The sequence below is a fragment of the Rhinolophus sinicus genome, chromosome 11 (genome assembly GCF_057876585.1).
Source record: "Rhinolophus sinicus isolate RSI-liver-muscle chromosome 11, RSI-T2T, whole genome shotgun sequence".
NCBI lineage: Eukaryota > Metazoa > Chordata > Mammalia > Chiroptera > Rhinolophidae > Rhinolophus > Rhinolophus sinicus.
The window spans coordinates 22,920,770-23,055,107 of NC_142511.1; the positions used below are offsets into that span (position 1 = coordinate 22,920,770).

The window sequence follows — 134,338 nt, forward strand, 5'->3', positions numbered from 1 at the left end:
GTGGGAATCGAACCAGCGACCTCGGTGTTCCAACCACCTGAGCCACAGGGCCAACCCCCAGGAAAGGTTTTTGATAGAAGGACAAAACCCCTATCACAGCACTTATCTCAGGTTATAATTGTTTGTCAGTCTATTACCCTAGACTAATTTTTCTTGGAGCACTCTCTTAGCACAGTGCCCAGCGTACTCAGCAGAAACTCATGAAATATTTGTTAAATGAATGAAGGCTAGATAGAACAATCACGTCTAATTGGGCTGAAAGTGGGCAGTGGGCAGGAGAAGCAGAGAAGTAACATTTGAGGGCTGGACCTTCCTGAAAGTGGAAGTCCTCCATTGACTATTTACTAAGTCCCTCTTATGGGCCAGGCCTAGCCTAGAAGATACTGGTGTACAAAGATGACTAACACAGTATTTGTTTTTAAGGAGACATTCCAGGCTGAGGGAGCTACATAAACAAAAGGCTGGATTCCTGGAAGTGCTTGATGTGTTTGAGGGGCTACAGAGTGTGGGGCTGGAGATTAGGTTGAAAACGGGCTAAACTGTAAAGGGTCACTAATCAAAACAGGGAACACTAAAGTGTGGTAAAGCCTTTAAACCTTGCCCTTCACAGGACTGTCAGGCTAGAATTTGGACTTGATTCTGGAAGCAGCAGAGAAACCAATCATTGGACACTTTAAAACAGATGAGCGACATAATCAAATGCGTGTTTCAGAAAGTCTCCTTGTGGTAACGTGGTGTGGCGGATGCGCTGGAATGCCTGGATTCTGGGAGAGAAGTCAGAGGGCTATTGCAACAGTCCTAGCAAGACACGGTGAGAGCCATGGGCACAGACACGAGGAGGGGACAGAGGTGAGATTTTCTAGAGATTAGACACAATACACTATGGTGACCAGTTGCCTGTGGAAGGTGAGGAAGAAGGAATTGCTAGAGATGACAGATGTCTGGGTAATGCTTTCGAGTGAAATTTGGGAAGGAGGATTCGGTTAGGTGTGGCAGGTATAAGTAACGAGTCCAGGTGGTACATTGTGAGATGGAGGCGTCATGAGGACATGCAGGTGCAAAAATCCTGTAGGAAATTGGAAACATGGATCCAGAGCTCAAGGGAGAAGTGAGGGTCAGAGATAAAGGTTGGGGGTCATTAGCATTTGGGGGTGAAGAAAGCCTCGTGGTGAGTGTGGTGAAGCACAGTAGTGCAAAGACAGAGTCCTGGGGCGATGATAGAGGCCATTCCTCAGAGCTGGTGGAAGCCCCCAAAGAGAAAAACTGGCCAGAGAGCTAGGAAGAGAATCATGGAAGCCAAAAGAGGATTGTGTTTCAAGGAACTTGCCAGGAAGGGACATCTCAGCCTGCTTTGGAGGTCAGGTGATGTCTCCTGAAGGAGGTGATGTCTAAACTGTTCTTGAGGATGAGGAGAAGATGGCCAACAGGATAATGCCTAAAAAGGGGATGTCAGACCTGGCAATTCGGACAGCTGTAACCTCCTCCAGGGAAGAGTCAATGGCGGCGACAGCAGACAGACGTAGTCAGTAGATTGAAGAGTGACTGGAAGGTGAGAAAGTATAGGTGGCACATATAGCCATTATTTTTTGAAGTCTAACACTGAAGGTAAGGAAAGAGAGGAAAAGAGAGGCTGAGAGTTAAAGGGGAAGTCTTCTGAGGATGGGTGAGGCTTGAACACACAGCACACTTCTCCGTGTGGGGCATGTTTGTGCCTCTGAGCTCTGCTATGTATGTTAGCCCTTCGCCTAATGATCTAGTGTTTCCATAAGCCTTTGCTGAGCAGCTCCTGGGGTAGGGCCTATGCTGGGTGCTGGGCTGCAACAGTGAATGAGACCTCTTGAGGACCCAGTCCAAAGGATTGAAGAGACAAATAAGAAACTTCAGGTCAGTGTGGTGCCACAAACAGGGTCAGTGCTGGGCACAATAGGAGACACTGGAGGTCACATCCCCAGTGTAGGGGTTTGGGGGGACTCCCTAGAACACGTGACATCTGAGCTGAGACCTAAAGTCAGAGATAGCCAGGAGGGGCAGAGCAGTGAAGGCACTGAAGCAGAATGTGTCCCTACAAACTAAACTCTCTTCCCAACTTTCTCTAAATCCTAGACCTGTCAGGCCCTGGCATGCCCAGGTGACGTCCTCTGGTGAGAACATGAGGTTTCTCCTGACCCTGCTCCCAGCACCTAGTTTTCACCCTTTCCTGTACCGTAGTGGTTTTTACTCCCTTGTCTACCAGAAACTTCTAAAGAGACTGGTTTTAGCCATCTTTGCATCTCCTAAAGTTATCTAGTGCAGCACTCAACACATGGCTAATGCACAAAAATATTTTGTGCTAAGACGTATTCGCAGGCTCCAGGACCACGATCATGGCTAATCAATTCTCAAGGGGGCCACTGGCAGGGTTAAGGCACAGAGGTAAAAGGGAAAGAAAGAGTTGGCACAGGAAGAAAAATAAGGCTGAGAGGGCTGGGGCAGGGGACGAGGAGGAAGCACAGAAACACAGATAGCGTGTACACGCGGTGGGGCAGGGGCACAGTTCCAAACAAAATCTCCCCAAGGCGCCTGCTTCACGGAGCCTTGGCTTTGGTTTCTTTTCCATCCTGGGAGGGTCCCTATTCCCTCAGCTTTTGGGCTCTCTCACTACAATCTGATTTCTAGACATACTGCATCAGTTACATGCATCGCAGCTGCATTTTCTGAGAAGCAGGGAGAAGCTGAGAGAAAGAAGGGAGGGGGAAAAAAAGCCCTACAAACCCAACAATTTCCCCACTTTATAAGTTTAGACAGAATTCAAATTTCCTTCCCTTGAGAGTCTGAGGGAAGGAAGCTGGTGGCAGTGTCACACTTCTGAATTGGGTATACAACTCACAACCTAAGTCCTCGAGCAGAGCAAAACTAATTTTGTTTTGCAACTGGATAAAGGAAGAAAAAAGCTGGCATTACACATTTTTGAATTAGCACCAAGTCTCTCAAACTCCACCTCCCTCAGGAAATGTTTCTTATGCAGTAGGAGGTGGTAATTTCACTCCCTCTCCAATCCCTCCTCACCACGTGAAACCCTGTTTAGAGCTGCACTTATCTCTTGGTCGGCCTGATTTGCCTTCACCATCATCTCTGGATCCTTAGCTGAATTCTTTATGTCAATAGGATCAAAAGAGGTAATACAAGAGAACCCTAAAATTGATGGCAGTAGTGGATAGTAAGGATGGTCTCTGAGGGTCACTGGTCCAAGAGGGAAAATTCCTAGAAAAAGGAACAAAACCTTTTGGAGTTTATTCTACAATAAACATTAGAGTATAAACAACACAGTATATAGTAAACAGAATAGTATTATACATTGGTGGTTCCTAAATTGCAATTGAAAAAGAAAAAATTTCCAGTCGGTTATAAAAATATACAAAACAGGAAAACAAACTTCTGGCTTAAAATTCAGAGCAATATGTATCCTATAAGGACATGGGTGGTGTCAAACCACCCAGAGTCTTACAGTGACACACAAGGTGAGTTTCATGAGCTTTTGTCAATTAAGTTACATCTTTTCCAAAGGGCAGATAGGAATAAAGTGATCAGTTCCCGTCTTTCTCCAGTACATACTCCATACCAATTTCATAAGCCTAGAAAGAGTACATTCATCAAAGACCAATAAAATTATTTTAGGTTAAAAATATTAGTGGAGGAAAGAAGAAGACTGGGTGGAGATTCCAAAGATGAAAAATGTATGAAGTTATTCCCAAGGTGTGTTTGTGACAGGTCATTAAATGTATTAGTTTGTATGCCACGGGCACATAACTGCAATAACGCAAGTCTTGTCATGTCCTCTCTGGGAAAACAATGTGTTCTGTGAAGATTACAACTAGGGCTGAAAGATATTGTCATGAGGTTTCCTCGTAGTCTTGAGGCCCTAAGTACCTTGTTCAAGGACCTTTTCAGGGGTTTTTCTCCGGACCTTGAATACTCTGATTATAAATCTTATTATTGGGGATGAAACTTCTTTGCACAGAATAATAGCCTTGGTGAAGATTATTTCTAAAATCAATTCATTGGTTGTCTTTGGTGAATTTTAGGGCCTTGATAGGTAGTGGGGTGAGTAAATGCTGCCAAATTCAATATACACATAGCCTGCATTTTATTTTCAAAGATACCTTTTCCTCTGTGTAAGAGTCAATGCCCCAAATACAATAATTATAGGGTCATTTAACAAGAGCTCAAAGCAAATTTGATTTGAGATAGCTCTCAGTCGCTAAGGCTAAGATTGGGAATCCATCTATCTGGTGGGAAAATGACCAAACAAGATAACCAAAAAGCACAATCTTTTTCGTTGACCAACATAACCACCATGGAGTTTGCAAAAACAGGACCATCTGTTGTGTGAGGAACCATGGAGAGAGATTCTGTATTTATAGAATCCTGAGTGGGAAAACCAGACACATGAATAAACTTTTTTCCCCCTTAGTTCACTAATCTGAAATCTGCTTTTCTTCTAGTTTCTCTGCTGTCAACATGTACAGTGTTTAAAGAAAACAAAACAAAATAAAAACAGGAGTGAAGTTAAAAGCAGACAGACTTGCTATGACTAATTTAAGAACTACCAAAGTAGGTGGTTTTCCAAAAATACATTGTGATTGACAATACGTCAGCTCAGTCTAAAGGGGTTATGATACAATGATGGACCGGAAGGCTGAATCAGATTATTACTGCTGGCTGGGGCAGAGCAGGGTACAAGAGCTCCACAACCCTTAACTGTTCTTGGTACGGGGCTTTCAAATGAAGCCTTTCTATAAACAAATGTTTTGAATGGGGGTATCTAAACAGCCTACCTGAACAATGCATCCTTTTTTCCTCTTGGTTTCTAAAATGGAAGTTGTTGCAAGGAAAAAATTTATATCAGGGGCCAAGAGTGCAAGGGCGTTTCAGATGTTGCACGTTCCTTTTAAAACACATATTTCTTACATCCTTTGGTAAAATTATTTTAGAAAAGCTAACATCTTTTGATAGCATTGCTTTTACAAAAATACCTGTTTATCATAATTTCTTGTATTATTGTGGAGGCTGGAAATCAAAGGAAGTGATGATTCTCTTCCAAAAGCCTACAAAGGGGTGATAGGATCACATCTTACTCAGTGAATTCTATTAATTTTACCTTGAGTTCAATTGTGGGGGTAGGGGAGCAATAAATGACATCACCACTTACTGGGTGTCTCCTATATGCCAAGTAATGCACGAAGCACATTACAGCATTTATCTTATTTAATCTTCTCAGCAACTCTCCTCATTTTCATCTTCATTTTACGTGAGGGACTGAGGTTCAGAGAGGTTAAGCAACTCACTGCAGGTCACAGAGCTAGTCAACGACCAGGAACAAGAAACGCAGACACTGACCTGTCTTTGGTTTCCTGTTAAATAGGATATGCAATCTATTTCTTGGAGGTTTTCTTCAGCAGTCCATCTTATTAGTGACCCTGCGTGCCTTTTGCTGCTAAATTATTCAGTCTCTTGTACCAAGTGTGACCTGGTTCCTTAAGAATTACACTGAATGAGAATCAATGGGCTAGAAACTGAGAGGTGACTTATGCGCCTTAACGCCTTTCATTCAACAACTCGAAGAGGTTAGGTTCTCTCCATTCTATAGATGATAAAACTGTTTGGGGTTAAGAAAGTTGCTAAGATCGCCGTTAGCGAGGGGCAGAGCCCCGACTGGATTCCAGGTCCGACTGCAACGCAGAACGAGCTTCCTCACGACACCAGTGTTTCCATTTGGCTAGAGAGCCACGGTGCGGATTCAATATTTATCAAGAGTTTGTAGTGTCCTGGGATCCGGCGCTTCGATGACAAAGCTGGGGCGGCCCCCGACGTCTCGGCACCGGCCGCCAGGGAGGAGGCTGCACGTGCGGCACAGAAGGGCGAGGCCCTCACACTTCAGCTGAGCAGCGAGACGCAGTCGCTTGGAGGCCCCAGGGCGCGCGCCGCCTTTTCCCTGCGACGGGGAGGTACCGAGGGTCCCAGGCCACCCGAGGTCCCGACACTGGCGGCGGCATTGGCGCCACGGGTTCGGGTCGCGCGCCTCACAGGTAACCGGTTAGTAGTCGGGCGGGGAGCGGCGAGTGAAGGGCTCCAGGGGGCGCCCTGCCTGCAGCGACGCGCGTACCCTTTGCCCCCGAACCCCGGCTGGGGGGCAGCTGCAGCTTTCAGCTCCCCTCGGCCGGGCGGCTCCGCCCTTCCCGCCCCCGGAAGTGACGCGCGGCGACTACGGCGTCCGGGCGGGGCTTCGCGGCATCTGGGGGGTTCGGGAGGGGCGGCGGCTGCGGGGCGACAGGCAGGCCGGCCGCGGCCAGGGACGCCGGGGCGCGCGCTCGCGGGTAGCGGCCCGACAACCGCGAGCGGGGGCGGGAGGGCGGGGCGCGAGCAGCCGCAGCGGGGGCGGTGGCGGCGGGACATGCGGGTGGCTGCGGGCGCCCGGCGGGCTGGGCTCGGCCGCCGCCGCCTTCTCCGGCTCCGCCGCGGGGGTCGTCGTGGCTGCCGCGCCGTCCCGGAGGTCCCGGCGTGAGGAGGCGGCGGGTGAAGAGCAGCATCGTGTTCGAGGCGGAGACCCAGAGGGAGCCCCGCGCGCGGCCTCGGTGAGCGGCGCGCCCCGTCGGGGTCTCGCGGCCGCCGCCCCCCACGGTGGGGTCCGGGGTCGGGGGGCTCGCGGCTCCACAGGAAGCGGACGCGCGGCGGGGGCGGCGGCGGCTCGGCCGGGGGCTGCGGGCGCGCTCCCCTGGGGCCCGCGCTCCCCTGGGGCCGCCCCCGCCGCGGTCTCGCCGGGTCGCGCCCTGTCCCGCGGCCGCAGCCCCGCGCGCGCAGGTGGCCCCAGGTTCGCCCGCGCCCCGCTCGCTTCGCCCTGTAGGTCCCTCCTGAGAAAGGTGACGGGTATTTTTTGCTTTTTGTTGTTTGCTGGGGCGGCGAAGAGGGGAGCAGTTCTGACTAGTGACAGGAAGTTGGAAAATGAAAGTAGAGTAATTCAGTGCCTGCGAAGGCTCGTGCGGCTGCCGCGCTTCCCCCCGCCCCGAACTTTGATCTCCGCCGCCGCACACGGTCACCAGTGTCTCTTCCTCTCCCCGAGCTCGCTGTTCATCCGGTGTCAAGTTTCATTCTGTTCTGTTTCTCGCCAGCAAACCTCCCCCTTGACTTTCCGCTTCACGTGCAGCTGCAGCAAGGCCGGTAGCGTCTTCATTCCTAGGAAGATCCATTGGCATCATCCTGTGGGGGTGGAGGGCGGAGTGTTAGCCTGTCTTGGCAGGAAAGAAGGGCTATTGTTGATGGAAGGAGTCAAAAGCTAAACGCACGGCCGGGGGTTTCCCAGACCTTTGGCTATTTGAAGTTCACGGCATTTAAACAGACGCAGTTTTGTTCATCAGAACGGTTCACCCATCGCAGGTTGGTGGGTCAGACCCCCCCCCCCCGCTGCCCACCCCCCATGCGGTCTCCCACCCGCCACCCCACTAGATGCTTCAATATTCAGGGCTGTCAGTGGTGTTTTCCTTAAAACTTGGTATGATTCAATTCTGTCCCCCCAGGAACTCGCTCCCTTTTTATTTTATTTGAACAGTAAAACTGCACAAGTGGAATCCATCACATTCTTAGAGAAATACTGTCTTCAAGTTTTATTGTAACATAGCAGTACACTTGATATTCGCTTAGTATAGGCTACTGTACAATTAGACACCAGACGCCTGGTTACTTTTTGACAAAGACGATTTTAATTCAAGACTAGCCTTGCTGCTAGTGTTAAGCATCCAGCTACTGTTTCTGAAAAATAGTCGGGCCATGGGTCACCACAGCAACTGGACTAATGTGTATTATAAACATATTTAGGGTGGAAAAGCTTTCATTTAATAGAGACTTCCTTTCCCCAATAAGTTATTTCAACATCCTCCTTTCAGTTTAGCATGGGGATTAGTTTCCTATCTTGGAAGTGTAAAGATAGAATCACTTGTATTTTCACCACTTAACCCCTCAAAAACCAAATTCCTTCATTTGGATCAGGTATTTCCCTCCTCCTTATACTTCTAGTAAAAAAACGCCTAAAACTGTAATTGTAGGTAACTTGAGGTTTTTTGTGAGAAGGAAAATAAAGGGATTTTTTTTTACTGGTAGCAAGAATAAAAGTACACCTTTGTAATTTTTACTAACTTCCGGAATATTTTTCCTTTAGTTTCCTTATCGCTGAGGAAATCATTGAATTTCATATTAATAGCATTGCACACTTTTAGGAACTAAAATTAAGAGGTTCAACTTAACTGCATACCTGGAGGTTTCTCAACTTTTCAAAAAATAACCTGATATAAAAATCGAGTGAATGAAATACTCCTTTAAAGTACCCTCTGAAGATGTCCATTTTATGTCTTTGTTAGTTTTTTGCAAAAGAAAATTCTTTTCCAGTACTTCGGTCTAGAACCACAATGCCCTTTTTCTTTGCCTCTCAACAAGCTTCTGTTCCAGACACACTGTGAAATATTAAAGAAGCATCAGTGTTTTCCACAACAGCTTGGTTCTGCCCTAAAATATCAAACAGCTCGCCAGCATTTGATGTAATACAGAAGCTCTGCTAATAACCAGAGGGGAAGATGAAGTTAAATCCTGCAGCACCTTGAGGACACCCATGCTTTTGGGAACCTCCCCATTTGCTTGGGATGGCATTTGTGTGCTCACTATGGAGATGATGTTATTTTGTGTTTTTGTATGCATAGCTCAGCTATTATAAACCTGTAGGGCTCAAGCATTATCTACACGGTAGGTATTAAGATGAGGATTTGGTTTGGGGAATTTTTCCAAAAACAAATTGAATTATAGGCACCAGATTTGTAGTAGTCTTGAGATTCCAGTTTTCTACTCCCTTGTTTTCCCTCCTCCTCCTCATCCTCCCATCATCATCATCGCCTCTCTCACACATTCACACCCCTACCCTTCCCTATAAAGCATTTTTAAAAATAAATATCTGCATTTCTTTTTTTTTTAATTGGGGAAGGGGAACAGGACTTTATTGGGGAACAGTGTGTACTTCCAGAACTTTTTTCCAAGTCAAGTTGTTATCTTTTCAATCTTAGTTGTGGAGGGTGCAGTTCAGCTTCAAGTTGTTGTCCTTTCAGTCTTAGCTGTGGAGGGCGCAGCTCAGCTCCAGGTCCAGTTGCCGTTGCTAGTTGCAGGGGGCACAGCCCACCATCCCTTGTGGGACTCGAGGAATTGAACTGGCAACCTTGTGGTTGAGAGCCCACTGGCCCATGTGGGAATCGAAACGGCAGCCTTCGGAGTTCGGAGCACGGAGCTCCAACTGCCTGAGCCACCAGGCTGGCACCCTGTAAAGCATTTTTGATATAGAGGTGATGTCTAGAAATGTGGAGACTTAAGTTTTTTGATTAAGCTAAAATTTACTAGGGAGTAGTTTTAATAGGTTTAGACTAACCAATAGCTTAGATGGGAAACATGTAGTTAAAAAGTATCTTGCCATGAATGGGCACCATCAGAAGAAAGGCCTCTGGTAAACTCAGAAAAATGATAGGGAGCTTCTCCCCACCCCAAAACTTGATGGATATAATATAAACCACTATTTTAACCCAGCTTAAAGCAAGGCTATGGGGAACTATGACTTCTAGTTATTTAGCTATTTATTTAGTATTAAAGCAGCACTTCATCTTCGTAGGTTATTGTCACTGAGTTTCTAGTATGTAATACTTTACAACTGGCTGGTGATGTGAATGCTCTGTCCATCAAGGGGCGTGGTTTCCCTAATGAACAGAGTACTTGACTGTGACGAAAGAGTTGGATTCATGGCCTCAGCTTCTCCATTAACTCTGGGAGGTATCTCCCCCTTTCTATTCCTTATTATTTTCCCATCTCTCCTTTTGGAGGACAGTACCTCTGTAGAACCAGCTTCAAAGTGATAACAGGATAGTTGGAGGACATTTTGTGTGTCTCAGAAAAACTATAGAAACCCAAGTATTTTCCACTTCAGTTCCTCATCTTTGCCCTTTTTGGAAGCAGACGTAGTAACTTTTAAGGACCTCGTCCTCTGTGAGTTACACCTTGTTAGAATTAAGCTTTTCAGGCCTAACTTTTGTAATGTTTGTTTGTTTTTAACATTTTGAGGCATAATTCACGTACCATAACATTCACCTACTTAAAGTGTACAAGTAAATGGTTTTAATTTATTCAAAGAGTAGTGTAACTACCACATCTACATTTAGAGTATTTTCCCCACCCCATTATCAGTCACTCCCCATTCTTCGCCCCCATCCATAAGCAACTGCTGACTCCTTTATATGTCTGATACATTTGCCTCTTCTGGACATTTCATATAAATGGAATCATACATAATCTGTGGCCTTTTGTGTCTGGCTTCTTTCACTTAGCATAGTGTTTTCAAGGTTCATCTATGTTTTAGCATGTTTCAGTACTGCATTCCTTTTTCTGGATGAATAATACTGCACTGGATGGTTACACCACATTTTGCTTGTCCATCCATCTGTTGATGGACATTTGGGTTGTTTCTACTTTTTGGATATTACGAATAATGCTGCTGTGGACATTCCTGTACAAGTGTCTGGGTAGACATATATTTTTGTTTCTCTTGGGTGTGTACTTAGGAGTGGAATTGCTGTGTCATGTGGTAACTATATTTAGCATTTTAAGGAACTGTCTAACTTTTCCAAAGTGGCTATACCTTTTTACATTCCCACTAGCAATATGTGAGGGTTTCACTTTCTCCACATCCTCTTCAGCACTTGTTATTGTCTGTATTTTGATTACAGCCATCCTCATGGTGTAAAGTGCTGCCTGAGGTGGCTGTCATTTTAATTTTCCTAATAACTAATGATGTTGAGCATCTTTTCATGTGCTTATTGGCCATTTGTATATCTTCTTTGGAGATATGTTTTTTCAAATCCAAGATGTGTCTTTTCAAATTCTTCGCTTATTTTTAAATTTAAAATTTTTTTTTAAATTGGGGAATATTGGGGAACAGTGTGTTTCTCCAGGGCCCATCAGCTCCAAGTCGTTGTTCTCCAATCTAGCTGGGGAGGGCGCAGCTCAGCTCCAAGTCCAGTCGCCGTTTTCAATCTTTAGTTGCAGGGGGCGCAGCCCACCATCCTATGCGGGAATTGAACCAGTAACCTTGTTGTTGAGAGCTCGCACTCTAACCAACTGAGCCATCTGGCTGCCTTTTAATTGTAAAAGTTCTTTAATTTTTATTTTTGCTACAAGTCCCTTAAGATTTGAAAATATTTTTTTTCCCAGTCTAAGGATTGTCTTCTCACTTGATGGTATTGTTTGCAGCATAGAAGTTTTAAATTTTGATGTAGCCCAATTTATCTGTTTTTGTGGTATTTTAATGGAATTGACTTATTGTTTTCAAGTCCTATTCAGATCCATTGAGATCTCATTGCTAGATTTTGAAAAAAGGAAGTTTTTTTTTGTGGATATAGTTCAGTTATAAGCTTTTAAGGATGTGCTTATATGTATTTGGCCGGAGTTTCTGTACTAAGGAATTCTTCCTATTAAACAAGTTCTGAAGTTTTATGGGGAAAATAAGTTTGTGAGAGCATTTCCTCGCAGCTTCATTGCCTAAACCAGTGGTTATCAACTGGGATGATTTTGTCCCCCAGGAGAACATTTGACAATGTCTGGAGACATTTTTGATTGTTGCACTTGGGCAGAAGGTGCTACTGGCGCCTAGTAGGTACAGGCTAGGATGCTGTTAAACAAACTACAATGCACAGGACGGCCTCCAGGAACAATGAATTAGACATGGCCCCAAATATCAGTAGTTGAGAAACTCTTGTCTGAACAAGGAGATTCTAAAACTTGGGATGTTGAAGGATTTTTCAGTTCTTAGCTCGATAGTCAAATAAAGGTTTCTATCCAATAAAAGGAGGATCTATGCAGATGGAATCCCTGTGGGCAGAATGGTGACAGAACTTGTAAATTAAATCGGGGAACATTTTGCCAAATTTTAGTGCTGCCAATTTACATGTAAATTATATTTATGATAATGGAAACTATTTGAAGGAGAAATATCAGTGGAGCAAAAGTAGATTATTCCCTGCACCCCTGGGCCACACTGAGATACACACACACGTCCTGGCAAATAAACCAACTGGGTTGATTAAGGTAGATGCTGAAATAGTGGTCTCCTCAGAGACTATAACAATGAGTTTGTAAGATAATAACAGTGATATTCTAGTGACTGGCGATCACCAGGCTGCTCATATAATTTGTGGAACTAGTTTTATCTCCCAGCAAGACTTTCCTTAAGCAGTGTGGCATGATTGACAGTTTGGGCTCTGGATCCGATTGCCTGGGTTTAAATCTTAGCCCCACCATTTACTCGTGTGACCTTAGACAAATTACTTAACTCTTAGGAATTCTTTTTTTTGTATATAAAATGAGGCTGCAGTAGTGTATGTCTTACAGGATTGGTGTTGGGATGAAATGAAGTCATACATTTAGAGCACTTAAAACAGTGCCTGACAGAGTGTTCTAGAAGTGTTGGCTGTTAATATTGTTGTATCTCGTATCTATATGCCTCTTTCAGCTCATTGCTATGGACAGTGCTATCACCCTGTGGCAGTTCCTCCTTCAGCTCCTACAGGAGCCTCAGAACAAGCACATGATCTGCTGGACCTCTAACAATGGGGAGTTCAAGCTTTTGCAGGCAGAAGAGGTGGCTCGTCTCTGGGGAATTCGAAAGAACAAGCCTAATATGAATTATGACAAACTCAGCCGAGCCCTCAGATACTATTATGTAAAGGTAATGCACATCTACCTCTGAACAAGAAGTGTTCCTTCCATTCAGGTTATAGGTGCTAATGTCCTGGTTTAGTTATTTAACTTTTTAATTGAGGTAAAGTTAAAATATAACGTATTAGTTTCAGGTATACAACATAATGATTCAATATTTGCTTAAATTATGCGATTATCGCTGTCCTGGTTTATTTTAATCCAATTTTTTAATAGCTTCAGCAGTTTGGAATTAGGATGAAAGATGGAAATGTTCCAGCTGTATTTCTGCAAACTCATATTCAGTGCTCCATTTCCATAACACATATTTTATTCCAAATTGCAATTGTCTTTAAAGAAAAAGGGAGTATAAGGTTGGAATAAGGAGCAGAAAATATGAGATTCTTGAGGATAAATATGTATATCATAATTTACTTTAGAATTTGTCATATGTCCTTGTTTTTTAGCTTTACTTAATTTTTTACTTTAACCCAGAGAACACTAATGCCTTAAAGCATACCTATTAATGCATAAAGCTGATTTCTTTATTTAAAATTTTTAATTTCTTTGGGCACTGAGGTAAAATAAATAGCTCAAATGGATAGAATTGGAATGAGAAGTGGCGATCTTAATTTCTTTCACCTTTTAGTGGTTGATTTTATCAACTTTCCTGTGCGGAGACATGAAGTAAGCAACAAGTGGAATTTCTGAAGGAAGTAGGAACCTTAGCAGAAGCAGTATCTAAATTCCTTTTTGCTTAGTCAGGATATGTATGACTTTTACCTTTGGAATTAAGAGATTGCAGGTCAGCAATGTTTGACTTAATACAGATATTTGGTTGAGAGTGTTAAGCAATGAAAATCTTTCAGCTTTTATGTAATTTATGAGTTCAACTACGAATAATATATTTAAATGTTCTTAACTCATGCTCCATAATAGTAGGAACTGTGTGAGTATGGCTAGATAATTTAGATGATTTTGAAGCTTAAAGTAAACTGCTTGTCAAACAGAGAAATTCGTTAGGTCAGCTTTTTCATGAGTTATGGGAGGTAAGATGATAGCAAAGTTTAAGAATGCTTATTTTATTTATCTACAGAATATCATTAAAAAAGTGAATGGTCAGAAGTTTGTGTACAAGTTTGTCTCTTACCCAAAGATTCTGAACATGGATCCAATGACGGTGGGCAGGATTGAGGGAGACTGTGAGACCTTAAGCTTCGGGAAAGTCAGCAGCAGCTCCAGAGATGTGGAGAATGGAGGGAAAGAGAAACCACCTCAGCCTGGTGCCAAGACCTCTAGCCGCAATGATTACATACACTCAGGCTTATATTCTTCATTTACTCTCAACTCTTTGAACTCTTCCAGTAGGAAGCATTTCAAATCTATAAAGATTGAGAATCCTGCTGAGAAATTAGCAGAGAAAAAATCTCCTAAGGAGCCAACACCTTCTGTCATCAAATTTGTAACAACACCTTCCAAAAAACCACCAGTTGAACCTGTTGCTGCCACCATTTCAACTGGCCCAAGCGTTTCACCATCTTCTGAAGAAACTATTCAAGCACTGGAGACTTTGGCTTCCCCCAAACCGCCTCCACTGGAAGCCCCCACCTCTGCCTCCAATGTAACTCCCACTTTTACCGCCGTGCCTGTTTCGTCCATGTCCCCTTCCTTGAAGGAGGAGCCTCCGAGAACACCTTCACCACCGCTGAGTTCCAACCCAGACGTCGACACACACATCGATTCTGTGGCTTCTCAGCCAATGGAACTGCCAGAGAACTTGTCACTGGAGCCTAAGGACCAGGACTCGGCTTTGCCAGAAAAGGACAAAACGAATAATTCATCAAGATCCAAGAAACCCAAAGGGTTAGAGCTGGCACCCACCCTCGTGATCACAGGCAGTGACCCGAGCCCCCTGGGAATATTGAGCCCATCTCTCCCTACAGCGTCTCTTACGCCAGCACTTTTTTCACAGGTAATTTTCTGTTGTTTGCATTTACTTACTTTTTAAACATCCAGAATTTATAACCTCAATTCTCATTCTGCTACTTAGGTTTGTCTTAGAAAGGTTGTATATGACCTTGTGCAAGTACTGCAGTTCTTCACCTCAATCAGGATCACCAAAATGAAAGGTCTGGAGTTGCGTTAAAAAATTGTTCTGCAAGTCAATAAATATTTTGGTTTTTCCACTTCTAAAGAAAATAAATATTCTCTCTCTCTCTCTCTCTCTCTCTCTTTTTGGTCTTATAAAACTGGTTGATATCTTACTAAAAAAACAGTGATAATCTCAAGTGAGAAAGCATTTGATCCCGAGAACCTTAAAAAGAAGGAATGTTTGATGTTGGGTAACAAGTTTTCTACAGTTACCGTATATTTTTTAAATTGCTTAAATATAACATTTAAATAGATTACTCACAAACCTTCTCTTTATTGAGGAAAAGATGTTTGTGACTCAGTTACCCGTTATTTTTCTGTACCTGAATTCAGATTGGTTTTTCTATGTGGGAAAAACCTACAAGAGACAGGTTGGAACATAATTTGAACTTTTTGTTCCTTTAGTTTTAATGAAGCATTTATTATAATACTAGTTGAACAAACCTTTATCTTTTTTTTTTTTTTTTTTAAAGAGGATAGTTTGTTGAAAGCAAAGAGTTAGAGCTCCCGAGCGGGAGGGGGTCCCGAATGGGGGTGCCCCATGACTGAGGCAAAAGCTCTTACTTTTTTTACCTTCCCTTGCCTGCTTGGGGAAGGGGAGCTGTTTGAAGAAAGGAACTGTTTGAAGAAGGGAACTGGCGCCTTCTAATGAAGTTCATCTACCAGGTTTGTTCTGCTTGCCCATCCTACAGGAATTAGCAGAGTAACCCACTCTTATCTATCAGATCTGCTCCATTTGTCAGATCAAAAGGAATTTTATGATTAACCTCAAGGCATTGTTACATTTTGTCCTGGAGCGAAGGAGTGATTTCAAAACCTGGAGTTTTAGGATATGGCTGTCTTTGTTTATTTCATCAGGGACCTCCCTGTCTATCTAGGGACATGCTAGCTAACCTGTCTCAATCCCCCCTCTGAAGATGAAACCCTAACTGCTGTTAGGTGATAGGGGCGACGACTGCTCTGGCTGCTTCAGGCTGAGGAGAGGCGTAGTAGAGAGAGACCAGCAACTAGGGCTTGGCCAGAGGTCTATCTAAGGATCCCCGGTAGGTGAACAAGTCCAGGTGAGCCTGTTGTCTTGTAGGCCAGTGGATAATCTGTAAGCTGAGACGCATGGTAGGCAACTGCATGAGGTAATATCTATAATAATGAATAAAAGAGAAATGAGAAAAGTTGCCTTACGTCCTGTTAAACTGGGAAGCTAGGAAATAAGGCAGGAAAAATCTAGGCTGAAGAATCTTGTTTTTAGTTTAATATTGGAAATTATATTATGAATTTGTTGAACGTTAGCTTTAATTAACTGAATTATCAGAGAGATTGAAACAGCATAACCCTTTAAACTTTTTACATCCTTGATTGTGTTTGAGAAGTAGATAATCTACGGCAGCTCTGTTTGAGAACTGTTCCTCTGACCTATCCTAAATCTTGTCTCATGAACAACCTTTATCTTAAAAGTTTTTAAAATAATTTGACTTTTTCCTCATAAAATTTCAGACTTAAAGAGATTTGGAGTGGAGAATAGGACAATATTTGGGTCAGGGCTAGGGTTTCCAGGCGGGAATTTCTGTCCGTTCTGAGGAATTTTTTTTCACTTTTCTGTTTCTAAATCCCGAGATATAAACTGTTTTCTGTTCTCCACGATGAATCTTTCCACAAAGTGACGGCTGATACTACCAGCTACCTGGGTTCAAGGAGCTGATTTTCCCGATTTTCCAACCAACTTTTCTCGGGATTCGGGAACGGAAAAGTGAAAAAAATTCCTGAAAACAGGCGAGAATTCCCGCCTGGAAACCCTAGTCAGGGCTATTTGTGTATTATTACAAGGAGAAAACAGAATCCTGATGTGTCATTTAGTGACTGTTTTTGCTTTGTGTATTGCAGACGCCCATCTTACTGACTCCGAGCCCTTTGCTCTCCAGTATCCACTTCTGGAGCACTCTGAGCCCTGTTGCTCCCCTCAGTCCGGCCAGACTGCAAGGTGCTAACACGCTTTTCCAGGTAAATGACATAACAGCCTGTCTTTTGTAAGAGGGATATGGTAAATGAAGAAAGACGCGAAAAGGCAATGCCCCACTCTTAGTTGAAGCATTATAAAACTTCTGTTTAATAAACTCTTTCGTTTTGTTTTTGAATTTCTAAGTATTAATTTCCTAACCAGCAGACAGCTCAGATAAATATTCACAGCAGTTTCCTTTTCATTGTTGACATGCATTGGAGTTAAACCAAGAATTGTTCGATAGCATAGTAGATTTTGATCCCACCCAATTTTTTTGTCTTTTTAAACTTGAGGAATCCTCTTTTTTTAGGAAAAAAATATACCTGTATCTGTTTTACAAACATATATACGTGTGTGTATACATGTATACATGTATATAGATAGATTTCTGCACATAGGTTTCCCCTTTTTACTGGGGATTAAAAAAATAGAAAACTCTTGAGAATAGTGTGTTATATACTCCCATTTTCCCCTCATTCAAATTGATATTTATCAACATTTTAAAAAATGAATATTGTATCACGTCTTAACCAAGAACTTAGGAAAATTCTTACAGCTTTTAACTATTATTTGCCCCAGACATTTAGACTTTATAACTTGTAGGCTTTCTTATGGTTCATTCATTCACTTACTTAGGAGTAACTCCCTGGAAGATTGCCTTGCATTTTTATAATTTAATTTTTCATTTGTTCTTTTGGAAATGAAATGGTAAGGAAAAGAAGAAAATTAATAATCTTTCTACTTCTGCATTTTTTTGGGTAAAATTTTCCATGTTTCATTTTTACATTTTTCTTGGCCTCTCACAACCGATAATTAAGTTACAGAATGATCTGAGACTGTAAGCAATGTCTTAGTGTTCAGGTAGCTTCAGCCTGGACTCTTCCTATGGAATTGGTCTCAGAATACATGATGGGGAACCCTTTTCTGGGATGCACATCCTGTAATTATTTGCACCAGTTATAAAGTTAATAGATGGGTATCTCTCTCTGGACCTTTCTGGACGTCTTTGACAGTCTGTGATTTGCTTTATAATTGAATATACTCTAGTGCATGTTGTCATTTACTGAACTTTCTAAAACCTTAATTTGAAGTTAAATGTAATCCCGTGTACCTTAGGATTTAAGGAAAGGTACAGGCTTCTTCACATTCCATCAAGGTAGGCTGGAGAATGTTAATATTTAACATTCTTTCAGGTTTTTTTAAAGTTTGTTGTGACATCATATTCTTTCATGATAAACAGTTACTGTGTTTGTCCTGTGAGCCACGGCACGCAGCTGTCCTGTTCTGCCTCGGGGAACGTAGTGGGGACAGAAGGGGACATGTGCTTTGAGTGAAAGGGTAATAATGTGCTTTACTTCCTTTCCCAGTTTCCTTCTGTTCTGAACAGTCATGGGCCATTCGCTTTGTCTGGCCTGGATGGACCTTCTACCCCTGGCCCATTTTCCCCAGATCTGCAAAAAACATAACCTATGTACTTGTGGAATGAAAGAACCAAGGAATAAAGGAACAGCAAGACACTCAACGTGATCGCATTTGAAGTGAGCAGTTGATAGTTCTGCAATGCCGATAATAGACTTGTGATTCTTGCCATTCCCCATCGAATGCCTTTTTAGGATTCTTTGACTAAGACTCACATTGGACTGTGTATAAAAATGCCTTAATTGGAGTCCAAACTCCACCTCCCTGTTTCTTTCTTTTTAAAAAAATATTTTGAGCTTTGTGTTTAAGTAATTTTTGGTGGGTTTTAGCAGCTAGCTGTGCTTTGCAAGAGCAATTAAGAACAAAGTTACTCCTTCTGCCTTATTGGGATCCTTTGGCCAGAAAAAAAATACATGCTTTGAGTATATTATTTAAAGAAATATTAGTTAAATGAAATTGGCCATATCTTTGGGACTAAGTGTACTCTTTTGAATAACTAAAAGTGAGCTGTGCATAAGCAATAGAGGAAAAAAAGACTCATTTCTATTCACATAAAAGAAGGTTGAGCAGTACTGTTGGGGAGATTCTGCTTTGCTGTAAATTCTAACATATGTAAGCAACCGTGCAAAAAGGCATCTTATTTACATTTATTCAGGATTGGTCTCTCAGCCCTATGTATGATCTTATCTAAACCTGTCAACAGAGCATGGAGCTGGTCTATTTTAACGTAGGAAGATGTTTAAACCTGGGGTTTTAAGACAGTGTTTGGACCAGCCAGAGAGAATATGGGACCCCATATCTAGTACAGAAATGTTGGCTACTCTCTGTGTGGTATGATTATACACCCATGGGATATGATGGCTTTTAGGAGGATGAACCTGGGTATTGAAATTTTGAGGTATCTCTGAAAGATTTGATTGAATAACTTAAAACAACATGTGGGGCTTTTCTCAGTTAGAAGAGACCGTGTTTCCCTGAAATAAGGCCTAGCCAGACCATCAGCTCTAAAGCGTCTTTTGGAGCAAAAGACGCTTTAGAGCTGATGGTCTGGCTAGGCCTTATTTTCGGGGAAACACGGTACCATCGTGAAGGATTCTCTCTCTCTTTTCTGTTCATTTGACCCCCTTTTCTACTGTCTGTTTATCTTCCTTTAAATTTAAGGTTGCGAAAGATCGCAGTAGTTTTAAAGATGTAATTAGGAAGATGGAAAATGAAGTGAAGCCTCCAAATCTGTAGCGAGGTAAAGATGTGCTTATTTCTTCGAATTTTTCTTTTTAAATTAGGGAGGAGCAGAGTTCACTTGGAAAGGGTCAAGCATAGGGATTAGATTGTTGATATTAGTAGTGAAAAATTTAGGCCTTTTCCTGAACATTACCAAATTTATTAAATATTACCATATGGTAATCAATGCCAGGTGCAGACAGCTTTGTTGATCCCCAAACTGAATTGATACCAACATTGCGGTGGAATCTGTTGAAAAACTTGGTTTTAAAATCCAGGATTAGATTATATATGGCCACTACCCCCACCCTGATCATTAAACTAGGTTTTTATCCCTAGAAATAGTTCCTATAATCAAATCACATGAACTAAAATGGAATGAGGGAGTAGACTCAAGGGCTCAAAATGACACTGATACAAACCAGCATCTTCCAGGTGTATAGTACTCACTTTAAATGTGTTTATATGCAGTGTGGAGAAGCTCTAGTGTAAGATACCTGTGCTAGGTCAGTAATAGCAGAGGGACAATATTCAGGGAGCTGCCTTTGAACTTGTAGTGTTGGAGACCTGTTACTGCTTCATCTGTGGTTCTCAGCTGAAAGGTCTGTTCCTGAGATGTGCAATAGTGTTGAAAGGTGTTCAGTAGTGATGTGGAACAGATTTTACTGGACTTTTTTTCCATATTGAACTGTTTAGTTTGCATGCTTGTTTGAAATTAGATGTCTTAGCAGCACTTTGGAATAGTTTTATTAGGTTAATTAACATTTTGTATATTAAATAAGTAAATATTGATGGCTTGATTTAATTAGATACTTAAAATTTTGAAAGCACAAAACTTTTATTTTTTGGAATTAAAGGAGACAAAGCCATTGGTTTGTTTTCCCAGATGGTATCATTGGTAATTAACTGCCTCAGCACAGGGGAGCCTGGGAAGCAAGGACAGCACTAAAACTCAGTCAAAGCAACTTCATAGGAATGAGTTTTAGTGAATCTGTCTATAAACCGATCCTGGAAGCCTCTGAGAGGTGTGGGCCATAGCGAGGTGATGATCTGCTTTCTCTTTGAGCTCAGTTAACCTGGGGAAGAGTGTGTGTGTGTGTGTGTGTGTGTGTGTGTGTGTGTGTCCGTGTCCTTTTTAAAATGAAAGTTTACAACCTTAGCTCAACTGTATGAGGCAGACTGTTCTTTTTGTAAACTACCTCCTTCCTGGAAAAGTCTCAGTTTCATACTTTTTGAATATCCACAGAGTTCTTAACATCCAAAAGTGATATACCACTTAAGATCAGTATTCACTGGAGAGACTTATATTTGATAGTGATAGCTGGTATCCATCACTAGTCGCTTTGCCAGGTGGGCAGAAGTAGCCTAAGATAGGAGAGCAGGTTGAAGGAGTTTGTGAGACATCTGCTGAGATTAGTTTAGCTTTCCATCTACTGTGGTCTGTATCTACTTAGTCGTATGCTGGAAAATGTTTTAACTACCGGGCTCTCTGAAGGGGAAGAAGGCCCTTAAATCGTAGCATTTGCTGATTTCCATAATGTAAATTTCTTCCCCATTGCTGGTTTTAAGCCACCACTTTGGAGTTGAGAAGGGATGCACACAGTTGGCACACAGCTGCACCCTCAGTCATCAGACCACTGCATTTATTCCACCCTAGCATGGATTGCCACATAATTTCTAAAATAATATTTTTCTTGTTCATATGCTGACTTTTTTAAATACAAAATTAAAATCATACATCTGACTTCAGTAATCTTTTTTTTCCTGGTTTGTCACAGCTTTTGTGATGTTACAATTCCTCATGACATCTTGTATGTTCAAGCAAAGGTGGAAATTTCCATTGATTTAAAAAGTTTATACATAGAGAAGAATCCAGAAACTCTCACTCAACCCTAAGCTTCTTAGAGTTAAAATGTAGATTTAGTTTTTCCACATTTTGATGGTTAAAAAAATACATGTACATTTTCTTCAAATTTTGATGGGGAAAGAAAGCCTGTGAACCTTACAGTAAAAGGGTATTGGATTTTTCTTTTTAAACTGGAAGAATTTCTTGAAGATTTCCATGTCATATTAGAGATCAAAAAGACAGGACTGACTCTTGAATCTGTTTACCTGGCACAATTTCTAGTTTTCTCCATGCTCTGTATCACTTAGGCTTAGAGGGGAAAATAAATCAGAGGCTTGGAATTCTGGAGCTGTAACTGCAGGCTATTGTTAATATCACTTCATTTCCATTCATACCTGGCATTGCATGATGATGTCCAGTCTAATGACACTGTTTCATCCTGGTCACAGAGTCTGTGTTATGATTCTAAAGTTCTAAAAGGCAGTTCTGGATGTTTCTAGTGAGTGTAAGCACATTGGAAGCACTCATTGGCATTTCAGAAAAGCAGTCTCCAGCCTTTTCAAACACACACTTACTTGATCAGTAAAAGTTTTTTAATACAGATCCCCTATTTGCAAATTTGTATGTAAAGTTAATATGTACATTAATAAGACATACAGAAAAATAGAAATAGGATGGCATAAAAAGTAAATCTTGAGTAGAAGTTTTAACATTTTCTTCCTGCGCCTAGTAGGTTGTCTCGTGCACTGTCTGGCACCACGCACTCTACTTTAAAGACCGCTGACTCAAGATAATGTTTCTCAATCTTGAAAAGAAAAAAAGTGGATGCTTTTGTTGTGACATATGGAGAAATCCTTTACATATTTGATCTGATTTTCATGTAAAATCTCTAGAAGAGATTTGGAATTTTTCAGGAGAGCTTGTCATTAACTTTCTGAAATTTCATATTCTTTTTTGTAAGTTGCCAAGTCACCCATTACCAAATGTTTTCCAGCGCTTCATGCATATTATTTTTGACAGCCTGTTGGCTCTTTCCTCTTCATATTATAGGTATGACTTCATAATGTACTTTAGTCTGCTTACAAACTTCTTTTGGCCTTAACTAATGTTATATGTTACCAACAAATTCAGAATTACTTCAAGTTGCTTTATGTTAAAATGCATAATAACCTCCATTTTCTTGCTGCATTAGTAAGTTTTTTATTTTTTTATTCGTAACATTTCAGCATCTGAAGAAATGCTTTTCTTGATGGATCTGTTCTGTTTATCCATGCCAGAAATCTAGAACTGTGCTGCGGGGTGTAAATGAGTATGGAGACAAGTGCAGGTCTCTCTGTGCAGAAACCTGGAGCTCTGAAGAATGACCAGCCAACAGGAAAGTTAAAAAGATTACTCATGATGTATGTTATGAGGGTATGACAGGATATATTACTGCTAAAAAGAAATTGGGAAGTTCATTGTTTAATCCACAGTAGTGAAGTGGAGGTCCACTATAGTTGTAGTTCTTTAACAGGTACTCTGAGCAGAGAATGGGTTCTATAGAAAGTATTTTGTTAATTACCTTCTTGGTTTTGAGTCAACAAGTAAATGTTTTGTTGTTGTTTTCCATGCTGCTGGCATAGCTTGAAACAAGGTGCCCTGTTATTCCTCTTAGGTCATCAGAACTCTGCTTCCTGGAGTCGGTGTTTTAATCTTAGAATCTAGAATTCTTGTGGGTGGTAGAGTATTAAGCAAGAAAAGAAGGCGGTTTGATTTCATTTCTCGTATTTGGTGGAACCTGTTAGCATAAGTCATGTTTTGACCTGTAAACAGCAAATCTGAAAGGTGAGTTGTTGATGTAGTATAAATGTTCCATTTGAAACTGCCAGTTTCTTCAAGCTACTTTTCTGGAGGGAAAAATCTGTGATAGCTTGACAGCCTGCCAGAAAATAGCAATTTGTAGGGTGCTGCCATTCACACTTAGCCATTGTGAAAGATGGGAGTCCAGAGTGGTTCGAGTAAGAGGGCAAATGTCGGCTTTAAGCTTTCTACAGAGCTAGGAAATTGAAGCTGAACAAGAAAATTCATGAGGGATGCAATCAAACATAATAAATCTCTTGAACTCCAATCTTTTGAGTATAATACACATCAATAAGCTTTATAAGGTTTAGTTTTTTTTTCGTTTTTTTTTTAAATATTATTGGTGAATATTGGGGAACAGTGTGTTTCTCCGGGGCCCATCAGCTTCAAGTCATCCTTCAATCTAGTTGTGGAGGGCGCAGCTCAGCTCCAAGTGCTGTTGCCATTTTCAGTCTTTGTTGCAGGGGGCACAGCCCACCATCCCACACAGGAATTAAACCAGCAACCAACCAACTGAGCCATCCGGCTGCCCTATAAGGTTTAAATTTTTCTTTTTAAATATTTAATTGGAAGACTAGAGCATTTCTTTCCAAGTCATTATGATTTATTGGCTGAGTATATATATGTATGTGTGTGTGTGTGTGTGTACTGATGTATTGATTGTGTGTGTGTGTGTGTGTGTAAATAAATTTGTTTTTCAGAGGGAACATATTATTCATCCTCTAGGATGACTCCTAGACTATTTTGTACTAAAAAAAAAAAAAAAGTTGGCTGCACTTTGCAATTGCCACTTTTTAAAAATTAATGCCTTGCACATTTCAGTTTTTTTAAATACATGGAATGATAAGCCTTAAAGACTAATTAATTGCTTGCCAACATTTAGAACTATAATGCTATATGTGACATACGCTAAACAAAGTCATCTTAAACTGCTCTCTTACATTCATGTATTATTGAGGAAATAAGGGTGTCATTTCTTAAAATTTCTACATTTGCTTTTGTGTAAAAACCCTTACTATGTTGGGTTCTAAGTTTCTCAAAGAGGTTAATAGTGGAAGTAGTATTTCTGAAATACAGGTTTGACCATGGATCGATATAATAATGGAGGAATTCTGGCATTGTAGCCTAATTTATCCTTTTAAACTGTACATAATTAGCATTAGCAGAAACCTCAAAGAGTATCTTGGGCCAAATGTTCTTCTCAACTTTGCTTTGTTTCCCATCTCGTAAGGGCCCATTCTGGTTCTTGGCCCTTGCAAGGATTATGAGCCATGCGAGGACAGGCCTGGGATCTTCTGGATGGTGTGGAGGAGGGTACCCTGTGGCTGGGCCAGTTCTAGCCGATGGACTCATTCAAGTACGCCTAGAGTTCAGGGGTGGGAATGCCATATATTGGTATTAAATCACTTGGCACTTTTTGGGGCACCATTATTAGCACTGTTTTGTTTTTAATAACTGGAAGCACTTAATGATTTTTTTTTTTCAGTTTCAACTTATGGATATTGAGGGTCAGGGAAGTAAGGTTTATTTCTCATTTATGTTTTCTGGAACTTAAGACTGTTTGGAGAAGTGGTAAATGAGCCCTTCTAGGCTCTGTAAGGTATGCTCTATAAGGCTAGGATGTTTTAAAATAATTTACAAGTTTTTAATATTCTGCTTCATAGAAATTATGACTTTTTAATGATCTGCAATTGATGGATTGCACTCAACTCTGTAAACTATCTAATTTTAAGATTCTTTTCTGTTTAATCATTGTCGCTTATTGTCTGTTATGTAGGGGACACAGGCCCTTCTAAGACATTTCCAATTTTTTGGTTTTGAGGGCAGTATTACCAATGGCCTTTATATGTACATTACACTCATTGCTTATGTGATAACGTAGCATATTTGATGAACTTCCCTGCTCAGTATCAGTGAAAGATGCATACATGTAAAGATAGAAATCAGTATGATTAATTTTTTATTACTCGAGGCCTATTTATTTGGTTTGGCCATGCAGTCTTCTTTAATCACAGTCATATCTGGTTTCTTCACTTTTGCCTTCTAGCAGTTTCATTTATCTTTGTGGGTAGGGAAGATTAAATATGAAACTCAGCCCAGTCATTTTGCTACTGGTTTGCTTTGGTTTGAGGCAAATAAAATTTTTGACTAAAATTCATTTTTTAGAATTATGCCCTCTATTCACTAAATAATCAAGTTGGCTGAAAATAAAAAGTGTATAACTTGCATTTTGAAGAACAAACCAATACTTTTCTGAGCCTTACTGGATCTTCAAGTGTGGCTATCACTTGGAAATTGAATGATGTTAAATAATAAACTTTTTATTTTCATCCACCCAACTGCTGTTGTGTTAACACAGGAGAGGTGTTCTTTTACGTCAGTGTCTTAGTTTGGGGTATGTGGTAATAAGAACTTGTCACGTTGCTTTCCTTAAACCTAGATCAACTCAACTGAGAAGACAGTTACTTCATTTTTTTATTTTCTCCCTTGTTTATTTTATTGAAAGCTATCTCTTGTGATATCCGGTATCCACCACTTTTGTATAAATACTTCTATATAAAATGCAAGTGCATACCTACCCAAAAGAAGGAATAACTGTTAAAGTGTCATTAATAACTTGTAATTTAATAACAGTGTAATTTACCTTAGGGAGGCTTTCAAAGTATTAAAATCACTTTTTTTCTTCCTTTTCCTAAAAAAAGTAGTTAAAATGATATAAACATTTTATGATGCTAACAATTAAAATGATGCTAACATTTACTAAAATCACATTAATTGTTGATGCAACTGAGAGAAACTGCCGTATCTTCTAGCTAAGCAGCCTGATTTAACCTGTTGGGAACCAGAGGGATGTTGTTTGAAGGTTGACGAGGGTGACTGTAGCTAGACTCTTGCATTCGCTTATATTCGGCAAAGAAACTTTACAGCGAATTTAGACAGCACTTTGAGGGCTTTAAAATACACTGCTTTTCAGAGAAAAAAAAAACGTAGTTGATCCTCAGTGCATCCACAGACATGGGTAAGCGGTTGTTCTGAATAACCAGTCAGGTGATTATTTTTTCTATTGCTTCTAGTTTTATGCAAAAATGTTCAATTCTGTAATGGTGATATGCATCTTATTTGAAAGATGATACATTTAAAAAAACTGTTTTCTGTAAGAACTGACAGGAATTTGTATAATGGCAAGCTGGCTTTAAGAAAGCACTGTAGCAAATTTACTAAAGTCCAAAAATTACATAGATATATTAATAGATATATGTGCAACTAGATAACAGTCAACAATTGTATTTTTTTAAATAAATATTTTTAACAAAATGAATTTGAATCAATTATTGATTTCTCTCCTCTCACATCTATTGAGATAGTCCTTGTGTATTATATTTTCATCCATGCTAAATGTGGGTAAGGAAAGAGTTCAGTTTTCCCAGTGGTTATCGTTAAAACCTGGCCTTAAACTGTTTGATGTGTATCTACGTTAAAATATTTAAAGCCTGAGTTGGGATAGGTAGTGAAAAGGGGAGGCTGTAAAATGATTATTGCTATTAAAAGGAATTAAAGAGAACTGACTGACTAGAAAAAGTATTCGCCATGTGAACCTTCTTTTTATTTTACTTTTAAAATTTATATTTTTAAAAAGTTTTTAAAAATTTAATTAGATTCCTTCATTCTAGCCTTTGTACAAAGCAACTTTTGCTTATTCCTGCTCTAGGCCCCGCTTCTTCATGTAATTTTTGAGATAAGAACCTAGAGACTTCACTTGATTTAGCAAATGAAATTAGGCCTTTTCAGAACTGAGTTGGTATATGGGGCGGGGGAAGTGGGGTTAATAGGTGGCAAAATCACATCAGAGAGGTCTGTTTCATATCTTTAGGTAAAAATAACACAATAGAGTAACAAATTGTTCTATAGGGGACAACAGTTTACTCGCCCTGGTGAAATGTCACTTCAGGTGGTGGCGTCACTAAGCAGTGTTCTGTGGAGGACTGCTGGGTTCTCCTAAACCACTGTTTCAAAATATATTACCTAAAGCTGTAGTCTCATGAGGTCAAATAAGTTTGGGAAATGGGGTTGTCACCTCACAGAGATTCAAAATGTATATTAGGTTATTAAAAGCTCTAAGAAGTCCTTCAGTGAAAAAAGCCTGTATATCCACCATTTTCTATCCTTTCTGACTGTTGACATGTCCTCTTGAGAGGCAGTGTCTATTTTGCAATCACTTTCTGTGTATTATAGCTGCATCTAATGACAAACTAATGCCCTAAACATTGGGTAATTTTCCAGAGTTGGCATTATCAGGTAGGAGACAATCATTAACAGTTGTAAGATTTCACTTGTTACTACAAAGCGTCCTCACATTGGAATATGCCCCGTAACTGAAGGGAGTGCGTGACTGTGGCTTCATTTGGAGTAACCTTAAACTAAGGGCGGTGTATAATGAACAGGGAAACAGGAAAGGTCATTTCTCATAGGCAGGAATCATTGGTGTCAATCATTGCCGGAACATCAGAGTTGATTTGATGATTCCCATGTGTTTTAAACACATCATCATTGACAGAAGCCCCTCTCTAGTCAAGGTCACCTTCCACGTTGCCAAATCCAGTGGTTGATGTTTAGTCCTCAGTGGTGGCAGCACTGATGACTTCCTCCTTAGATGCTCTTCACTCTCCTTCCAGGAAACCCGTGTTCTCTCCTGAACTGCCTCCTGCTTCTCTGGCTTCTCTCATTTGCTCTCCTGGACCCTATTCTTTTCTCTCAGTGTTGGAAGAACTGCAGGGTTCTTCCCGTCTCCACATTCACTCCCCCGTGGTCTCATTCAGTCCCGCAGCTCACAGCTCTAAACGCTGTGTTTATGTGACCGTGAAATCTGTATCTCCAGGCAAGTGTTTTAAGCTCCAGACTTGTATATCCACTAGCCTTGAACCCAAGATAGCACGTCTGAGATAGAACTCTTGAGCGTCCCCATTGTCTTCCAGTGTTAAAAGGCCTCATCATATACCTGCTTACTCAAGTCAGATTCAGCCTCGATTTCCATCTTTACACCCTACACCCAACTCATCAGCAAATTCTGTCAGTTTGACTTTCAAAATACATCTTTAATCCAACACTGTCCAAGCCACCGTCTCCTCCATAGTTTATTGCAATTATACTCTTCCTTGTGTCCCCAATTTCATTCTGGCCCCATGTTTTCTCCACACACCAACCTGAGGATCACTTTTAAGCATGTATGTCAGATGTCCCTTGCCTGCTCACAACTCGCCTAATAATTTTACATAACTCAAAAAAAAAAATCCACATTCCTACCATGGCTCACGATCTGGCCCCTCGCTTCTCCTCCAGCCTATTCCCTGCCTCTCCCCGTCCCTCACTGCACTGAAGCCACACTGGCTGGCTTGCTGGTCCTCAGATGCTACAAGCATATTCAGTCTCAGGCTTTGGACTTGCTGTGTCCCCTGCCTGATACGATCTTTCCCAGGTAGTTACTACTGCTTGTCACTTAGGTTTCTGCACAAATGGACAACTTAGGAACGTCTTCCAGATCATCTCTTGACATTCCCTATTGCTGCCCCCTGCTGTTTTTCTTTCACTCAATTATCCCTCATCCACGTTATCTCTGTTCACTGTCTCTGTCTTCAACTGCAGTGTAATCTCTGAGGCAGGGACTTCCATCTCATTTTCTGCTCTGTCTGCACCTAGATCCGTGCCTTGAGCATAGCAGGTGCTCAGTCGATCGTGTTAAGTGAATAAATGAATTCTCTCAAAGACCTTTTTGTCACTATGTCTTCCTCTAGTGAATCTGGTGTACGATGGGTTAGATTGCCACATCCAAATAGCAGAGGGAAATGTGGGAACAGGGTGACTCTACAGCACTCAGAAATATCAAAACTCTTGAAAGGAGATCAGGGAAAAAGCCATAGTTGGTGTGCAACTGACTGCAGTGTGGTGTGAAAACCTATCCTCCTCCTCGTATTCTGATTGTGTGTAAGGGGACAGTGGTTCTCAATCCTGTCTGTGAGAGTTTCGTTTCTTCTAAAATACCAGCCATGTGAACCCACAGTATGAGAGAGACGTGTCTTCGGGGAACATTTGGTCATTTGTTTCTGGGCTTATATAAAAGGAGCAATTGTCTTTGATTATAGATAACACACTCAATTTAAAATATTTTATTTTAGAAAAGGCACTCTTAGATTTGTTTCAGTCATTTTTTATATTCACAAGTTAATCACCATCACCTTAGATGTAGCCATTGATTCTTCTAAATCTGTATAAAAAAGTGGTTTTCTTGAAAAAACCACAAGAAAAATACAGCCGTTTTTTTCTTGCTCAGGTCAGTCACTCTACAGGTAGGTTGCACATGTAAGATTGGCTAGCATCTAGTACTTTTAAGTATTTACAGACATAGTAAAACTATACCCCTAGGCCACCAGCTTTCAAAGGAATTTGGATCTATTTGAATTACAATAAATACGTACCAAACATACGAACAATTTCTAAGTTGCTTATAAGGATGTTTTAAAAATAAAAATTGCTAACATTTATTAAGCAATTCCTGTATCAGGCATGTAATAATTGCTTTACACAAATTCACTTAATTCAGAATTCCTTTGAGGTAGGGTAAGGGTTTTTGAAATGTCATTTTACAGATTTAAGAAAAAACCAGGCTGGAACAGCCTCCATGATCTGCCCAGGACCACGGAGCCCGAAGGTGAGTCCAGTGCTTGAAGCAGGTCTCAGCAGCCAGATCGTCATCACCACACCTGCTGCTGGCAGATGGCGCTGGCTTGCGTGACAGTGCCTATAGTTCCAGGACAGACCTTTTAATGATGGGCACGTGAACCACATCACTTGGACAGATTGCTAAGAATCATGCTCCACTTACTTTTTATGTGTGTCTATTTGTATGTACACAGAGAAAGTGCAGGTCAACTAATAAACACAAGTCACTGTAATGGCCATTTCACAACCTACAGTGGTGTTCGAGTCCTCTTCTTTCCAAGTCGCTGAGTTTGCCTTCTCTGTATTACTGCAGGATGTGCTCCGGACAGGAGCTGTTATTCCTTGGCAGACAGGCACTGCTTTCAGTACATTACACAGCTTGAATTGTTCAGTAGTCCTACTTTTGTTAAAGAACTTGACATGGTATTCAGGCATACCTCGTTTTACTGTGCCTCACTTATTGCGTTTCACAGATTTTTGTTTGTTGTTTTACAAATTGAAGGTAAGACCCTCCACTGGCAAAAAAGATTACAGCTTGCTTTATTGCAATACTTACTGCAGTGGTCTGGAACCAAGTCTGCAATAAATACCCTTGAGGTATGCCTGTAAAGTGTTTTTCTCTACAGGAGATGCAAAGTTTAAATTAGGTATTTTTGAGAAATTCTTAGTGATGTTTTTAGAACTTTTATAAGCTAGTCAATGTCAGTAAAGAAAAATAGAACATCCCGTTCTCCTCGGCAACTTCTGGACCAATAGCATTGATTACTAGCAGGGGTGTGCTGGTAAAAGTTTAAACAGCTGGCTCTCAGCGGGGCGAGGGCAAGCCATGATTTGTAGCTTTTGCCAATTAATGTGGTATAAATACTCCCACCATGTCTCTTCTCAAGCCACCAATACGTTGTCACTCAAAGTGAAATTGAAAGAGATGCATAGAAGCATCCCTTTATATATTATATATTAATATTTCCACCATAGATTAATTGTCATAAACCACCTCAAGAGCATAGACACAGAAAAACTAGTGATGAGTTTTGAGTAGCTATTGCCTTTGCTTTTAAAGTAATTTAAAGTGTCTATAATTCAATTTTTAATAATGGCTGCGTTTAACCACCGCTCTCAAAATGAAATGTTCCCAGTCAGCATTTATGAGCTGGTATGAGCGAGCCCCACATGCCACTGAATTAGATCCCAAAGATAGCAAGAGTCAACTTTTCCTTTTGCTGTTTTACATGATGGATGAAGTACTGATAGCAGCAGGAATTGGAGGAACTTTGGACAATTAATAAAAGCACATAAATCTTGTGAGCATGCCACGGAATAACTTGGGGTTTGTTTTGATTAATTTAAAATATATCTACACACAGCAATGATCACTGAGCTTTACAACTTCAACCTATTTTATCAAACTTCAACTAAGAGTGATCTTCAAACCCAGGGTGTGGTCCACGGCAGGAGGGACCAGTGGAGTGAAGCAGGTGGTGTCGCCTTCCCATCTGGGCATCCTGGACAGCTCGTAGGGACAGAGCTTACCAAAAGTGAAGTAGGGAAAAGGAAGGGAACTTGAATAGCCAGTAAACTAATGATTGGCCCAGGGAGGACCCAGGTACCAGAACTCAATTTAATTTCTTACACACGAGTATATAGTGGGGAACATCGGAACCAAAGCGTGGAGAGGTTGCTTCCACTGCCACCCCAGCTTTCTTCCACACATTGGGTCTCTGCTGGCGCTCAAGAGGCTGGATGTCTTCGCCTGTCTCCTTCACCTAGTTTTACCTCTGGTAGCACTCCGAGCTTTCCATTCCAAGTGGTTTGTCCTGGATAAGAACTACAACAGGAAAAAACAGGCAGCACATTTCAGCAGCTCTGATTAAGTTGCATCAATCATCTGAGAGCTTCCCCAGGCTTTTTGTTTGTCTGCTGTTCTATGGCTCCTCAGGGAGCCAAGTGAAGTCAGACCTCCTGGTTCTGGCAGACTGTTGGGAGAGCCAGTCTGTTGAGACTAGTAGTATCTGGGCTCAGGGAATATGTATTTCTTTTTGTCTCCCATGAATAAGGAACTCATTAGATGTTACTCATTTGATATTCAGCAAATATTTCTTGCACGGGGCCTAAATGAAGGCTCTGCTGAGCGCTGGGCTAGACAGCAACCGGCCCCCGCTGCCTCAGAAGCTAGACTGTAGTTAGTGCTGATCGGGCCCCCCATTGTTCTTTTGGGACTTTAAATTGATTGTTTAAAGGGTGCCTACTGTGTTTCCCCGAAAATAAGACCTACCCCAAAAATAAGCCCCAGTTAAGATCGTCAGCCAGACGGATGCATTTAGTATGTTATGACGATGTTCCAGAAGATGACATGACTATATTTGAATAAATGTAGATTGTTGTACATGAAAAAATAAGACATCCCCTGAAAATACGCCCTAATGCATCTTTTGGAGCAAAAATTAATGTAAGACCCAGTCTTATTGTCAGGGAAACATGGTATAAGACCCGGTCTTATTATCCGGGAAACACGGTATTGCCACCTGCTGAGAGAGGGGACTGCAGACAGCTGATTGGGTTGTGGGGACTTGAGAGCTCTGGGCAGAAAGGCAGAGGCGCGCTCAGGGTTACGACAGTAGCTTTGGGACTCCCGCTGCCTGGGGTCTCCAGGAGTGAGACTGTTCTTAGGTAGCGTCACTGGCCTGAAGGAGCTTTTCATCGCCACTTGGCCTGAAGGACTTTTTGAAAAAGAGATTTGGACTAGAGTCAAAATCCTAAACTGCAAAGAGATGGCCAGTTAGGCTGCTGGGCCAAATTGTAGCCAAGAAGGCTGGAAAGAGTCTTGGCGCATGGTCCCCTGGCACGGTGGGATGCAGGAAGCCAAGTTCACATCCATGCCCCTCTCCTAATAGAAAAACCATGAGTCAGCCGATCCAGGCCCTCCTGCCCTAACAGCGCAGCACAATCGCGTGGCAAAGCAGGAAGAGGGGAAAGGAAGCTGTAGAAAAATAAACATTTCCTTGCATTTTACTTGGAATAGAACAGCATGGGTGGCGTGCTAAGATCCACAGCATTTCCCACATCTCCCCCCCACCTCCCTTGCTCTGTTTTCTTCCTCTTGTGTCGACACAGATTCTTTCCTTACCTGACGAGCGTCCAGGGTGCATCCTGTGGAAAAACAGGAGCAAGATGTAGAAGGTAAAAGCCAAGCAACCAAAGATCACGCCACAGACCAGGAAACTGTAGCTGCCCTGAGCCTGGAATAACTGCCAGAGGGGAAAACACAGACATACAGGCCATCAGAACCTCACATGAAGATGTATTGGAGGAAGCGGCCTCCGGCCTTTGGCAGGTTTTCCAGGCAAGTTGAGTCCCATCCTAGCAGTAGATAGAAACGTGGGTAGGAGGGATGTCTTGGCCTTGTTTCAAGATTATGTTTCTGGAAGAGGCAGAAATCCTGCACTAAGGCAGGAGTTGGACCCAGTGACCCCCGCACTATGTCTGGAACCTGCAGAAAAATCTCCCTGTCTTCCTTTTAAAACTGCAGTCATACTAGGTGTTTTTCTACCCACAAGGCCTGACCAGAACTTAGCAGAGAAGGTATATATGTATATATCTATTAGCCTTTTATTATGGAAAATTTTAGCTCTTTGCCAAAGTAGCCTATGGAACTCCCATGGACCCATCACCAACTTTAGCAAATAGCACGTTTCCTCCATCCCCCACTGAGGTACACTGACGCACAGCCTCACATCTGTTAGATGCAGAGGGCATTGCAGGATGTAACTCTTCCCCTGCCCAGCAAAGCATAAGCAGAGGAATGGAGAGCAGTGAGGAGGGGCATTTTGGGGGCTGGAAGACTTCAGTTCGGACATCGTCCCTGTCAGTTATTAGAAGTGTGACTGACTGAGGGCAAGTCACTCATCTGAGTTTCGGTATCCTACTTTGTAAAAAGGGGAATGACAGTATCTAAATCGTCTTCAGTAAAAAGTAGATGTATTTTTTTTTGCCCCTGGTGAACACATGAACCATGGGTATGTTTAACGAAAACTGAGGGAGTCGGCCTGTGATCAGAGCAGGAGTTTGGCAGGAAAGCTGGGCCCCTTGCTAGTGGCCAAAGACTACAGGAGGTAGGATGAGGGAGTGGCCGGTTGAGAAGGGGTGGAAAAAGGATTCTGCAGCTCAAACCCATCCCAGTCTCGGGAGCTAAACAACATTCCCACGGGGCCCCTCTGGCCCTGCTCCCAGACATGACTTGTGTTTGCTTTGGACTATCACATCCCTTCCCAGCTCCAGGTCCCCCATTCGGAGGCTCGGCTTTCAAGGCTGGCTTAGAAATGGAAACAGGTAACACAGACAGAGTGGGGCCCTGCTAGCCTGCGTTCAGAAGGTGGTTGGCCATACCTTCCCACCAGCTTGGAGGAGCGCTCCCCAATTGGTCTCCCGTCCCCCAAGTTTCCCACATACCCAACCAACCAGCATCTGGAGAGACATCTCGCCAACTCCTGCCCCTGTCACCAGCACTGTGGTCGCACAACCTACCCAAAAGAGAAGGATTTGGTTTAGTAAGAGCAAGTTGAGGAGATAAAAGTCATCTGGCACAGTCTAGGTTGTTTCTGGGAAGTCTGGAAAATGGCATGGCTGCCTAAGAGAACGACTTGGGATTCCTCAGATTTCTCCGACTTTCGCCTTTAATTTTGCTTTGGGGATGCTTCGGTCCTGTTGTCCTTAGGTTCCTTCGTTATTCTGAAGCCTTCAATTGCTCACGATTGTCTTCCTGGTCAATTCCCAGTTACTGAGCCTGCCATTCAGGGCCCTTCCCCATCTGAGCACCACTGACCTTTCCAGAAAGATTTCTCAATCTCCTCAGGCCAGCCCTCTGCTCTGGGCAGAATGTGTTCTCACTGCCCAGGCATTGCCCAGACCAGTCACATCTCATCCATCTGGCAACATGGCACACACCTTCAGAGCCCAAGCTTCAGAGTCAGACTTGGGTTCCAAGCCTAGCTCTATCACTACTAGCTATGTGACCTTCATCAAGCTCTCCCCTTCTGTAGGCTTGGTTTCCTGCCGGAAAGTGGGCACCACGGCGTGTCTTTCCCAGGGTTGCTGTGTGGATCCCTCTGAGGTGATCCATGTAAGTGCTTAGCATAATGCTGGCACATAGTAAACCCTCGAAACCAGGCCAGTTCTCTGCTGAAACCCGTCAACGCTGCCTTCAGGATAGAGTCCAAATGCTTTCATGTGGTTTCCAGGGCCCTTTATAATCTGTCCCTGTTGAGAGTTCAGACTCACCCCTCACACTGCCTGCTCACACTCTATCCTCCAGCCAGAAGCCACCTTCAGTGTCCCGACCCACATACTCACTCTCACCACCAGTCCTGACACGTGTGTTCACTCCTAAACATTCCTCTTCCTCCTCCTCTTTTCAAACTCCTGTTCATCTTTTAAGCCCTAGGTTAATTTCCATCTGTAATCTTCTTCCCCACCCCCAGCACCAAACCTGGATTAGTTCCTCCTCCTCTGTGCTCCATCAGCCGCCGGCACCCTGTGCACCCACTGTCTGTTTACTGGGCAGCCTTCCCCGAGAGAGGACTGTGCCTTGAATTTTAGTTCAGTGGCATATACCACTACTTATTATCTGCATATGGGAGACACTGAGTGTTGTTTGAATAAAACAGAGATTTCCTACTTTGGGCTTGAAGTCCCTCTTTTAGTCTCGCTTACATTTATACCTGTCTCTGTGCCTTTGCTCTCACACTGGTCACTGCCCGTCCTGCCCCACCCTTCCCTGGTATGGCTTTCATTTTTCTTTCTGTCTTTCCGAAATCTAGGCCAGCTCACACCCCATCTCCTCCAGGAAGCTACTTCTAGATTCAACACTGGTTACTCCCTTCTCTGAATTCCAGTGGCGCCCACTGTCTGCTCCCCTCATCCATTCAAAAACATCCCAATACCTTCTGTGCACCAGGTACTGTGCTAAACACTGAGGGCACTTAGAGGAATGATTAGAGTTAGCAAATATACTGACTGCCTGTTCATCTTGGAGGGACAGAGGAGGAGAGATGGAGTGGAGGGCACTCCAGGCGGAGGGTTCACCATGTACCAAAGTGTGGAGGGACGGGAGTTTATGTGCCATCAGGCAGTCGCCAGCTAGAATGCCAGCTCTGCGGTTCCCCTCTGAGGGTGGGAGGAGGCTGGAGAAAGGAGAAGAGCTTCACAGGAAGACATGAAGGGCAGTGGGACCGGCTCTGTTTTAAAGCCGTCCTGCTATAGCTCCAAGGATGGCTGGTACGTGGCGCTCACCCTGACTCCATGTGAGAATCACCCTGCAACTCCTGACCAATTACATCAGACTTTGTGGAGATGAAGCCCAGGCAGTGGGTTTTGTTCCAAGTGCTCTAGGTGATTCTAATGTGGAAACAGCATTGAGAACCTCTGGTAGAGGCAGTTCTGAAGGCAAGGAAACAAGGCAAGATCTGCCAAGGCAGGGATGGAGGTGATCAGGCACCCTTAAATATTCCAAGCAGGTAAGTGATGATAAAAGCCCAGACTAAGGCAGAGATGGAGAGAAATGATCGAGTTTGAGTGATCGTTTGCAGGCAGAATCAACCAATGTAACTACTTTTATTACTGTTAAACTAACATTTATTGATCACTTAAAACTCGGTGGGATATATATAATGTTTGACATATGATGCCAACATTATTTCTTGACTTCATTTACTCACTTGAGGTTTGGGGATTATCCCTCATTATGGGGAACTGAGGTGGGTGTCGCTCTAATTGATCCGACCACCCCCTCCCCCCATACACCAGTTTCCCCCTCTCCTCCTTTAAAGAAATCACTTATCTTTAATGCTGGTTTTCCAACACTTTAGGGCGTCTCTATTTACTTCTAAGGGTAACGTTAACTGTTCAAAACATAATTATTTTTAATTAACTCATTAAAAAAAAAAGATCTGTGGTATATGCATTTGGGAAGCTATAGAAAGGGAAGGAGATTAGTCAAGAGACTTCGAGGTTTCTGACATCAAGCAACCTGTATCACAAGCCAGGTGTGAGTCCTTGTTCTAACCCTGAGTTGAGAACAACATCCATCCGCAAGAACAGTAAAGCGCGGAGGTGCTGTGACTGACAAGGTATAAAACCCCTTTCCGAGGCTGTAACTTCTCCCAGGCCACTTTGCTTTTCTTTGAACTTGGAATTTCCATGCCTGTTACACAAAATGCCAGTTGTGGGTCAGTAGACATTACTACGGAAAAAAAGCAAAAGGAAAAAAGCAGTAAGCTTCTCTGTGGCCTGAAATCACATGATGCAGGTATAATGTTGCCGGGGGAGCTCCACAGGTCAGAACAACCCTCATCTGTGAGCCTGTTCCCACCAGTCAGGAGAGCGTCGTTTCTGTGAGGAGGTAGGTAGGGCAGTGATCTTCCATCTGGAACATCACAGAAAGATGGGGTCTGGGGGAGGCAGTGGCATTGTCGGAGGGAACCGAAATGCCTTTGCTCTCAGCCTGCACACTCACCTTTGTATTGCAGAATGTCCTCAGTGTAGGCTAGCAAGCTGGGGAAGGCGCTACTGAGGAACAGGCCCATACTGGCTGTCCCCACAAACAGGAAGATGACGTTGTAGGGGAAAGCAAGAAGCACCAAGTATGTCACCACCACGCCGACCTGTCACAATAGTGATGGAGGTGATTAGAAATTGGGAAAAGCTGGGCCAAACCAGGAGTCCGCCTGTCTCCCGACGTGGACAGTTCGACCCCAGGAGCAGCGCTGTGACCAGTGTGCCACCCTGTGGAATATATGGGGACTGCACCTTCCCTAATCTGGTGTCTGACAACCAAGCCCTGAGAATATAAGAAAGCGGGGAGGTGACCCCCCCCACGACCATCTCCGCAAATGGCTTGTCACACACGCTTAAGAAGTGCTCGGTGAGGGCAGACTGCCTGTCCCCAAGGTCTTATCTGTAAGCGTAGGGAATTCCATTCAAGTCATCAGCTCTCTGCCCTGCTGGTGCCTTGGTCAGAGTTCGGAGTCCTCCACCTGTCATGAAGAGGAGCTGCTTCTCTTTCCCTAAAAGCCACGAGTTCGCAGAGGACACCTTGGGGTAGCAGGAAAAATGGGGTGGTGGCTGCGGGGGTCCCCAGCCTCTGAGGATCCAGGCAGACCTCCCGGAAGAGGGTCATTGGCTGTGGCAGGCCAGCTTGGCTTCACCCCCGTCCCCCCCCCCACACACAGCACCCCAAATTGTGTTCAACTTTCAAGGGCAGATTGTAACCCATGGTTGGAGGGCCAAGGTGAGGGAGGGCTAAGGTGATGGGCTAATGGACCAGAAATCTTTCTAGTTCAGTCAGAGTCTTTGCCACAGGGGCATATTTTTGTTAAAATAATCCTTTTTCTAAATTCTTTTAAAATGTGTCAGTATAGACAAATTTCCATGCAAAACGCATCTGGGAAGAAACCCAGGCAGCACCGATTTGGAGGCAGAAGACGCAGATGTAAGTACCAACTCTGGTTTTGACCAGTTCTGGGGCCTTGAAGTAGCCAATCTCTCTGATTCTTAGCTTCCTACTCTGTAAAATGCGTTATAAAAGCTACACTAAAGAGTGGTGGGGAGATGACAGCAACGCAGGGACTCTTCATGTGTGAAGCTTTAGACAAATATCAGCTCTACTATTTGTGTGAAGCTTTTCATAATGTCTCAGGAGATAAGGAAAGGAAGCCTTGATTGAGTCCTTTCCTCACCTCCTATGTCACAGCCAACCGCAAGGCCTGTCCACTTGACCTCAGAAAACATCTTAGAATGTTCGTACTTCTCCAAATCCATTCTGAGCACCTCGTCCAGGCTCCACCTCTCAGGCCTGGACGGCAATAGTGGCATCTCACTGTCTCCCTGCATAACTGGCCTCTCTACAGTCCGTCCTTCCACGGAGCGGAAGTGTGCAGGGCTGGGGTGTGCTTGTAAAATGCAAAGCAGATCACATTATTCACCGCTTAAAACCTAAAGGTCTTCCGCCTCCTTTGAATAAAATCTTTCTGCTCCCCACCCCAGCCCTGCCCACCACACACTCCACCCCCAACCCGCCAAGTTCATTCACCCCCTGGGGCCTCTCAGCCAGAAGTACCCTCTGCCAGGAACACTCTCCCCTCTGCTCTTCACCAGGCTGATGCCTCCTTGGTAGTCAGCTCTCATCTTAGGCCGGGGGCAGAACCAGTACTCGGAAGGTGCTCTTCTGCTCCCCTCCTACCACCTGCCGTCCCGCTTACAAACCAGGCACATCTCTAGGCTGGCTTTGAGTCACTCTGAAAATCTCCAGACTTGGGGAAGTTTTAAAACATCTAACTCTTATTTCAGCATGGGTGACAGAAGACTGAGCATGTCCAGGGCAAATTAGCAACTCTGCCAACCAATTCTCCTCCCGATCGGTGTGCCCCTCCTCCCCAGGTGGCAGGGTTGATGCACTCTGGCTCTCATCCTGCCTCCCACCTGCTATAGGCTCCTCATCCTGACCTTCTGGGCCAGAGTACACTCTCCTTTCCCTTGCGCAGCTTCTTCCCTGGCTGACTGTAAGCTCCCTGAAGGCAGAGAACTCTTCTCACAGAACTCGGCACCCCTGCAGCTCCCTGCAGGAGAGCTCATTAGCCAGCAGCAGTTGAGACCCAGGACAAAGCTGAGCACTGGGTCACCATTAATTTAAAACTGAGAGGGACACTGAGGGGTAGTTGCAGTGAATATGAGACAGTCCCATGGCAGCTGCAGCATCAGGAACTTGCTCGGGGCTGTTCCGCTGTAGGCCCAACAGGGTGCCCGCTCAAAGCACCCAAAATGCTTTAAAAGCCATCCAGATGTCCAGGCTCCTCTCCACACCCCCTGAGTCAGAATCCCTGGGGTAGTGGCCCAGAATCTGCATTTTCCAAAAGCACCTCCAGGGGGTCTAATATAGTTGGGAATCCCTTGCTCTCCGATAGTGTTTTCCAGAACTTGCTTGATGACATGAGCCCCTGGGTGTTTGTTAAATAGAGAGATTGCCAGGCCCCTCCCCCAACATTCTGATTCAGAGAGTCTGGGTTAGGCCCCAGAATCTGATTTTACTTTTTAAAAACCATCAGCGCCTAATTCATGTGGCTGCTTCAGACTTTCTTCCTTCTCTCAAACCCAGATTCCACGGCCGCCCCCCCCCCCCACAAGCAGCTGGCCTTGTGTCCACCAGCAGCGCTGGTACCCTCACTGTTCTCTAGCTCTTCTTCCCTGCGTCATGTCCCCCCAGCTCCACGGAACAGGGGCCTCCCTCCTACCTGAGCTCCCACTTCCTTCCCCGCTGCTCTGCATTCCTTCCCCGCCCCCAGGGCCCTCTTCACTCAGCTCCTCTCAGACAACGGTATCTTCACAGACCCCCCTCCTTACAGGCTTCCTCCCTTTCTCCTCTGCCTACAAATAGGCCCGGACCACCCCGACTCCTGTCAAACAAAACTCCCTTCAGCTCAGAAATATTTGCAACACTCGTGCCTCCGCTTCCCATCTCTCTTTCGCCCTCAGCCTCTTGAGTTTGGCTTCAACGTACCCAACCTCCCACCTACCTTCAACGGAAACTTCTTTCTGAAGGTCATAACTCAGCACAAGGCCAATCTCAAGCGCCTTTCTTGGGGTATGGGGTTCTTTGGTTTGTGTAGCCCCAACATTATTTCTCAACCTCCTCTCCACCCAAAACTCAACCCAAGGAAGGCCTTTCTGACAATATATTGGGCTACCTGGAAAGGTAGTGAGTTCCCAGTCACTGGAGGTGTTTAAACAGACTGTGTACCCCTCCTCTGTAAAGAGATGTTATAGAGGTGATCGAAGCCCTAGTGGGAGATTGGGCTAGATGACCTTTCAGGAATCTGTAATCTGGACCCCTTTGTCATAGATGGTGACATAGACATACATCAGGGTGAAAGTCTTAACCCATCGCTCAGGGCCAGACTTCCTGCCTCCTGGGCAGACCGGTTCCTTGAAGGCAGCCTACATGCCAGTCTGGTACTTGAGAATCACCTGGGAGAGTTTCCAAATCCAAGTTCCCAGGCTACAGCCCAGAGAGGGTGATTCTGAAGGCCAGGGGCCTAGGGGATCCCTGGCCTCCACTGGCCACAAGGCTCTGACCAACTGGGCACCGAGGTGAACACGGGGGGACCAAAGCCAGCAGCTGCTTCCCTGCTACTCTTGGCAGGTTGTCAGCTGGGATCTGCCCCACACATAGCAGCAGTCACCTCTTGTAGCCCTTTCCTTTTATGGGTACAAGATCAGGGGCCCAAAGGGAGGAAAGGACTTTTCCAAGATCACAGGGTAGGCTCCACCTCCTGGATTTCCATTCCTTCCACACCAGCATCTCGCCTCTCCACTCCTGTCCTCTCTCTATTCCTCCTGTCCCACCCTATTGGCAGAGTCCAGTCCTGAGCAAACGTCCTGGGGCAGTGGTAGGACCAGGAGTAAATGGTTCTCCTGGGTCCCCAAGAAGTGGAAGGCCACTTACCACATTGATGAAAACCATGGTGGCTGGGTTCACTTTGGAGGAGATGGGAATGGAGACAAGCTGACCCAGGGTGATGAAGCCCCAGAAGAGGCTGGGGAGGTAACCGGCCACCTTGTGTCCCAGGGACAGCGGCTTCTCCACTGCATAGCTGTACACAAAGGTGGAATATGCCCCCTGTGGAGAGACAGGCCCTGCTGAGCACACCTGCCGCACAGCCAGACCATAACCTTGGGAAAGGAAGCCTGGCTGGGCAAGTGTGGTGTGGGTGCGGGGAGGACTGGTCCAGCTCCTAGAGGCTCAACACAGGGTGGGTTTGGGACCAAGACCATACAGTACACACAGGCCCGAGCTGAGAACAGAACCTGGGGTGCCGCAGTTCCCAGACGGCACCTGTGGAGGCCTAGGGGTTCCAGGGAGGTGTATGTCCACAGGGAGCCCATGGGGTCTGGGCACACAAGCACTGCGGCCCCCTTCACCAGAGCAGGGCTCCAGTGCATGTCTTATTTATGAGGATTCCACAGAAAGTGTTTTGTTGGAGGAAATTTGCTGCAGCTAAAACAAACAAACAAAAAAAAGTGTGCACAAACATCTCATTTTATAGATGGGAGGGTAAAGAGAAGTGACTTGCCCAAGGTCACATTGAGAGTTGGAAGCCAGCCAGTACTGTCACGAGTGCTTTCCACCACGTCACCTAAGTTTTCAGGTTCTTTTCTTTGAAGAGTCCCTCAGATGGCAATCAGTTACTTAGCCATTCAAAACTATCCTAATCCAATTCTTAGAGATTTCTGGCAAAAGGCATTAAAAAGTGTAACAGGTCCAAAGGGGGCTGAATAGCTGGGCCAAGATGCTGCCTGTAGCTTGTTTCCAACATGGCTTCAGAAGCCCAGGTGTGGAATGGATTCCAGGAAGCGGAGTTCCCTACAGTTTACCTAGCATGACCTCTGCTTGAGGGATTAGGGCTCTGCTCTTTTAAAAAATGTGGGTATCCTATACTCAGTAACAAATCTATACGCCCCATCTACAGAGTTATCAAAAATACAAATAATTGACCAGGACAGAAGGCCATAGGACCAAGGGGCTGTGAATGAGTCTGGAGACAGTTGCCCCCAGGACTTCTTCTCAGTTTAAACTTCTGGAGTGCTGTACTACTTTGGAGCACAGCACTCCAACCATTTAAACTAAATTTTACAGGTGAGGTCTCCAGGAAACCTTGCTACCCTTCTCTCTGGCCATTCCCAGACTTGAGTCTCGGTGGATGGTCCCCCAAGAAGGTACCCCCCGAGGGCAGGCTCACCTTCATCCCATCGGTCATGAACAGGACCAGGGCAGCTGTGATGTGGATGGCGAAGAAGGAATACGGGGCTCCTTTGAAGTTCTTCCGTTGGCAGCAACTGAACAGGTCCCCATGCGCTGGATGAGACAAGAACAAGGGTGAGTCTCAGCCTCGGCTCCCTTTCCTTTGCACGCCCAGGGGAAGTGGCTGACAGAACCCTGGAAGAATGGGGGGCCACTTACTGCCTCCTACCTCCTCTAGCTTCAACCGTCTGTTAGGAATAGCCCCTGTCCAGAGGTCAAGTAACTTGCCCAAGGTCACACAGGCAGAGTTAGGAGCAGTTTGGAGCCAGAAGTCTGCCTTCCTCATTCTCTTGGCCAGGTTGCTCCATCCCCTGCCTCACCAGACCATTGGTGCCAAGGTTCTTTTCCAACCATTATCACCTGTGACCTATGGTCACCCTCTGGGGGAGGGGTTACCAGAGGAGCCTCGGTGTGGGGCTGTGAGCATGAAAGTTCATTAGAGCCCCCACCTGGGTGTGGCTGAATATTTGGGGACAGCGAGGAAGCGTCTTCCTTCTCAGGAGGCTGTGTCTCCAGGGCGAGCTCATCTGCAGACAGGAGCAGGGGCCTCCTCTGAGGGCAGCAGGTCAGCAGCCGCTCTTTGGACAGCAGATACAGCACAGCCATGGGCACTGGGAGCTGGGGGTGGGCAGAGGGTCAGGAGAGCCTTGTTCCTGTCAGGCCCCCGCTTCCCATGCCTGGCCTACTCCGACAAGCCCAGGTGGCTCATGTCTGCACAGTCCTGGGAGCAGAGAGCTCTTTTCCAAGGGTGCCCAGCTATTTCCAAGGTGTCGCCAGCTATTGCAGCCCTGACTCAGGGCAGGCTGGGTGTCACTGCTGTCCAGCCTTAGCCACATTCGTTTCCCTAAAAAGACAGGTACTTGTCACATGCAAAGCTTGGACTCACACTGGGCTTCCGCCGGCACAGGAGAGGGGCCAGAGATAAACTCATTTCCGCCTGGATCCTGCCGGAGCACGGCCTCTCACACTCTGTCATGCTGGTAGATCATGTGTTGCTTTACAAAGAAGTTTTGCTTTCGTTCATCACAGCTCAATAAAACATGCTGGGGGGAATTATTATCCCCATTTTCCAGATGGGGGCAAATGAGGCTCAAAGTTTTCACTTAGTCAGAACCTATTACAGAACCTAGTACTGTAAGAAGAGACCCGAGTGGTAAGCTACAGAGCCAGCGAGCATGAGTGCTGGTCACACCGCTGACTGGGGACAGAGCAGGACTGGAACCTGGGCATCCTGATTCTGTCCAGTGCCATCTCCACCTCAGAAGTTGTCTAGGTGATGTCACACCCAAGGAGGTTAGAGGTTAGAGGCTATCCTCAGGGTCTTCGTGTCTTGAGGGACATGGACTCCTTTCGATTAACAAATGAGTGCTACGTGCAACACGCCCAATGTTAAGTTCACTGCTATTTACATTAAGCCACTTAGGTTTTATGAACTCCCCTGGGCAGTGAGAAGTGTTTCCTGCTTCTGAGGTTGCCTGGAGAAGCCTCCACCACCTCCCTCTGGTACCCTGGCTGTCTAACCACGCTGCTGCTGGAAGCTCCTCATCCACTCTAGCCTCTGCCCTTGCTGCTGCAACCTCATCTAGTTCCTCCTGCTGAGGAAAAAGGCAGCTCAGGGAGCGGCAGAAGTTTCTCAGAGGCTGAGGGCTCCTCTGGGCTGCCAGGCGAAGCTGGCAGGTAGAGGTGGAAGTCAGCAACTGGCGGCCCCTGCCTGGGGCTGCTCTGCGGGAGCCTCTCCTAGCCTGGAGCCAGCTTGGTTCCCACGGGCATTTTCTCAAGTCACCTGAACACCACCCCTGTGCTGACACCTCCCTGGGGGCACCTCGGGAGCCTCCTTCCACACTCAAAAATAAGTCAAAGTCAGACTCTGCCTGGCCGAGTTAGAGCCTGAATGGGAGGAGACAAATCCAGCCTGAATGGGAGGAGACACAACCCCTGCCCTCAGGAGTCCCAGGTCTGAAGGGGAAGATGAGGCCCTCCCTCTAGTCTGATGGGGGAAACAGGAAACCCACACACAGAGTCCTGCAGTGGCAGAATGCCTGGGTGAAGGCCAAGGGGAAACAGCTGTAAAAGGGGTGCGATCACTCAGGTGGGGCTTTCCAGAGAGGTGGGTGGTGGGCAGGACTTTCCAGACGATTAGCTGGCAGTGCCACAGGAGTACACCCCATCTGTAGAAGCCCATTCAGGGAAGGCAGGCGCCACCTAAAAGTCAGAGTGCCAGGTGGGCTGTGCCTGTGTGTGTGTGTGTGTGTGTGTGTGTGTGTGTGTGTGTGTGTGCGCGCGCGCATATGCCCACATGCTTGCACAGCCTCGTTTTCCTCTGTGGTGGACTGTTTATCTTCAGACACAAACCCACGGAGAAGTCCGGAAATCCTGCAGCAAACAAAGTGCCTCCAGTCTGTTCCTCATGGGGCAAGAGAAAACAGACCCTGGGCTTGTGCTGGACCTTCCGGCTTCCTGGTCCCAGAGTCCCCGCCTTGACATTGTACTGACAGTGAACCTCCCCTTCGCAGGACCCCTTGGAGAGCACAGGCCCAAAGCTGCATTGTTTCCAAAACAATGATGGGCACAGCAGAAAAGGGAAGGAGCAGAGGGAGAGATGGGGGCATTTCTGAGAGCCCCCAGGGCGCTGGGGCTCCAGACTGGCCTGGCCTCTTGTAAGGCCCTATCAGGGCCTTAGCCAGTGATGGCGTGACAGCCTCGGCCCTGCTGCTCAGTGGCACTGGGGTGCCTCAAGAGCCCCTTTCAGTGCTACCCGCACAGCGTTGTTCTGAGGCCCAGCGGCAGCTGGGTAGCTGCTGTCATGCCTGAACCCAGCCTCCCTGCCTCTGGAAGGGTGACAAGCATGTTCAGTGCAGGAGAAGCTCTGAGTCAGAGTGCTAAGCCACATGGCGATGCCATCCCACCACAGCCAGCAGGCCAACGGCCGCCTGAAATACCCGCTAGGCCCAGCCCATACTCGGCCCAAGCCAGGAGGCCAGGGCTGCTCCTGACACTGTTCCCCAAGGGGGGCAGGGCTTGGGGTGGGGGAGTCTCCCCACCTCTCCCTCTGGCCCCAGCCTGGGCTAACATGGGAGAACCCACCTTGGGGTGGGGGAGTCTCCCCACCCCTCCCTCTGGCCCCAGCCTGGGCTAACATGGGAGAACCCACCTTGGGGTGGGGGAGTCTCCCCACCTCTCCCTCTGGCCCCAGCCTGGGCTAACATGGGAGAACCCACCTTGGGGTGGGGGAGTCTCCCCACCCCTCCCTCTGGCCCCAGCCTGGGCTAACATGGGAGAACCCACCTTGGGCTGCACAGCATCAGAGGAAGTTTCCAGCAGAGACCAGAGTCAGTGCTGACATGGTAGGGGGGGATGTGAGCTGGGGGTTCAGAGGGCACTCAGTGTCCAACCCAGTCACAGTGCTGCCATCTCCCTGCTCTGCTCCCACCAAGGTGGCCTTGGCAGGCAGGGTCCCTCAGAGGTCGTGTTATTTATCTCCCGGCCGCCACAGGAGCACCCCTCACAGCAGGGCACAACACAACCCCACCAGCTATGAAGTGTCCTGGAGAGGAGCTCGGTCTGGTCTGCGATGCTCTGGCCCAGGGCTGGCTTCATCTGACCTTGGAGGAGAAGGGCACGTTTCCCACAGAGCTTCAGATGACTTGAAATTTGACCTTGATTTCACTAAACTTGTTCACCGCTTTACCTCCCTTGGGAATCGCAATCACAGGGTGTCACAACTGAAGGACCTCAGAGATGATCTTCTGCAACCCCTTGGTGTTCAGATGAATCCTGAGGGGTGAGTTCTCCCACCCTCTCGCCTTCCTGAGGACACACCTCAGCCCCAGCCCATTTCTCAGAATCAGAAGAATCCGCACTGAGAGCTGGTATAGACGTACATGCGACTACCTTCTAGTCCCCACTCAGCCCTGCCCCAGTGGCACTTACGTTGATCAGGGCCATGATCCAGAAGGCGTAGGACATGTGCGTCTCTGCCCCATCCTGTGGGGACACCCCAGGCAGCGTCTGGTTGGACCAAGTCCGGGCTGTAGTGTGGGGCTGGCCCAAGACCCTGGACGCATGGAACAGGAGTCTGCCGGAGCTGGCGTTGGCTGTGCTATTGGCAGGCAAGCAGTTGGTCTCCGACAGGAAGGGGTCAGCAATCAGGGGACTCAGCAGAGCCCCAAAGCCCACAAAGAAATGGAGAACCTGGGAGGGAAGAGAGGAAGGATGGGGGGATGTCAAGCTTCATACCCCATTCCCCACCTTGTGTCCCATCTGGGGAGCTCCTGCCTGGGCAGAGTGGGGAGCAAGGGAGTGAGAGGCAGGAGAGGAGAGGAGTGAGGTCATCTCAGCCACCTGCTTGTTCTGGGACAACTTGGTGACAGCGGCCAATCCCCTCCCTCATGCTCCCTCCTTTCCTGAATCTTAACCCCCAGAGGGGGGCTGTTCCCATGTTAGCATCAAAGGGAAGGAGGCTTAATAAAGGGAAGGGCTGGACTGGAGTCCTCGGTAACCGGTAACCGGGAGGACAAGAAAACAAGACATTCAGCGAGAGGGAAAGAGACAGGAGCAAAACAGCAAGGCCTCCCGTCACTCTATTTCCTAGTTTACAAACCACTTTCTGGTTCGCACTTAGATTCCCATGACCACCTGCAGGCAGGGCTCATTACCCCATTTTACAGATGAGAAGACCCAAGCCCAGAGATAGCTGGTCAAACTAAACTGAGACCCCGGTGCTCTTTCTGTGTCACCACCCCGGCCTAGGAGCAAAGACACTGAGCCCTGGGGAGAGATGGACAGATGCACAGGGCCCTCCCCACCACCCAGCCCCACACCTGCCCAGTGGGTTCACCTGAAGGAAGACGGCCGAGTCCTTCTGGTAGATCCTCACCAGCTGCATGTTGGCCACAGTGTCAATACAGCCCATGGCCAGGCCCGCCAGCGCCATGACGGAGGCCAGCACCTTCACGTCACTGCAGAACGGAATGACGGCAAACACCAGGGAGATGGCCAGAGAAGAGGTGAAGAGGGCCCACAGCGATTGGGCCTGGCTGCGGTCACAGAGGGGTGAGGTCAGTGGGGGGCCCAGAGCCCCTCAAAGGGAGCCCTTGTCCTCCACATACTCGGTGGCCCTGGGGGACAGTCCCCCCACCCTCTGGTATCTGAGGAAGGAGCTCTGTCACTCAAGCTATGGGTTGTGGGCAAGATGTTTAATGAGCCTCAGTCTCCTCTGAGAACAATCCTTGCCTCACAGGTTGGTTGTGAGGACTCGAGAAACCATGTAACGGGGAACACATGGGCCTTAACAATGCATAACTGCTATTATTTTACTTATAAGCAACTTTATATTGTTTACTTATAAACTATTAGAGGGGAATCTGCTTTGAGCATTTCACGGGAACTGTGCCACATGCATGAAACTGGAAGTGGGCTAGGGGATGGAACCTGAACCCCAAATCCCTGAACTGCTGCAGGGCGTCCTCCCCCTTGCAGGTCCAGACCTGAGCTGCATGAACCAAAGCCACAGCTGAGACATCTGGGTAATTCTGTGACCCTTCTGTGGGCAGAGGTGTTGGGTTCTGTGCCTGGCAAGAGTCCGGAAAGAAGGCCCTGGCCATCTCCACTGAGAGGTATCCCTTCAAAGAGCCCACAGCAGGCCGGCTGAGGGCCTGTCCCCCATGAGCGAATGAATGGATGAGTGAACAGATGAATGGAGTGTTTAGGGCTCTGTCAAGGTCTTTTCGGTGACTCTGTCCAATAACCAGACTCCCAGAGAAAGGTAGGAAGCCTTGTATTTTCTGGGACAAGGCTGAAAGGCTGGTGTGGGGGGAAGGAGATTGGGCAGTGTCAAGGTTCTCAAAGGAAGAGGCTGTGGAGGAACTTTATCAGATTATGAAAATTTGGGGAGCCCTCAATCAGCCTCTGTGGCTGCTGGACCTGGAGCGGGGATGGAGTACGCGGTGAGAAGACATGTCTGAGTTTCCAGCACATTGAGGAAAAGAGAGATGCCTCCAAAAGACCCTCCAGGCTGTCTTTTCCTGGGGGCTCTTGCCTCTCACCCCTTGGCTCTCAGCTTCTCATCTTGCCAATCTTTGATTAAATCCTTTATCAGAAGGGCTCTGCTGATAGCAGCAGTTCGTTATTTTCTCTTTTCTTGTTTTCACGTTGGTCCGCTGGGCAGATGACTGATCGTGACCCCTGCCTGCTCCCAGCTCAGAGCTGCGTGAGGGGAGAGGGAGAGTTCACTTCGCCTCCCCCTCGCCCCCACTTCCTCCGCCCCCACAGACTGTGAGGAAAACAGGGAGGTTGTGTTGTGGGAATGCCTGTTCAGGTCCCTCCTGATGACCCCTGTCCCCCCTGCATCCCTGCTTTGCAGTCCCTCAGCACTGCCAGCCGGGGCCGCCCGCTTCCTGAGCTTCAGGTGTTTCTGCTTCCCGCAACCGGGTAGGTGCATCTTCCTTTCATCTGTGTTTGACACAGAGGTGATGCCCACACCTCTATAGGCTGCAGCCTCTCATAATAGCTTTCTCTCTCTCTTTCCCCTCCTTTCCCTGAATAACAGACTAGGCAGGCTCCTGGGTGGCCTGACTTCAGGAATAGCAAGAGGGTCCCCTCTCTCCCCTTCAGATGTTCCCTGCATTGACCTGGTACACAGGGAGGGGTGACGTTTCCACCACCTCACCACTCTGCAGTGAAGCGCGGATGTCCCAAGTACAAATTCTCTCTTGAAGAATTAACACATTATTATACTGTCCTGAAAAACCTGGATAAAAGTGGTTAGTAATCAGTCCTGCAGCAAAGTCCCGAGGAAACGGGGCCTGGGACCAGTCACTGACATGGGAAGCAGCTGTGGGGAAGTGTGGGAAAAGAAAATAAGTTTACAGGACAATGACCAACATTTGTTTAGAGTGTCTAAGACACTGGTGCACATGACAGTGCTGTGAGGGGGACTGTGTAATTGTTGACCCACGAGTAAACTGAGGCTGAGAAAGTAGCACACAGAGCCTGGACTGAAACCCAGGTTTTCTGGCTTGATATTCTCTAAGCCATGCTGTTTTTCCATGGCGAGACAGGATAGAGGGAAGGGAGGAGAGAGAGCGAGAGAGAGAGCTGGTTCTGGGCCACAGATCCAGCCAGGCTGGAGCATGAGGCCAAATTCTGCAGTCTGGTCTCAGGAAGCAGCGGTGAACAGCTGTAGTCGCTAGAACATGAGCCCGCAGCGGTCCCTCTGCTGCTGTTAAGGGAGCTCCACATGCTTCATATAATAACTGCTGGCTCCACCACAGGCCTCCCAGGCATCTGCCGCTCCTGTTCATTGTGGGAGCCCAGACACCGTGCTTGGCCCCGAGAAGGTGCTTAATCTGAGTTACTGGATGTTGCTAGTGAAACTGGAGCAGTGCTTGAGGAAGGCTTGTCTTATCACTGTACACACGGTGGCCTGGAGAAAGGGACTGGAGCCTGTTAGGAGACCGACGTGGGATTGTATAGGAGTGACAGAGACGCAGATAGAGACACAGAGACAGAGACACACCAGGAAGGTGCTGAGTGGAACAAGGAGGCTCAGGAGATGGGGAAGGGCCAGTGGCCAGCGGGCTGCCCTGTCAGGTCTCTGCTCTCTCCCATTTGTATCCTCTCACCTTGTCATTCTTCAGAAGGACACTCGATGCCCACAGGGTGTTTTCTTGTTCCCAGGCCCAGTGACAGGCAAGAGGGAGGGATAAAGAGAGAACAGGTGGAAAAGAGAGGCTGGAGGGAGACTGGCCTGGGAAGGCCCCTCCCTGCGTCCCCTGCCACCCCCTGGACCATGTCCAGCTTGCCACCCGCCAGCTGGAGCTGAGGAGGGCCAAGCCCATACTGGGCCTGGGGTTCCTGGGCATGAAGGGGATGGAGACCTGTTCCCAGTGAAAGGACAGCTGCAACTCAGGAGACCTTGGGTTTGGATCGCAGGCTGCCGCTCTCCGTTGCTTCAGCAGGGCTGTGCCTATGCATTCCAAGTCAGCCTGAGCAAGTTTCTTTAGAAGAGCATGTCGCTGCCAAGCAAAAATGAGTCCCAGATACATCCCAGAGCCAGACTGAAATACACTAATCGGCTTGGTCACTTAATGGTTTGGTCACCAGCCCCTTCCAGGAATGTGGGTAATTGAACATTATGAAATAATGTCAAAAGAGCTTAGGCAGTGAGGATGCGGCGGGATCTGCAATCAGACTGGTCCTACGCCCACCTCTGCTCCCTCCAGCGGGTGGCTGAGGGCAAGCCACTACACATAGCCCTCTGATAAAATGGGGACAGTAGGCTCTGCTCCTGAGGCTGCTGTGTGGCGTCAGTGTGATGTTCTAGCTAATTCGCCTTTGCTCACTTACTGGGATCTTCCCCCCCACACCTGTGGCCCCCTCCCAGATGCTCACCCCTCCACGCTGGCCCTGGGCTCCCCCAGAAAGCACTGCCAGGCCCAGAGAAGCATATCCTGCAGGAGGGGAGCAGAGGCTGGTGCCAGCTCCTGGAGTCTCTCCCCAGGCCCTGCCTCCGTTCCTGCTGCAGCGCTGTCTGGAGTGACCCAGGAGGCTGGTCCAGTAACTGCAAGAGTGACAACAAGGACCTACCCCTCATGTTACAGATCAGGAACCCATCCCAGGCAGGCAAGGAGTGCTGAGTAACGCCAAGCAGGGATCCAGTTTCTTGACTCCCAACCCAGGCAAAGGCCTGCGTAGTGTCACTGATCTGCCCTCCCCAGGTTCTGGTTCAGAGGTGAATTAGGCTAACAGAAGAAGGGTCCCACTCCCAGGAATGGCCTAAACAGTCCAGGGAACCCTTCCTTAGGAAGCCTGAAAAATGTCCAAGTTACTCATTGACAGCTCCACATGGAAGGCGCAAACGGGGAGGGAGGGCAGGGAGCCAGGTCCTCCCCCAGCCTGGCAGTGGCTCTGCTGGCCCTGCCAGTTTGCTGTGTGACCTTGAGCACACTGCTGACCCTGTCAGCCAGGTGGTCTGCCTTACCCACAGGGCACACGTGACCACCGGGACTTGGCCTTCCTGTGAGCATCTGCTCTGGCCCTCTAGGTTCTGTGACAAGATGAGGAGCTGCTTGGCTTCGAAACAGGGGAGGGGCCCAAGCAGTAAGGTGTCAGCCAGACTGTCCTGCCCCCCACTGCCCAGGGGTGGGGAGAATTGCTGCTGAGGCCCAGCCCCTTACCACCACAGACTGAGTGACCTCAGGTTGGAATGAGTGACCCCCAGAAGGGGCACTGATATTCTCCTCACATTTTTGCCACAAGGATCCCCCTGTCTGCCCTGGATGATCTCCTTCCTTGAAGGACCAGGGGACGGGCAGAGTGCAGAACCGAGGAGGAGTCAGAGGCATCCCCAGAACCTCTGCACCCCAAAAGGGCAGGCAACCCCCAAGAGAGGAGGGGGAGCCTGGGACAAGAAACGGGAGACAGGGCACCCCCTGGGCAAGCTGGAAACTGCAGCTCAAGCCAGGGAGTAGTGAAGGGGCAGCTTAGACTGAGGAAGGGGCCGGAGGAGCAGAGGCCTCCTCCAGCTGGGTCACCCTTACACTGACACCCCAGCTTATTCAGGGCCCTGTTTTAAGGCTGGGGGTACCAGAGGGAGGAACAGCTAAGCTTGTCTTGGGGACATCCCTACCTAAGGCAGGACTACTCTGGTAGACTCAGGTTGGGGCTGCACCCTTCGCATGATGACGTGCCCTGGCCCAATGTGGTGCTGGGCTCGCAGGGAGTGCTCCTGACACATTGGCCGGACTTGCACTTCTGTCAGCCTATGACACGTCTCCCCCAGTTCTCTGCATGCATGGCTCGCTCCTGTCATTCAGGTGTCAGCTCAAATGTCACCTCCTCAGAGAGGCCTTCCCTGACCTTCTGTTACTCACCCCCAACTCTGCTACTCTCTGTCCTTACCCTGCTTTATTTCCTTCATTTTACTAAAATAGTCTTCCAGAAGGTGAGCTGCATGAAAACACAGTCTGGCTCAAGAGATATTTGTTGAATGAGTGAATAAAGGGGTGGGATGTGTCTTGAGATGTTTTTTTAATTAAAAAAAACCTGAGATAAAATTTACATACCATAAAATTCATCTATTCGAGGTATACAATTCAATGAATTTTAGTATGTTCACAGTTGTAAACCCATGACCACAATCTAAATTTAGAGCAAAGAGCAAGATAAATCTGGACCCATTTGCAGTCACTGCCCACTCCTCTCCAACCCCCAGCCCGTGCAGCAATTTATCTACTTTCTGTATCTGCAGATTGTCCTGTTCTGAACTTTCGTATAAATGAGATCACATAGTGTGTTATCTTTTGTGTCTGCCTTTGTTCATTCAGCATAATGTTTTCAAGGTTCCTCCACGTTGTAGCATGTATCAGTATTTCATTCCTGTTTCTGGCTGGATAATATTCCATTTGATGAATATACATGTTGATGGACATTTGGTTTGTCTCTACTTTTTGTCTATCATGAATAAAGCTGCTATGAACATTCATGTATAAGTTTTTGTCTGGACATATGTTTTTAGTTCTTTGAGGCATATACCTAGGAGTAGAATTGTTGGGTCATATGCTGAGAAGGGTTTTTAAAGCAAGAAGCATTCCTGGTGATATACGCCCATAGGCTTTCGGCCCAGGTTTGCTGCTTGCTGAAAGGTAGATAAACTGCTAGAGGGAGAGATACAGGCTGTCTAGATGGGAGACCAACCAAGAGCCCGACTCCGGAGGGAACACGCTTTTGTATTTCAGGGACTGCAGCGGCCAGCATGGGGAAGCAGGTCTGAGAGTGGCCTGGAGAATCTTGCAGAAAAGACTGAGTTTCTCACAAGGGGCAGGAGAGAGTCAGAGCTGGGTCTTGGGCAAGGCAGGACTTGCACGAATTTGAGGGAAAAGGTAGAGGAGATAATGAACAGGGCAAAGAGGGGAAGAACGCAATAAGCCTTCAGTCAAGTGGGCACATGCAGGGGAGAGGCCAAGGTGAGCTGGGAAACTAAAAGCCATTTATCTACCCTGATGCCTTTGAGATAAAGGGGTCTCCCAAACTGCCCGGAGTGGTTAGACAGGTCCCCAAGAAACCAGGAAAGAAATCTTAACCTTTTGTCTAAATACCCCGTTCCTCTTTCCTGTCTGACAAAGCACATACCTGTACACCCTGCCAGCCAGATGGCTTTGTGTTCTCTTTGACCGATTTCCTTCTCTCCTGAGGAAGGTCTAATCCTGGTTCTTCTGACCCTAATTGCACCTTTCTCCATCTTAGCAAGCATGTGGTGGCCTTAGCAAGGCCTCCTTCAAGATCTCTGTCTATGCTAGGAGCCAGGGAGAGAGAGAGAGAGAGAGAGCGAGAGAGAGCGAGAGAGAGCGAGAGAGAGCGAGAGAGAGAGCAGAGAGCACGTGCCTGCGAGAAAGCAAGGGCATGGGAGCAAACACTGGTCCTGCCCTGAGCCAAGGGCTGCTGTCGTCCTCTGCACCCGCTCTGATATCCAAGGCCTTCCACACCCAGTCCCTCCAATGCACGCCCCTATGGAGGCAACCAGACCAGTCCTGACCCTCGGTCTGGGCCAAGCAGTAGGCAGGATTGAGCAGGAATCCTAGATAAAGAAGCACTGCCCAAACTCTCCTCTCCCCATAGCTTCACACTCTCCCCTACTCCCCCACAACAGCTGGCCTGGTGCACTAGCCAGTAACCACTTAAGCTGAAAAGCATTTGTACGGGTATTAGCATTTTAACTGAGACCTGGGGAGGCCCCAAGCAATTAAACTTTAGAAGTTGGTTTCTGGGCTGGTGGAGGTTCTATTTGTTGGGGGGATGGGGAGTCTCTTGAGCTGTCCAGCCCTAGCTAAGTGGTGACTCCCACCTACATACAGGCCACCCCTGTGATATCCCTCCATTTTCACTGAAGTCTGCTTTGCTCTTAACCACAGGAAAGAGTTCTTTATGACATTTTGTCTTGGGGATGGGAGGACTGAGGTTCAGAATTTAAACCTGAAACATTGATAGGACTTACTCCCCCCACCCTACCCTACCTTCACCCCTCAGATCCCAGCAGGAAGCCCCAGAGGCCCAGTTTCCTTCCCAGGAGTGTCAGCTCAGGAATGTGTCCAGGGAGTATAGGGTATAACTTGTACCTTGCAGAGCTGAAGCTGACTATTCATAGAGCAAGAGGCATTTCAAAGTATCTGGTTCTAGAAGCAAATGTCTGGGTTCAAATCTTGGCTAAGCTTCTTAATAGCTGTGTGACCTAGGGCAAGTCCCTTAACTTCTCTGTGCCTCAGCTTCATTATGCATAAAATGGAAATAATAATACTACTCTTCAGGATTGTTGTGAAGATTAAATGAGGTGATACAACTAAGGTACTAAGAACAACGCTTGGCATTGGGTAAATGCTCAATGAAGTTGGTTTATTATTACTATTATCATTTTTCTGAGAACTGGTTTCCTGCTGCAAGACGCTTTCCATTGCCTGTTCAGAGCCCCCTACTGAGTAAGGTGCACCCTGAGGGAGGTGCAAAGCAGATAAGGAAGAGATGGCCCCGTTGGATGTGCACCGGCCGTTTTTACAAAATCTGTACATTGACCTGCCATTCAGAATTACCCTCACTCCCCTTCCTGTTCTTTGCGCTACACATGTTCCTAAAAAGTTCCAGGGAAGGGAGCTTTTGTAAGTCAAAATACTTAAAAAATAAAAACAAAAACAGAAAAACACCTTAACAGATTTCTAATTAATAACTTCTGGGCATATCACCTCACGCCTGTCAGAATGGCCACCATCAGTAAGTCAACAAAGAACAAGTGTTGGCGAGGATGTGGAGAAAAGGGGAACCCTGGTGCGCTGTTGGTGGGATTGGAAATTGGTGCAGTCTCTACGGAAAACGGAGGTTCTGCAAAAAATAAAATTACCATATGACCCAGCAATTCCATTCCAGGGCATTTACCCGAAGAAATCCAAAATACTAATTTGAAAAGTTATGTGCACCCCTGTGTTCATTGTAGTATTGTTTACAATAGCCAAGATATGAAAGCAACGTAGGTGTCAATCGATAGACAAATGGATAAAGAAGATGTGGTACATATACACAATGGAATATTACTTGGCCATAAAAAAGAATGAAATCTTGCCATTTACAACAACATGGATGGCCTAGAGGGTATTATGCTAAGCAAAATAAGTTAGACAGAGATAGACAAATACCATATGATTTCACTTCTATGTGAAATCTAAAACACAAAATAAATGAACAACCGAAACAGAAACAAATTCATAGATACGAGAACAAACTGATGGTTGCCAGATGGGAGGGTGGTGGGGGGATGGATGAAAAAGGTGAAAGGAATTAAGAAGTACAAATTGCCAGTTATAAAAATAGTCACAGCGATATAAAGTATAGCACCAGGAACATCGTCAATAATATTGCAATAATTACATGTAATGCCAGATGGGTACTAGACTTATCGGGGTGATTACTTTGCAAGGTACAGAAATGTCTAATCACTATGTTGTACACCTGAAACTAATATAATAGCATACACCAATGGTAATTGAGAAGTAAATTAAAAAAAACACTCTAGGCAGAATCAGAATGGATCTTGAGCTTCTTAAGATTTTCTGAATCTTACATACATCTAATCCTGTACAAAACCCACAGATACACTAGTGTACACAAGGAGACTTGCTTCTGAAGAGGAGAAGTCTTCTGTTTACAAGATTTGGTAACAGGGATAATCACACCCTAACTGATACTGTTTTGTCAGTTGGGTGACTTAAAGTGGGGCCCATCTATATGACACCAGTGTCCGTCTTCCATTAGCTCTGGAAGCAAGGTGGATGGTGAAACCCACCCTCATGGAGTGAGCCAAACAGTGAGACCCCTTGGTTCAGAACAGCCCCCCAGAGGTTTCTCTGGGATAGCCCCACTGGTTTTGTTCCCAGGCTGGGTGCTTGCTTGAGCCCATGCATCCAGGAAACCACCCACTCTGGAGCTGGACTAGGGCAATCTCCAGCAGCCTTCGGCTTGCGAGCAATGTGTCTCCTGCCTTGGCTCTGTGTTCCCAGCTGCTCTAGGAGAGTGATCCTGCTACCTTTCTGAAGGGCTCCTCAGAGACGGCCCTGTCCAGTTTGAGCCCGACCATGAGGCTCTGCAACAGAATCCAAAAGAGGGGCTTTTGGGGGCTCTGCCCGGCACTCCAGAGCCCCGACCTAAGTAGAGGCCAAGGAGGAGTAGCATGGGGTGAGGGAATGGAGGGGGACCCTGGCACAGGGACAGAGGGTCACCTTACCAAGTTGATACAAGTGAGGACACCCTGTACCTTCCCTACAAGGCCTGAGCTGTTTCAGAGGCAGAAGGGCTCTGCCTCCAGGTTCCAATGAGGGAACCCTGGTCCTTGCAAAGCAGGACCCACCAGCCCTGTGGCCACCTGGGGGAAGGAACAGCCTATGTCAGCTGATCCGGAGCCGATGGTGTGAGCGGAGCCGGCCCCAGAGCGATCTGTCAGCCTCAGCCTGCTCCAGCACCTACCAGAGCACCTGAGGTGAGAATCCCACTCTCCTACCACCTCACCTCCAATTTTGCCCAGGGCAACAGGGGCTAAGGACAAACCTCAGATCTGGTCTGCAGGACGGAGACCCTCCCACCTCTGCAAACTCCATCACCCCTCTCCCAGTGGGGTTTAGGTGGGGGGAGCGGAGTGAGGCCTGGGTTTATCCCCTCACAGGGGTGAGTGAAGGCCAATAAACAATCCAGAAATCACCTTCAGTCTCAGGAGAGAGTTTTCCGAGTAGAGCTGGGGTGTGGGAAGGGGGCAGCCTTTTGGCAATGGGGACACAGCTGGCGGAGATGGGAGGGGTGGTCGCAGTCCCAGCACTGCGGGGACAGAGAAAGAGCCTAGGGAGACGGGAGGGTCGTGCCGCGAGGGCCCAGAACTCACGTCCTCTTGAAGACGCCCCCGAGGACGCTGCCCAGCAGGAGGCAGAGTTGCTGGGAGAAGAAGACCCAGGAGATCTGGGACAGCGAGCTGTGCGTCTGGCAGCGCAGGTCCAGCAGAGTGGGCCCCAGGAAGGCGATGCACAGGCCGAAGCTGAAGAAGACGCTCCAGTAGGTGAGCGTGGGCTGCAGGTTGCGGCGGAGCAGTCCCGACAAGCGGCCGTCGCAGCCCATGGCCCCAGCTGGCGGACGGGCTGGCAGCTGCTGGCTCCTAGCGCGGCGGTGCCCGAACACCGCCTGCCCGCGGGAGGGCCAGCCGGGCCCTGGAGGCCCGCGCCGGGAGGGAGGGGCTGGGAGGGGCCGCCGGGCGAGGGGCCCCGCCTCCAAGCCCGGGGATGGAGGGGGCTCCTCTGCCGCCCGCGGGCAGTGCGTCGGGGCACGAGTCTCCGCTCTTTCCCGCACCCACCAGCTTACCCTCCCCCCGGCTGCCAGAGACTAACCGGGAGCCGCTCTCCACCCCCCATCTTCCTCCCACCCAGCTTGCGGTACCGCCAGCCTTCTTATACAACATCCCCAGGGTCGGAAGGCCCCGAGTGCCCATTTTAGAGCTGGGCAAACTGAGAGCCGGGGCCGTCCTGTGTGTGCACAAATTGGCTGGAGAGCGGGATCTTACAGCACCTCAGGTGGTCTCGGCAGAGCCCGAAGCCTTCGCCAGACACAAGCTGGGCCTGGGCTTTGACGTAGAGGAGGCCTCCAGCCCTCCCCTTGAACCTAGGGGCTTCACAGAGAGACTTCCAGGGTCATACAGCGCCCCCAACTTCCCCCGAAACAGAAGGCAAATTTCCTACATATATATATTTTTTCCCTTGGGAGGGTATTCATGGCTTTCATTAGAACCTCGAAAGGTTCATTGCCCTTCAGATGGAAAACCCTAGAAACTATCCATCTTCTTTACTATAAGCTCTGTGGAAGGGCCTAGAGCTGGTCTTCACTGGCCACATCTCCTCTGCACCTTGGAGAGGTGCAGGAAGAAGGAAAATGTGGGTGCTGGGTCCAGACTCCATCTCTCTCCTTCCTATTTGAGGGAGGGGAGGGGAACAGGAGAGGGTGGTAACCTGGAGAAATCCCAGGAGAAATTTGCAAATAATCCTCTATGAAGAAAAAAGTGTTCTGGGGCAAATTTCGGTTTTGCTGGGAAAAGCCCCAGGGAAGTGGGGTGGGAAGGCGTTAGCCTCCAGACTGGGAGTCCCAGAGGAGCCTGCAAGCTGGCACAGGCTGTCTTTCCCCCACAGGTGATCATGAGGCTGGTGGGTCCTGTGTGGTCCTGTTCCTGAGGGAGCCAGGACACCATTCCTGCCTTGTTCCCTGGGGGTGGAGCAGTAAGGCCTACAGTGTCACCTCTGCACTGGTTTTCTGGTAGTGGCAGGAGCCATTATTCATGCCCTCTTGCCTCCCAGGGGGACCAGGGCTGAAAGGACTGAGGAGGTAGGTGGGTGGGTGCCCCCAGGACACCTTGGCATGAGAGAAGGGCAACCAACTTCTCTTGCAGATGCTGCTCCTATCTCATAGTGCCACCCCAGCAACTGTTCCATCTCCCTAGACTGTGAACACCAGGGAGGGGAGCCCCAAGGTCTCTCTGACTCAGTTGGTCTGTAGGTGATGACAATTACTTATTCAGCAGTGATAATGATGGGCCTGCACAGTATTTGTGATTAAGTAAAAACTTGTCCTCTAGAAAAACAAACAAATCATAACCACAAGCATTTGACTGAGTCCTCTATGCCACTGTCACAGAAGTCCAGAACCGTAGAAGCTCAGAGTTGGAAGGAGCTATCTCTAACTGAGTCCCCTATCCCTACCCCATCATTGCTGATAACTATTTTGTCAGTCCTGTTCTTGACTGATACCTTTTATTGAAGGGAACCCACTTTTTCCCCAGTGGGTCAGCTCTGGTTGTAGGAAGGGTGCTGAACTGACGTGCTCCTCCCTGTGAGCTCCCCTGTGCCACCTACAGGACAAGTCTAATTGCTCTGTGCTGTTAATGACCTTGCCCCAGCACTCGGCTTTTCCAGCCCAAACGCCTGAAATTCTTTTATAATTTCCTTACATGGGGCTCCCAGTTATATCGCCCTACTGGTTCAGCTCCTCTGGCCACAGTGGCAGTGAGGCAGTCCTCAGTATCTGCGGTGCTAGAAGCATTCTACATCTTGGTCTGGCTGGTGGTTACACAGATGTAAACATATGTAAGTGTTCATCAGGCTGTATGCTTATGATTTGAGCCTTTTACTGTCTGTACGTTGTATTTTAATAAAATAGTAAAAAGTAAAAATAAGTAAGCAAAAATAAAGTGAGACAGCCCACTGTGGATGCAACACCCAGCCTGGCTAGAGCCGAAGGCCTCCCTTGTCGCCTCTCCTCTCCGCCCCTTCCCTTCCCTGCATTCCCTTTGCGGGGAGAGGAGGGGCTTGAGCTTTGACAAGCCATAAGGAAACAAGTAATGTAAAGATACATTCTGTTCTAGAGGTGCTTGGAGAGCCTGGAGGGGAGGGATCTCATTTTGCCTGGGAAGGCTTCATGAAAGAGGTGATTCCTGAACTGCGTCTGGAAGGAGGTGTATGTGAAAAGGTTTTGCTTATTCTCTTTCCTTCTCTTTCTCTAGCTCCATTTGCAGCATCTTCACACTGTCCAATTCCTCCAGGAACCTTTCCAAGAAAAATTCTATCCATGTCCCCAACTCCAGCAAGCCCCAGGTTTATCCCTTTGCCCTACTGTCTTCACAGTGTCAGCTATTATATTCCACGGATTGTTAGCTGCCTCTTCCTGCCACCCTGCCTCCCCTGCAGCCAGTAACACTGAGTTGATCAGGGCTGGGACTATATTTACCTGCATTTCTAACTCCCCACCCTACCAAGTGTCCTACCAAATGCCCTGCAGATAGAGTGCTGGATAAATAAAAAGCTGGGGAGCTGAAGTATTTGCATAATACCTTTACAATTTTATTTGGTTTTTTTATTTACACGTCTTATCCCCAAGGGCAGAGGCTGTCCTCTATTTCCTCTGTGCTTTGTATTCAAATCTCTTGCCCTAGCTGGGCACCCTGCGGGTCTTTCTTAAATTTGAAAGATAAAATCTTGGATGCCACCCTAGCCATTCTTCAATTTCCCTCCCTGAAAATTGGAGAAAGTGTTCCCTTTCCCTCAAGCTCTGGAAAGCAGTTTGAGAGCCCCAAATATGGAAAGACTGAATATGGAAAGGCAGAAAGGATCTGTAGGAGTGAAGGGTTCTCAAGCTCTTGCTGACTGATATCTTTTCATTTGCCTTAAAGGTCACCTCCTCAGGACATTTCTTTGGCCTTCCTAGGGTCCCTCCTTGGGACTGCCATTCTAAACCATTGCTACTAATCTGTTCACTGCTGCTCTTCCAAGGCCAGGGCCATGGGTCTGTTCTTCACTGGGAGCAGGAGTTGATCCCTTGGTGAGAGGTGTTTATACTACACTAACTCCCATTTATGCCTGGAAGTTGATAAGCAATAAATCAATGGCACTTATTGAACCATGACAGGTGATCTACATCCTGGAAATACTCAAGAAAGCAAACAATATAATGCAGAGTGAAACACGAGCTATCTACCTTAACCATGATCCTTTTACATGCATCGCAGCTGCCCAAATTCCTGTGTCTAAACCCATCAGGTACGTTTTATTTTATTTTATTTTTTGCTGTTTCTGTTAGAATTGAAAACTTTTAATATAAAAAAGAATGTACAAAGAGAAAAGATCTGATTATTGCCGCCTAGTGGGAAGTCACTGGGACTTGGGGCAGATTTCATGCGTGGTGGGAATCTCTTGTGACAATGGTTCTGCCCTGGATCCCAGGTTCCTCTAGTCTCTGCTTCCCAGACTCTCAGGAGGCCAGGCAGGGGCAGTAAAGTGAAGTCTCTAGTTCAAGGTCATTAAGCACATTCTGCTGTTCCCCAGCCATTCTGGGGCAGGAGGCCACCCCTCACCCACTTCTGGATTTTGTCTTCTCAGCGCCCACATCATTGCCTTGCTGGTCAGCATGTGGAGAGTGGATTGGCACGCTCTGTCCAGGATTGGCATACGGCGGTTGACAGACAGCTTAGTGCCAAGGGCTGCACCCAGGTGAAACACCCTACCCAACATGAATGCAAATAGCAGAGATGGGTGTGTGTACAAAGAGCCTCCTTTCCAAATATCCGGGTGAGCTGAGTTTTCAGCCTGTCTAGAGAGGGAGGGGGGTGGTTACTGCAGGTGACAAGAGGGATGGGAGGGACAGAAGCAGATGACATGGCCCAGAGGCATCTTTAGAGTTAGACCAATGACTGCACACATCCTGGAGAGAATGTGGCATAATACTTGACCTTCAGTTGGTGCTGAATATGTGTTAGTGCTTTAAAGTGCTAGTTGAAGCTAGTTTAACTATGAGAGTTGGAAAGACCATCTGAAAGTATCTAATGCAACCTCCCACTCAGAAACGGATTACATTTACAGCCTGCGTGCCTGCAGGTAGCCACTCAGCCTCAGCTTCAGCATGTCCAGGCTTGGAGTCAGAGACCTGTGAGACCTGTGAAAAGCTGCACCTGACTTTCCTCCACTATAAAATGGGGGGAATAATTGAGAAAATGTAGACAGAATCTGTAACACAGGAGCTGGTACACTGTGTCCCTGGGCCAGCAGCATCAATCAGCACGTCCTGGGAACTTATTCGAAATGCATATTCTCAGTTCTGCCCCAGATCTGCTGAATCAGAACTCTGTGGGGTGTGGCTCAGTAATCTGTTTTAATGAGCCCTCCAGGAGATGCAGCTACAGTTGTTGTTGTTGTTGTTTTTAAACACATGTATATATATTCTTAATTTGGGGGGAATATTGGGGGACAGTGTGCTTCTCCAGGGCCCATCAGCTCCAAGTCTTGTCCTTCAATCTAGTTGTGGAGCGCGCAGCCCAGCTCCAAGTCCAGTCGCCGTTTTCAATCTTTAGTTGCAGGGGGCGCAGCCCACCATCCCATATGGGAATTGAACCGGCAACCTTGTTGTTGAGAGCTCGCGCTCTAACCATCTGAGCCATCCGGCCGCCCCAACAGCTACAGTTTGAGAATCACTGCTCTAGAGCCACAAAGGAAAAAGCCTAATTCCCATTCTACAGGGAGCCATTCACTCTCTGCAGACATTCTTCATGTTCTTCCGAAGTTTCACTGTTCCCACCAGCATCCTCGCCACTTCCCTTAGCCATTCCCTCCTTGTTTACATGTATTCCAGACCCCTGGTCATCCTTATCTGCCTAGATGTCATATTGTCATTGTCAGTGACCTTCTTAAAAAGGGGGCTCCCAGCACCTGACCAGGGCTCCCGAGTGGTCTAAGCCACACACTGTGCAATGCGCTTGCTGCCGTCTCTGTTCTAGAAACGTTGACTGCTATTTATTGAATGCCTACTCTGTGTCAAGCACATGACATAAAATAACTTTTTGTTTCCTTTTTTTTGAGGTTAAACTTACGTACATTAAAGTGCACAAGTCTTAAGTGAACAAATTTAGTTTTCACGTGTGTACACACCCAGGCAACCACCACTGAGATCAAGATACACAACATTTCCAGCACCCACTCCAGACACAGGAATATGCTTGCCCCACATTATGTCTATGAGAGCAGTAGTTCATTATTTTTCATTGCTGTGTAGTATTCCATGACACACACGTACCACAAATTGTTATCCCATCTGCTATTGATGTACATTCAGGTTGTTTCTAGTTTGGAGCTATTAGAAATAAAGCAGCTGTGGACATTCATGCACTTGTCTTTTGGGTAGCTACCCAAATATATGTTTAATTACTATCACCTTGAACTTATGAAAAACTCTGAGGCAAGAAATTATATTCATAGCGGGTTTCATGAGAGATGTACAATTCATCTGTTGAATTAGTGGTTCTCAGGCTAAGCTATATGTTAGAATTACCTCAAAGTTAAAAAAAAAGTCAGACTCTGTGATTGATGGAGTCCTGCATGGGTGTTTTGCAAAAACTCCCCAGGACTCTCTAAAGAGCAGCCAATGTTGGAAACCACTGGTGCTGAGAACCCACATTTTACACCAGACTTGCTAGTACATCCCACACCGTTTAGGCACCTCATGAAAGTGCCTTTATTGAATTATGCTTGGACTTTATGCCTAGCTTGCATGACCCTAGGTTATGTTACTGGAGTTACAGTGGGGATGTCGTGGCCAGTGGGCCCCCTTCACAGGATCATTGTGAAGATTAAAGAGAATGTAGGTAGAAAATATTTACAATACATGGAACTAAGAAAGGACTCATATCCAGAATCTATCAAGAACTCTTAAATAAAATTATAAAAGAGAGACAACCCAATTTTAAAAGTAGTAGAAGACCTGAAGGGCATTTCACAAAATCGGATACGCAAGGGTTACCGGAGAGCGAGCCCTTCTTGGCACGATGTCCAGGTTCTTGGCATCTCGAGCAAAGAACTGGACGAGACACAGAAATGAAGTGGTGAAAGAGCAGTTTACTAGAAGAGATAGTACACTTCAAAGAAATAGAAGCAGACCCGAGCAGTAGAGAATGGCTCAGGGGCCCAAGGTGACACTATTAGGAGAAACAGTACACTCCAAAGAGTTTGGAGCGGGCCAAGAAAAAGGAGAGGTTCAAAAGGCCCTGGCTGGTGAGGACTTGGAGTTTTTATCCCTTTTTCTCTAGAATGGGCTGTTCCTTTGCAGGTGTGGGACCACTTGATTGACACCTGTGATTGACAAGAGGCTATTACCTCATCTTTTTAGACTGCGCAGGTGTGAATGGCCGATTTGATCTAGTTGGGTACTTTGTACCCATTTGTTCTTCATAGGGGTAGATAATTACAATGACAAGGGGAAGTTTTGGACAAAGAGGGGGGGTCTTTTACTATGGGTTACGCAGGAATGCAGAGACCCAATGCCTGTCTCTAACTGCCTGTCTTGTTTTCCCCTTGAGAGATGTGATCCCCATAAAATGTCTCTGGGAAGTTGAGGGACAGGAGGTCTGCTCTTCTGTATCTGCTTCCTGCTGGGCAGGGGCATAGAGCTGTCCCTACCTACTGAGGGATTCATGGAACTCTCGCCCTATCGGATCTCAGATGAGAGGAAGGGGTCTCGGGATCCGCCTGGAAGACCGTGCTGGCTTCTTTGGTTGGGACTGGTGATCTTGCTGGGGTATCCTCTGTATCCCCAAGGACCCAGAATGAGGAAAAACAGATTTTAATTAATAGGTCTGCTAGCTCTATCGAGCCTGTGGCCATTCAACCAGTCATTTAGGGGGTCAGTTGTCCTGGAGCTGGGCACAGAATGGGTTGGAAAGAACCTTAGGCTTCAGTGATTACAGTCAACAAGTATACTAGCCTGTGGGAATATTAAAATCTGTTTGGTTTCTGGGATGGCCAAGAGTTAGGTCTGGAAGGCTTGAGGGTGTTGGGAAGTCACAGGCTTTTAAGTAGTTATCTGAGAGACATTCTGTGATTCAGGCTAGGAGGAATCTTTAGTCTAGGATTCAGAAACTGATTAGAAGAGTAATCAAAGCCCGGGGCTAAGGAGCTAAGAAACTAGGGAAAAGGAGACTTAAATTTTCTATAGTGAGGGAGGCTTAAAGCTTTTGTAGTGAGGGAGCGCTCCCATATCACGAGTGGCCAATAAGCATATGATAAGATACTGAACAGCATTTGTCATGAGGGAAATGCAAATCAAACCACTGAGATACTAGCGTACTCCAACAGTGATTCAAATGAATGTGACTGGCAATGCCAAATGTTGACAAGGATGTGGAGTAACTAGAACTCTGGTAGAAGTGTACACTGGGAAAATCACTTTGGAGAACTATTCGGCAGCACCCGCGAAAGCTAAGCCCATCCTATGACCTATTCACTTCCGGGAGTCTACTCAGCAGGATGAGAGCCTATGTCCACCCACAGACACACCGGGGAGATTTCTACTGGGCATCAGCATCAGAAAAAGCTGTGATTCTCCTGAACCAGTTCATGTTTATCTTAAGGATGCTGGGAATCATGTAATAACACTATTTTCCAAGCTCGTAGTAGCTGCTGGAAAGCTCATGGCCAAAGTCATGGTCTACCTTTATCACCTATATAAAATTTTATGGTATATGTGTTGTGTATTGACTTGAATTCTCTTTATTTTCTGTCCTTTTCTGTTCGCTCTTCTTTGCTTGTTTTTCTCCCCCAAAATAATGCTTAAATTTTTTTTTCAATTACAGTTTGCATACATTATATTAGTTTCGGGTATATACCATAATGATTAGACAATTTATATACCTGGCAAAGTGATTGCCCCGATAAGTCTAGTACTCATCTGACACCATACATAGTGATTGCTATATTGTTGACTATATTCCCTGTGCTGTGCTTTACATCCCTGTGACTGTTTTTATAACTGGCAGTGGCACATTTTAATCCCTTCCCCCTTTCACCATCTCCCAACCCCTTCCCGCCTGGTGACCATCATTTTGTTCTCCATCTATAAGTTTGTTTCTATGTTGTCTGTTTGGGTTTTTGTTGTTGTTTGTTTTTTAGATTCCACATATGAGTGCAATCACATAAGATTTGTCTTTCTCTATCTGACTTATTTCACTTAGCACAATACCGTCTAGGTCCATCCATGTTGCTGCCGATGGCAACATTTCATTCTTTTTTATGGCCGAGTAATATTCCATTGTATATATGGATCACCTCTTCTTTATCCATTCATCTGTCGATGGACACTTACGTTGCAGCCATATCTTGGCTATCGTAAGTAATGCTGCATATATAACACTTTTTCATTATATCATTTTGAGATATAATTCACACACCATAAAATTCACTCTTCAAAAGGCTGTGATTCAGTGTTTTTTAGTAGTCACAAGGTTATGTGACCATCACCACTAACTAATTGCAGGACATTTTCATCACACCAAGAAGAAACTCTATACCCATTAGCAGTCACTCCCCATTGCTCCTCCCCTCAGCCTTTGGCAACCAATGACCTACTTCCTGTCTCTATAGATTTGCCTATTCTGGACATTTCTTGTAAATTGAATCATATAATATGTAGCCTTTTGTGTCTGGCTTCATTCCCTTAGAATAATGTTTTCAAGGTTCATCCATGTTGTAGCGTGTATCAGTACTTCATTCCTTTTATGTCTGAGTACTATTTCATTGTATTCATGAACCACATTTTGTTTATCTGCTCATCAGTTGATGGACTTTTGGGTTTCCACTTTTTGGCTATCATACGTAATGCTGCTATAAACACTCACGTGCAAGTTTTTATGTGAACATATTTTAGTTCTCAGGTATTGTACCTAATGAGTGGATTTGCTAGGTCATACAGTAATTCTGTTTAGCTTTTTGAGAATCTTTTCTCATTAAAAAAGTATTTTTAATCGTACTGTATTGCACGTATCTCTGTAAGCCACTGCAAATCCTTCTTTTTGGAATGAGGCAGAGTATAAATAAATAAATCACAAAGCATTCCCAAGCCATCTGTTTAATAATCTGCACTAGAATTTTGCCAGGATTCTATATTGAGCCACTTGGTCTATAGTTTCCAGAAATACCTTCTGTCTCTGTGAAAATCAGAACATTTTCTCATTTCCAATGTCCTCATTATCTATCTGGGTTGTTTTCCTGCAAGGTAGTTCTAGTGTCTAATTCATCTGAATCTGACCCCCAAACTCATCGGCTGTCACATACTCGGAAGCTCTCACCATCTACCTCTCCTCTATCGGGTTGTGGACTTAAATTTTACATCCAAGTAATTCATGCACGTGGTTAAAAATAAAGTAGAACAGACGCTCCTGCAGTGAACAGTCCTGCCTCATCTCTCCCCACTCTAGTCCTGCTCCTGGGAGGCAATGGCCTCTATCTGTTTTTTCCTCATTCTGGGAGGGACTTCATCTCTCTAAATTATATGCTTATGCTGCTGTTTCTGGATTTCTCCGTTTTCAACATACTCTATTGATTTTTAACCATGAAAGATGAGAATTTGATTTACATAGATCATCTAAAGAACCCTCCCTCACTCTATGCCCAACATGGTTATGTAGCTATTTTCATTCAGTTTCCTCTAAGTAAAATAAATCTGTTGACTATCTTTGTTGCGTTAAGTAACATATGTGCATCTTTATTTCTCATCCCACCAGCTATAGATCATAATTTGACTCACTATTTTGTAGGATAAGGATGTTATCACTCCTACCTTCCCCTTTTGGCTTCCCTTCCCAACTTCTGACTTCCAAACATTTACTTTAAATGTTCAATGTTAATAACATTTATATTCTAATTTTCTAACCATAATTAATCTTCTGTGCTTTGTTTATAGGTTGGTTCTAAAAAGTATAAATCTAATAAACAATGTTGATATTTGTGACAGTGTAAATATTGTTTGTTGCAGAGCCAGCAATGACATTTCTTTTCTTCTTTTTTTAAAGAAAGCACATTCTTTTTTTTTTCAATTTATTTTATTGGGGAACAGTGTGTTTCTCCAGGGCCCATCAGCTCCAAGTCATTGTCCTTCAATCTAGTTGTGGAGGGCGCAGCTCAGCTCCAAGTCCAGCCGCTGTTTTCAATTCTTTAGTTGCAGTGGGTGCAGCCCACCATCCCGTGTGCAGAAATTGAACTGGCAACCTTGTTGTTGAGAGCTCGCGCTCTAACCAACTGAGCCATCTGGCTGCCTGACTTTTTTTTTTTCTTCCAGTTTTTATAGAGTTTCAAATTGACTTTCTTCTCCTTCCCCTTTTTCTTTTCTATATTTGCCATGATCACTTCCCCGAGTTTGTTTCCAACTTTTCAGCATATTGAGTATTCTGATATCCCCCTTTTTTTCCCAGGGACCTCTCACACAGGGCACTCTCCCTTATGCTCTAATTCGGGTGTGTTGCTTTTCTGTCACATAGCTGTCAGCCTGGGACTTCTTCCTTTCACCAATCCCTGGGCTGGTCCCACTGTTTTCTCCTTTCCTCTCTTTTTCCCTCCCTTTGTATTCTTTGTTTATGCTGTTATTTTGCTGATGACATCTTCAAGCAATTTCTTAAGAAGGAGTGTGTGGTATGTAGATTTTCTGAGTCCCTCCTTCTGAAAGTGTCATAACTCCACCCTCATACTTAAATGGTGATTCAGATGGGTATAGAATCCTTGGTTGAAAATTGTTTTTTTTTCACAGAATGTTGAAGGCATCATGAGACTCCTGAGGCCAGTTTGATTCTTATATTTTTATTTATTAATTTAGTTTAATTTAATTTTTTAAAGGAGGGTGCAGCTCACAGTGGCCCGTGTGGGAATTGAACCAGCAACCTTGGTGTTATTAGCACCACGCTCTAACCAACTGAGCTAACCAACCACCCCAATTCTTACATTTTTAGAGGTAACATTTTTTCCCTCTAGAGAAATTTTTAAGATCTTGTCTTTATCATTGCTATTCTAAAATGTCACCATGTGGTGCTTATATGTGGGTCACTTATTCACTCCTTGTGTTGGATTCTTGGTGTCCCCTTTACATTTGAAAATTCTGTCCTTTAGCTTCGGGAATTATTTTGTCTTATTTGAGAAATCTTCCCTTCCATTTTCTCTGTACTCCCCCCCCCCCCGCCCCCAAATATACTATTATCCAGATATCAGACTAATTCTCTAATTCTTTCACCTTCCAAAACCTTTTATTGACATTTTAATTTCCGTAATCCTATCTTTAATTTCCAGTAGCTCACACTTATTTTCTGGTTGCTCCTTCTCATAGCAACCTGTTCTTGTTTAGGGATGTGACACTTCAACTATCCCTGAGGACATATATTAAACTTTTCTTTTGTCTTTGATTTCCTAAATTATTTCTCTTATTCTATATCATTATCCCCACCCTCATTTATTTATCTTTGTCTCTTTTTCATGCTAGAGGCTTTTCTTCAAATGTCTGATAGTCTTTGATTTTTCATATTTAAGAGTGAGGCTGGGCTGGTCAGGTGGCAGATTTCATTTTTGTTTCATTTCATTTGGGCAGGGAATCTGTGTCACATGGAGAACTCTAAGTAATAGACACGGAAGTCCCTTCTTTGGGGTCATTGAGCCCTCCAATTGGGGAGGTGTTGCTTAGGAATTGACTCTTCCATATATTGTTGGCCATTCCTCTTTTCAACCATGGCTGTGCCTCCTGCCTCCTCTACACTGTCCAGCCCCATGGACTCTCGAAGTCCTGAGATAGTTCTGCTGGGATAATAGGCAGCCTTCTCTGTTGCCTCCCACTTTGGGTTCACTCACTGCCCTCCACCTCCTTCATCAGTGACCCCTCGTTTCTCCATTTCCCAGCTTCCATATATTTGTTGAATATGTATCTCTATGGTGGCCTCCCTCCTGTCCTCCTCATCATTAGAATATACTTTTCTTCACTGCTTTATTATCATTTTAGTGGGGCCACAGGAGAAATGACAAACATATGTGGCCAATAGCCTGTCTTTAAAGGGAAGTCTTCAGTTCCCTCTTAATGCGTCTGTTTTACCTTTTTCAGAATGAAGGTTATTCTCCTTGATATAGGAAAATGACCAAATTAAGAGTTTTATCATCATAATAACTATCTACATGTTGGGAAATAGAGGTTCCTGAAGTCCAGGGGCCCTTCCTTCTCTGTTGGCTGCTATTGTTTGGCTATGTCTTCACGTCAGACGCAGCTCATACTCCACCCAGTCACCCTGTCAGAGACCTTTGTACTCTCGCTTTCAAATGCCAGTTTGTCTCTCTGTCCTGTCAATTCTAAGTCCAGCACTTTTCTTGAAGTTACCACTCCAGCTTCATCCACTGTTCCTTTGTCCATTGGTTCTGACCCATCGTTTAGTTCCAAGTGGGTTTCTCTTGCACTCTTGCAGCAGCCTCCTACCTCCCTGCCTACCCACCTCTAATCCAGCCTCCTTACACTCTAAATTCAGACCGGAGTTCATCCCTTATTTACATCAAGAGAAGGATAAGTTGAAGCAATTAGTACCACCTCTCCAGAGGGCTTTTGGGTAATATCCATCAAAATTATAACCGCACCTGCCCTTTAACTTGCAATTGTACTTCTAGGAAGTTATCCCGCAGATAGAGTTGTATTTGTACAAAATGACATATGTACAAAGTTATTTATCACAGCACTTTTATAAAAGCAAGAGTATAGACAACCCAAATGACTATTAGTAGAGACTTGCTAAATAAATTACAATACTTCCATATGATGAAATATTATTTCAACATAAAAAATGACAGAAGTCATTATATATTGATGGGAAATAGCATGTAAGATCTATTAAGTAAAAACTGAAGGATGCAGTAAGTGGTTAACACTTGTGTAACATTTGTGTAAAGGAGGAAACTAATATTTGTTTATCTTCTTGTCTATGCATAAAATTCCTGGACGGTTACGAAATATTCACTGAGTAGGGAGAACTAGATGGGGGGGATGAGTAAAAGGGACATTTTCATATACACTCTTGTATCTTTTGAATTATGGAGCACACAAATGTTCTGTCTAGTAAGAAAAAATAAACAACCATTCTAACAGGTGGGAGGTGGTCTCTCATTGTGGTTTTGAGTTGCATTTCCCTAATAGCTAGTAAAGTTGAGCATTTTTTCATATATCTGTTGGCCGTTTGTATGTCTTTTTGGGAGAAGTGTCTGTTCAGGTCCTCTGCCCATTTTTTAATTGGATTGGTTTTTTTTTGTTATTGTCATTGTTGAGTTATATGAGTTCTTTATATATTTTGGATATTAGCCCCTTATCACAGTTATTGTTTGCAAATATCTTCTCCCATTTTGTTGGTTGCCTCTTTGTTTTGTTGATGGTTTCTTTTGCTATGCAGAAGCTTTTTAGTTTGATATAGTCCCATTTATTTATTTTTGCTTTTACTTCCCTTGCCTTTGAGGTCAAATTCATAAAATCCTCTCTAAGACCAAGGTTCATAAATTTAGTACCTATGTTGTCTTCTATGTATTTTATTGTTTCAGGCCTTATATTTAGGTCTTTGATCCATTTTGAGTTAATTTTTGTGTATAGTGACAAATAGCAGTCTAGTTTCATTCTTTTGCACTTGGCTTTCCATTTCCCAGCACCATTTATTAAAGAGGCTTTCTTTTCTCCGTTGTATGTTTTTGGCTCCTTTGTCAAAACCTATTTGCCCATATATATGTGGGTATTATCAACAAGACAAGTAATAACAAGTGTTGGAGAGGTTGTAGGCGGAAAGGTACCCTCATACATTGCCGGTGTGAATGTAAGTTGGTGCAGCCACTATGAAAAATAATATGGAGGTTCCTCAAAAAATTAAGAATGGAATTACCATATGACCCAGCCTCCCTCTTCTCAGTATCTACCCCTAAAATTTGAAAACATTTATCCATAAAGATATATGTACTCTTATGTTCATTACAGCATTATACACAGCGGCCAAGACATGGAAACAACTGAAGTGTCCTTTGATAGATGATTGGATAAAGAAGATGTGGTAAATATATACACAATGGAATACTATTCTGCCATAAGAAAAGATGAAATACTGCCATTTGTGACAACATGGATGGATCTTGAAAATAACATGCTAAATGAAATAAGTCAGACAGAAAAAGTCAAGAACCATATGACTTCACTCATGTATGGTATATAAACTGAAAGCAACAAATGAACAAAACAAACAAAAACTCAGACATAGACAACAGTTTAGTGGTCACCAAGAGGAAAGAGGGAGGGTAAAGGGAGTCAAATGTATGGTGACAGGAGATTTGACTCTGGGTGGTGAACACACAATGCAGTATACAGATGACGTATTATAAAATTGTACATTTGAAACCTATATAATTTTATTAACTGATGTCACCCCAATAAATTTAATTTAAAAGTGAATTGTATGTACATAAATAAGTAAAATTTAAAACTCTCCCTTTGTATAATCTCAATTTAGATTTTTTAAAAATCACCCATATTACACTAAATTTATTATAAAATAACTTAAATGTTAATTTATATATTCTCTGAATTCAGAACATGTTCTGATATAATCTTTTAATATGACAGATGCATTTTGCTATATTAATATGCCTGTATGTTACATATTGTATTTACCATACATATAGTCTTTTTAAAGGTCTCTTTATAAGAATCTGAAAGGAAAACATCAAAATGTTAACAGTGGTTATTTCTGGGTAGTTGGCATAAGAGTGATTTTAATTTTCTTTTTATCCTTTTCTGTTTCTCCCCCAACTTTTTATGATAAGGATATATTCTTCTAATAATCATGAAAAAGCATGTATGCTGCCCCCTCACCACTGTCCACAGGATCAAGCTCAGTCCTTTCAATGTGCCTGTCAAAGTCCCTGCCTGCATTTCCATCTGCTTCTATCATCTTCCCTGTCCCCAACGGGAGGAGTTTGACCCCTGAACACAGCCTCTTCACTGCTCTTCCATCCTGCAGATATGAGATCCAGCCTTCCCTGTCCAGCTCAAATGTCCCCTCCCAGATAGAATCAGTGGCTCCCTCCTTTGTGTCAAGTAACCACTGTCTCCTCTGGACTGGATTCCTCATGTGTGTGGCCCTTGTCTTACGAGTCATTTACAAGCTCCAGGTGTAACCCAGGCCCTGACTCAAGGTGAGTGCCTGGAACGTGTGTTCCCTCCTTGCTTCCTCCACCTTCTGTGAGATCGAGGTGCTAAGAGGTACTGTTGGCTGCAGTCCTCACTTCACTTCGGTGTCTCCTTTCTGTTTGTCAGTTTCTGGGGTGTTCTTGGTGTTCTGCCAGCCCTGGCAGCAGTCCTTGTTGCCCTTCTGGCAGGGCCCGCTACCTTGCGGTATTCTTCAGGCAGCTGCATCTTCCAAACCAGTGATGGTCCTGGACCAGCCTCAGTGATCCAGTTTGAAAGGAAGGGGCTCTCCCAGGATGGCTGGTCTGCCCAAGGGAGAAGGGGAGGGAGAGGAGATCCTTTCCTTTTGTCTGTTGGAGAAAGTGGGGCTGGGAGATGAGGTGACATTTGCCCCAAGGACTTCCACCCCCACCCCCACCTTCCACCCCCAAGGAGTCTTCCTGTCTGCCCCTGTCCTAAGGGAAATTTGCCAGAAGGGGAGGAGATAGGGGCAGGAGGAGTGATTGAAGCAGGTCCCACCATCCATCTCCCTTTCCTGGGACACTTGAATTTATTCCTTGCCTTTTCACAGACTCCTGTAGAAGAATGGAGCTGTCAGAGAGTCCCACTTCTTCCTAGTTTCTCAGGGTGCAGAGATCCAGTGATTGAAACTGCCTCACCCCCATCTCTCACCAGCCCTGCCCCCGTTCACGCGGAAGCTGCACAACAACGAAATGGCAGAGAAAAGCAGATGTTACATTTCTTTCATGTCCTTCTATGTCCTGGGTTAAGAGACACTCATAGCGACGCTCTCCTCATCTGGCCACTGTTGGTCTCATCCTTATTCTCAAGATTTACCAGGAGGATAAATTTCAGCCTGGGAACGTGGACCCTTCGCTCCATTCGCAGCATCACCTCCAGGTGAGAGCAGCCAGGGCTAACCTGGTAAGGTGGGCACACAGCCCTGGATGGACACAGGCAATTACCTATGAAGTCCAGACTATTAAAAAATCTTCCCATGTTCAAAATCCTTACATCAATAAGCAATATGGCGAATATTTACTGAGTATCTAATATGTGCCAGACATGTTGAGTGATTTCCCTGTGTAAGGAAGTGGACTTTTTTATATCTTTGTTTCACACTCTAGTAACTGAAGCAGAGAGAGGTGAAGCAGGTGACCCAGGGTTGCTTACCTAGTGAACGGACTAGCTAAGCTTTGAACCATCTGGCTCCAGAGCCTGTTCCCTTAACCCTGAGGGTATACTGCCGAGAGAGACCTTCTTCCAGTCCCACTGTACCTCTTTCTTGCTGCTGCTTATAAATTGCAATATTCTTGTGGAGGCCCCCAGTATGCCTGGGGTAGGAACTGCTTTATCCCCACGAGGGAGTTGTTGGTTGGCCTGAGGATGGCCCCTGGGATACCTGAGGTGCAGAGCCTCTAATGAGGGCATGTGGGCCAAGGAAGGATAGAGGTCCTTGGAGTCCTCCGAGGGTGGTGGGAGGAGAGAAGAAACAGTTAGGTCCCCCAGCTCATCAGAGACAACTCCAAGTAAACAAGACAGAGGAACAGTGAGGACAGGTGAGGAAGGGCCCCTGAGCTGACCCCTCAGATCAGAGCCCATGTTTTTGGTGTGACCTAGAGTAAGTTGAGGGGCTTGGGTGTGGATGGTCAGGGGAGTGGAGTGGTAGACAGCCCTCTAGACCTGACCTTCGAGCCTCAGCCTGACCCCTGACCCTCTAAGGGTGCCCAAGGCTACTCCATCAAGTCCAGAGTCATGATTCTGAATTCTAACCACAGCCAACGAGCTCTTGACTCCCCGGCAGAGGGAGTGGGTCTGTGCCAGCGGGATGCAGCTGGGGGCCTCTGTTGGCATTGTCTCAGAACACTGAATAAGGGTCTTCCACCACACAGCTGGTGCTCACCATTCAGCACCTGCTGTGTGCTCACTAGGTCATCACAACCATGTGAAGATGTGGACCAGCTCATCACCACTGGGTCTGTGAGGAATTGAGCTCAGGAAGGTGGTATGTGCCCAGGATCGCAGTGGCCAAGCCGGGATTCAAGCCCTGAGTTCCACACACCGAGCGCAGCACTCATCCAAAGCTGCACCCCAGGGATTCCTGCCGACACTGTAGCTTTGTTCTGGAGCCTCAGGAGTTCCTTTCCTTCCAGACCCTTTGGGTACTTCTTCACAAACCTCTATTTGCTTCAAAATTGCCTGGGGAGCATATTTAAAACGCAGATCCCTGGAGTTCATCCCTAGAGATTCTAACCATGGACATCTGGGGTGGGGCCCAGGCCCCTCCTGCATTCTTAACCCCAAATAATTCCGAAGCAGGAGGTTTCTGATGCACCCGCACTGCGAAATCTGCTCTACTCAGCATCTCAAAGGTTGTCTGTCCCAAGCTCTTTCCCATGGCAGTTGTCCATTAACATCTGAGGGATGAATGAGGGCCCCTTATTCCTGATTTTGTCACTCAGGTTCCTCTCCTGTGGGTTTAAAATGTTAAAAGGGTGAGGGGAGACTTTTATAAACTGCAGATCAGCTGCTTCTGGGTTCCACTCCCCAGGCAAGGGATGAGTGAGGGGACAGGGCGACCTCTTCAGGTCTTGCCAGAGGACTGGGGCTGCCCCTGTGTTTTCACACCAGGATGCTGCTCGTGGCGGAAGTCAGTGTTATTTGGTGAGAATGCAGAATCCTGACCCCCAACCCCGGTTTATTGAATTAGAATGGGGGAGAGGCGACAGCGCCCAGAAATCTTCATTCTTAGCCAGCACCCCAGTCAATTCTCTTTTTTGAGGGGGGGAAGAGGAACAGGACTTTTTTATTGGGGAATGGTGTGTACTTCCAGGATTTTTTTCCAAGTCAAGTTGTCCTTTCAATTGTAGTTGTGGAGGGCGCAGCTCAGCTCCGGGTCCAGTTGCCGTTGTTAGTTGCAGGGGGCGGGGCCCACCATCCCTTGCAGGAGTCGAGGAATTAAACTGGCAACCTTGTGGTTGAGAGCCCACTGGCCCATGTGGGAATCGAACCGGCAGCCTTTGGCATTAGGAGCATGGAGCTCTTAACAGCCTGAGCCACCGGGCCGGCCCACCCGTCCATTCTGATGCATCTGAATGTTTGAGAAATCCTGCTGTACAGCATGGACTTTGAAGTGGGGTTTGGGGTTGAAATCCCAGCTCTGCTACGAAGTAGCTGTGTGGACTGAAACTAATTCCTAACCTCTGTGAGACTCAGTTTCCTCATCTATAAGAAATGGGGTACTATACCTGCCTGTTGGTCTTGCTGTGGATTAAATCAAACCATGAGAAAACTGATGCACCTGGCACTTAGGAACTGCTCTGGGAGCACACCCAGCTAGTGGTGAAGAGGGATGCACAGATAAATGCCTTCCCTGGGAGGGAAGAGCTGGGAATTGAGAACATTGAATATTACCCCATGGCAAACACTGAGCTGCTTTATAACTGTTCTGACCTTGCATTTCCTCTGGGGACAGCTCAATGAAGCTTTTTCAAGATGACTAGGTCTGTTCCCATCCTCGGGTGTGAGCCTTTTCAAGTTGGGGTCAGGTGTTGTAAATAAAATACCATTCTATTTTAGCTTGATATCCCCTAGCCAAACCTTCTCCCTCCCACCCCCCATTTCCCCTCCACCTTACATCGCCAAACCCCTCAAGCTGAAGAGCAAGGAAGGCCCTCTTGGCAAACTACATCTGCCAATGTTCCTGGGACCCTTAGCCTTGTAGCTGCTGCCGGGAGTGGGGAGTCTCCAAGTCCTTCCTTCCCTCGGCTCCCCCAGTCTGGCCAATCCAAGGAAATGCCGAAGCTTTTGAAAAGCTTCAGCCATTCATAACAGTTCAGTTCCTTCCGGAAACGTTCCCCAGCTCTGCTGCAAGCCTGCCAGGCGAATTGGTGACGTCCCGCTCTCAGCCTACACAATGGGCAAGGTAGAACAATGCTGAGTAGGAAAAACGCCCGCGCCTGTCCATAGGCTCACATCCTCGTGGGACCCCACCCCGTGGCTCCCAGAGCTGGAGAGTGGGGAGGAGCAGCTGTGGATGAAGGGAAGGGGAGGAGTGGGAGCCCAACCAAATATCCCCAGCTTGGCTGCATTCTGAACCAGCTGGGAGAGGCAGATTAGAAGTCAGATCTGCTTATTCTGGCTCCTCTGCCAGCCCCAGGGCCACCGCTCAACAGCCATGACACTGGAACAGATGAAAACCTGAGCTGGCAAACAAAGCAGTTCAGAGGGCAGTGAGGCAGGTAGGCCTATCTGGTGGGAGGCCTGGCTTTGTCACTTAACTGACAAAGTGCAAGGTTTTCAACCTCCTAGGGCCTCAGTTTCCGTATCCACGAATAGTGTAATTGTACCTGCCCTGTCTATCTCACAGGGTGTTTTCAGAGCAAAATGGGCTACTGTGCTTGGAAATGCCTCAATAATTATAAAGGAATTACTTGGTCACCAACTGGTGTCATTATCCTAGCAAAGTAGTTGGGGGGGTTGGGTAGCCCACGTGGGGGAGATCACACTCAAGAGGGCATGGTAGTTTACAACCTAAACCCAAGGAAGGGACCTCATAGACGTTGCAAAACCTGAGTGTAGACTACAGGATATTAGAATTTCTAGATTGTCAGGCTTGGGGGTAAGGGATATTTAAAATCTGCATTTTAAATACGCTTACTTAGAACATTTCCATACTAAACCATTTTTACTTAGGCTGTGTATTTTGGGGTGATGTAGGTTCTGAGGGACTAAGACCCCCATGAACCCCTTGCATCAGCATTGGTGTAGGCCTACTTGGTGCCAACAGAACTGAGCCCACAGAGCGTTCATATGGTTGATCAAGAAAGGCTTCCTGGAGGAGAGTTTGAGGGATGCTTGAAAGAAGAAAGGGAAACGGTTCATACCAGACACTGCATGGGAACAGACAGGCTGGTGTAAAATTGGGGGCAGGGAGGATACTCTGAGGGCATCTGGGGCCACTCTTTCTTGTAGAGACAGAAGTACTGAGTCTCAGCAAGGGGAAGGCACCTGCCCAACGCCCAGTAAGTCTGACTGAGCTGGAGCTAGAAGGTGGATGGGTTAGTCCGGGCAGAGGAACATGGACAGATGGAAGAGCAAAGGCAAGAGGGAGAAGGCACATTTGGGGAAAGGTGGGTCCTTGGTTTAGTGGAAGAGTGCAGTGTGCAGGGGGTGGTCAGACACAGGCTGGAGAAAGAAGGGGTCAGGGCTGGGCACAGGGGCCATGGGCACCTTGCTAGGGAGCGGCACAGCCCCTGAGAGATGACAGTGAGACAGTCAATGGGACATCCTGAAGCCCCTTGCAGCCCAGGGCCATATTCTTTTGAGGACCCTGGGGGTAAAGATGGGAAAAGTGTGGGGGGAGTAAAGTTTGGAAACACCCAGAAATAAGACCATGTGACTATAAATGGACACTCACATCTAAAGAGATCTGAGCCCAAGGCAGAGAGGAAGGGAAGGGAGGGACTGGGTGGGGAAGGGTAGGTTCTAGCAGGTTCCTAATGTATCAGATGTTTCATTTTTGTGGTTAATCCATTTCATTCACAACTATGAACTGAGCCTAGAGGGTAGAGGTCCAAACTCACTCTCTGAGGCTTGCAAGACTAATGAACGGAGGGGATGAGGAAGGGGAGGGGAGGTAGGCATAAAGAGCTGCCCCCTGGGGGCAGCTGCTCACACCCTCTGGGATTATGGCTGGGCATCTGTGAAATACAGATAACAGAACCCACTTCAAAGCCATTATTTCTGCAATCAGCTTATCTATCCCTGACCAGACTGTGAGTTCCTTGAGGAGAGAGCACTGTTTACTTATTTCTGAATCTTTAGTGTTTCACACAGTGGTTTGGGCCAAGATTTTTAATGTCTGTCAAATTAAAACAAATTTTTAAAAATTTAGATAATGTTTCTTAAGCTCACAGTACTTTGCTTAACACATATATGTTAGGATAAGGGACATCAGAATTCTGAACTCTGGTGGCAGTTTGGGAAGACGGGTGGCTCCCCACAGACAGGGTGTTTTTCACTCCTGTGCCCCCATACAAACCTTCCCCTCCAGTGAGTGACGCCTGCTTGCACCCTCGACAGATGACATAACAAGCACTTATGTGGTGCCTTCAATGTGGGCAATAAATTCTGCGAGCTTTTCAAGTGTTACCTCCACACTAATATCAACTTAATCTCTACACTAATCCTATGACCACCTCATTTTACAGAAGGGTAAAGTGAGGCACAGAGCAGCATGTTATATGGTCCCACAGCCAGGCAGTGGTGAAGCCAGGATTGCAGCCTAGGCAGCCTGCAACTAGAGCTTTGCTCTTGACCCCCACACTGTACTGCCTCTATTGCTTATGGGATCCCCACCATCCCCCTCCCCTGGAACTGTGAAGCGGGGCAGCCAGTTCCATTGCCAAGTGCAGCACTCGGCTAGAGGTGTAGGTCACAGGTGGCTGAAGGTAACCTTGCACCTGCCCACTGCAGAAAACAGTACTGGGCCCTAACCCCTGGGCTTATCCCCTCAGGCACCAACCAACCTGGGCCAAGGCCTGAAACGGAGCTTGGAGTCCCAGGTTTCCTCCACGCCCACCCTAACACCCAGAGTTGACTTCTGGCCCTAAATGCAGCAGCATCCAGAATACAACATGGAGGGTGCAGGGCACCCCTCCCGCGGCCCAGGTGGGTTCAGAGACACACACAAACCAAACTCTCGCTCCACTTTATATACATACATATGTATATACACATATGTGCATGCACACACATGCCCACCCACACTCCTGAGGCCTGGAGAAGGCCTGTCTTTGGCATCAATCTGTCAAATTCAGCTTTTCTGCACGAGACTGCCTACTCCTTTCTGTGCAACATGAATTAAATATAGCATCTGCCTTTGTGCTGAATCACAGGACATTCACAGTACAAAGGGGAGAAAGTACAGGGACTCCTGGGGAGGCCGAGACCCTCCAGGGCTGCTCCTCAGGCTGAGGGGGTTGGGCTGGGTAGGAGGCTGCTGTAGGCAGCCTGGGCCTGGCCTCCCCTTGGCGTTGCCATTCAAGGTTCAGCCAAGGGTTGAGGCACCCTTGGGATTATAAGAGGCATGATCCATAGGGGTGCTGAGGTGCACCTTCTTCAGGGCCCGCGGCCCCCATGCTCCCAGCCCTCTGGGCGGGGCTCTCAGGATCAAAGCCTGTCCTGTCCCATCCTCATACCTCAGGCTGGGGCATTTGCACTCTCCCTCTTGTGACCACCCTTTGGGGAGGCTGGGAAGGTGGGGTTGGGGAGGCTGCACCAGCCCCAAGGAGCTGAAGCCAGCCTGGCACCAGTGTCAAGGTGACCCTGCGTATCTGGGTGCCGTCCGCAGGGCCCTGGCCCAGGGCTAGCTTATCAGCATTCAGGGGTGACAAGCAGGAGCCACTCTCAGAAAGAGTGGACAAGGAGGAGCTTGCGTCAGAGCTGCAAGGGCAGTGAGTGCTCTACCACCTACCAACTTAAGGCAATACCATTCAGACTGGGAGATGGTGGGAGCCAGCTGAGGTGGTAGTACAGCTGGTGGTACCAGGCCACCTCTGCACTCAGCTGGGCATCAGCAGCACGCGGGGCCTCTGGTGAGGAGGGGGGAATGGGAAGCGGGTGGGGCTACTATTCCCCCTGTTGCTCTAGGGACACCCACCCCTCAGGAAAGGGGTGGACTTTGGCACATACATGGGCACCCAGAATTCCAAGGTCCTGGAAAGGGTGCCATGTCACTTCACTTCCTGCTCACGGAGGGGAAGGTGAAAGGTGCCTGTAAGGGGCGCTACCAGACTAGTGAGGCAGGCAGGTCCCCGGGGGAGGAATGGTGGTACCTGTGTCCAGGGCACAGTGCTCAACCTGGTGGCTGGATTCTCCTGTCCCTTTCGGTGCCACACTGGTGCCCAAGGATTCGGGGTGAAAAAGGGTCCGAAGTCCCTCCCTACCCCCTCAGCCCCTCCCAGGGACACAGCTCAGGGCCAGCCCAGGGCAGGCGATGGAGGGGTTGGTATCCAGGCCAAATCCACCTGGGAGGCATGTGGAAATCAGGGTGAGGAAACAGCTGTGGCCAGCAGGGCTGCAAGGGATCTTCTGAGCCGGCCTTAGCCCTCATTTCTCAGTCCTCCGAGGGCCGCACAGGCCACACCCTGCCCGCAGTTGTGCTCAGTGTGTCCTCTCCTCCTTTGGGCCAAAGCAGGGTGAGCATGGCTCAGAAGATGCTCTGTCTTCGGTTCTTCCCTCGTCCTGGAGCACAGAGGGGAAGAGGGGGACTGCAGAGAGGAGGCTGGGCTGGAGGGGCCCAAGAGCAGGAGGGAAGGGCATGCTCCAGAACTGCTAATTGAGTGAGCAAGAGCATATGCTCAGGAGCCAGTCAGTCCTGGGTTCGAATCCCATCTCTGCCGCTTAGGAGCTGTGTGAAATTGTGACTGAATCTCTCAGAGCCTCAGTTTCATTGACTGTGAAGTGGGGAGCATTAATAGTACCAATTTCAAGGGGTGTTTTAAGGATTAAATGCGATAATGCATGGAAAGTTCCTGTCACTTTCAAGGCCATCAGCTGTTGTAGAGACCAAGTACACTTCTCCAGTGTGAAGGCTAGTTAGACAGCTCAGAGTTTGCAGAGGGCATGCACCTTTGTCAGAGCTATGTCAGATGCAGCCCAGTTCTGTCTGGGTGGGGGTTGAGGAGGGAGACACTGGAGGAGGAAGCCTGGGCAGGAGATAGGGAAACCTGCTCCCCAGGGGCCCCCAGAAGGGAGCCAACATCAGCGAGGCCATGCTGCTAGGCCCCATCTCTGTTCCTTGAGAGGGAGGAGCAGCCTTCCCCGGTCTCCTCTCATAAGGGGAGGAAGGGGAGGCACAAGCCCCTACCTGGCTGCTGAAAGGCCAGGCCCCGGTAGCCTGGGTCCTTCTGGAGCTGGATCTCCTTCAGGGAGAAGATGGAGGCAGCTGGGAAGAGAGAGGAGAAAGGCAGGGAGAGAGCTGGGTGGAGCCGGCCCTAGAGCCTGCGGCCCCCATACCATTGAGTACATGGAGCTGGGAGCACCCCCTGGCTGGGGAACCCCTTCAGTTAGGAGTGGCCCAGGAGACCTAACTGGGCATTTCAGGCAATGTCTCAGTTCCACAGAGGTTGGCCCCTAGTCATAAATGAGAACTCAAGGATGGGAAACCATGTGCCCAATTCTGCTCAGCTGGTCCAAGGGCCTCTGGCCTCTTTGTTCTAGTTCTTCAAAGCACACCTATTGCCCCCTTTCCTGGTTCTGGGGTGGCCCTGTCCCCTCCCCGAAACTCCCCCAACACTCACTGTCTTCAAGCTGGTGTACACGCTCTCCCAGAGACCGGAAGTATGGGTGGTTCAGGGCTGCCTCTGCTGACATGCGACTCTTCGATTCATACTGAAAGGCACAGCAAGGCTATTGGGCCTTGGCTGGGGGACTGCGGGGACCCCTCTGGGCAGTGTCATTCCTACCCTAAGTTATGTGGCTACGATGAGAGGGACCTGCATCTAAGCACAGAAGCCCCTGGGGTCAGGTGCCGGCTCCCACCTCCAAGCCAACCTAAGGCAGTCTCAGGGCTCAGGATCCCGCCAGGAGGAAAACCAGAAACAGGACTTTGGGGTGACCTCTTCTTGGGACAGGAATGCAGATACTAAAGCAACCACGATCACAACATTAATAACCACAATATTAATATGTAATACCAACAAGCACCCTCTATTGTGTGCTTACTTTAAGACAGGCACCATATTAAGTGTGTGTCATGATCTCAATTTACCCTCACGGCCATCTCATAAAATATGAATGATTAATTGCACTTTGCAGTTGAGGAAACAGGCACAGAAAAGTTCTGTAACTTCCCCAAAGCTACACAGTTGGTAAGTGGGTTTGAACCCATTTGAAATCAGTGGGGAAACCAGAGCGCCTCTTGGTGTTGGGGGTGGGGAGGGGAGTGGCAGGGACTGACAGTTCAGACTTTGTGAACACGAGGTGGGCGGAGGACAGGGGGTGTCTTGGGGCTTCCGCTGCCTTTGGCTGCCTATTCCTGGGACCAGCTGGAGACACACTCACCAGGAGGAGGCTGGTCAGGAGGTTGATGCCCTCGGTGTCCAACCTGCAGGAGGAAGGAGCTGGCAGAGGCCTGGCCTGGGTTGGGTGGGGAGGGTGGGGCATGTGGCCACTTCCAGGAGCGACAGCCAGGACCACAAGGAGGAGATGTGGGGCGGTAAGGCTACCTGGGAGCGTGGCTGATGAGCGGCTGGGGTAGGTACTGTGGGAAGCTGTAGGAACGGAACTCCGACAGGGCCATTACTCCGGGCCACGTCTCTTCTGTAGGGGTCCCTGCGGAGACAAGAGGGGGTGGGGAGAGCATTGTGAGGAACCAGAGTCAAGGGCGACTTGGAGGGGTGCAATATAGGGGGTGGAGGCAGAGAACCGCCAAGACCAAAGGGGTCCTCGCCCTGTTGTGAGCAGGCGCAGACACTCTTCCCAGTCCCTTTAGGCGCCCAGGCTGGACGGAGTTCTGGCGTCCCCTGGTGGTCGTACTGGGGGAGCGCAGGAGACTGACCGAGGAGTCGGAAGATGAGGTGCAGCTCCTCCTTGACCGTGGAGCCGGGGAAGAGGGGCCTCCCTGTGGCCATCTCGTAGTGGATGCAGCCCACGCCCCTGCGGGAGCAATGGGCAGCGGCGCGTCAGACTGGGCCTCCTCGCGCCCGGGTTCCGAGGGCTGCTCCACCACGACGTACTGCCCCACAGTGGTCCTGCCGCGCTGGCGGGTGGCCCAGGGCACGGAGACTCCTAGCATAGCCCAGCCCCGGGGGGCTTCTCTGGGCTCTGGGACACTCTGCCCTCTCCCCTTTCACTCTGTAGGGTTTGGGTCTGCACAGCCAGCACCCATGTGACAGTTCTTTAAGCAGTGATGTCACAAACTTTTTCCACGTTGCGTGCCCCCACTGGAAGAGAAAAGTCATGAATCGTTCTCCTCAAGAACCCGGGGGCACAGGGCAGTGGTCATTCACTGGAAACCTGTTTTACCTTTCAAATTGAGCTGATTTTTCATTCTACAATGTGCATGTTAATTTTAACATAAAAATAATATATCCTTTCCAAAATTTTCAGTAGAACTGATGCTTGGAGAAGAGTCATCATATTTACTATGGGGGCCCTCCTGTACCCCCTATGGCCCTGGGGTAGTGTTTCAGACGCCCGGCTTGCAGGGTCTACTTAGAGCCGATGAGGTTCAGGCTTCACCCTTTAACATCCAATTCGACAGGATGCAACAGGGCTCCTAGTCAAAGGAAGCTAGACAGTTCTTCAGAGAGACCCCTGGAGCACCAAAAGGGTGTCTGGAGTGTGGAACGCCTGCCCTCACTCCCACAGCGCGCACTCACCACATATCGATGGGGGTGGAGTACTCTGTGGACCCCAGCAGGACATCAGGGGGCCTGTACCACAGAGTCACCACCTCGTTGGAGTAGGTCTTCGTGGGGACTGACTTGGCCCGGGCCAGTCCTAGGAACAGACACGTCACTGAACTTCTTCCCACCACAGCAGCCTCATTCCCAGGGGACTGTTGGCCCCCCACCTGGCCCTGGGGGCTCAGGCCCTCACCAAAGTCAGCCAGCTTCAGCTCCCCCCTCTCGTTGATAAGCAGGTTCTGGGGTTTCAGGTCCCGATGCAGGATCTTGCGGCGGTGGCAGTAGGCAAGGCCCCGGAGCAGCTGGAACATGAAAATCTGGGGCAGGAGGGAGCAGTGGAAGGTGAGAACGTGTCCCATCTGGGAGACCCGCGCATCTGCCCCATGGCTGGGATGGGGTTGGGGACAGGGCCTGGGCAGGGGTGAGGTACTAGAGAGCCACCTGGCTCTCCTGCCCACACTGCAGCCCCCGCTTTGGCCCCATCCACCCCAGGGAGCTTAGCCAGAGGGCAGGAGAGCAGGTGTGCGGAGGAGGCAGGAGGAAGAGTTCTCCAGCCCAGGAGCTGAGGGGCCAGGCAGGACCGGGAAGCCCACTATTTGGGGACGTATGCGCTTGATTCTCGGACACAAAACCAGAAGAGGTTACTCATCCCTCTGAGCTTCCCCAGAAGCCTCCCTTCATCCTGGCAGGTAATTCATGCTGTCATCTGACAGATGGAAAAACTGATGCTCAGAGTTAGAGAGGGGGGTTTATATCAACAGCTAGACAGTGGCACAGGGTGTGTGTCTGTGTGGTGGGGTAAGGTGCTCCGCACAGTCCCCGGTCCTCCCTGAACGACACTGCCCCTTCCCTCCCTCCTCCATTTGACGGTCTGAGCAACCTCAGCAGCCCAGATCCTGCTGGTGAGTGGGTTCCCACGCTGGGCTTGAGAACAGGTGGATGCCAAGATCGGAGGGGTCCTGAAGGGGGGTCCCCGACTGCGAGGCCCTCACCTTGACATTGTGCATACTCATGAGGTTTCCACAGTGGTCCAGGTACTGCTTCAGGTCACTGTCCTGGAAGAGAGCCTGGCTCAGCCCTGCCCTGCCCCCTGGCTGGAAGGCCCTCCCTGGGTAGGGTCCAAGCCCAGGTATGGGACATGTCCCTGGTTCAAAGCTGCTCATAGGCCTGGGCCCTTGGCCCACTCCTGCCTGAGAGCATCTGAGAACCTGATTGTAGAAAAGGGCCCGGGGCACCCCTACCACCTTCCCACCCCCTGACCTCCTCCTTTAAGGGGGAGAAGCTCCCAACTCACCAGGTACTCAAACACCAGGGTGAGGGACCGCTCCGTATGGATGAGGTCGTGCAGGGTGACAATATTGGCGTGCTTTAGGTTCTTCAGTAGAGACACTACGGGGAGATGGGCCTGCCTGGGTCCCTGGTGCCCCACATGCCCCTCACACCCTCTCTTCTTGGCATCAGCCCAACAAGTCCCCACTTCAGCAATGACCTTCTGTCCCCAGGCTCCCACCACGGCTCAGGTTGATGAACCTCTCCCCCCAGGAGCCCTAGGATGCTGTACCCTCTCGGATGGCAGTGCAGGGCGCCCCCTCCTCATGCTCCAGCCGGATCTCCTTCAGGGCCACGAGGTTCTCTGTCAGTTTACTGCGCCCCTTGAAGACTGTGGCATAGGTGCCCTGGGAACAAGAACCCCACAGCCCCAGCCTGACTCAGGCACTGCTCTCCTCTGATCAGTGCCCCCCGCCTTGTGCCTCTGCTGGGGCTGTGACTGGCTGGCAGGCACTTCCCACTTCTTCTCCCTTCACTTCTCTGTGAAGCTGTCCCTAACTCCTCCTGGTCAGAGTGAGCTGTCCTTCCCCTAAGCCCTCAACAGGCAGGTGCCCCTCTATCACGATGCCAGTTTGTTCTTGATGTTGATGTTTGTGAAGGTCTCCTCTTTGGGTTTCTGCAGGGAAAGGGCCCTCTTCCTCCTCTCTCTGAACCTTCGTCCACCCCCAGCCATGAACACAAATCCTGGTGCAGTGGTAACAGAAACAGCTAATAGTTACACAGCACTTACTACATCCAGGCATTGTCTAAGTGCCGTACAAAAGCGCATTATAGTAACTTATTCAGTCCTCACACAACCCTGTGAGGTAGAACAGTTACAATCTCCACTTGACAGAGGAAGAAACGGAGGAACAGAGAGGTCACATAACACACCCAAGGCCACAGAGATAGTAAATGGTAGAGTTGGGATTCGAACCCAGGTAAGAAATACTTGCAGGAAAAAAAACCAAAAAACAACTAGATCCTGCCCAGAGCCCACAGGCCACTCTATCCTTATGCCCTCCTGCAGGACCTGGGCCCACCTCAACACCTGCCAAAGCTGGGCCCAAGTGCCAGGCCACGATCACGCGCCTCTGTGGGGCAGGGGCAGTGAGAGGACAGACCAGGGAGGCTGGGGAGGACCCTGTCCCTCCTCCTAACCATCCTGCCTGGCTGCCCTGAGAAGACCAAACCCAGCCTCTTACCTCCCCCAGTTTGTCCAGTTTCACATATGTTTCCAGTTTCCCAAAGCCGATATCTGACTGAGAGGAAGAGACACAGGGTCCTGTGAGCTTGAAGGCCCCGGCAGCCCCAACACTACACCTCCCCCCTCCAGCCTCCAGGAAGAAAGGTAATGAGACCCCCACTGGGGAGAGGGAACAACTGTAGGTAGCAGGGGTGAGGGCAGCCACAAATCCTTCCTCTTCTCTTCCCTCTATCCCATGAAAGTGGGAGTTCCTTCCTCCCCTGGCAGTGGAAAGTATGGAGCCCAGAGCTGTGGCACCTGGGATTGCCTCATTACACCTTGATCACCTGTTTGTCTAGCTCGGACTACTAGCTCCTTGAGGGCAGGAATTGTTTCTTTTTCTCCACTGCTCCTCAAGTGTCCAGTTCAGAACCCACCTCCCCAACGGCCTCTCTCATCAGCACACTTCCTATAGCTCAACCCTTAACAATACAGATTCCTAGGCCCCATTACCCAGAGAGTCTGATTCTGTAGGTATCTGGAGTAGGGACCAGAGTTTGTGTTTTGGAAGATGCTCCCAAGGAAATATGATAGGCAGCCAGGTTGGGAAACACGTGCCAACTAGTCTACTGATCTCATGTCAGTGGAGAGCGACCCAGAGGGGGTTTGGGGCTCAGCCCCAGCCCTGGTGGGAGGGACCCTCTCAAGGAATGAATGTTGACGTTGGACTATATGAATCTGATGTGGCCAGCAGGTGGCACCAGAGGCTTGGGAACCTCCCTGGAAACTGCGACAGGCCTCAGCAGGAACAGGCCAAAGCAGAACTGTGTCCATGCTGGGGAGAGTGTGTTCCACACTGGTGAACCTCTGACCCTCTTGGACTCACCAGGGATGCTCGGCGGGACGTGCGACTGAGCGGTTTGGGCAGGTCTGGGTTCTCCAATTGCAGCTTCTGCAAGAATTCCTGGGGCAGCCGGATGTCCACGGGCAGAGAGAGCCTCTTACTGATGTCCTGCAGTGACCGGGATGGGACAGGGACACCAGTGTTTGCTCCAGGGTAACTGGTGCTGTGGGACCCTTGCCTTGCACCCTGGGTCTGGCTTTCCCTGTAGAACAATGCCAGCAGGGCCAAACCACGAGCTGTGACTCCAGGCTCATAGCTGCTTCAAAGATGTGCCAGAAACACAAGTATGTGAATGCCCAGGGGTTGCTGTGTGACCTTTGGCAGTCCCTTCCCCTCTCTGGGCCTGCATCACCTTCTGCACACACTATGACTCTGTACGCCTATTTTTCTTATACTTGGGTACACATATATAGGTCATGAGAACAATAGTCAAATTGTCCAGCCCTTGCTATGTACCAGGAATGCTGTAAACACTTGGCATATATTAACTCATCTAATCTTCATAATGACTATTTTAACACAATGAGACTGTGGTACATAGAGGTTGAGAAACTTGCTTAGGGTCACAGAGCTAATCAATGGTAGAGCCGAGATTTGAACCCATAAAGTCTGGCTCCAAGGCAACCACTCTCCTGGGCACACATCGGTGGATGTGTACTGCCATGTCCACAGGGCAGAGCCCAGAGCTCCTTACCTCCATGGAGAAGCGGCGCTGGCTCTGTCGCCGGTACTGCATGCCAGGGGACGGCTGCCGGGGCTCCTCCCCACTGTCTGAGGGAGAGAAGGTGCTGGACTCTGGCTGGGGGTCTCCGCCAAGCGGACCAAGCTGCAGGTCTGAGAGGGAGAGGCATCAGCTCCCCTCCCTGCCTCTCTGCCCCGGAGGGAAGGAAGGGGGTTTAATCCTCCACCTCTGGCCCCCACAAGGCCAGCAGTGAAGGTGTGGTGAGGGAGGACAAAGAGGGTCTTGGGGGCAATGCCGGGGTGGGGAGGGCCCCAGACCCTCACCCTCATTGTGCTGGTTGAACTGCTCTGTGAACTCAGTCAAGGACTCCTCAATAGTCTCGGTGCGGGGCACAGACAGGGAGAAGCGACGCTTAAAGTTCTTCATCATGTTCATTGTCAGCAGGACCGGGCAGCAGGTCCTGAGATCGGAGAAGTGAGAAGAGCAGTGACAACAAGGCAACAGGGCTGGTCGACACCAAGTGAATTCCGGGTCTTGGTCTCCATTTTCCCGTCAAGCTCTGTTGTCTTGCACTTGGGAGGCAGGGTTGAGTCTTCCCAACCAAACTTTGAGCTCCCAGAGGGGACGTCCCAACCCTCTGCCTCCCTGTGAATCTCACCCCCAGGACCCTCTGCTCCTGGGGAGATAGTCACAATATGGATCAAACAGAGCAGCAAAGTACTGCTCATAAGAGCAGTATGATGTACCAAGAGGATCCTGGAGGCCTCCCCAGGGCCAGATGGAGGTCTAGAGAGTTCTGGAAGGAGGAGTGCATGGCAGGGAGGGCACCAGAACCAGGTGTCCCTTGGGCCAGCAGCTCTTTACCAACTTGTGTGTAAGAGCTTGAACATGTCAGCAGCCAGTGAGCCTCACTGATTGATGCCCATAGCTGACCATCAGCTTGACCTGAGCCCTTGTGACACAGAGTCTGGTCCAAACCCCATTTCATCCTAATACCAATACCTGGAGGTCCCTCTCTGGCATCCCCAGGAGACAGGAAAAGAGAGGAAAGAGAGGAAGGAGGGGATGTGTGTATCCTAGCTGGCCCCGCCCCATCTCTCCAGTTAAAATGCAGGAAGTCAGGAACAGCTGAAGGCCTCAGGGGAAACAGAAGTTGGCCGGAAACAGAGCAGGTCCCCAGGGAGTTCTGAGCAGGCGGGGTGTCCACTGCAGAGAATACAACGGGGGAGGGGTGTGCTGCTCTGCTCACCCCCAGGGTCCTTACCCAGCCAGAAAGGGTTCTCTCCCTGCAGCTCTGCAGCCCTCTTATCCTCTGAGTGAGGGGACACCTACTGGACTCCCAAAGAGACTTGTGCAACTGCTTCTTCCCGAAGACCCTCCTCTGTCCTGCCTTGAAAACTGGGTCTGTCCAGTCTCTCCCCTTCCCCTCCATGGTTCCATAAGCTCCCAAAGTGACCACCCCTCATCCTGCTCTGCCTACATCTCCCTCAGCTGCAGTGGGGCTGGGACCAAGAGGTCCCACAAGGGCCCCCACGGACACCTGTCGAGAAGGCATCAGGGGCCAACCCTGTGATGGAAGGCGGCCACCCTGCACCTTCTCCCAGCTTGTACCCATGCACCAGGCACAGCTCATTCCCAGAGGATGCTCTCAGCCCTGTCACTGGCCAATACCCAGTTGCCAAGGCAACCAGGCCCCTCCTGAATCCTCCTGGTTTAAGGAATTATGGGTCAGTAACATGTTTGCTTTGCTTAATGATCACATCCTTCTGTCCTCAGCCAGCCTGGAAAGGATCCTTTTCCTGGACCTGAAGGCTGCTGGCTGCCCCCAAATGCAGCTAAGTTGTGGCCCTCCAGCTCCCCTGAGCCCTGAGATTAGGCATGGATAGGCCTTCCTTCCTCAGGCTGGCATTTGTCAGAGTACAGGCCTTAGGTCTGCACTGCCAGCTAAGCCTACCTCTAGCAGTGGGCCCTGAAGTCTCACTCTGTTCAGCTCAACAAATGAGGATTGCGTGCGTACCTACTACGTGCCAGGCATTGTTATAGTGGTGACTAAAGGGTGGACCCTATTCTCAAGGAGCTGAGGGGCTGGGGAGGCCTCCTCTGCTGAAAATGCAGCTGAGAGCTCCTTTTATTCCAGCTGCCTTGGCAAAGCCCCCTGGCTATGGACTTTCCCGATCCTCCATCTGAAGCTCATTCCTGCCGGCCAACTTCAGCCACTCCTCTGTGGCTCTACACAATGTCTCGATGTGTCGGGCCACCTGTCTGCAGGATTCTCAGACAGGAGCTCCCAGAGGGCAGCCACCTGCCTCATACTGTGTGTGCAGCCAGCCCAGGGGAACTCATAATAGAGGTGGCGTATGGGTTCCAGTGACAAGGGGACCGAGACATGCCCTACCTGTTGACTCATATTTCCCAGCATGACAGGAGACTGTACCGATCAATTGTTTACAATGCCATCTGAATATCAGCAGCATCACCAGGGAAAGTGCAGTTTTAAAAAGCAGCCCCTGGAGCAAGGAGCTAGGAGCCACCAGCTTGGGTCTAGGGGCCTGGAGACATGTTGGGGAAGCATGTAAGGTCCACTAAGGGATGGTAATCTGTCCAGGTTTCTGGACTGCCTGACTGGCTGAGCTAGGGACTCCTCTGACCTGCGGAGGTGGGAGGGCGGAGGGCATGCTGAGTGCAGCAGGAGACACCCCCCACACACACAGAAGGGGAGGAAACGTCTGCCGGGCACAAACTGAAGCCCCAGGTTTGGTCATGGTTATTCATGGGGAATCGGCGGAGACAGGCACTTGGGTCCCTGAGGTCTGATCTCTGCCAAGAGGGGCCAGCCAATCTCCTTCTAAAAACAGGGTTCCCGCATAAAGCCACCCTGTAGTCTGGGATTTATGGGATGGAGTGACGGGTTTGAGGTTCAGGAATCCACCAATAGTCGCCAAAAATCTCACGCCCTTGCTCTTTCCTGGGGGGGGGGGGGAGAAGAGATCATTAATAGCTTTCTGGGAGAGAGACCCCCAATTTCTACAAGGCAAAGGAAACCTAGCCCTGAATTGCACCTGCTCTCCTCATGTTCAGTTAGGAGCAAGGAGCCACTAGCTTGGGTCTGGGATGGGGCGGAAAGGGAGGGTAAAACTGGGGACAACTGACTAGAGCAGGAATGTGGGACCAAGTGCAGGAGAGGGATGGGGACCAGCTGTTCTCCACAGCCTGAGAAGAGACCAAGAGGAAGTGGCTGTCACTGTAGCAGGAGCAGTGAAGGTCAGATGTAGGGATGGACTTCCTGATGGTGACAGGGGAGCAGGTGGCAGGGGTGGTGACCACAGCAGAGAGTGGATGCCTCTCTGCTGGGGACAATCAGGGCATTGAACCCGGCAGGGTCTTGGGTGTGTCAGGGCAGACTGGGAAGTGAATGGTCTGTTGTTCCCTAGCTCAAGACACAAGATGCCTCTGTCACTTTTCCCTCGGAAGAGTCAGCTCCTCAGATTTGGGGACTGAGGGGGGAGGGAGGCAGGAAAATGGCCTGTCACCTTGTGCTGTCTGCCCCCACCCCCATATGGGGACAGAAGGGCTCAGTGTGACCCTGAGGCCAGTCCAGGGCCAGGGACAGTGTGGCCTTTGTCCCCAGGCCAGGGAGCCATCTGGGGCTGTACCCGTGCAACTGGTGCCAGGGGAAGAGGGAGATGGGCGTCCAGGGATGCTGGCCTGGCTGGGGTGGGTGGGGGGATGGTAAAGGGGCACAACCCTCTTGGGCACTTCAGGCCTTCCCTCCTGCCCCCCGGCCCAGGTAAGTCCATAAAATTCTCAGCCTACCTCCTGCCAGTTCTGCCGGGGCACACACCTGCTGGCCCAGAACTTCCTGGTGGTGCCAGAGAAGTGGGTGGCACAGGAGGAAGGAGGAGCCAGGCCAGGAGGAAACTGACACATGCCCAGAGGCCACTGTGCACCCAGCAAGAAAGGGCTGGAGTCCTGGAAGGTTAGCAGAGGCACGTACAGATCCACTACTCCAATCCCTAGCTGGCCCACGGAGGGTGTGGAGACTCCCAGAGAGGAACTGCCGTGCTCAAAATCTTGCAGCAATTTGCTGTAGTCAAACTCCGCACCCACATCGCTCCTTGTTTCTCCTAACTGGAATGCTCCCCACACCACCCCTGCCTGTGGCCTAGGCTATACGTACTCTTTTCTCCTCCAGATCTCCTCCACCCCCACCCTGAATAAAAAACCAGAAAACTCCAAGTTCAGATTCTGGTGCTACCAGTAGCAGGCTGTATGATGGCGATTAAGTTGTAAAATCTCTCTTCACTTTGGCTCTGGTCCTTCATTTGACCATTATTACTGAACAGCTACTACATACCAGGAACTGTTATTGACCCTGAGAATCTTGTGAACAAAACATTCATTCCTGCCCTCTTTACATTTATGTTCTAATGAAGGTGGGGGGGGGGGTTCCGGGGGAGGGCAGCACGGACAATAAAATAAATAAAATACACAGTATGTTAGATGGTGACAGATGCAATGAAGAAAATAAAGCAGGAAGGAGGGACAGAGTGTAAGAGGCAAGGGCATTACAATTACATAGGGTTGTCAGGATGGCCTCCCTGAGAAGGTGACAGCTTCTTAGAAAAATTCCAAATAGGCAGGGGGAGGAAGCTGGTCACGTGGCATCTGGGGGAAGCTGGTCAGCAAGGGAACAGTACAGCAAAATTCCTGAGGCAGAAGTGAGTGTGGTCGAGAAGAGCAGTGTGGCTGGAGAGGGGGCCAGAGGGGAGCACGGGGAGAGCACATCATGGGGCCTGTGGAACGTGGGAGGGTTGGAGCAGATGAGTGATGTGATCCCACTTGGATTTTAACAGGCTCCCTCTGGCTGTGGTGTTGATAACAGACTGCGTGGGCAAAGGGAAAAGCAGGGAGCTGGGCTGGAGGCTACTCAGAGGTCCAGGAGAGATGGTGGTGGCTGAGGCCAGCGTGGGAGCAGTGGAGGTGGGGAGAACTGGGGGGATTCTAGAGGTATCTGGAAGGTGGAGCCAAAGGAATTCGCAGAAGGATTGTCTATGGGCTATGAGAAGGGGTCAAGCGGGGCTGGGAGGGTTTGGGCCTGAGTATCTGGAAGGATGGAGATGAGGAATGCTGGGAGTGCAGGTTGGGGTGGCCTGGGGTGGAGTAGGGTTTGCGAGCCAGTGTCTGATGTCCAGTGGACATCTGAATGGAGATGCTGAGTGAGCAGACACGACACAGCACTAGTATAAGGAAGACACCCAGAAATTGTTAGCTTTCTCTTCTTTTCTGTTCTTAAGCGCCTGCTCAGACGTGAAGATGTGCCAGAAAAGAGGCCTCATACAAAGCTCATCAGACACAGACCTCCTTACAGCCCATAAGGTGCCTTGAGACCCTGGCATGGAAGAGGGGTGGGAAGCAGGGTACATGGTGAGCTATTGGCAGGCCTGAGCCACCAGAGGGAAAGGCCAGGCAGGTAAGGTCCCCCGATTTACACTGAAACAACTCGGCGGCAGAGCCACACAGGTCAGAGGACCCAGGCTCCTGGCTGACAGATCTCATGCCATCCTTGGAGGGGAGAAAGCGCCACACAGCAGGCCAGTTCAGCCCCATGGGTCCCTCATCCAGGTAGTGCAGACCCGGTCTCCTGCCCCCACTCCCAGGACAACCTCTGCCAGGCCCCAGACCTAACACCTGCCCTGGGGCTGGGACACATGGGGGGACCCTCACCGGGAGACCATGAGGCAGAGAAGGAGGTTGGCAGAGCATCCAAGGAAGCCGGGCGGCAGCTTCCACCTCACAGAAGTTTGGCTACAGACGAGTGTGGAGGGTGGTGTGTCAGCTTCACTTAACCTCCAGGGAGCCGGCCTGGAGATCAGCAAGCCCTGAATAAAGCCTGCCCCGTGAATAAAGCCCCAGTTCCCAGCCTGTACCCAAGACCTCTCAAGATCCAGACCCCCCCTTCCTCTCTGGCTTTGTTCTCCCTACTCCCTACCACTCTAGCTCTGTTCCAGGCCACACCCCTGTATGCAGTTCAGGTCTCAGGTCTTCAAAAGCTTCCCTGACCCCTCAGGACCACTAAGTGACCCTCCCATGAGCATACTTCATCAAGGTGCACGAGCTCACAGGACCACCGAGACGACTTTTCATGTGCCTCCCTCACCAGGGCGCTTTGATCGTTCTGCCTTGTGCTGAGGACGCACAGCAGGCATGGCTGTCTGTTCCACGGCCCAGGGAGCACATGTACTATGGGCCAGGTAGGCACAAGATGCTTCTCCAATCCCTTTCTGTTTTGTTTTGTTTTGTCTTAGATCTCGGTCTTTGTGGGCCCAGGGGCAGGGGCTGAAGGGTATAACTTCCAACTGCCCACTTTTTGAAGCCCAGACAGTCTGACTCTCAGTACCAAAGGCCAAGCACTAGCCAGGATACTCATGATACTTTCTGCTGCCCACTCCCTGCCCCGACCTCAGTCACTCAGCCACGTCAGGCCTTTGGGCAGGTTTCAAAACAGAGGCCACGGCTGACCAAGTTTGCAGACGTCACGAGCTGAGACTTCAGACACTTCCTCCTCCCAGTGAGAACTGTGCCTGCAGGGGGCCTGCAGATAGCATCTCTTCCTTCATCCTCTAACTGACCCTGCACAGCTTGAAGCTTTAGTTTCCCTAGCTTGCAACAAACCTCAGGGGAAGCCAGTCACCTTATGGCTGCCTGGAGCTGGGAGGCAGCGACAGAAGCGCTGAGCCCTCATCACTGACCTCGCCGCACCCCGGCTCTGGCCTGGATGAGAGAGATTGCCAGCCTGGGGCCTCCTGGGTGGCTAGAATCAAGGAAGACCAGCGAGGCCTGCAGTTGCCTTGCCAATGAACAGATGCTCTGGACAGTGATGGCGCTCAGAGAAGATTTCCATGGCCTCAGTTTGGAGTGAAGGAAGCAGGCAAGGAAGGCCTTCAGAGAGCAAGCAGGGCTAAGATGCAGGGAGCCTGGTCAGGAGGCAGAGCGTCTGGGGCTCAGGGTCATCCCTGCAGTGTCCTACCTGACAGAATGTCCAATAGTGACGGCCACATGCCATCCACGCCTGCTCTCCAAAATTCTCAGCAGTTCGGAGTCATGGAAGAAATCCCAGCTCTCCCACGTATAGCACTGTGACCTGGGAAGACTCCCACACCTCCATTTCTTTGTCTGCTAAAAGCGAATGATACCTAACCTCCCATCCAACTGCCACCAGGCTGCGAGACTTCACTTTCTCAGTGGCTTTCTGATGATGTCACTCCCCTGTTCAAAATCCTTCAATATAACACTGCCCTCAGGAAAAGGTCCAGACTCCAGGGCCCAGCAGACCAGGCCTCTTGTGTTGTGATCCCCGTATGCTTCTCGTCTTAGCTCTCACCCCTCCTTGGAGGGTCTAGTTTTACGGAATGTGCTGGGCGTTTGCAGAGGAAACCACACTTACGCCCCATATCCCTGCACATGCCATTCATTTGGCCTGTGACGCCCTTCCTCATTGTCCCCTTGGTAAAACCACTTCCAGACTCGGTGTCCTTCCTCTGAGAAGCTGCACATGACAGCACCTCCTTCTTCTAGGTAAAATGAGATGTTTCCTCCTCATCGCTTCCAGGGCAGCCAGTGCATGTTTGCAACTAGACTGTGATGTCCTTCAGACAAGAGCAGTCAGCATCATTCCTCAGCGCCTTCCATGGTGTCAGGAGCCTCCCAGCTGCTCAGTCAGTGTTTGCGGAATGAATGAATAAATGGCACAATTAGACCATAGCCGCTATATCATAATGATTTGTTTAAGCCTCTTTTCTCTACAGATGTATAAACATTAGGCTCATGAAGGACAAAGACCTTCAGTCCCCTGAATCTCCAGGACACTCTGCCAGTCTGTGTGCAATAAATGCTGGCTCCCTTCCTTTCACTTTCAGCCAGACCAGGGACCTGTTTCTGGGTTATCTTCTGCGTAGGAGGCCAGCCCCACTCTTTGTAGGTAGGACTTGAGCACCACCGGGGTGGGCTCACCCTGCCCTCTTTTGGGGCACATCAGAGCAAGCCTGGGCAGCACAGCCAACCAGCCCTAGGCTCCCCAGGATGTGATTCGTCCTCGGCCCTCCTGGATCTCAGTGGGCACTGGAACCCTGGGATGGTGGGCCAGGGACGAGGGAAAAGCCAGCCAAGCGCTCACATCTTCAAGGCTCAGTCCAGGCACAACGTCTTCCTAGACACCTTCTTTGCTGCCCCTCATGTATTCTCCAGCATGAAACCCTGCGGGCCCCCGTCAGGCACGGACCCTCCTCTGTGCTTCCACAGCATTTGGACACGCCCAAGCAGAGCCCTTGGCTCTCTGTGCTGTACCTGTTCACTTGTCTATTTCCCTAGTTTACCTATAAACTTGTTAGGGTGAGGACTGGGACCGACGAGTCATTATACCCAGTGTCTGACTCAGGGCCTGACGCCGAGTGAGCCCTCACAGGATCGTGAGTGAATGTGTGCAATATATGCTGTGACTTCCTAGTTCCAGGAGCTGTTTGGAGGCAAGAGGACTGACAGGAGACCGTCAGTTGCCCACTGGACTCAGTTAGCCATAACTAACCCTCCTCCAGCCAGCTATTGGCCCTGACCACAGTGGGGAAATGGTGGGCTGGGGCAGAGGGGGCAGCCTCCTGCCTGGCAGTAACTCCCTAAGAGAGGCCTGTAGAGATCTCTGGGCTGGCAGGTGCCACACCACAGTGAGGGATGGAGAAATCTTAATGAGAGGTTCCAACCGGACATGCATTAAGGAGCCTCCAGGGCTCATGGGGAGGGGAGTTGGCAGGCCCCTGAGGCCTTCTTCATGGGCTCCCATTCCTCAGTGGCAGATTCCCAGATACCCACAGGTCAGGTGTACTACTCAAGCTCAGACCTTGGCCTTGACCCCTACAGATGACCCCTCTTGATCTCCTGACTGCCCCACTTCTAGCTCCTCTGTGTGGGCCCCATATCAGCCCTGCTGATACTCACTTTACTGCTCTCTGTCTTCCTAAGGCTCAAAAAATAGAGGCACATATATCATCTTCCACTATTTTCTTTGTGACCTTTTTTGAAGACCCAGCTAAAGCTGGCCTGCAATGTTTGGGGAGGCTCTGGATTTCCAAGTGATACAATGGGATAAGTCACCCTTCTGTCAGCTGTGGTCCTCGCTGCGCAGAATATCCCAGACCATAAGCCAAAGCAAGACCTCCCTTCCCACATCTTCCTGCTTCCAGGCAAAGCCAGCCTCACTTCCCAGGCAAAGGAGACCCTTTCCTACTCTTTTTAGCAACCCCATTAAAGACCCCCAAGGAAGGTCCCTCAGCTACCACCCAGTGCTTTCCAAATTCCCAAGTCCAGAACCTTTTCTCAGGTCTTCCTTAAATTCCAAAGGAAAGCGCTCCATCTGTGTCTTCTCTGTTTGCTTAAGCACAGATGCGGATGCTCGCCATCTTCTACAAATCAGCAGGAGGAGAAATAGAGATCAAGTACACCCACTCTTTGGTCTCCCTTTTTCCAGACATACGGATCTGTCATGGGATCCCTGTCAACAGCTCTGGTTTTCTCACCAGGCCCAACTTTAGCAACAGAATGGCAGGGGCCTTCGAGTGCTGGTGTCCCTGGGGACCTCTCAGTCTCAAGAGCAGGGAGGGCAGGAGGGGAGGGTTTCCCAGCATCTCTAGGCCATATTCCTATTTATACTCTACTCCCCGTCCCCACCCATCAGTCTGGCCCACGCTACCTCATGCCCGCATTCCAACAGGACCCCCGGCCTACATTCTCCACGATGCCTCCCTCCTACGAGGTTGGGCCCAGGCGGCTGCCTCAGCCTGGGTCACCTCCCCACTCCTCCCTGTCTCCAAGGCCCCCTCTAGGAAGCCTCTGGACATCTCCCAGTTGTTCAACTGTTCTCGAAATGCCCTCATCATCAGTGGCACCTGCTGCCCAGATCTCAGGCTTCCTGAAGGGAGGTGCTGATTTCTCCTAGTCACTCTCTCATTTCACAAGTAGCTGCTCGGTGCCAGGCACTGTCCTAGGCTCTACGCCTTGTTTTCCCTTCCCTTGGCCCCTCCTCCTCCTCCTTCTTTCTCCCTGTTCTGGCGGACTTACTTCCTTTACCTGTCCCTGAGTGTTGGCAACCCCCAGAGTTCCCTCTTTAGCCTTTTGTTTCCCCCCCTCTACACACACTTTCCGGTGACCTCATGCTCTCCAGCGGAGGAAACCACCACCCATGTGCTGATGACTCTGGCCCCACTGAGCCCGAGCCTCACACACATAGGGCCAACTGCCGGTTGGGCACCTCTGTCTAGATGTCTCCCAAGGATCTGAGATACTAGAATACCCCCACTGGGCCCAGAACAGGCGGAGATAGCAAATAGTTTGAGCAAAAGCTGTATGTGTACTAGATATACATCTGTCATAGATATACACACATACATACAAATACTGCATATAATCCAGAAAGACAGACATTAAAATACTAATTGTAGTTGTCCCCGGGGACAGAATCATGGGTAATTTTAAGGTCTTCTTGCTTATTTGCATCATCTAATATTTCCATAATGAACATTCATTGCTTATGCTGAAAAAAGTAACACTTCTTTTTAAATGAAAAGAAAGTATTTTTAGATTGAGCTTCCAGAACTGTTTAGCGCAAGCCTTGGGAGAACTATAATTATCTTGAGCAGGGTCGGCAAATGTTTTCTGTAAAAGGCCAGATAGTCAACATTTAAGGCTTTATGGGTCATACGGTCTCTGGAGCAAACACACAATTCTGCCCTTGTAGAAAATGCCCACAGACACGATGGAAACGCATGAGTGTGGCTGCGTTCCAGTAAACCTTTGCTCCTGGATACTAAAATTTGAATTTTATATAATTTTCAAGTGTCACAAAATATTATTTTCCTCTATGGAATTCTTCCCAGACATTTAAAACTGTAAAACCATTCTCAGTGCACAGGACATCTACTAAAAACAGGCTGGATCTGGCCAGGAGCCACAGTTCACCTTGCCCTCCAGCATTCAGTGCCTTATGGCATTTGAATCCAGCACCCACTCCTTTGGGAGGTGCTTTTTCTCCTCCTATCTGACTGGGGGGAGGCCTTCCAGGGTTTCCTTGCCCATTTGAGCCGTGGCAGGGACTGGCTACTCAGGCCTCAGCTGGGGGAAGCCCCTGTGCTCCAGAGTTTAGAGGAACAGAAGGTGGAGCCCCTCCCCAGGTCTCAGAGCACAGCTCACCCTGCCAGTAGGATCAGCAAAAGTTGAAACTACAAACTAACAGTCATGGATGGGGCTTTAGAAATCTCCTGGTCTTTGCCCTTATTTTTCAGGTGAGGAAGGCAAGACTCAGAAAGAGGAGTGACCTGCCCAAGGCCACTTGGGTTGACAGGGCAGAGCTGAGACTAGGGCTTGTGACTTTGAGTTCAGTGCCCTTTCTGCTGCCCCAGGGTTGGAAGGGACTGCAAGGACCTGCCCAGAGGTGGCATTTCCTTCACCAGGCACCATTACCAGGGAAATCAGCAGCCCACTCAAGGGCCACCTTCGATATGGGAAGGAACCATATCAAATCTGGCATCCATCCAGAATGTGGCAGCCAGCCCAGCAGTGGTGGGGGTGGGGGCTGGCGAAGGCCTCCATGCCAGGAACAGGGAACGGCCCTGGGACCCGTTCTTGGCTTCATTCCATGTCCTGCTAGCCAAGGTGGTCGGGAGACCCCGCACTGCTGATTGCAAGAGTGATACCCTCCAGCCCAGGGCCTATCACCTACCTGCTTCCAGGTACTGGTCTTGCCAAGACCTAGGGAAGAACAGCCATGGTGACCTCCTGGGCTTTGAGAAGCAGCCCTGGTTCTTGAGGGGATCCCCAAAGGCAAGGAAAGGAGGGCTGTAGGGAAGCAAGGAATGAGCACAGATCATTCTGGCGCTTTGTCAGAATGTCTCATGATAACGGTAAAATGCAGAGGGTGCTCAGAGTGAGGAAGAGTAGAAACGTAAGAACACGGTTTTCTTCCCAGTTTGGGGCCTGAGCTCTGGTTTCTACAGGGATCGAGCAGAGGCCAGGTACTGGGAACTATCAAATGCGGCCTATTAACTCCGTTTGCCACACCTCTCGATGACCACGCCACGTAAGGAAAAAAGCTAGGATAAAGCTGGGCATTATCTCATTGGAATCCTCACAACCACAGGAAGTAACACTATTACTCTCCCCATTTTCTAAATGAGGAAACTGAAACAAGGGTAAGCAAGTGCCTTCACCTACGCAACCACTTACTGAATGGTAGAAGTAGGATTTGAACTGACCCCAAAGTCCATACACGGCCTCCACCCATGGTGGACAGGAGACACACACTCAACATGTACAGAAAGAATAGTCACCTTACCTATCCCCACCCCTCCATTTCCAGGGAAGACTATTTAATGTCAGTAGGGTGGGGCAGGAGCACAGGTGAGACCATCATCCAGAGTTCCAAGAAAGGGGGGGGTCTCACCACTGTCCCTTTAAAAGTTCTGGCCAATGTCTCTGAGACCAGGGTGTCTGTCTCACCAGGGCCACTCATGTGGTCAGGCAGCATCAAGACCCTTTTCAGTTCAAAGCCAAACCTCACACTTGCCTCCCGAGCCCTCCTCTGCAGATGGAACCGCAGAGAATTCAGGAGCAGATGGGCTCTCCTTCAGACAAGAGGTCTGGCTGAGATGCACCACAACTCTCCCCTTCCCGACCTGCGGCTGCACCACTGGCCAGCTGCTGCCAATCCCAGCACTGGCTCTGTCGTGATCCTGGGTCCCAGACCTCTGCCTGAGCTGCTGTGAGCCCAGCCTCAGAGCGGGTCCTGTGTGTGTGTCTGCAGCTGTGGGGAGCAGGACAAGACTACCCTTGGTCTCCTCCCACCCCCTAGAGATGGGCAAGTGCCTACTCAGCAGCTAATGCCAGGAGGGTGAAGGTAAAGGGTCTAGGGTGGAGGAGAGAAGCGGTTATGGTAGGACATAGCCCTGGGGAAGAGAAGTGTGACTTGTTCCCAAAGGGGCGAAGCTAATCCGGTGAGTCTGGATCCAGGCCAGCCACCCCCTCGTGGACAGCAGAGAACAGGGACTGCAATTAATTAAGTACTCGGGGAGGGTCTTCTTACCCCAAAGAAGAGATGCTCTGCCAGAGGCCCCTAGAGCAGGAAGCTGTGGGTTTTCCAGCTCCCGGTGCCTACCTCACTCATCCTTTGGAAACTAGAGTGTAGAGTCCCCACAGCACAGACTCCTGGTCCCCTCCAGGCAGGTTTCCACCCAGCCTGTAACCGCCTCCCCCTTTCTCTTACACAGAACCTTCCTCCCCAGTCTGAAAGTGCAGGAAAGATACAGTCTAAAGGCCCAGCCTGATGGGATCAGGAAAGCCTGTCTCGGTCTCTACCCCAGAGCCAGGCACAGTGCCCTAAATAGGAAATTTCTTTCCAAATAACCACCAAATAACCAACTGGTACAGCTAGCAGTTATTTAGCATCTGCTATGTGCCAGGCAGTATGTGTTATTTCATTTAATTCATAACAACTCTCCCTATTATGATCCCCATTTCAGAGATGAAGAAACCGAGGCTGGGAGAAGCTCAGGAGTTGGCTGGGGAGATGGGAATCACAGAGCTAGTATGTGCTGGAGCTGGACTCCATCAAGGCCCTGGGTTTGCCCTCCCTTTTAGGCAAACTCAGTTGGGGAAGGAAAAAAGGAATCGGAGAGGGCTAGATGGAAATGCAGTCCGAAACGAGGTGACCCCAGAAAGGAGAGGCAAGGTTGAGACACGAACTAGGAGGAGCCAAGGCAGGCTCTGCCCCACGGCACGGGGCCTGTGTCTGGGCATAGGAAAGCCCAAGTGGGCAGAGGACAGAGTCTGGGTCTGGAGAGAAAACAAAAGCAGCTGTAGAGGCAGCTCCATCTCCTGGAGGACCAGGGGGAGACTTTCAAGGCAGGAAGCCGAACCCATGAGATCTCACACCAGGAACCCACTTATTCCTCAGATCTGGTGCCCTCTCTCCTGGGACCCACGCAGAAGCTGGCAACCCACAGGACAAACAGGAGCCTCATACTCACAGCACCACCCCCACCCTTTCCTCTCCTGAGGTGAAACCAGAGAACTCTGGAGTGGGCTGGGATCTGTCGCCTTTGATGGGGCAGGGACTGAGAGCAGGAGGCTGAGGGTCAGATGGAAGTGGGCTGGATCCCACCCGCCTCTGTGACTTTGGGGAAGTTGGTCTCTCAGAGTCTCTGCTTCCTTACCTGTACTATGGGGATAATAACACCGACTTCATAGAGCTGCGTGACACACTGCGTGACATCCATAAATGCTCAGTAATTGGGAGCCACAAGGTATTCAGAAATCAGACGTAATTTACTGAAGCCTACTCTGGCTCTGCAAACCTCAGTAAGCTCGGGAAGAACGAAGGGTCCATCTCCTGGTCGGGCATGGGCAGCCAGTAGGGAGACTCCCAGGAAGCTAGTGGGCAGTGAGGTTGCAGGGGTGGGGAGAGGCTCACAGGCTCATCAGCTACACAGGAGGTGGCTCGGGCAGGGTAACCTGAGACAGTAGCTTTGCTGTGGCAAGGTGACCCTTTCTTCGGGCAGCCTTCAGGATGCAAATCCAAACCCAAGAGCTGCTGCCCGTGTTATGTGGACCCATCCTCACCGTCCCCAACCCTAAGCCACATTGTCTCAGTCCCCTGCCAAGGCCAGGCTAAAGGTAGGGGATCTTTGAGGACTAGGATGCCCTCTCAGCCAGACTTCCCTTGGTGTCCTCGAGGATTCTGCTCCTCCGGGCTAGTGTCCAGGAATGTGCTGTGTGTGTGCCCAGCCCCAGTAGAAAAAACGCCGCTCGAACATGCGGAATCTCACAGGACGCTGACACAGGAGGGGCAAGCCGATGGGTGGTATTAGTGAGTCACAGGGCCCAGGCCACAGGTGGGGAACTGTTGAGGTCTGGGCTGGAGGTGCGGCTAAGATTCTGGGGAGCTGACCCCCACCCCTCACAGCCCCAACTCTTCCACCTCTAAGTTAGGAAGGGGTTCAGAGAGAATTAGAAGGCCACTGGTGCCTGGTAGGATGTTGACCCCACAGCACAGAAAATTAGTCTCACCAGTCCCACTGCCACTACAAGGCCTGCGCAGCCCCCAACACGGAGAGAACAGAGGCCTCCAGCCCACCCCACATTCTCATTTCTGACTCCTGATCATCTCCCCACACACAGCAGAATCCTCAAGCCACGTCTCCTTAGTCCAGCAGACCGCCCACCCTTTCCCATGGCTTCATTAGCGCTTTGCCAGTGGCTACCGCGGGGTGAGGGCCACTGCCCCTCCAGGTCCCCGGGTGGCAGAGAGAGGAGGCAGCAATCCCCAGAGGTCCGCACTCACCCCCACCCCCACCCCCACCCCACCTTCCAGAGATGGAACCTGCCGGGCTTCATCTTCCACCTTCACCCCAGGGCTCTGGCCTCCCACCCTGGCCTGCGGCTCTGGAAAGTTCACCAGCGCCTGGAAAGCCCTTCGAGGAGGCGATCTGGCCCCTCACTCGCGGGTTCCCACCTCACCCAGAGACACTGATCTTTGGCCTTCCCAGAAGGAAGGGCGCTTGGAAAGCGCCAGGTTCGCGACTGGTGGAAAACTTTGCTTCCCAGGGTTCAGACCCAAGCTCGGTGCCCAAGGGAGTCCGGATGGAGACTCCCTGGGGGGTGCGGGTCTGAGAGTGCAAAACAGCCCTCCCTCCTAAGCACCTAGGACTTGGGAGTGGCCTCTGCAGGATTTCACCGCCCCCCCACCACACACACACGCACACACACACAACACGCCTCGCGATCCCCGATCTCCCAGCCGCGCAGGCAGTCGCCTCCAATCCCTCGCCCCCCGGCAAAGCAGCGGCGCCTTTAAGAGCCACCCAGGTTACCTTTGCTCCGTTTCGCCGGCGCCACTGTGCCCCCGGCTCCGACCTACCCTCCTCCCGCGGCGCCCCCGTCAGCCGGACTTACCGCGCGCGTCCTGGGGCCGCGGGGCTGGGCACCGTGTCCTGCGCCCTGCCGGGGTCCCTGCCCGGGTTCGGGGCTGCTTCCCCTGCTCCGGAAAGGTGAGCGGCTCCCGGGAGAAGCTGCAACCTGAGCTGGAGGAGGAGGAGGAGGAGGAAGAGGAGGACGAGGAGGAGGAGGAGGAGGAGGAGGAGGAAGGAGAAAAGGAGGGGCGGGGAGGGGAGGAGGAGGAAGGTGGGGAAGAGGAGGGAGGGGGAGGAGGAGGAGGAAGGGGAAAGCCCGGCCCCCGCCAGAGTTTTTCACGTGTACAAGTTGACTCCTCCCCATCCCTCCCGCCCAGCCCGTAGCTGCTGCCAATCCCCAGGGCTCCCTCTGCCCTGCTGCCCACCCTTTTCTCCCACTCTGGGAACTCGAGTCCAAGCACCTCTTCCGGTTTGGGTCCTAGGCCTGGTCTCTGCGGCCCTTCGGGAGCTGGCCCTGAGAGCCTTGACTAAAGGGGTGAGACCCTCTAGACTGGAGTACCCTAGGACTGGGGCCAGGGCACCGGACGATTTGCTGAGGGGGCCTATCTGTAAATGTAGTTCTCCCACCTTCTGAGTCTGATCCTGACCCCAGGAGCTAATGTGCACAGGCGGGTCCTGTTGGTCATTTTCGCCTTTAGAGTTCTTAACAACAGTAGTCCTGGAGCTCGTCCTCTGCCCTGTCCAATGGGGCTTGACACTTACCTTTAGGGACAAAGCTCCCACCTGGTTGGCCCCACCTCTCCAGGGCTTGAATGAAGCCTAACTACTAACCATCACCCTCACTTCCTACCCTGAAGGCTAATTCAGTTTGTCCTTCTAGAATTAAACGCTGCAGACCAACTGAGAATCATCCAAGAAGACTTGCAGACTAGCTAGGGCTAGTCCAGTTTTAATTTTACAGAAGGGGAAACTGATGCCCAGAAGGAGATTGAACTGGCCCAAAGTCCAATGAGGAGTTAGTGACAAGCCATGATTAGGACCCAGGCCAATAGCCACTCCTCCTACACCATCCAACTTCAGGGATCAAAGGAAAACTGGGATGAGATGAAGGGCACAGTGGCCCCATCTGGATCCCTCCCAGCCCTGCTTCCTCCTGAGGGCTATGAGGAGAGGGGTGCCTCAGATCTGGTGGGCACCAAATCAAAGATTTATATGTCCTTTGCCCTGCCAGTGGACATGGCCTCTTTAGTTTGGGGGCCCTGGTGGTGGTGGTAGTGGTGGTGGGTCTCTTGAGGAGGCGTGGTTCACAGTATGGATGTGTTTCTGCCTGAACCCTTTCCTATGATTGATCTGAAGTAATCGCCTCTCCTTACATCCTGGGCTTTGAGCCTGGGGCCTTTCCCTGGGGATGAGTTGTTAAGAACAATTTCCTTTCTAGAAGACGTGGGCCTGAGGTCTCACCCTGAAGCCAACCATCTGCCCTCCAACATCAGCCTGCAACACAAGATCTCTTTAGACTCCACAGAGGTTGAGCATGGGAGAAGCAGGAAGACACTGGGCCCACGCAGGAGTGTGGCTGTGGGTCGTCTGCAAGGTCATCCCACAAAGGGCCTCCCAACTCTTTGCTACCTCTGTTTTCTCTGCCAGACATACTTTAGAAAAATAAAACTGCTGAGTGTTGAAGAGGTGCAAAGAGTGGATGGATATGGAGCCTCCAGGCTTTGGGGAGAGGAAGCGACCGGCCTGGCTCCATAATGCATATCTGTGATAAGAATACCGAGGGCAAGGAGGCCATACAGATGCAGGGAGAGCAGGGAGCGGCACTATGTCTAAAGAACTGTTTTAGAGGGTTAGAAAGAATGGGGCCAAAGAGTCGAGTTTGAAGGAACCAGGGTGACGGATGAGCTCAGGAGGTTTCAACGAAAGTTTTCTGCGTATCTCTTATATGCCAAATAATAGACAACTCTCTGGGCACAAAAGATGAATGAGCCGCAGTCCCTACCCTCAGGGAGCTCACGGGCTAATGGGGCAGGTAAGTAAACAGTTCTGATGCTGCAGAACCAAGATTAGAGCTGTGGCTGCCTAGAGGGGTGATTCTGCTGCTTGAACTGAAGGTTATGGGATGAGAGGACCGTGGAGGGGAGGAAGGGTTTTTCTGTTTTTCCAGAAGGGTTAACACCATGTGCAAAGTACAGGGGCAAGAGAATATGGTCACACAATTCTGTGAGGCCAGAGCTTAGAGTCGATGAGGCTGGAGGTGACGCTATAAAGGGAGGAAGGTGCTGGGTCCTGAAAACCCTTTTACTGCACCATATCTAGGAACCAGGATCTTACCCCAAAACACATGGCAACATGGAGCTTTTCAGAGGAAAGAGATATCACCAGGTCTGTGATTTAGGACGAGTTCTCTGGCAGCCGTGTGAAGGATTAATGATGGGAGCAAATCTGGAGATGGGAACCCCAATTTGGAGGCCAATCCTGGTGGAAAAGGATGCAGGCTTAGACTAGAGCAGTGATAGCAGGGAGGAGAGGAGGAAACTTACTTGAAAGACAGTCAGGAGACAGGGACACAGAACTTTGTGCCTGTTTAAGTCTGGAAGATAAAGGAGCGAAGAGATGTCAAAGTTGGAACCGCTGGTATGCTAGGCCACGCTGGAAGCTTCTTAGGGATGCCTCGATTCCCAGAACCTCCTTGCATTGGCTGTATAGCTTTGGGCAAGTGACTGAACCTTCCTGAGACTCGTTTTTTCCATTTGTAGAGCAAAAATACTAAAAATCAATCTTGTGTGGTTGTTGTGCATATTAAAGATAATGTGTGCCAAAGCATAGGCTTGACTCATCATAGGAACTCAATAAATAACAGATATAAGTACATTGTTTGCTCATTCAACAAACATTTATTGAGCACCTGCCAAGTGCTGAGGACTGTACTGGATCCTTGACATATAGGGATGATTTTAAGTTTCAATCCCTATTCTCAAGCAGGTCACCAACAAGTGGGAGACGGACATACAAAGGAACAGTCACGTAACAAGATAATATGGGCTGAGACAGAGGAGGAATCCCTTAGCTGTGGCCAAGAGAATCAGGGACAATCTGACAGAGGAGAGGTCACAGCTTAAATGATGTGGGGCCAGCAACCTGTCACATCACCCCCCAAACCCTGACATGGAATTGTGTTTCAGAATCTCTGAAATTTCAGTTTTGAAAGCATTATCCTGTTCCTCAGCGTCAGGGGAAGGGGATGGGCTGCAGATGGTGCCTGTATGGAGCCCAGAGAATGGCAATTGAAACCTTGGCAGGCCCAGGGGAAGGCTTGACAAATGGGCAAGTAGAAAGGGGAACCAGGTAAGAGGTACCATGGCACATGGGCAGAGCTTACTGGTTGGATAGGAAGCCTGTGTATACGCTGTTTGGGCCATCCTAATTTTGGCCATTCTATGGAGGCGGATCTTGGTGAAAAACCATGCAGGCTTAGACTAGAGCAGTGGCAGCAGGGAGGAGAGGAGGGAACTGTCTGCCATTCTAAAAATTCCCTCTGAACCGTTTGGTGTCTCCGCCCTCCTCCCATGCCAGTTTTCTTTCTATAATTCTGTCAACAAGCGCAGCTCAGTAGATGCAGCACTGCCTGGATCCTCCACTAAGGAGGGACTCCTGTCCTACTGCACCACCAAGCAAGACCTTGGGCTTTAAAGCCACATGGACTGTGTGACCTTGGACAGTTACTCACATCTCCAGTTTCCTGTCTGTAACATGGAGATGGTAATAGTCCCGCTCTCATGGGGCTGTTGTGAGGTTTCAATGAGATGTGCACTTAGCACGCAATCCACACTTGTTTTCCTTCTCTGCAGCCTGATAGCTGTGTTCTGTCAGGGTCAGACAAGAGACTCTCACTTGGGGGTTTCTCCCCTGGCACCTTGGCTCCTGGGGCCCCTTCCCTATAGACTCTCAGACCCCTCCCCTCTGCTAGCCTAAAGGATCTGTAGCATCCTGGGACGCCCTGGTCCCCTAGCAGCGGGTTGCTGGCAGGCCTGAGCAGCATGACAACAGGGGTCCAGCCGCAGTCCAGCCCACTCCCTGCTCTGATCCTGTCTCTCCTCCCCACTGACAGTGACATGCCACTGCTCTGCAGATAGGACAGGTGTCCATGGGTGCCTGAAGGCTGACTGGGGAAGCTGGAAACAGCTCTCCCTCACAGATTGTGTGGGCAGTGTATTCGAATAGCTTCTGAAAAACCAAAGCTCAAGCATGCTCACTTTCCCCTGGGAGGCACAGCATGAAGACAGGGAGCGTTCAGCCATCAGAGACCTCCTTTCTGCACCTTGCCAGCCCTACCCACACCCATGCGGGCACACCATGCAGGGACACTTGGGAAGCCCAAGACCTGACTCTGCCTCTAAGGAGCAAGAGTCATTTCATTTATCTGGGCCTCAGTTTTCCTCCTCTGCAAAATGGGAATAATGTGAATGCCTTCCTTTCAAGAGGATTAAATGAGAGTGTGAATGTGAAAGTGCTTTGCAAACTGTAAAAAGATCTGCATATGTATGAGCTCATTAGTGTTCTGCCAAAAGGCCCTTCTTAGGGTCCTAGGAGACAAGTAAAGACAAAGGAAATGGGAAACTAAGTAAGAATGGAAAGAAACTCTCATCAGGACATGTATGTGAGGGAGGAGGGAGAATGGCAGCAGTGACCTGAGCCCATGGATTGACCCCCATGGCTTGGCTACTAGTCAGTAGGGACAACAGGACTTGGCTGGACTCAGCCAATTCTTAGTCCTCCTCTGAATAAGTCCAGACCATTGTTTTCCAGGGGTTTATGGGAAGTGGGGATGAGTAGGAGAAAAATGTCATGTACCTGATACCAGGGTGATTCCACTTTATCACTGCACCAAGCATCACATCCTCTCTTTACTATTTGTGCCAAGTATACAGGCATGTGTGTACTCATGCATGTATGTACACACACACACACACACACACACACACAACATGCATGACCACTCCAGACCTCAGGGGGCCAACAGCTGCATTTCCAGAAGGTTCTGGGACAAGATGGGCTCATAAACAGAGTCAGCCAATCACAGCCTTGTTGACCTTAGCAACCACCAAACCAATTAGAACCCCACCCCTGCATCCAGCAGTACTTCCCAAACATAATGCACACACACACACACACGCACACACACACACACACACACAACCTTTGCTGCATTGCCATGGCAATGAAACCACAACACAGAGCGGAAAAAATGGGAAAATGGCCCTTAGCAACAAGGCTGGACCAGTCATTGGGGTGAGGATGCACGCAACCCTGGCTGGGTTAGGTCACTGAGAGGGTCCCCACGCAGGCTGGGGGAGAAGAGAGTGAGCTGGTTCACCTGAGTTTTCTAAGTCCATTTTCTAGCCCTGGGCCTCAGTTTACTCACCAACACATGGGGCCAAAGACTCCTACTTGTATTATAGTATGTGCTCAGAGTATACAATTACTTTTCAACTAATAAATAAGGATAGGAACTCTAGATTTTCTTTTCAGAAAACCTTAAGAATTCTGAGACTTCTGGGTAAAAGAGAGTTGATTGATCCCCAGAAAGACCTAAAATCAAAGCCTAAAATCCAGCTCCTGAGTTCATTGTAGAGCTGGACCTCAGTTCAATTTGAAAACATTTACTTGGTTGGTATCTACCGTGTGCCAGAAACAGACACTGGTTTCAGTTGTGGCCAGGTGGACTGAGGGGCCTTTGGAACATGTTATGGAGACATCTGGAAATGTCCAGGATGCCTGTTGAGCAGGCCTGGAGGCCAGTGTTTATAGAGATGGCACACTGCCTCGGGGAGACTTTGCTCAGGGCCAAGGAAGAGTTCTGAAGCTTGAACCACGTGGGCCCCACTGGTGAACTAGCTTCAAGTTTCCATACCTCCTCATCCTCCCTTCAATCAGCTACCAGAGAGATCTTCATTTAAAATGAAAACCTGACAATGGGCTCCGCTGCCCAGCTGCTTCAGATATCTTCCCAACAGTGGACCTTTGGGACCCCAAGACCTCCCTTCAGAATCTGAGGAAACCTGAGGAAGTCACTCACTAGTATCAAATATATATGCACAGTTCCCATTCCTTTTCAAGACCCATGGGCCTCTTCAAGCTCATTCATGGACTCACTTGTGGAGACAGGGCATATGAGGCCCTTGGGACCTGGCCTCAGCCTCCCTCATCAGCTGGTCTTGATTCCTGCCCCCGGTTGGTATATGCCTGGCCACATCAAACCACATGTACTGCCCTCATGAACACCAATGTATTTCACTGCTTCGTGCCTTTCCACATGTTTTTCTAACCAACTGAAGAGGCTTCCTCCCTCACTTGGTAGGTGGTAAGCTCCTAGTCATTCTTCAAAGCCCAGCTCAGAAGGACAGACTCGATCACACTGCAGCTGAAGCACCTCTGTTCTATCTACACACTTCTCTCCTTGCGTGTCTCCCAATAAGTGTCTGCCTTCTGTACTGGGCTCTGAGTTTTCTGAGGCCAGAGACCACATCTTTAGCCTTCGTATCCACAGTACCCAGCATATAATAGGTCTGGAGAACCAAAATGGCAGAACTGAATTGGCAGAAGAAAGAACTGACAAGGAAGGAGGCCAACGAACAGACTGGAATACAGGACAGGAGCCAGGAGATGAGAGGGTATCAAGAAGGAAAGAGGCACCAGGAGGAGCCTAGAAGTCAAGATGGTTAAGTACTGAAAGACATCATTGAATCTGGCAACTAGGAAGCCATTGGTAGAGTGACCAACGGCTCCGGTTTTCCTGGGACTCTCCCAGTTCTAGAATTGAAAGTCCTAGGCAAACAGAGATGATGGGGCAGCTGAGATTGGTAGGCTTAACAAGGGCAGTTCTGGAGGTGGGGCTGGGGGCAGAAGCCTGGCTGTGTGGGGCTGAGGGCGGGGAACGTGGGAAAGGTGACTGGGAGTACCGGGCACCGCTGAGCGGTGTCGGCAAAAGGCAGAGCAGGCAGGAGCTTCAGGATTGTGCCAGCCTCTCAGATAGTCTTTCCTGCCCCCGCTGCCCTGGAGAGGAAGTGAACAAAGCTGGCATCAGGAACACCATGTACACCTTAGTGACTTCTTCCTAAAGGCCTCCAAGCCTGCCACCTCTGTCACCTGCCTGGTCCTCTCACCACCCCAATCCCTGCGGCACCGCTGGCCTTTCGTCCTCTGTGTATCTTGTCCAGTAAGCAGAATGGGTTCTGCTCAAACTGGCAGCCGCTCTTCTCTTCTTTTGGGCTATTATTTAAAAGTCTTTTAGGGGCGGCCAGTTAGTTCAGTTGGTTCGAGCGTGGTGCTGGTAGCACCAAGGTTGCCGGTTCGATCCCCGCGTGGGCCACCTGTGAGCTGCTCCCTCCTTAAAAAAAAGTTTTTTAGCTTGCATATCTTGTCCAATTAATTAGATTCTGAACTTCTTGAAGGCAGGGATCATGTCCTGTCTCCCTCTTTCCCCATGCTTTCCTGGTCTTTTCTTCAGTAAACACGAATTAAGTGCTATTTATTCAGTGGTCATGATGGCAGGCACATTTCCTGCCCTCAGGTATCTCAGGTCTGGGTTCAGGCCTCTTAAACATGCGGGGGTTTATGCCCCTGAGCAGAGAGAGGGATTCAGCGAATCTGTGAAAACCCATAACATTATATGCCAATATTGACTCTGTGTGTGTGTGTGTGGTGTGTGTGTGTGTGTGTGTGTGTGTGGTGTGTGTGTGTGTGTGTGTGTGTGTGTGAGAGAGAGAGAGAGAGAGAGAGAGAGAGAGAGAGAGAGAGAGCATGTTTCTAAGACAGAATATCTACAAATGACAATGTTCAAGGGGCATCAATCTGTTGGATTCATGTACTATCTGTGTGATATAGGCAAATTATTCACCACTCTGTGCCTCAATTTCGTAATCTATAAAATGGGGATAATATCGCACCTTCCTCATAAGGTCATGGTGAGGGTTAAGTATATGTAAATAACTTAGCACAGTGCTTGGAACATAATTAGAGGATAGTTAGTGTTAGCTATTATTCTTTTTGAAAGAGACAGAGATGGAGACGGACACAGAGACAAAGATAGATAGATAGATAGATAGATAGATAGATAGATAGATAGATAGATAGATAGATAGACAGATAGATAGATAGATAGATAGATAGATAGACAGATGATAGATAGATAGATAGACAGATAGATGTGAGATTTTGTGAGATTTTCAAAGCGTTCTGCGATCCAGAGAAGATGGAGACCCACTGGCCCAGTGGGTGGGACTGAACTACACGCTGACCGGTAGTGTACTGAGGCAGGTGCTACAGGGGAGTTGGTCTGAGATGCAGTCAGGGCGCCTTGGAATTCCTCTCTGCATCTCCAAAGCACCAAGTGGATGAGGACCTTGTTCTAAACAGGTTGCTCAGGAGTAATGAGGATTTGAACGGGTCCCCCACTGCCACAGAGTAGCATGTCCAGTTTGGAATAACATGTTAGGAGAGAGCAGAACTCCATTTCTCCCAGTTGGATGGATTCAAGAAAAAAAGGAGGAGGAGGAGGAGACAGCTTTTGCCCCTGATTGCATTAAAAAGCAGTAGCCTCCACAGCAATTAGGCACCCGTCAATGACAGAGCCTGCGCTGTCGGCTGGCTCCGCACTACCTCATTAGTTAGGGTGCGGAGAGACACTGCACACCCTGCTGGGAGCTGCCTCATTGCCAAGTGCCTGCTCCATCATTAAACACGAAATCCCAGTCTCTTCAAGGTTCCCTCCTGCCCCTCCTTGGGGGATTGGGACACAGTGGGGAGGGCCAGAGCAAGGTAAGGCCGTGCTCTAGGCCCTTCTAGGGGGAAGAGAAACTATGAGTTGTGAGTGAGGAGCCCCAGAGCCCTCCCATGACCTTGGGAGGAGATTTGGGAAGCCCTTAGTAAAAGGGAATGCAATGAGAAGCGGGACCCCACCTTTTCCTCACCTTGACACTCAGGAGCTACTGAGAGCAAATGGTCCAAATTGGCTTCTACGGGAGATTCAAAACTGTACTTCAGGAAGTGAGGTTCTGGAAAGGGGAGTTACAAAGTCCTTGCCCCAGGTTTGTCTGAGAACATCTAAACATCCCCCCTCCCCGCCACACACACCATTAATTTGCAACCAGATGGGAGCTGACAGGGATGGATGGTGAGGTAGGGGAGCAGTCAGGGGGTTGAACAAGACCGCCCCAAGAAGCTCTTTTATTTTTTTTCATTCACCTATTATTTATTTATTTATTTATTTATTTATTTATTTATTTATTTAAATTTATTGGGGTGACAAATGTTAGTAAAATTACATAGATTTCAGGTGTACAATTCTGTATTACATCATCTATAAATCCCATTGTGTGTTCACCACCCAGAGTCAGTTCTCCTTCCATCACCATATATTTGACAGAGGCTCTTGTAGCCAGAATTTGAGTAAGGGTTGGGCTCGCTGGCAGGTGGAAATGTAAGGAGATGTGTGTAGGAGAAATTATTTGGCAAGTCTCTTAGGGGAAAAGTGAACTCCCTTCATGGTCAAGACTACTCTAGTGCCAAGATGGTGAGGTTGGTTAAACAGCAGAACGTTTGCTTTGTCAAGTGAGGAACACAAATCAATTGGGAAGGCTAGAGGGGCCGAGGCTGGCCCCAGCAGTTCTTCTCTGGCCACCCCACCAAAGCCCTTGACCACTCTTCTAAATCCACTTTGAACAAATACTGAAAAGCTATCCTGCTGAAGAGGTGCCAAGTGACTGGCCTGCCCTGGATGCCCACATCCCTCCAGCCAACCATGACCACTGGCTGAAGGATAGAGAAGATGCCCCAGGGCGTCTTCTTCCTCTCTCCCTGCTGCTGCCCAGGGTCCAGGCTGAGGATGGAGCAGAAGAAGGGAGGAGATTAGAGAGCAGGCAGCTGGGGAGGTGCCGGAGGGGCCAAGAGGGGCATAGGACCGGAGTCGCCTATAGAGACACCACGCCATTCCAGAGTTCTCTGGTACCCCCACCCCTGTGTGAGCGGCTGAGGTCTGGATGATGCGATGCTCCCAGCTCCAGCTCCAGCAGCTGGATCTTGATGGAGGACAGAGCCATAGATAAGAAGACAAGTTCACTGGGGGCAGAGGCAGGGAGACCCAGAGCCTCTGAAACCGGGACACGGACAGAAGATGTGGATGCTGTTTGGTATACACTTGCAAGGCATTTTATATTAAAACTGAGCCGCTGGTTTGGTGGTCAGCTCCCTGCTAGAGCCCAGAATACTAGCTCTGCTGACCAAGTCAAGAAAGTACACAGAAACCGCTCTGGCTCCTGCCCCTCTCCCCTGATGGTTATCCTGGCCCTGATTGGCCCCAGGCCAACACTGCTCCCCCTCCAGCCTCCTCCAGTCCTGGGGAGGGAGGGAGGAGGGGTGAAGACAGCCTGGCAATGGTGACTCACAGCGCTGGCCTCTGAGGTTAGCACCGTCCTGAGAGATGCCTGGGCAGGCTGTGCTCCTCTCACCCTCTCTCAAAATCTCAGCTCTTCAGCAGCCCTTGGCCAAGCTTGGGATATGTGTCTAGGGCAGTGGGAAAGCAGCTGTCCCTCACCCACCTTAGCCTGGAAGGCGCAAGTTTCTGGGCCCAGATCTACGGCCTGTTGGGACCAGCAAGGAGCCCTGTGCCACCACGCCTTCTGAACTCAGCCCTGGGAACCATTGTTCCCTGGAGTCATGGCTAATTCCCTGGGGCCTCCTCCCAGACCAGCTTCCCCTTTTCCTGCAGCCTGCTGGGGCCCCAGAGCAGCCAGGTGTGGCCTGAGGGATGGAAGTGGGGCCTGGCGGGTAGGAGGGGTCAGGAATCAGAGCAATCTGAACAGGTCCAGGATCGGGGGACTTCTGGAGGGCTGAGGAAGAAGCAGGGGGGTATATTCACAATCCTTTTCTCCGAGGCGAGCCTGGGACCAGAATGGTGTGGATTACCAGGGCCTCCCAGGAACATACCCCATCTGAATGATGGGGCAGAGACCGGACCTACTCAGCTCAGACATACCTGAGTGATCAGCTAAGTCCAGGGACCCTACACCCGAATGAAAAGGTATCCCCAATTAAAATACATCTGAATGTGTCAGAGACTACTGGGCAAAAAGCACCTGAGCATCCAGGCAGTGGTGGTAGGTCTACCTGAGGGAACAGGTAGGGCCGGGTACAATTCCTGAATACACCAGACTGCCCCAAATCAGACCATCTTGCCAAATGGCCTGGCAAGAAAGACCCATTCCAGGGGACCAGCTACTCCGGGTGACAGCCCAGCCTCACAGGTTGTGAATGCCTGGTGTAGGCAGGGGAAGGAAGGGAACAGAGTCTGGACCCCAGGCGTACTGTTTGCCCAGGGAGCTTGCCCAGCGTCCCTCTGGGGCATTAATGCTGCTCAGCACTTCTTCCCCAGGATCTCAACCGTTCAGGAACCCATGGCTTCGCTCTTAGTTAAACAGCTGGTGACTGAACCTGATCCAATATTTACTCCTGGAGAGAGGGCAAAGGGGCACGCGTCACACCAGGCAGCCTGAAGCTGCAGTTGGCTGGGTTCTGGGGGAGGGGAAGAGAGGGGAAGGGAGAATTTGCTCTCTTTTCTCAGATACCACAGGGTTTCTCAGACCTTTGTTATCCCCCCAGCAACCATTTACCTCGGCTTTCTGGCATGGGCTGTGAGGGACTGGAAGGGGACTTTGTCCCCAGGGAACTGTCCCTGAGAGGGGTAAAAGTCGAGTAGAGGGACATCAGCCAGGAGTGGTGAGAAACCCACAGCCCTCCCTTGAAACAAGAAGGTAGCAGGTCCTGCCCAGACACCCCAGGGGCAGGAGGCCTTCCCGCAGGAAGGGATGAGAAAGCAGGAGGAACACGAGCGTCAGGGCCAGAGGCTGCCACCGCAGAGAGGAGTCAGACCCACCAGGCTCTGTAAGAATCCAGAAACTTTGTAATTTCCCCACATATGGCATCAAATTAGCAATAAACCTTGAAACCCAGTGTATCCTGCCACGTTATTTAAGGGAAAGGCAGCTGGAGGAGCTCCCTTACCAGCCAGGCCTGAAGGAGAAGCTGTAGGGAGAGAGGGAAATTGACTGATTTCAAAGAAGGGCAGAGAGCAGGTGGAGAGTGGGGCTTGCTGAAGAAGGGAGAACCCGTGCAGGGTGGGAGTGGACGTGCATGTTTTCCTGATGAGAATGGGCTCTGCTTGGCTTCTTCACTGTTATGTGTCAGACACTTTATATAGATCATAGTTAATCCTCATGATCAAATGAAGTAGATACTGTTATCCCAGTTTACAGATGAGGAAACTGAGGCTTACTGAGGTTAAGTGACTTTCAAGTCCAGGTCTGTCTGAGCCTGGAGCATGCGTGCTTTCTGCAACGCCTGGACGATCAAGGGGCTCCAGGCCCCTCCCCATGCCCAGCACAGTCAGGTCAAACTGGGGCGAGAGTCTCTGCTACACCCTCAGAGTGCCCACGCTCAGCTGCCATGTTTCCTGGCACCCCCTTGGACTGGAGATCAGAAACATTGGCCTCAAAAGAATCTGGATTCAGATACTATTCAGTAGAATACAAGGTCTGCCAATTAAGTTCCCGAACTTGTTGCAACGATGTTGCTCACCTTTTTTGCTATCAGAGGGATTATTCATTATGAATTTGTACCAACTGGACAAACAGTTAACCAAGTTTACTATTTGGCAGTGCTGAAAAGGCTGCATGAAAAAGTTAGACACGCTGAACTTTTCACCAACAATTCATGGCTCTTGCATCACAACAATGCACCAGCTCACGTGGCACTGTCTGTGAGGGAGTTTCTAGCCAGTAAACAAATAACTGTATTGGAACACCTCCCCAATGACTTCTTTCTCTACCCAAAGATAAAGGAAATATTGAAAGGAAGACATATGGATGACATTCAGGACATCAAGGGTAATACGATGACAGCTCTGATGCCATTCCAGAAAAATTTCCAAAATTGCTTTGATGGGTGGACTAGGTGCTGGCATCGTACTTTGAAGGTGACATTCAGCAATGAGGTATGTAACCCTTTTTCTAGGATGAGTTCGCAAACTTAATTGTCAGACTTCATGCGCTCTTGGGCAACGGGCTTAACTACTTAAGGTTTCCTCATCCATAAAGAGAACCTAATCATGCCTACTTCATAGAGTTGTTCAAGAATTAAATGAGATAATGCACATAAAGTGTCTGGCCCATAGTACGTGCTTAATAAACAATGGCTCTAGACGGGGCTGACTTCACGGGCATCCGATTGCACAGTCTCACAGGGCCTTGTGCTTGGAATGGCCCCACATTCAGAAGGCCCCACACTTCGTTTAATGCTTTATTGTTGCCTTCTTGAAATTCTGAATACTTTTTGACCAGGAGCCCTGCGTTTTCATTTTGCACTGGGTCCTGCAAACTATCTCAGCAGTCCTGCTTATTGGTTCTGGTTCAGTTCCCTGACCAGAAAGGATTAACCGTGCCCTGCACTGTGGAACAAGCCACCATTTCATCATTTCATGATTTTCTATGCCCAGGAAATGTTCTCTGCCTGTCCATCCTGTACTTTGTTGCTTACAAGAAATCAGAGACAGCTAGACAGAGCCACAGCTCCCAGCACCTCCAGGGCGCGGGAGAGGGTCACACTCCTGCTGGTTCTGAGAAGACGCACTTTTGGGGGAGAACCGTGAGCCCCGGCTGTTGGCAATTTAGGGTGGTCTCCCTGATGACACCAGCTCCCTTAGGTATTCAATGCCTCACCAGGTTGGGAGCCTCCAATCCCTGCCTCCACTTCCTCCATCAGGGCCCAGCAGTGTCCTGACCACCTGCCCCCCCACTAGGGTGAGGGCGGCAGGCCAGAGCAGAGACAGGACTCTGAGCCCTGGTCAGGAAATGATGGCCAGGACAGGCGCTCCAGGTGCCATATGTCCCAGGACTGGAACCCGAGACGGAGCTGGACGCCATCCCCTCCCTCCCATGCAGACTGCTCGCAGGCATCTGACCTCCAGAGCGTCTGCCCCTTCACCATTTTTAGACTCCAGTTCCCAGGGGCCCAGCTGCTCACTAAATCGGTAGTCTGGGCCCACCTACTGAACCCTAAGAAGCATCCTGCAGGGGAAATGGAAACTGATAGGCTGGAAGGCTGTCTGTCTTCTCTTATTTACTGTTAAAAACAGACTTAACTCACTTCTAGGTCTGGGAGCCTTTTACAAGGAGGTTGGAGTGTGATGGGGGAGGATGAGGGAGAAGACAGTGGAACAGGGGTCTGGGGTACAGCTGCAGGATGGCAGAGAGGAATCACAAGCCTACCCAACGACCAAGAAGTATCAGAGCGAGAAGCGACCTTTGAGAAACTGAGGTCAGAGAGGGAAATAAGTCAGGACTGGAACCTGAGTCACCTAAAGCCCAGCCCTGGGATCTTTCTATCTCATCATCTGAGTTCAGGGTCAGATACAAAATGAGGTAGTGGGGGAAAGAGACAGCTCTCCTCACTCCTCCCCACCTCTACACACACACACACACACACTCACACACACTCACACACACACACACACTCACACACACTCACACTCTCACACACACACACAGACACACACACTCACACACACACTCACACACACACTCTCACACACACACACTCACACACACACACACAGACACACACACACACTTGGATCTGTTCTAGCTCTGATTCATCTTGACACTGGTAAAGGGAGGTATTAGATCCCAGTCAGGTAAAAAGGGCCTCAGGGTAAGGAGGTATGTACCCTCTGACCCTAAAATTGGCATGGCTTCTGAAATCTGAGGCTCTTGGGATGGCAGGACGTGCTATACTCCTGCCAGGACCCTTTCCCCAATGGCTTAATATGGCAGCTACCTTTCTGAGTCCTCAGATTGAGATCTTGGGGCCTCTTCATGGGATGGAGGGACCTGGAGGGTTTCCCATTCAGTGTGGGATCTTAAAGATAACAGCATTAATTGCTAACATTTATTAAGCACTTTCCATATGCCAAACACTGTTCTAAGAGCTTTCCACGTATCAATTCATACAATACTCATACAACCCTATGGAAGTAGATACTATCATTGTCCCTATTTTGTAGTTGAAGAAACGGAAACAGAGAGGTTAAGTAACATGCCCAAGGTCACACAGCTAGTAAACAGTAGAGCTAGGATTTGAATCTAGGCGTCTTGGGAGTGGGTAACCTGTGTTCCTCCACCTCTCCCTAAATCAGTGCTTCACTTTGGGCTCCTAGTTTAGTGCTCTTGGAAGTACAAAACATGCTTGATCCCTTCTAGTGAGCTTTTAGTTAGAGGATATATATATATATATATATATATATATATATATATCTCCACCCGTACCCATGTACCACCTGATTCAGCTCCCCTCCCCTCCCACACTTGGTGCCAGGCACTGTTCCCCAAGCAGGAGGTAATCTAAGTTTTGGAGAACTACCTTTCCTGAGCATCTTTCCTGCCCATCAGACAACCCCTGAATGGCCTGTGCTGCCACCTCCTGGCCACAGAGGCTTAACACTGGCCCTGTGGGTGTTCTGCAGGCCTCTTCCCCCTCTTACTCTACATTCCCTCTCTCAGCAGCATCATCATCCTTCCCCAAGGCTATGTGACCGTCAACATGCTGTTGATCCCTATGTACATATTTTTGTTATTTCAGGTTTTTTTCCAGTTTTATTGAGAAGTAATTGAAATATAACAGTGTGTAAGTTTCAGGTGTACAATGTGAAGATCTGCTATACCAGGAGTGACAAAAAAAATGCACTAGGGTGTATAAAAGTGGACACTTTGATCAACGTTGCTCAAGCAGTAGTTCGCCATAATCAGAAGTGTCTGGACGCTGATGGTAACCACTCTGAGCACCTCTTGTAATTGCAGAAGTCAAATGTGACTTGTATTCATCTTTTGTTACCAGTATATATTGAGTATTACAATTTTAATACAGTTTTTTCCTTTCTTAAAATGTGTGTACATTTTTTTGGCACCCTCTGTATGTGTATATTGTCAAATGATCACCACAATAAGTTTAGTCAACACATTCATCACGTGACATAGTTAGGTGGGGTTTTTTGGTGGTGATAAATCTCTGTCCATCTTTATCTCTTCTGAGATCCAGGTCTGTGTATCCCCATGCAAATGGCTTTCACACCCCAGCACCGCAGAACTCCCATAAGTTCAGAGCTGGAACCAGAACCCAGGTGTCCTGGCTCCTAATTCACAATACAATGTGAATTCAGTTCTCATGTCACAGCAGCACCCTGCTTCCCCTATGACGTAGCGTAAAACATGGACCAAATGAATGTCTGGAGAAGGACGAGATACAGATCATGTGCTGGCCAGAGTCAGGATTTAGACCCCAGTTGGAGTGGCAGCAACCCCAGTGTGCTTTCTGGAGCATGGCATGTCCCTCCTGGGGTCTAGAGAAGGGAGGTGGCTTCTAAAACACACAGATAAGGGCTGGTGCGCCGCCGTCTGGGGTGGCTGGACAAAGGCTTTGTGGCTGAGGAGTGGTGTGAAGGGGGTACGTGCTGGGACTCCCTGCACCAGACTGGGGAAACTGGACAAATGAGCGCCCCGGGGTAGACAAGGTGGAAGAGGAGAACACAGGGCTGAGGGTGCGAGCTTGGGTTCCGACCTCATTGAGGGCACTGGAAGAAGGAACAGAACAAGGGACAAAGAAGGAGCAGTCAGACCACGGACTTGGGGCTGGGCCATGACAGCACAGTGCCCACCTAGTTTTGTACTGTCCGCAATCTCAGAATGGTTTTTACACTTTTAAATGGCTGACAAGTTCAAAAGAAGAGAATATTTTATGACATCTGAAAATCACATGCAATTCAAATGTCAATATCTGTAAATAAAGTTTTCTTGGCACCCACGCTCATTCTCTCATGCATTGTCTGACTGCTTCCTGCTGCAATGGCAGAGTCGGGTCGTTGCGACAGAGATCACACAAAGCTTCAAGTAGTATCTGGCGCTTTGTGTAAAAGTGTGCAGACCCCTACCTTAGAGGAAAAGGGCCCTGGGCCACAGGATCAGTCCCCATGTGGGAGGGGAAGCAGCCCAGGGGAAGTTCAAAGGAGCAGGAGGGGGTGGGTTCTCCAGGGGCCTTCGCCAGAGCCAGCTGCCCTGGTTTTCCCACGACAAAACTCTCCCAACAATGAACCTCCATCTTTCCAGCCTTGAACTAGCTACCAGGGTTATCCTAAAGGGACCCAAACCCCTTCACACACTGTCTGGCCTTGGGAGTCCCTGCTCCACCATTATGAACTGTGTGAGCTTGTGCAATCCCATAACCTCTACACCTGAAGGTCACCATCTGTAAGCCGAGGATGCTAACACAGATCTTGAAGGACTGTTGAGAATTCTGTAAAATGACACACTTCATAGCACAGTTCTTGGTGCCCGATGGCATTCTGAAATCCTTGCTGCTGTTACAGAAGTGGGTGCACCTCCTAACTGTGCCCACTAGAGGGCAGGAAGGCCCTGCTGGAGGCCACAAGGGTGTCTGATGGAGTTGGTCTGCAGGTTCCCTCCAGGGAGGTACCGCCCTGCTGTTTACAACCCTGGCCTCTGATCAGCTCCTGTTCTCGCTGCAGCCTGCTGGGGGCCAGACTGGTGCAGAGCTTCCCGTTGGGAGAGGGCCAGGCTTCCTTTTTATCCTTTGCTGTCTCCCAGAGGCAGGCCAGGCTGAGTCCAGGTCACTGGGTACACATGCCTAGTCCATCAATTTGCACAAACCCCTCAAGTCATCCTCCAATGACCCTGGATGCTGGCAGAGCAGGTGGGATAATGGCCCTCGTCCTGGTGAGGGAACCAAAGCCCAGAGAGGTTAAGTGACTTGCCCTAGGTCCCACAGCTGGTTAGCATGGTGGCTGAGATTGTAGCTCGTATTCTATCTTCTGATGCCAGGTGCAGCTCTCTCCTGGTCCTTAACGACCCATCTCCCTGAGGCTCCACCTTCTGCAGCTTCTTTCAGCTTTCCTACCCCTGCCTTCCTGGCTCGTGAAATACCACCCCTCTATCCCTACAGAACTCACTGTTCCAAGTGCTTCCACACAGGTGAGCTCATTTCTACTGGGAACTGGCTTCCCCAGGATATCTGAGGGCAGCATCTGTTCTGTCCACAGGCGTTTGATGCAGTTGCGAACTCAAGGGCAGACAGGCACACACACATGCAGACATGACAGGGACAAAGAGGTTGCCAGGCAGAAGTGGTCAGGGAAGGCTGCAGAGAGGAAGGCCTTTGGGAAGCTGCAGGAAGGAGAGTGAAGAGGCAGGAATGCTCAAAGTCTTTCAGGGTCTGTGTATAGAACCAGACAGGGGCCTGTAACAGACAGCAGAGCAGAGGGCAAAATGGGCGCCCGTCAAGTCAGAGGAGGCTGCTTCACCAGGATCGTCGAATGCCAGGCTCAGGGAGGGAGGTATGGGCAATGGACGGACAGCGAAGACTTTTGAGGGCGAGTGTGACAGGAAGCAATGGTGTTTCTTGCCCGTAGGAAGGCTGATAGGAAAGTGATGAGGAGACTGGGAGCGTGGGGAAGGAAGCAGAGGAGGATGTTCCACAGTCCAGGCTTAAGGCAAAAGCAGACACAATGGAGAGGGCGTGGGTCTGGAGGAACGGCGGGTGTCAGGCCTGACGTGATGTGAATGATAAAGCAGAGGGAGCAGCTCAGACTGGGGCGACCTGAAGAGTCCAGGGGTGTGTGTCTGTGCGAGACGGGTAATGTTAGGGAAAAGAGGACTAATTCTTTTTATATGAGGATGAATTTGAGGACATGAAGTAGAAATGCTCTGTGAATACATCAGGACACAGGGTGGGATGTTGGAAGAGAGTCAGAGTTTGAGACGTAGAAGAGGAGAAACTCAGCCACAAGGACGTGATCTCTGAAGCCGCGAGAGGAAGTGCGGACGCCAGAGAGGGACTGAGATGAGGCAGGGAAAGGACTAGCAGGGGCGGGCCCAGGGGAGGGTGTGTAGAGGGGCCTCCCAAGGAGTCAAGCCTCTCCACCACCTAGAGGCTCCTGGGTGGAGCCCATGACACCCCCTAGCAACCATGACTGGTTCAGGAGGGACATTTGCCTCAATTCAGGCCAATGAAAGAATTACAGCATTTTTGATGGCCATACTGGGACACTCTTTGCATCAGATTGTGAACAAAGAGGCAGGTAGGGCTAAGAGCCTTTGACCCCCACCTGGGACCCCAAGGGGAGCCAGTCTTAGGCTGAGGAAGACACCGTGGGAGATGGAAAGAAACTTGGCTCTCACTGACATCCCAGAGTTGCTCCATAAATCCAGGAACCATTGTTTAAGGCAGGTAGGCAGAGTTTTCTGTTTCCTGCAGTGGAAGATTCTTAGCTCTTACCGAGGAAGAAGGAAAACCTGAAGAATGCCACTTTTTGGTAATTGAGGAAGAAGATTTCAAAATGGAGGGAGGGTTGAAGAGTATCAAGTGCTGAGAGTGTTGGGTCCAAGATGCTTTATTGTCCAAAAACTGTGTGACAGAAGAGGAAACAGTGGATCAGAGAGGTTCCTATAGTCACACAGCCCCACACCCAGGACTCAGAAGTCACAGCAAAATTCAGACTGAGGATTCACAAATTCATTACCTCAAAGGAGAAAGGGGAGCTGTGTCTTAGAGAGCGATTCCTGGGGGGGGGGGTGTCTCCCAGACCCATGGCTTTGGTGTAGTGCCCCCCTCCCCCACCCCCACTCAACTCCTTTCCAGAAAAGTCTGGAGGTTTAAAACCCTCATGCCAAATCACTCATCTTATTTCTACCTCAGACAAGAAAATAGCTCATATTTTCAAAATTCTTTAGATAAAAAGAGACCACATTCCTTCTTCCTCAACCACCCAGCCCTGGAACGGTTCTTCCTAGTGTCTACCTTGATCCTTTCAGTTGAGAGTGACTCGTTAGCCCACTCATGGTCTGGAGCTGGTTGGTGGACACACTGGGCAAGGGGAGAGAGGGCGGCAGGCAGGTGGGAGCGGTGGCAGCGGCAGGAGGGTGCCCTGCCCCAAACCCAGCCCCTCAGGCTGAGGCAGGGCCCGGCTCTTCCTGAGCAGATTACCGTTGTGGTCTAAGTGACTGAAGCTGCCAAGAATGCTATTGTAGCAAGAGGCTTAGGAAATGTAGACACGCAGCCCTGGCCTGTCCTGACGCACACAGACGGGAGAAGGAGCAGAGTAAGCTCCCAGCACTAAGCCGCTCTATTGTCCTGCTTGTTGCTAAAACACCTGCCTGAGTTTGCTGCCAAGTGTCCCTCCCTCCTCCAGAACTGCGCTCGATGGCCCTGTGGGCGTCTCCCCTCCTAATGCTGCCCTTCAGAAGGAGGAGGGCCGAAATGTCCCCCTGAAAGCTTGTGTCGTTCAGCCAAATATTACAGAGGAGACCCGTGCAAGTGAGTCTGTTGCCCAAGGTCACACAGCAGGTCAGCAGCAGGGCCAGGACCAGCGCCTAGGTCTCCTGACCCCCAGTGAGAGGTCGCTCCTGTGCACCTTGCGTCCCCTCCCATCCCCCTCCCCCACCACAGACCTGGGACTGCCCTCTGGGAGCCCCGATGGGTGACCTGCAGCTCCCTTGTGTGGATTGGTTTGGGGTCTTCTTCAATTTGGCGCTGGTTCATTTATCGGGGTGGAGTCATAGGTCAGGTCACGTCACGTCAGATAGAGGGAGATAACATCCCACACTTGGCAGGGGAAACCAGAGGGAAAAGGCCCATCCTTCTGTAAGGGCAGGTTGGAAATCGGGAGGGTCTGTGATGGCCCATCCATAGGAGGCAAACCACTGCTGCATAGAGGGACCTGGGAGCCTCGGGCCTTGGGAATCCAGAGTGAGCATTGGAACTTTCCATTGGCTGGTGGCTCTGGGGTGATGGTGGAAGATGGGGCTGGGGGGAGGTTGGCTGGCTGAGAAGGCAGGATGGGCAGGAGTAAGTGGGACTTGCAGGCAGCCGCACTTCTCCATGTGGGTGTCCCACAGGCACCTCCAGGCAACATGTCCCAACCAGAGCTTATTTTCCCTCCCAGCAACCTTCTCTGGGTTCTGTACGCTGGCTGGTGAAGAACACGCCCCAAGCATGCAACCAGAAACTGGGAAGCCCCCCTTCATACCCCACTCTTTCCAACTTTTCACTTCCTGCCAGCCAGCACAGTTCTGCCAAGTTTACATTCTCGGTTTTTCCTCAAACCCACCTCCTCCTCTCCAACCAGCTCCTTCTGCCTTCTTCTCATCTGGGCTGCAATAACAGCCTCCTAACAGCTCTCCCTGCTTTGCCCCTGAAACCCATCCTCCATGGGGCCTCCAGGCTGGTCCTTCAAAAGGGCCAGTCTGAGTAGCGCTCTCCCATTTTATTAAATCTGCAGGGCTTCCCAATCTCTGTGGGATCATCTTGAGCTCCTGAGCAGGACCAAAAAGCTGTCTATGGTTTGACTCCTGCTTGCCAAGGCAGTGTAGTGTGTAATCAGAAATACAGATGCTGGAGCCTGATGTCCTGGATTCAAATCCTGCCTACAGCTACTTTCTAGCTGGGTGACCAAGGGCAAGTTAATGAACCTCTCTGTGCCACTATTTCCTCAACTATGAAATCAGAATTTTAAGAGTTCATGCTTCATACACTTGTGAGGATTAAATGAGTTTTTCTGTGCGAAGCAGTTAGAATTGGTATTGGTACTACCTTCTCTTCCTGCTTCCTCTCCTGCCCCACACATTTGTTTCAGCACCTTGACTTTTCTTGTGATTCCCCCCATCTCCTGCAAATTGTGCTATTTTTCACCTCAGTGTCTGGGCTCCTCAAAGAGGTAACGTCCTCTTACCCTTCTCATGTGCCCGACCATTATGGTGTATCCCTGGCTTGCGGCTGCCTGATTTCTTATCTGTCTCCCCAGCTAGGCTGAAAGCCCCTTAAGGGCAGGCCTGAGTCCCTGGTGCCTAGAACTCTGCATGGTACACAGCATTCCCTCGATAAAAGTGTTGAATGAATAAAGAATGAATGAATGTTTCCCCTGACGGTGCAGGGTTTGGGTCTTGACTGCCGTGGGGGGTGCTTATGTGGGAAGATTTTGTAGGTGTCACTATGGTCCCAGGGATAAATTAATATCCATGTCCCTCCCCCGGGCACATGTCTGGTCCCCTACAATAGGTATCAGCAACACAATGATGGCCAAGGCAGGGGAAGGGACTGGAGCTTCATGGGGTTGATGGACCCACTGCTGGAGGGGACCAGCAGAGGGGAGAGGCAAAGAGGAAGGAACATGGACCTGCTGTTGAGAAGTCTGCTGTTCCCCAGCTTTCCTTGGGTCTTCAGTGATTCTTGTGACCCTGGGGACCTGCCCCTATGTGACCCCACAAAGTTTCCTGGGCTGGATCTACTCCCATTGTTGTGCATGCCACCATCCTGAGCCCTGTAAGTGGGATAATAATACCTCTTCTACCTTCCCAGGGCGATTGTGGGGCTCAGATTCATCCACTTGCCCATCATTCACCCCTCCATCCATTCATTCAATAACTTTAGTAAGTGTCTCTCATGCCTGCATGGCACTGCTTGCAGGGGGCATGACCTTGGTTAAGACACACACAGCCCCTGTTCCCGGGGAACTTGGAGAGTTATGAGACACACAGACAATGAAGCCTGAAGTTGAAGTATGGGGCGTTATGACCAAGAAAGTGTAGAGTACAGTGCGAGTGAATGAAATAAAGGAGATACCGGCTTCACTGGGGCCCCTAGGACTGCGCTCTGCCCACGCAGTGGTCCCAGGTGCCAAAGACATGGGATCTTGTGGTCCCTTGTGGTCAGATTCCTGGCACCATGACCCCACTCTCTCCCTGCCAAGGACCGACATTGCTGCTCTGTGCACATCAAAGGGCTTTGACCATTAAGGAGGTAATAGTGAGGCTCGAAGACCCTCGCCAGTCCCTTGTGTTTAGAGCCAAGTTGAGGGTAGTTCAGTGTCTGGGAAGAGAAGGTGGACGGTTCAGCAATCCCTCACTACCCCTCCAAGCAGCTGAGAGGCACTGGACCCTGCGTTTCTGTCTCCTGTACCCATCTGGAAGCAATCTAAGATTTCTCCTCAGCCCCTTTAGTAGCGGGGTGATTTTGGACAAGTTACCTAAACTTGCCGAACCTCAGCTACTATATTTGTAATGTCCACACTAGAGGGTTGTTGTGAGCTTACATGACTTAATATAAGTAAAGTGATTAAAACAGTAATTGCACAAAAGTAAACAAGCACACAGTGCTTGCACACGGGGAGCTCTCTTGTTTTATGAACACCATTCTTACTTTCCCCACTGTGCTGCTTCTCTGCCTCTCCCAGGGGGTCCTTGAGGGCAGCAACCCTCCGATTTCCTCATTCATCTTGGTGTCCCCAGGGCCTGGCACAGTGCCTGGCTCAGAGCAAACAGGCCAGAAATATTTGTTTAGTGACGACTAACTAAACGGTCAGTAGGAGCAGTGGGATGGGCTGGGCCGACAGCCAACACTGCCCACACGTGGGTGGGGCTTTCTGTTTGGGAAGGGGTCTGAAGCGAGATGCCAGGCTTGCAGGAGGCAATATCAGGGGAATGCCTGGTACGGGTGCCATGCTTTTTCTTTTCCTGCTTGCAGCTCCCAAGGGCCCTGTAAGCGGGTAGGGCAGGTGACCAGGGAGGGTAGAGTCCAGAGCCAGCCCAGAGGATTTACTCTTCTGCCACGGAGCTCCGAGACTGGGAACAGCTGGTGGAAGGGTCCATGTGGCCCTGCAGAACGGATGGGACAGCTGGTCATGTACCCCCGAAGCTGCGGGGGTGTGAGGACAGAAGTGTGGTCCTGGTGGTCGACGAGATGGAAGAAATGGGGGTCCTGCTCAGGGGTCAGGGTAGTGCCAGGCCTCACACCCATCTCCGGTGTGTTTCCCACCCTTTGCACAGCCTCACAGGATGCACAAGGCGCCTTGAATCCCAACACTTGAAGCTCCGCAGAAGCGGCAGAGCAGGTGGGGCAGGGGCCCTGGCACCCTCACTCACTTGAGTGGGATGATGAGTCGAGATAATGGGAAACACATTCTAACGGTGACTATGTTCTAAATCCTTAAGAACTGGTTTTATTGCTAGCGGACAAGCACAGGGCTTGAATGTCGGGTTACGTGAGGGGGCGTCCCTCTGCTCTCTAAATCCGCTTGGAGTTAGGCTCCTTTTCCTCCTGTCAGCCCTCCACCCTGTAGATGTGACCAGACACGCAATGAGCAGCTGAGAATGTTGGCCAAGCCACCACAAGTGGTAACATCAGGCAGAAGTGACAGTGATCTGCTGCAGGGACCCCAGTGGTCAGAGACCCCAATAAGAGGGGCTGCCTGGGCCAGAGGGAGACGTGAAGGGGGCTGGGAGGGGGCTGGCTGCTCTAAGATACCAGGAGGAAGTCTCCTGCCGCTCAGACACTGCCCTCACCGCCACCGACAGCTCTGTTGTTAGTTAGACTCCTGATGGTCCTGCATGGACACACAGACACCCTCACACACCACATATCCTCACACATACACAAACGCACCCCCCACTCACACACAAATACATACACACTCACATGCACACACACACACACACACACACACACATACACACACCTTTCTCACCCTCACCATCTCTTTGATGCATATACGCCACTGTGCTCCCTTCATACTCTAAGACAATTACAGAAAGACATGCCTATAATGTTTGTGATTTGTTTTTGGTGGGGAGTGAGGTGATGGCTGAAGACAAGCTTGGAGGAACGGTAGTTGTAGTTCTGCTTGAGGTTGTTTGTGTAACTATCATCAAGCCTGTGTTCGCAGTTATTTTCCATTCATTTAGTCATTCAACATATATTTCCATTTTGAACACTTACTATGTACTAGGCACAATTCTAGGTTCTGTGGATCTTAGTTTGCATTCCCTAAGAAGTGGATCCTGAGATAAGAGTTTTAAAAAATAAAGGTTTTGTTGAGATCTCATTCACATGCCATACAATTCACCCGTTCAAAGTGTATAATTCGGTGATCCTTAGTATTTCACAGGGTTGTGCTGCCATCACCACCATCAACGTTACAACACTTTCCTCACCTATAAAGAAACCTATACCCATTAGAAGTCTTTCCCCATTTTTTCTCCCACCAGCAACCATGAATCTATTTTTTGCCTATAGATTTCTCTGTTCTAGACATTTTATATAAATGGAATCACACGCTATGTGCCCCTTTATGACTGGCTTCTCTCATTTAGCACAGTGTTTTCAAGCTTCACCCATGTTGTATCATCTAGCAGCACTTCATTCCTTTTTATGGCTGAATAATGCTCCATTGCATGGATGTACCAATATTGCTTACCCCTTCATCAATCGATGGATATTTAAGTTGTTTCCACTTTTTGGCTGTCTCAAACTATGCTGCTATGAACATTCATGAACAAGTTTTTGTGTGGACATGTGTTTTCAATTCTTTTGGATATTTACCTAGGAATGGAGTTGCTGGTCATATGGTAACTCTACGTTTAACATTTTGAGAAAATGCCAAACTGTTTTCTAAAGCAGCTGTGCCATTTTACATCCCCACCAGCAATGTATGAGCGTTCCAACCTGAGATAAGATTTTAACTGTAGGATTTTATTCGGGAAACGATCCCAGGAAACACCAGTAGGAGAACAGGGGAGGGAGAAAGAGAAGGGAAAGCAGCCAATAAAGGACGATTACCAAGCAAATTACCATTGAGAGTAATTGCAGCTTAAGGCCATTTGTAACTCTGGGAGCCAGTGTAGCACTTGCACTTCAGAATCGCCCCACTTTAGGAGCAAGGGAGAAGGGGGGTGCATGCACTCTGTGTGTGTGTGTGTGTGTGTGTGCGTGTGTGTGTGTATCTGTGTGTGTGTGTGTGTGTGTGTGTATCTGTGTGTATCTGTGTGTGTGTGTGTGTGTGAATTTCCCACTACCTTTTTTTTTTTTTTTTTTTTGCTTGATACAGTTGCAAGTAAAGCAGGCACAGCAGGAGAAAGCCATCATGAGAAGAAATGCAGATGCTGGCAGCTGGAGTCTGGCCTGTGTGTTCTGATTGCAAAAAGGTACAGGAGGTGAGCCTGTGCACCAACAGCGCCTGCTACCTTGGGTGAACCAAAGTTCCTGCCCTCAGCGAGCTTATACTCTAATGAGAGAGAGAGCGAATATTCATAGTATATAGTCAAGTAGTACCGTGAGGAGGATAAAGCAGAGAAAGGGGATGGAGGGACTGAGGGATGCCATTAGGGCAGACATTTGGAGGAGACAAATTTCCGCTGAGACGTGAATGAAGCAAGGGACAGGCTCTCTGAAGGCCAGCTGACTGTCCCATGGGAAACAGCATTGGACTCTGGGCCGTGGGGGCAGCGAGCGCTAAGGCCCTGAATAGGGATGACTTTGGTGCCCTGGAGGAACTAGAAGAGGTCTAGAGTGGCTTTAGTGAAGTGACTGAGGCAGACAGCAGTAGGACGCAGCAGAGAGACAGCCAGGAGCCAAGCTGGAAATAAGTCTGGATCTTGTTCTAAGGAGTCCACTTGGCGGGTGGGAGCAGGGGAATTCCTATCTGATTTATACTTACTTCTGTTTCTTGCTATCAAAGCCACTGCGTTCCAGAAGTACTGAAACTCCCTAACCCACCATTTAGTGAGCCCGTTAGGCCCTCAGAGGTGCTAACACCTTGCTGCTGGGCATTCAGTCCCGACCCCCCACATCATTCACTCCACTTATTAGTCCCAGGCACTTGTCTAAGCTCTGGGTGCAGCATTGAGCACATCTGATAGAAGCTCTGCCCTGAGGGAGCGCACATTCTCACAGGAGGAGGCAAGTAAACGACACAATATGTACTATGGATTATAAATGTATAACTCATATTAGGCAATGATTAATGCTTTACACTACAAAAAAAAAAGAAGTTGACACAAGTAAGTACAGAGTGCTAGGGGATGCTTAGAAATCTCAAATGGAAGGGTCAGGTGGCTTCTCAAAGGGGCTGACAACACCGAGACAGCACCTGTCATCCTGACTGGCTCTGGGAAGCTGCCTCTCCCCCTCCAGGTAATGTGTGCAGGGACCCTGCAGCCAGGAAGAGGAGCGCAAGACCCCGGACTAGAGGCCTGGGGGTGCTCATCAGAGGGGCCAGGCACAGAGCCTGGGAGGAGGCGGAACGGGGTGGGGGCAGGGCTGGGTCTGCCAAGCCACAGGGGAATATTGATGAGTTTTCTGGCAAGAAGTGACGAAGGTGGTGGGGGTTGTGTAATGAAGACAGATGATCCCAGGCCGGCTCTGTTCATCTTCCTGCTGGAGGAGAGTCACAGTGGGGTGTGGGGGCGGGGGGCGGACATGCCAAGTGCCTGGGTGTCTTCTGCTCTGGCACAAGGGCTCTCCGGCTGCTACTGGCGCCCCCAGCCTCTCTCCTTCTCTCTTGCCACCCCTCCTCCCTCCTCTTACCTTAGTCCTCCCTCTTCTCTCCTTCCCGCCCTCCTTTCTCTTGAGACAAGGCCCTTTCCCCTTTCTCTGCTTTTCTTTCTTCTCTCTTCCTCATTCCTCCCTTTGCTCCTTTCTGCAGCCCTCCCTTCTCATTTCTCTTTTTCTTTGCCCTTCTTCACCCCCAGCCATCCTGACTCTGACATCTAGAGCAGCAAACAGTCCTTCCTCTGGGGGATTTCCTGTCCTCTAGCAACTCTCGAAACAGCAGCCATGCCTTCTGCCCATTCTCTCAACAATTCATTGAATGCCCGCTGGAATTTACTTATTTATTTTTTGCCTGATTATTTCTTTCTCTCTAATTGTGGTAAAATACACATAACTTACAACTTACCATTAGTGACTTTTAGTACATTCACAAGATTGTGCACCATCACCACTATTTAGTCCTAGAACATGTCATCACCCCAAAAGGAAACCCCATACTCATTAACAATCACTCTCGCCTCCCCCCAGCCCCTGGCAACCATGAATCTGCTTTCTGTGGCTATAGACTTGCCTATTCTGAACACTGCATATAAACGGAATCATACACTATGTGGCTTTTTGTATCTGGCTTATTTCACTTAGCATAATGTTATAAAGGTTCATCTGTGTTGTAGCCTGTATCAGTACTTCATTCTTTTTCTGGCTGAATAATATTCCACCATATGGTTATACCACACCATGTTTATCCATTCATCAACTGATGGACGTTTGTGTAGGCACTGAATTTTGAAACAGAAGCCCTGGCACTGGGTTCCACAGCATTCTTACCTATGTGGCCTTGAGCATAAGGAAAATAAGCTATGCAACTCCAGCTTGATAAATTGGAAATTGCCTCTCACCTCTCTCTATACCGTCTTCCCATTTGCAACTGAATTTGGCACAGACATTCAATAAAAAGATTCATATGCCAAAGCCAGGTAGACTGGTATATATTGTTGTATTCTCTGCCATTTATACCATTTCACCAAATTTAACACGCATTATTTTTCAAATTTTAGTGTCTTTGAAATTAGTACACATTGTACAACCCGTGATTGTGTAGTAATTGACAATGCACTTTGTAAAATGTTTGTGCTTATTACAATTAATGGTCCAAACTTTGTGTAGTACACTAGGCAGAGGGTAGTGAATATCAGTATGAACAATAAAAAAATAAATAAAACTAACCCCTAATGAAACATTTTTGACAGTGGGATCATGTGAACTAACCCATATCCTCGTGTGTGAACTCCCAGCTAAATGAGTTGGTTGAGATGGAAATACTGATTTACTTGAACTTAAATAATGTCAGCATCATTGTAAAAACAACGTAGGCACACCTTGCTGGCACAAACGGTTCTAAAATGCATGGTCCTGTGATAATGTGGCAAAATCGATGAGAAAATATATATGAACGGGCCTTGTGAACTGAGATGCTTGATGAAGTGTGACGTGAGGTTATTACTCTTTCATTCTCCCCAGAACTGCCTCCCAACCCTGCCCCCTCCAATCATCTCCAACACAGGAGAGGCCACATGAAAATACTGAATATGTTTGCCTTCATTAACATAGACTGGATATTGTAATTATGTCCCAGGGAGCAGGGCCTCTATCTGAAGGGAGGAGGGGGATGTGGGTGAAAAGTCAGTTAGACATGCAGAATTCATGAGCGTGGCCAGTTGAGCCCGTCTACAGTGGAGCGTAGCTTAGCTTCTGTGGAAGAAAAACTGTCTCCAGCTGTCCTCAAACCTTGCCTCCTCCCGGGAGTGTTCTCCGCCTGGCCCAGCCCTTGTCTGAACTCTCACAGCACGCCATCAGTCAGGACGCTAGCACTCAGCACTCCTCTGGACTCCTTCTTTCTCAGCTGGACTGTAAAATGTTTGAGGGCAGAGCATTTTGTAAGCTTCTTACGGTCTGCCCATAGGTCCAGGTGTACAGCAGATATGTAGAGACGGTCGCTAGTCAGAACAATATTTCTCAAAGTGTTGGCCCAGACCTTCTGCATGGACCATCACCTGCTGGAGCTGGTTACAAATGCCGTTCCCAGGTAGCTCAGAAATCTGCATGGAAGATGCCTTGTATGGATCATATTTC

The 134,338-nt window shown here is 48.7% G+C and overlaps 3 protein-coding genes and 1 long non-coding RNA gene across 24 annotated transcripts; 2 read left to right on the plus strand and 2 right to left on the minus strand.

Annotated features, from left to right (window-relative positions):
* Positions 1-6,152: 6,152 nt before the first annotated feature.
* On the plus strand, positions 6,153-26,535 carry ELK4 (ETS transcription factor ELK4). Of its 4 annotated transcripts, none has more exons than XM_074322475.2 (6): positions 6,479-6,611; positions 12,563-12,778; positions 13,844-14,719; positions 14,798-14,876; positions 15,495-15,564; positions 16,777-16,893. In XM_074322475.2, exons 2-5 carry the CDS (start codon positions 12,572-12,574, stop codon positions 15,545-15,547), a joined length of 1,215 nt encoding a protein of 404 aa, XP_074178576.1. In that variant the 5' UTR covers positions 6,479-6,611; positions 12,563-12,571; the 3' UTR covers positions 15,548-15,564; positions 16,777-16,893. The 4 variants fall into 4 exon arrangements, with proteins under 4 accessions (XP_074178575.1, XP_074178576.1, XP_074178577.1 ...); XM_074322476.2 differs by having other exon boundaries at positions 15,510-15,564; XM_074322474.2 differs by lacking the exons at positions 14,798-14,876; positions 15,495-15,564 and adding an exon at positions 18,259-26,535 and having other exon boundaries at positions 6,153-6,611.
* A 2,827-nt stretch (positions 26,536-29,362) lies between these two features.
* Positions 29,363-58,182, minus strand: SLC60A1 (solute carrier family 60 member 1). 4 transcript variants are annotated; one of them, XM_019752491.3, is made up of 10 exons: positions 57,689-58,175; positions 47,615-47,813; positions 46,708-46,968; positions 43,227-43,395; positions 42,716-42,831; positions 41,422-41,595; positions 37,438-37,585; positions 34,377-34,447; positions 33,055-33,077; positions 29,363-31,755 (listed from the first exon to the last, which is right to left on the minus strand). In XM_019752491.3, exons 1-10 carry the CDS (start codon positions 57,916-57,918, stop codon positions 31,659-31,661), a joined length of 1,488 nt encoding a protein of 495 aa, XP_019608050.1. In that variant the 5' UTR covers positions 57,919-58,175; the 3' UTR covers positions 29,363-31,658. The 4 variants fall into 4 exon arrangements, with proteins under 4 accessions (XP_019608050.1, XP_019608049.1, XP_019608053.1 ...); XM_019752490.3 differs by having other exon boundaries at positions 33,055-33,175; positions 57,689-58,146; XM_019752494.3 differs by lacking the exon at positions 57,689-58,175 and adding an exon at positions 50,400-51,127 and having other exon boundaries at positions 33,055-33,175.
* LOC109458653 (uncharacterized) lies at positions 56,812-75,522 on the plus strand. Of its 10 annotated transcripts, none has more exons than XR_016022771.1 (8): positions 57,722-57,859; positions 61,010-61,158; positions 61,246-61,376; positions 61,716-61,904; positions 72,124-72,196; positions 72,963-73,334; positions 73,898-74,226; positions 75,219-75,522. It is a non-coding gene; the product is annotated as an uncharacterized LOC109458653 (long non-coding RNA). The 10 variants fall into 10 exon arrangements; XR_016022769.1 differs by lacking the exon at positions 75,219-75,522 and adding an exon at positions 59,805-59,927 and having other exon boundaries at positions 57,762-57,859; positions 73,898-74,973; XR_016022770.1 differs by lacking the exons at positions 57,722-57,859; positions 75,219-75,522 and adding an exon at positions 56,812-57,292 and having other exon boundaries at positions 73,898-74,973.
* Positions 75,523-80,022: 4,500 nt separating this feature from the next.
* CDK18 (cyclin dependent kinase 18) lies at positions 80,023-104,949 on the minus strand. Of its 6 annotated transcripts, XM_074322471.2 has the most exons (18): positions 104,811-104,949; positions 100,585-100,700; positions 95,848-96,528; positions 89,144-89,280; positions 88,833-88,972; positions 88,121-88,246; positions 87,254-87,310; positions 86,302-86,416; positions 86,035-86,129; positions 85,733-85,795; positions 84,934-85,057; positions 84,714-84,834; positions 83,891-83,988; positions 83,559-83,664; positions 83,395-83,437; positions 82,632-82,722; positions 82,199-82,276; positions 80,023-81,573 (listed from the first exon to the last, which is right to left on the minus strand). In XM_074322471.2, exons 4-18 carry the CDS (start codon positions 89,253-89,255, stop codon positions 81,539-81,541), a joined length of 1,404 nt encoding a protein of 467 aa, XP_074178572.2. In that variant the 5' UTR covers positions 89,256-89,280; positions 95,848-96,528; positions 100,585-100,700; positions 104,811-104,949; the 3' UTR covers positions 80,023-81,538. The 6 variants fall into 6 exon arrangements, with proteins under 6 accessions (XP_074178572.2, XP_019608057.3, XP_074178573.2 ...); XM_019752498.3 differs by lacking the exon at positions 95,848-96,528; XM_074322472.2 differs by lacking the exon at positions 100,585-100,700 and having other exon boundaries at positions 104,811-104,938.
* Between the last annotated feature and the right edge of the window lie 29,389 nt (positions 104,950-134,338).

What these genes read in the sequence shown, in the direction of transcription:
- ELK4 (XM_074322474.2), top strand. Translation starts at nt 12,572, where the DNA reads ATGGACAGTGCTATCACCCTGTGGCAGTTCCTCCTTCAGCTCCTACAG. An exon ending in CGCCAGCACTTTTTTCACAG is followed by an intron (nt 14,720 to 16,776) that starts GTAATTTTCTGT and finishes TGTGTATTGCAG; the next exon opens with ACGCCCATCTTACTGACTCC. An exon ending in GTGCTAACACGCTTTTCCAG is followed by an intron (nt 16,894 to 18,258) that starts GTAAATGACATA and finishes TTCCTTTCCCAG; the next exon opens with TTTCCTTCTGTTCTGAACAG.
- SLC60A1 (XM_019752490.3), bottom strand. Translation starts at nt 57,918, where the DNA reads ATGGGCTGCGACGGCCGCTTGTCGGGACTGCTCCGCCGCAACCTGCAG. An exon ending in CCATGGTTTTCATCAATGTG is followed by an intron (nt 37,586 to 41,421) that starts GTAAGTGGCCTT and finishes CTATTGTGACAG; the next exon opens with GTCGGCGTGGTGGTGACATA. An exon ending in GGACATTCTGCAATACAAAG is followed by an intron (nt 34,448 to 37,437) that starts GTGAGTGTGCAG and finishes TCTTTTGGGTAG; the next exon opens with GTTGTGCGACCACAGTGCTG.
- CDK18 (XM_019752498.3), bottom strand. Translation starts at nt 89,255, where the DNA reads ATGAACATGATGAAGAACTTTAAGCGTCGCTTCTCCCTGTCTGTGCCC. An exon ending in GCTGAAGCTGGCTGACTTTG is followed by an intron (nt 84,835 to 84,933) that starts GTGAGGGCCTGA and finishes GTCTGTTCCTAG; the next exon opens with GACTGGCCCGGGCCAAGTCA. An exon ending in CTCATCAGCCACGCTCCCAG is followed by an intron (nt 83,438 to 83,558) that starts GTAGCCTTACCG and finishes TTCCTCCTGCAG; the next exon opens with GTTGGACACCGAGGGCATCA.